Consider the following 144,179-nt stretch of genomic DNA (forward strand, 5'->3'; position numbering starts at 1 on the left):
GAAGTCCCACTCCTCCCCAAGCCCTGCCCTCCTCAGGCTCCACCCCGCCCAAATCTCCAGGTATTTCCCACCCTGGAGCTAGCAATCTTAGCTATAATGCAGGGCATGGAGACTAGGGTTGCCACCGTAACAAATTGAAATTGGACTAGGGTCGCCAGGTGCCCGGTGGTGGCGGGCAAACCCCGGGTAATTCACCCCTCTGCCAGACCTGAGGGTCAGCGGGCAAACGTGCACGTACACACCGCCTCGCGAGGGGCCTTATATCACTCAAACTCTTAGTACTTGGGCCAGTTTACCACTCAAACAAAGAGGTATAAGGCCCCTCGCGAGGCGGCACTTCCAGTTGTAAACTGGAAGTGACGGGTACGCACATCGGCGCGTGCAATCCCGACCTCAGCCCCATAGCCTCCCGCTGGAGGAGAGGGGGGACCTGGCAGCCCTAATGGAGACGTTTCCCATTGATCAGAACAACTTTTTTCTGAGCACACCTGAGCACAGAGGCTGCACAGTCCTGGCAGACCCCAACAGGAATGCCCACCACATGTTTAATCCCTCCCTCCCCCAGCCCCCGTCGAAATAACTGAAACTTAAAAGTGCTAAACTTTAGCCGGATTAGCCCCATATTCACAAGTTTGAAATCATCATGGCAGCTGGTAGAAAGTTTGCGGGGCAGGGACATGGGGAGGCTGCAATGTCATGTGTAGGGTTGTCAGCTCTGGGTTAGGAAATGCCTGGGGATTTCGGGGGTGGAGCCTTGGAAGTCTGCTGGGTGACCTTGAGCCAGTCACATGCTCTCCGCCTGACCTACCTAACAGGGTTGATGGGAGGATAAAATAGAGGTGAGGGAAACAACGTAAGCCACTTTGGGAAGAAAGGTGGGGTATAAATGAAATTCGGAAAGAAATAATCCTTAGATACCAAAGTAAAGCTTGATGAAACATAAGTGTACAGTGGTGTAAAGAAAAAATATGGTTTTAAAAAAACTCCTGAGGGTGTGTCCCCTGCCTGGTATGGGATTTTTTAAAATAAAGAATCTAGTCAGATAATGTAAATCTTTAAGACAACAACTCTCTCATCTGGTTGGCCACGGTATGAAAAGACTGCTGTACTTGATGGGCCTTGGTCTGATCCACAGGGCTTTTCTTATGTTCTTATCTTAAGGTGATTATTAATTTATAGAGTTGCCAGTTCCTGGTTGGGAAACTCCTGGAGATTTGGGGGTGGAGCCTGGGGATGGACAGGGACCTCAGTGGGGTACAAGGCCATAGAGTCCACCCTCCAAAGCATCCATTTTCTCCAGGGGAACGGATCTCTGTAGTCTGGAGATGAGCTGTAACTCCGGGGGATCCCCAGGTCCCACCTGGAGGCTGGCATCCCTATTAATTTATAGGGAAAAGGCCGTAGAAATATACATACAGAGCAATATTGAAAAGACACTGTGCAATTTGAGCGGGGGAAGAAAAATCCCAGCTAACTCTCTGATCTCAAAAGCGGCAGATGAGGCTGATAAAGCACAGACCTTGATGGCAAACCTAGCGGGGAACTTTGATGCATATATAAAGCAATTATAAAAGGTGTTGGATTTTTTTCACATTAAAGCAAACGAATTAGTCTTGTCTCTCCCCCCCCACCCGCCCCTTTCCAAAAACCATACGCATCCCATTCAGCAAACGACCTAAAATGAAGTTCAGGAAAACAAATAGACCAAAAAGAGAAAGCGCTCATTCTGGAGCAGTAAAGCCGACGGGGCAAAACCACGCTTCCCCGCCATTCTTTTGCAACTTGTGACCGCTTTCCAATGCAAGAGACACAGCAGGGCCTTTGCCCAAGAATTCCTCCACGCATGGAGGGCGAGTTGGTAGCTGGTTGTGAGGCCGAGGTGTAGCCTTGGGCAGGGGGGTGCCTCGTAAGAGATGGCGAATCAGTGCTGGGCACATCCCGTTCGCCGTGGGGTTACAGCTCAGGTATGCTGTTTGTTCAGAGCAGACGGGGAGAGAGTTCAAGGGAAGTGAAACGCGCAGGATCGCTTTATGCGCTGTTTGCTCAGCACTGTTTCCATGACAGGGCAGGATTACACAACGGACTTGTTTTGATCCTTCTGCCGTCACTGTCGCCTTTCAACCTTGCCGCAGGGGGCAGGTGTCGCTCAGGATGGATTCGCCACTGCAGGGGGTGATTTCTAGGGATGCCAGCCTCCAGGTGGGACCTGGGGATCCCCTGGAATTACACCTCACCTCCAGACTGCAGGGATCAGATCCCCTGGAGAAAACGGCTGCTTTGGAGCATGGACTCTATGGCACTGTACCCCACTGAGGTCCCTGTTCTCCACAGGCTCCATACCCAAATCTCCAGGAGTTTCCCAACCTGGATCTGGCAACTCTACCCCCCCCCATCCCCTGCTGGTGGCCGGGGGTGGGGTGGGGGTGGACCTGGCAACCCTAATGATTTCCTACGACAACTGAAAGCAAGTATTCAAATTTAGTTCAAATGTTCTTGAATGCCTATTGGAACAATTTTACCAAAACTAACCTGAAAATAAATACATGAAAGTTCCCCTGAAGAGATACAGAGTATCACCACTAATAGATTACCACCAATTTCTCTTACTACTAAGTAAAACCCTCTCCACTTTTCTTTTTTCCTCCTCCTAGGTAGGAATGAACAAATGTTCCCTTTCTTTTTTATGTTTCTTTTTTCATTTCTTTTTTTATATTTGTTAATATTTTCATCAGTAGTGCTCTGCTTTTCACTGGGGATTCTGTAGGTTTATTTATGTTCTATATACATTATAAACAGCCAGTGAGGTGTAGTGATGAAGGTGTCGGACTAGGATCTGGGAAACCCAGGTTCGAATCCCCACTCTGCCATGGAAACTTGTTGGGTGCAGCCTCAACCCTGGCAAGTATTTGGATGGGAGACCACCAAGCAAGCCCAGGGTTGCTATGCAGAGGCAGGCAATGGCAAACCACCTCTGAACAACTCTTGCCTTGAAAACCCTATGGGGTCACCATAAATCAGCTGAGACTTGATGTCCCAAAAAATCTATGTTATCCTCTTACACATCTAATTTACATAAGTAATGCTGATTAATTGTCAGATGTTGAAAAGTGCATATATTTTAAGAGAGGAAATGGTTCCAGAAAACAGGGGTGGGGGGGATAAAGACCATGGGCTGAATTTGCACATTGGAGAAGTGGAACTGAAATGGAGATTTGACGGTGTAAACAGCAAAATCATCCCCGGCAGTGCCAGCAAGGCTGGACTTTGGGGTAGAAACCTGAAGACTCAGCTCAAAGTCATCAGGGAGGCCCAAATGCAGGTGGTATGCACTGGGAGTCCTATTGTACTAAGCAGACTTACTTTTGTGTAAAACGTTATTGTAAGCTTGTTTATCTGTGGATCAGTCAGAGGAGACAAGCTTACTGAATGTCTGATGTTATCTACAGGGGACCTTCCACAAGTACATTAACAGCACAATCCTATGCAGAGTTACTCCAGACTAAGCCCATTGAAATGAATGGGCTTAGACTGGAGTAACTCTCCTTAAGATTGCACTGTAAATCCATTTAAACCAGAATCGAAAATTAGCTAACTGGACCATTGATCATGGTGTAGTGGTTAAGAGCAGTGGACTTGAATCTGCTGAACCGGGTTGGTTTCCCCACCCCTGAAGCCTGCTGGGTGACCATGGGCTAGTCACAGTTCTTTCTGAACTCTCTCAGTCCCACCTACCTCACAACGTGTCTGTTGTGGGGAGAGTAAAGGAAGGAGATTGTAAGCCGGTTCGATTCTCCTTAAAAGCGAGAGAAAATTGGGGTATAAAAACAGCTCTTCTCCTCCCCCCCCCATAAAGCCCACCCTCCAAAGCAGCCATTTTCTCCAGGAAGCCTATTTTGATGATCTGGAGATCAATTGTAACAGCATGAGATCACCAGGTGCCACCTGGAGGTTGGCCACCCTACCCCAAAACAAGGATTTTAGGGACAGGGTGCCAGATTGGAGGTTCGCATGTCCAGACTGACTTCAGATGCCATGTGTTTGTCTTTCTTTGCAGATGTAACCACTCATGCTTCTTAGGGCTCATATGAATACCAGGCATGATCCAGCTTGTCTTCAATGTGCTGTCATCCCCCGCATTGCTCCTAGGGTTGCCAACCTCCAGGTACTAGCTGGAGATCTCCTGCTATTACAACTGATCTCCAGCCGATTGAGATCAGTTCACCTGGAGAAAATGGCCGCTTTGATAATTGGGCTCCATGGCATTGAAGTCCCTTCCCAAACCACACCCTCCTCAGGCTCTGCCCCAAAAACCTCCTGCTGGTGGCAAAGAGGGTTCTGGCAACCCTATTGCTTCCCCCTGACAAGGGTATCAAGAAATGGGAGTTTACCCTCAATTTCCTTTTCCATGGTAAACTGAATGTTTGGATGGATATTATTAAGATGTTATTAATGGACTTTCTAAACCATCTTAATATCAGCAAAAGACAAAAGAGACCCCCTCACCTCTGCAGGAGTATATCATATACCTTTCAGTTGTGGACAAGTTTACATCGGGACCACAAAATGCAGCATACAAACAAGGATAAAAGAACATGAAAGATACTGCAGACTTGGCCAATCTGAGAAATCAGCAGTGGCTGAACATGGACTGAGCCAAACAGGACACAGGGTCTTATTCCAAGACACTGAAAGACTGGACAATTCTACCAACTATTTTGTCAGATTGCACAGAGAAGCCATTGAAATTCATAAACATCAGCACAACTTTAACAGAAAAGAAGAGAGTTTAAGAATGAATAAGGCTTGGCTTCCTGTCCTGAAAACCTCCAGACTAACAAAGACTACAGTCCACAATAGCCATGCAGATTAGCTTTGGATTTCCCACATTAACAGATCACTTCAGGATACAATGGTTCCATATTAACATACCACACCCTCATTAGCACATTATCTTGATACTTACAGGACAATGATTAGCACATTACCTTTGATACTTTTTGCAGGACAATGATTCAGCTCAAACCCAACCCCTTTCTGACTATATATTACTCTTCCTACACACTTGACACTGAGAGACACTGTCCTTCAGTGTCCTCTGAAGATGCCTGCCACAGCTGCTGGCGAAACGTCAGGAAAGAAAATACCAAGACCACGGTTACACAGCCCGGATAACCTACAAGAACCAATTGTTCCTGAATCGTCGGCTTTAAAAATTGGCAGTGGTCACACGGTTTTCTTTTCTGACCAAAATTCTAAAAATGGAATGGTGACATGCTTAGATCTCAGAGAATGAAATATTAGACCGCTGCACAGATTTAAGCACAACGTTACCATCAATTATGTCATTCCTTGCTAGGAACTGGAAGCGGTGCCACCGAGACACCTATATTTTCCCCTCTACCTTGTTACCAAAGCCTTGCCAAGTGTCTCATTAATGTAGTCTATTAATTTCCTCTCACCGGTCTACTCTGTATTTCTGAGCATCTGGCACACGCTCACTCTTACAAAATCAAATTCACGAGGATTGTTAAATATTCCACTCTCTTTCTAATCAGTGTCATCCCTGGCTTTGTGGAGATTTGCCCTGGCCCTGGGGGGCTTACTCATGTCATGTTCTTGAGTGATTGTCACCTCATCTGTTATAATTGCCAATACTGCTTCTTGGTTAGGTGCTTCATCCCCTGCCACCAGTTGCTCGTTGTCATCTTTTAAGGAGATTATGGGAGCCGTTTCCCCATCTGGTCTTAATTGCCTCGCATTTAACCAATTTATTTTTGCTTTTGTGATCCTTACAGAAAGTTAACACGCCCTTACTCTCACTCATAAACACACAGCATGGTGTACACATGAACACATGAAGCTGCCTTATACTGAATCAGACCCTTTGTTCATCAAGGTCAGTATTGTCTACTCAGACCAGCAGTGGCTCTCCAGGGTCTCAGGCAGAGGTCTTTTGCATCACCTACCTGCCTGGTCCCTTTAACTGGAGGTGCTGGGGACCTTGTAGTGGTTAAGAATGATGGTTTGGAATATTGGACTCTAATCTGGAGAACCAGGTTTGATTCCCCACTCCTCCACATGAAGCCAGCTGGGTGGCCTTGGGCTAGTCACACTCTCTCAGCTCCACCTACCTCACAGGGTGTCTGTTGTGGGGAGGGGAAGGGAAGGTGATCGTAAGCCGGTTTGATTCTCCCTTAAGTGGTAGAGAGAGCCAGCATATAAAAACGAATTCTTCTTCTTCATCATCGTCATGCCAAAGCCTGACAAACCAGAGGGTAGACGCAACAAGCCAGGGTGAGAGAGGGGTGTACAGTGTCTCCCTAGGAACTGGGAGACCCAGGTTCAAGTCCCCACTCTGCCAAGGGAGAAGGGACAGGTGTGGGACATACCCCGGGCCAAGTTTGCTGACCTGCAAGGGAGAGGAGGGTCCAAAGGAGGCTCTCGGCGTCCCGGCTCCAGCCAGGTAATGGCGGTGGCGAGTGACTGCATAGCATTCGTGGGCTTCCCTGCCTTCAGTGTCTGTTTCCCCCTGTCCTTTCCTGACAGCTCCCATTCAAACATGCCAATCAGGCTCATCCCTAGGATGCCTGCTGTGGGCGGGGCTTAGCCGGTGGAACACAGCTCAGCTGTTTCCAGTTAGGTCCGCTGGCAGAGTATTTAAGTCGCTGTGCCTCGCTGCTCCCGGCAGTTGCTTTTCAGTTTTGTCCCACCCTCCCTCCCTTTATTCTGTGGTTTATTGTTGCTATGTTGATTCTCTTGCTTTTATTGCAACTTGTTGGTGGTGTTTGAATGGGGCCAGATCCATTTGGGGGGAAAGCAGACCTGTGTGCCCCCTTTCCCCCACACTGGGGATCCCATTAAGGGATTTAGGGAGAAGCTTTGCAGGGGACATGTCCAGCTTGGGGCCGGTCAGGGCAGCCTCCTTCCAAGGGGCAAGGGAATCACCAAGTGGTTCGAACCAACGTGGAGTACCACCTACTGCCATCCCGTGCTACTTCCCAGCATGTGGGCTGGGAGTCGGAGGTCTTTCATCGGTTGGCAGGTCAGCCGATTCCATGGATCCAGCACCTATGCGATGCCAAGGCCCTGTTCAGCTGTAACCAATAAAGTTGTGGCCATTTTACTCCAACGCGGCATACTGTTTTTGCTTGCTGGGGGATGGGGTGGGTTTCATTGTGATGCTCCTTTCGCCCTCTTCCCCCATTCAGCACTAGGTTGGTAATTATGTTGTAAGCTGCTTTGGGTTCCCACTGGGAAGAAAAGTGGAGTAGAGACGTCTAAATGAACAAGGCAGGAATGGTTGGATTAAAAGCCAGAAAGTCAAAACCAGAACTGAACCTTTAATGACACCTCCCTGTTCTAAATACCCATCATACCCAGTAAATTGGGTCAACTCTGAGTCCAAAGAGAAACTAGACACAATGCAGAGTATTGTAGATCTGATTAAATCTTATCCTTTGCATTGAGATCTATGGCAGTTTTCTTTTAGTACATATTATGAAGCAGGAAGCAGAGAGTCAGTGTGGTATAGTGGTTAAGAGCGGTGGACTCTAATCTGGAGAACTGGGTTTTTATTTGTTCAGTGTTTACTTATACATTTAGCTACCAAGTGGCATGCAGCTTCAACAGGTCAATGGGAGAAGGGGAAGGGGGAAAGGAGGATTTACCTCTGGCTGAGAATGTGCATCGTGCTGTACTATTTCAACGTGTGCAAAATAACCAAACACACAGGTTCAAACTGTTTGCAAACAGACTAGTGAACAGAATTGTTTGGTGTTTGAGCAACCCTAATTAATATGGCTTTTGCCAAAGAGTTAGGGAAATCTGGTCAAGGTATTCAGGAGCCCCCTGAAGCCGGGCGGGGGGCTCTTTAACAGATCTGCACCTCCCAGCTGGGAGGCTCAGATCTGTTTAAAGGGCCCCCTGCGTGCCTTCAGGGGAGCCCCCTGAAGGTGCGCGGGGGGGGGGCATGGAAGAGATCTGTGCCTCCCGGCCAGGAGGCGCAGATCTGTTTAAAGGGCCCCCCGCCTGGCTTCAGGGGAGCCCCCTGAAGGCGCGTGGGGGGTGTCGAAGAGATCTGTGCCTCAGATCTGTTTAAAGGCCCCCCGTGCGCCTTCAGGGGAGCCCCCTGAAGGCGCGCGGGGGGGGGGGCGTGGAAGTGATTTGTGCCTCCCGGCCGGGAAGCACAAATCTGTTTAAAGGACCCCCCACGCACCTTCAGGGGAGCACCCTGAAGCCGGGCGGGCGGCTCTTTAACAGATCTGCGCCTCCCAGCTGGGAGGCTCAGATCTGTTTAAAGGGCCCCCCGCCCGGCTTCAGGGAAGCCCCTTGAAGGCGCGTGGGGGGGAACCCCGAATCTGCTGAATTTATTCACCGAACCCCCGAAGTTGGCGAATTCAGCTCTCCCGTTTCCCGCCTTTTTTGAGTTCGGTTCGTCCCGAACCGAAAAACAGCCGAATCAGGGGAAATTCGGCTGTTTTTCGGTTCGGGACAAACCGAATCGACAGCCCTACTTTGAAACCATCATTTGTAGCAGCAGGGCTAATAATGTCTCCAGCTCCTTTGCTGGCAACCTTAGCAGCAGCTCAGACACAAGGCCATCACCGCGATGCCAACTTAACTGTTAGAAGAAGAAGAAGAAGAAGAAGAAGAAGAAGAAGAAGAAGAAGAAGAAGAAGAAGAAGAAGAAGAAGAGTTGGTTTTTTGTAAACCTTTAAGGAATCTCAAAGCAACTTACAATCACCTTCCCTTTCCCTCCCCACAACAGACACCTTGTGAGGAAGGTGAGGCTGAGAGAGTTTGGAGAGAACTGTGACTAGCCCAAGGTTACCCAGCAGGTTTCATGTGGAGGAGAGGGGAAGCCAATCCGGTTCACCAGATTAGAGTCTTCCACTCATATGGAACAAACCCGGTTCCCCTAGGTTGTCAGCTCTCTCTTTACCATCGGCGGGAGGTTTTTGGGGCAGAGCCTGAGGAGAGCAGGGTTTGGGGAGGGGATGGACTTCAATGCCATAGGGTTTGGGGAGAGGATGGACTTCAATGCCATAGAGTCCAATTGCCAAAGTGGCCATTTTCTCCAGTAGAACTGATCACTATCAGCTGGAGATCTATTGTAGTAGCAGGAGATCTTCATCTAGTACTTGGAGGTTGGCAACCCTAGGTTCATCAGATTAGAATCTGCCACTCATGTGGAGGAGTGGGGAATCAAACCCGGTTCTCCAGATTAGAGTCCACCGCTCTTAACCGCTACACCATGCTGGCTCTCAGGTCAAGGGGAAGTGTTTTATAGAGTAGCTAATCATCTGCTTCCAGAACAAGGTGTAGCTTAGGGAGAGATGATTTCCCTCCAAACCCTATAAATGGATCCCTGTTCCTTTCATCCTTTCATACGTTGAACTCGGAGAGACTAGCGAGGCCCCACTGAAGTAATATGTAAAAAACACTCATTCAACAGGGATTTCATTGCCCCCACTACTCAGCTAGGAACGCTGCTTTAATCAGCTCAGCGAAAATCTTACCCAATAAACTGTGCAGCGCAAACAAGCACATGCAATATTGATTTAGAATGTACCATCCCAATGGCTGTCGCTGTGGCACTTTCTCCCTGTATCTTCATACACACACAATCATTGTGTTCTTTGGACTTAAAACAAATAATTAGTCAAATAATGATGTGTCAATGTGAACCTTAACCTACATTCTAAGGATCCCAAACCCTGTTACTTCATTTTGAAGAATTTCACTTTTCATCGGAATTAGAAAGCAAAAAAAAAAAAAGGAAGGGTTCACTTAAAGTTTTTTTTAAAAAGGAAGGCAAACTGAGCTATGTGTTGGAACAATTTATGACCTGATAAGAAAACTTCCACCAGGTAGAAACTCAGAGGTTTGGATCCAAAGGCGCGATTACACTGTCGTAATAAGACTTCCATTGGTGGACGAGACACAAATTAGCCAATTCTGATAAGAACCTGATAAGTAGGGTTGCGAGGACCCTCTTTGCCACCAGCGGGAGGTTTTTGGTGTAGAGCCTGAGGAGGGCGGGGTTTGGGGAGGGATTTCAATGCCATAGAGTCCAATTGCCAAAGCAGCCATTTTCTCTAGGTGAACTGATCTCTATCAGCTGGAGATCAGTTGTAATAGCAGGAGATCTCCAGCTAGTACCTGGAGGTACTAGTTGTTAGTTAGTTACTAGTAGCTTGTGCAGTTGACTCCTAGCACCAGATCCTATTGAGGCAGGGCAAGTTTTGCCATTTTAAAAGGGGACACCATATCTGCTTTAAAATGAGTCCGGCCACTGGTCTGTCAAAGTCAATATTGTCGGCTCTGTTAGTGGCTTTTTAGAGCCTTAGGTAAAGACCTTTCTCATCATCTACAACTTGATCCTTTAGTTAGAGCTGCCAGGGATTGAGCCATGGACCTTCTGCATGCAAAGCAGATGCTCTACCACTAAATAGGGTTGTCAGCCTTGTGCTGGGAAATGCTGGGAGATTTGGGGGGGCACCTGGAAAGGGAGGAGTTTTGAGGGAACGTGATGTCACTTCTGGGCGACACTCTAAGAATCTGCACGATCTCTATTGCTTGTATCATAGAGATCATGAGGATTCCCAGAGTTTCTCAACTATAGAGATTGGGGTGAATTCCTAGAGCAGTGATGGCGAACCTTTTAGAGACCGAGTGCCCAAACTGCAACCCCAAACCCACTTATTTATTGCAAAGTGCCAACACGGCAATTTAACCTGAATACTGAGGTTTTAGCTTAGAAAAAACAACTTCCCTGGACTCCCTGCTGGGCAGCGGGGAGTCCAGGGAAGGGGGCAGGGCCTTTGAACTGCTCCACGCTGCCTGCAAAAACTGCATTAGAACAAAAACTGCATTAGACCTAATATAGATGGGAACCAGACATCCATAGTGGTACCTTCACATTCAGAGGCAGTCTACCAGTTGTGGGAGGGCTGTATTCTCCATTCTTGAGGAAGTCCTGGAGAGACCTAGCAGGCATTTGCTGGAATCAGGAAAGTTTTCAGGGAGGGACGGAGGGAGGAAAAGGAAAGGAAGAAAGGAAGGAAGAGCTTTCTGGCCAGGGAAGGAAGGGGGCTTCTGGGCTGGTGAGTAGGGCGGCAGCTACCTCGTGCGCCAAGGAAAGGGGGTTTTGGTGGGGAAGGGGGCTTCTGGGCCAGCATGAGAGGCAGCTGCAGCCTCGCAAGCTGAGGAAAGGGGCTTCTGGCGGGGGGGGGGAGAATGAGGCTTCTGGGCCGGCGCGCTGCCACCTTGCGCGCCCAGGAAAGGGGTTTTGAAGGGAGAGGGAAAAGGGGGCTGCAGGGCAGCTGCCTTGCGACCCAGGAAAAGGGTTTTTGCCCATGGAAGGCACCGAGGGAGAAAGGGAAGGGGGCTGGAGGGCCGGCTCGCGAGGCGGCAGCTGCCTCGTGCGCCCTGCAAAGGGTTTTTTGGCCGGGAAGGGGGGGAGGGAGAGGGAGAAGGGGGCTGGAGGACGATAGCCGCCTCGTGCGCCCTGCAAAGGGTTTTTGGCTGGGGAGGGAGAGGGAGAAGGGGGCTGGAGGACGACAGCCGCCTCGTGCGCCCTGCAAAGGGTTTTTTGGCCGGGAAGGGGGGGAGGGAGAGGGAGAAGGGGGCTGGAGGACGACAGCCGCCTCGTGCGCCCTGCAAAGGGGTTTTTGGCCAGGGAGGGGGGGAGGGAGAGAAGGGGGCTGGAAGACAGCCGCCGCCTCGTGCGCCCTGCAAAAGGGTTTTTGGCTGGGGGAGGGAGAGGGAGGCTGGAAGATGGCAGCCACCTCGTGTGCCCTGCAAAGGGGTTTTTGGCCAGGGAGGGGGAGGGGGAGAGGGAGAAGGGGGCTGTAGGGCGGCAGCCGCCTCTGCGCTCTGCAAAGCGGTTTTTGGCCAGGGAGGGGGGGAGGGAAAGGGAGAAGGGGGCTGGAGGGGGACAGCTGCCTCGTGCACCCGCAAACTGTTTTTTGGCCGGGGGAGGGAGAGGGAGAAGGGGGCTGGAGGGCGGCAGCCGCCTCTGCGCTCTGCAAAGGGGTTTTCGGCCGGGGAGGGGGGGAGAGGGGAAAGGCTGGGCGGCGGAGAGTCCAGGGAAGGGGGCGGGGCCTTTGAACTGCTCCGCGCTGCCTGCAGGCAGCGCAGAGCAGTTCAAAGCTGGCGGCTGGAGGGCAGGGGCCCCGCCGCCCAGCTGAGCCGTGCGTGCCAGCAGAGAGGGCGACGCGTGCCGGAAATGGCACGCGTGCCATAGGTTCGCCAACACGGTCCTAGAGTGTCATCGGATGCCATTTCCCCCCATTTTATCTCTTGCTCCTCAAATTATTGAGACCAGGAGGCTGAGAATAGGGGCAGGAGCTTGACTGCTGCCACCAGGCAAATGGTAAACTTACCACTGAGCCACAGCCCCTCCTCTAATCAACCATGGGTACAACAGCTCCCTTTTTAGCTTCCTCTGACTTTCTTGCGCCTCTCAAAAGAGGCTGGGTGCTAATGTGTTACCTAAAGCTAACAAATGCCTTCCAAGCTGAGGCAGAATGTGAACCGGGAACATCAGAGCTCACATAATCATTTTATGGATGACACAATATGAGATGATTGAGGGACAAATTCTGGACTCTTGTACTTCAGAATACATTGGATATTGTTTTCTACAACCTCTCATATATAATGTTCCCTGTATGTTGTCAAAGAGGGCAAGAGCTATGCTAAACCTGCCCCCATGGGCTAATTTTCAACATACAAAAAACGATTATTTGTATATGGAGAAGCATTCATAAAAGATAATATTCCCACCTGTGATATGTAGTGGAACAGCTCAAGAACCCTGTAAACTCTCTCCTCCAAAGCATTATACATATCTGTATACATGCTCTGACAATATCCTTGACCAATGACTTCCCCACTAGTTTGGCTTTTCTGAGAAGATCTGTGCCGTGGACAGATCTTCCCACACTTCCAGCTGTGCTCATTTACCTACAGATTAATGAATCATTTGGCCTGGTGGCTTACGTCCTCCCCCCCCCCACCGCCCCACTCTGTTGGATAATGACCACCTGAAGAACTCGTTCCTTTTACCTTCTGCCTCGGTCATGTCCGCCCCCAGACCGTAAAGGCCTCGAAGATTTAAATGGAAACGCTAATATTTCATCCAAGCCTTTAAAAAGTCCCACTGAAGCAACTGCAGTGCATACTTGAGAGGTTGGGATAAAAAGAATGCCTGACCATAAAAGCTCTGATAGCTTTAAGGCTGACGTGACTGTTAGAGCGGTTATTCACCGTCACTGCAGTTAGTGGGATGCAGGCACGCGGTCTCAGTTCTGTGGCATTTTGCTGAGTGTACAGTAAAACTGGGCTTTCTTTCTCTGATTTTAATGTGCTATGTCAGGAGTAAATTTTATAATGGATGCCTGGGACTTTCTGTCTTCTAGACTGATTCTGTAACAAATTCCCCCCTTTCTTTTTCCTCAGAGAAGGTAATTAATGGAGTGTACCATTATTTCCATATGAAATAATATCATAGAACTTTTGCCGCTGGTGTGTATGTAGCTCTGCAAATCCTCTGGGTTTTCTTTAAAAGGAAGGCAGGAAAAATCTTAAAGTGAAAGACAGATCCGCGAGAGAGACCCCGCTTCGAGAGGTGAGTTGCGCATTCCTTGGCAATGGAAAAAAATATTTTTGTTAACTCTTGTCTAATTCACAACCCCATTTTAAAGGTTTCACCAGGAGTAAACGAAAACATATAACGGACCTGTTGTTGGTGCGGCCAGATTTTAAAGGCCTAGTTGAAGGCCAGTGGTTATAGGGTTGCCAGGTTAGGCTTGCCAGGTCCCTCTTCACCACTGGCAGGAGGTTTTTTGGGCAGAGCCTGAGAAGGGCGGGGTTTGGGGAGGGGAGGGACTTCAATGCTATAGAGTCCAATTGCCAAAGCCGCCATTTTCTCCAGGTGAACTAGGGTTGCTAGGTCCCTCTTCACCACTGGCAGGAGGTTTTTTGGGCGGAGCCTGAGAAGGGTGGGGTTTGGGGAGGGGAAGGACTTCGATGCTATAGAGTCCAATTGCCAAAGCAGCCATTTTCTCTGGGTGAACTGATCTCTATCGGCTGGAGATTAGTTGTAATAGCAGGAGATCTCCAGCTAGTACCTGGAGGCTACCACAAAAAAGAGCACTCCTGTGCTATTACCACGCGGTTTGGAAATCAGCAAAGCAATAATTGTACAAAGCGAACACATAAGTAACGTGTTTAAACATATATTCTACCAAAGTGCAGTGATACACATAACTCACACATACAACTATATACACAAGTATACAATGTTCTTTCTAATGCAGTCTTTGTGCAAAAAATATTTTCCTTTCAAAAGGTAACAATAGTTGTAGAAAATGTCTTTAGATGTCTTTAAAAGTCCATGAGGTACTTGTAATATTCCAATCTGTGGAGGAGGACAATAGCTGGGGGACGGCCGTTTCAAGAAAATTTCTTCAGCCCCAAATCATTCCTATATCAATACAATATGCTGATATAAAATCTAGCATTAACATATAATAAATACAATAAATATACAAAGTCTCCATACTTACAATCTTACAATGTTAAATATCCTGCATTCAGTTAACTGGTTCCCGTAGGATACTTCCAAGTATAAGCACCAAGCACCCTTAGAAATCAACTAACACTCACAGCTGCAGATAAACGTTCCTGTAGCTCACGTCTCCAGTAGGATTTACCGTATTCTATTTAATAGGCGCCAATTCCTCATCAGATGAATACATGGAATTCGAATGAAACAAGATAAATCATTATCCAAATTTAACCCATTGGGCTTAATCGTATTGAATAAATGTATGAAGTAACTTTCCTTCTGTCTTAGAATCCTTTCAGTGTCTCTTCTCTCATAGCATTTACCTATAAGGTTCCAAATGACAAAAAACCTCAAGTCATTTTCCGAATGGTGCATCTCTGTGAAATGATCAACTACCGGGTCATTGGAGATTTTAGCACGGATCCTTGTTCTATACTCTAAGATTTTAGTTTTAATTGGTCTAGTGCTAGAGCCTATGTAAAAAAGATCACACGGGCAACGAAGGCAATATACCGAGTTCCTTGTTTCACAATTAGTGAAGTTTTTTAATTTAAAGACAAACTCAGAGTCTACCCTTTTAAATTCTTTTACTTCAAGGCAGAGGTTACAAGCCAAGCAGCCATGACATCTATAATGCCCCTTACATCTATCAAACTTTTCAGATGTACTAGATAGGTCACACAGATCTGTATGCACTAACTTATCCTTGATAGACCCCGTTCTTCTAAACCCAAGTCTGGGAGGGTTCTCACATCCAGGTATATCCTTTATCAGGTGCCAGTGTCTCTTGACAATCTGACCAATGCTGGCCGATAAATGAGAATGCTGCAGGGCAAACGTTAGTCTCCCTGCATTACTATCAGGTCTCGATTTTCTATACACTAGATCTGCCCTATTAATACATTCCGCCCTACCACGGGCACTTGAGATCACTTTCTGGGGATAACCCCTATGTACAAGGGAATTTGACAGATGATCAGCTGCCTGTTGGTAATTACTTTCTTCTGTGGAATTTCTTTTAAGCCGTATATATTGCCCATACGGTAAATTTTCCCGCAGGTGTTTGGGGTGAAATGACCTAAAATGTAACAAGCTATTCCGGTACGTGGGTTTCTTGTATACTTTGACTGCCAATGCATTAGAATTTGTACAGTAAACAATTGTATCTAAGAAAGGAATGCAATTTCTATTGCAAGTGCCTGTGAATTTTATAGAGGAACATGTATTGAGCCATAGCAAAAAATCATCAAAACTAGTGTCAGCTGTTAAAATAAAGGCTAGGTCATCAATGCAACGACGGAAACCAATGATGGAATCCATAAATGGATTATTATTGTAAATAACCCGATCTTCAAAATCTACCATATAAATATTGGCGATTGTAGGCGCACATGCCGAGCCCATGGCGATACCATCTGTTTGTAAATCTAATTGGTCACCAAATCTGAAATAATTACATTCCAGAACCACATCAAAGCAGAGTCTGGACGTTGTTCCACACGTGATATCAAAAGGTTTTGAATAATATTCCTTACTTCTACCACTGGCACATTCGTGTAAAGCAGGGGTCGGCAAACTCATTAGTCAAAAGAGCCAAATATCAACAGTACAACGATTGAGATTTCTTTTGAGAGCCAAATTTCTTAAACTTAAACTATATAGGTAGGTACACTGTTTATTAACTTAATAAACTTTAATTAAAGTTTTAAGTCTTAATTAAACTATAGGTACACTGAATAAAACTTGATATCATACTTAATAGTGATCTTATTTATTGATAAAAATTAAATTGTAAGTCCCTGCCATTTCCCCCACCCCGTCCGGAGTCCTCGTCTGGAGGCCTGGTCTACCGCCATAAAAGCCTATTGGTAGACCTGGCCTCCGGCTGAGTCCCATTGGGAGGCCAGGTCTACCCATTGGCTTTCTTGGCAGTAGACCTGGCCTCTGAAGGGGGACTTTTCCCCCTCCTCGGAGTCCAGGTCTACCGCCAAGAAAGCCAGTGGGTAGACATGGCCTCCCAATGGGACTCAGCCGGAGGCCACATCTACCAAAGGTCTACCCAACAGCTGATAGGCGGGGGGGCCAGGAACCGCCGAGCCGCCCACCCAGCAATTGCGTGGCTAGAGGGGAGGGGGGGCTTTAGCCTCCCAACCACTGAGGGCAAGGGAAAGGAGGACCCGGCCATTCTCCACAGTGGGGGGGGGGGAGAGACAGCGCACCCTCTCGCCCGCTCTCTCTCTCTCTCAGGCGTGCCGGCTCCGCACTCAATGGGCCAAAGAGTCGCATGCGGCTCGGGAGCCGCAGTTTTGAGACCCCTAAAGCGATGTTACATCTACAGTAGCTAGAAGATAATCAGTGGGCATGTCTAAATTCTCTATATATCTGATAAAGTCACCTGTGTCTTTTATGTATGACGGTGTGTTAACAGCAAATTGTCTTAAATGAAAGTCTAAAAATGTGGCTAAAGGTTCTGTAACAGATTGTGATGCAGAAACTATAGGTCTCCCCGGAGGTATCTTACCAGGCTTGTGTATTTTAGGAAGGATGTAAAACACCGGTACACGTGGATATTGGTTCACAAGAAATTCAGCCGTCATTTTATCTATAAGATTATCTCTCAAGGCTGCACTAACTATTGTTCTGATCTTAGAAGTGACACTAGCTGTAGGATCTTTAGATAATTTTTTATAGTAGATGGTTTGCTCAAGTTGCCTCATCACTTCCCATATATAATCCTTTTTATCCTGCAGGACTATAGCTCCTCCTTTATCAGCTGGTTTAATAATTAAATTATTGTCTGCGGCTAGATCATCCAAGGCTTGCTTCTCTATTCTGGTGAGGTTAAAGTACTTAGGTGTTCTACTATGCTCCAATTGTTGCACATCTCTAAGCACAATTGATTGAAAGGCACTAATTAGGGGATGGGTTAAATTTTGACCTAGGGCGAAAAGAAGGAACAGTCTGCACAGTTTGCGATTTGAAGTGATCTTTTAATTTAACTATGCGAAACAACTCATACAGATCCACCTGAGTCTGAAAGGAGGAATAGCTTGGTGTCGGTAGGAATCCAAGACCCAGGTTTACAACTTTTTCCTCTGTTTGGGTCAATTTTCTAGAGGATAGATTAACAACTATTTTGTTTTCTTCCGGTATGGGCGCTTCACAAAAAAAACGTGGATTTTTGTCCCTGGACCGGAGAGTGTAACCCCGACTGGAATTGGAGCTAGTAATGGTTGCCTAAGGTTTGTTTTAAAGAAACAATTTCTGCCTTAACATTACTAGATTCTTTCCTTGCCTGGTCAATAATCAATAACATGATATCAATGGAATATTACAAGTACCTCATGGACTTTTAAAGACATCTAAAGACATTTTCTACAACTATTGTTACCTTTTGAAAGGAAAATATTTTTTGCACAAAGACTGCATTAGAAAGAACATTGTATACTTGTGTATATAGTTATGTGTGAGTTATGTGTATCACTGCACTTTGGTAGAATATATGTTTAAACACGTTACTTATGTGTTCGCTTTGTACAATTATTGCTGTGGTGAGTACCTATGCCAGCTCCAGGTTGGGAAAAAGCTGGATATTTTTTGGGGTGGAGCCTGAGGAGGGTGGGGTTTGGAGAAGGGAGGGACTTCGACGCCATAGAGTCCAACTGCCATAGCCGCCATTTTCTCCAGGGCAACTGATCTCTGTCACCTGGAGATCAGCTGTAATAGCAGGAAATCTCCAGCTCCTCTGCTTTATGAGACCTGGCAACTCTATTTTACAATGTATACTACTGTAACATTTTCTGAGTCTCTCTCTTTCTCACACATACACACACACACACACACACACACACAGATATTCTCTTTCTTCGTGGCACTCAATTCTCACAGTAGATTAAGGGATGTCTGGTAGGATGGAAGTGGCAAAAGCGATATGTAATAATTATATGTCAATGCCATGAGCTTTTAAAGCTTTGGGGCTTTATTGGCTAGTTTTTAATTGTTTGATTTTATGCCATTAAAGTCATCTTGGAAACTCCCTTTGGTACAGAATACTGCAGCTGAGTTGCTATTGGCAGCTAGGCGGATCATGCATAGCACACCCATTCTGCAGTCACTTGGTTACCCATCAGTTACCAGGTTAAATTCAAGTTATTGGCCATCACCTACATAGCCTTTTGAGTCCTTGGGCCCATGTACCTGCATGACCGCCTCTGCTACTATGCTCTGCCGCTTGAGCTTCGCTCCCCTGAGCAAGGCCTTCTGAGGGTGCCACCTAGGGTTGCCAGGGGCCTGTTAATGGTGGGCAATTGCCCTCCAATTAACAGGCCCGCCCGCCGCCCCTCAGCTGGCAGCGGGGGAAACAGGCCAGCTAAAGGGGGGGGACAATCCCCACATGCACACGTTGTGGGGTGGAACAATAATGTCCCTTCCGAGGTAAACCTGGAAGTGTCAGGGACAATGCAGCACGTCCTTTAAAAAAAAAAACTCTATGGAAACCATAGAGTTTTTGGAGGAATATGCTAGAGTGTCCCTGTCATTTCCAGGTTTGACAGGGATAATATAACACATTCCTCAAAAAAAACTCTGGTTTCCATAGTGGTTTTTGAGGGATGTGCTAGAGCGTCCTCAGTTTACTCAGTTTGCTTCCGAGTTTACCACGGAGGGGGCATTGTTGCGTGCCCGTGATGCACGCTCGCAAATCAGCCCCCCCCCAAGCTCCTGCTGATGGCAAGGGGGGACCTGACAACCCTAGCGCCACCTGAAAATGGGTTGGATAGGCATTCTCTATTGTAGCCTCCATCTTGTGGAATGATCTGCCTCAGGAGACCAGGAAGGTCCCGACACTTCCATTATTTCACAGAATGTGCAAAACTGAAATGTTCAGGAGGACATTTTAACAGAGAGATTAGAACAGTACAACATAACAGCTCAGGAGGATGTTTTTTGGAAGGGAATAGGACAGTTTGCAAAGTTTGTTGTGTGTATCTCCTTCCCCTTCACTACATTGTATTCTACCTTTGTAATCCACTTTCTGAGTTATAGTGTGTTATTGTTTAACTTTAGACATTTTTTTTTTGCAGTGTTTTCTAATCCTGTCTGGTGTAGTCTGATAAAATTTCATTTTATATTTTGTAATCTGCCTGAGCATCAGCGAGAAAGACGGGCTATAAATGAAGTACATAATTACCAAATGATATGGGTTTTGATGACAGAATCATGCTTTATTTTGTGAACCACCTTGAACAGGTTTCTGAAGCTATGGAATATAAACATTTTAAATAAAGAAACGCATAAGTGCTGCCTTAAGCATTTGAGCTTAATTTCGTGACACATTAGAGTCATGGGAAGCCCTTTAATATAGCTCAGAATAAGAGCGCAAAGAATTTTTTTTTGCTTTCCTTTCTATCAGTGTCCGTGGCTCAAATCACAAAACTCTTTCCTTGTGGAGAAACCTCGGGGATAAATGTGAAATGATACTCTTTGAAGCTTGTGTAAATGACTGTTCAGATGTCAGTAGGGTTGCCAGCTCTGGGCTGGGAAATACCTGGAGATTTTCGGGACGGAGCCTGAGGAGGGCAGGGTTTGGGGAGGGGAGGGACTTCAATGCCATGGAGTCCAATTGCCAAAGCGGCCATTTTTTGCAGGGGAACTGATCTCCATCGGCTGGAGATGAGTTGTAATAGCAGGAGATCTCCAGCTACTACCTGGAGGTTGGCAACCCTAGCTGTCAGGCCTGAAAAAGACCCAGCCGGAGACCCAGGAAAGCAAAGTACAACACACGTTGATGTCAGGAAACTTGCGTAATGTCTGATATTTTGCATTTAAAAGGTCCTCAAATAGGGTTGCCAGCTCCAGGTGGGGAAATACCTGGAGATTTTGGGGGTGGAGTCTGAGGAGGGTGGGGGTTGGAGAGGGGAGGGACTTCAATGCCAAAGCTGCCATTTTCTCCAGGGGAACTGATTTCTATCACCTGGAGATCAGTTGAAATAGCGGGAGATCTCCAGCCACCACCTGGAGGTTGGCAACCCTATCCTCAAAGGACCACAAGTTGTGTGGCGCTTATAAAAAAAGCCATCCATAGGAATCAGTCTTCATTTCTCAATTACTCTCATTTTCCAAGGCTTTGGAGGACGGTCTATTAAGCGTTGAGTGTCACGACACACCACACTGTTCCCGGTACCGACTTCTGACACCCTCATTAGCTCAGAGACTTTGAGTTTCTGATTATGTTCCTGATTTTCAGATAAGCCACTAATCGGCTGTAATGAAAAAGGATGAAGAGAGCCAATCAGAGTGGAGGAATTCCGTTTCTGAAGGCACCGAGTGTTCAGCCATGACAGCCTGTGGTCATTTGAGTTTGGACACGACAGGCCATCGGGGCTGCCAGATTCAATATACTTGTAGCCTGCCTGCAAGTGGTGGGAACGAGGGCTCCATGATTTGATCGTTTAGACAAGTAAGCAAACCGTCACTATCGTTTCCCGGTAATGACCTTTGGATAACAAATCTGCCGGTTATCTTTTCCCCGTCCGCACTCTTAACCAAGAAGTAGGGGAAGTATGATCAGAGGCAATTAACAAACCCGGACTATACTGGACTATTTGTGGTGAAGTTTCGTTTTCTGTCATCAAATGGATGGCAGCTGAGACCCAAACCGTTGAGACAAGGCTTCAACCAAAAATAATACCGAGCGCAATCCAAGATGAGCATGGTGAAATGCCACTGATTCCTCTTCTGTCAAAATCAAACAGATTTAAGAATGTTCAACTCTGGCTAGATTGCCCCACCCTTTCAAATGTTAAAATATGGAGTCCTGTTGATAGAAACATATTTTTAAAATGCATGGATAGTATAACTGATATTATCTCATTGAAAACATAGGGATGAAAGAACTTCCTCGCTGGATCAGCTCAGAGGTCCGGTGTTTGGTGCCCAGAATCCAGCCAGTTGATTCCAAAGAAGTTTACATGTTTTGGCAGAAGCTCCCTGTTAAATGCAGTTCTTTATCTTGGACAAGCATTTCAAACACTATAAAGTGTTATGGGATATAAAGTCCAGTGTTGTTGTTGCTATTATGATTATTAACAAGAATGGAATGAGAACCAGTGTAGTGTAGAGAAGAAGAAGAGTTGGTTTTTATACCCCACTTTTCTCTACCATTAAGGAGTCTCAAAGGATCTTACAATCGCAGTCCCTTCCTCTCCCCACAACAGACACCTTGTAAGGTAGGTGATGCTGAGAGAGTTCAGAGAGAACTGTGACTAGCCCAAGGTCACCCAGCAGGCTTCATCTGTAGGAGTGGGGAAACCAACCTGGTTTACTATATTAGAGTCTGTTGCTCATGTGGAGGAGTGGGGAAATCAAACCCAGTTCTTCAGATTAGACTCCATCGCTCGTAACCGCTACATCATGCTGGCTAGAGGTTAAGAGCGGTGGACTAATCTGGAGAACTGGGTTTGATTCCTCACTCCTCCACATGAAGCCTGCTGGGGCCAGCCACAGTTCTCTCAGAACTCGTTCAGCCCCACCTACCTCACTAGGTGTCTGTTGTGGGGAGAGGAAGGGAAGGCAATTGATTGTAAGCTGCTTTGAGAATCCTTGCGGTCGAGAAAAGTGGGGTATAAAAAACAATTCTTCTCCTTCTTCATATGAGTCTATATTTACCAGCAACATGTGCATTAAATTTAGGACAAAGAGCAGATGATGAGTGCACCACGGACCCTTTGCCAGGTGACTGGCTAAATTCTGAATTTTGTTGGAACTGCCAACAAACGCTTCATGCAAGGCCCGGAAAGGCACTGGGAGCCTTTCCACAAAGCTGGCCGCATTATACACTCAACACCTGTAAAAGCAATCACCTTCTCGTGCTTCCATTGCTGCAGGTTCATCATTAACTACAAGGGACCCGGGGATTGCCGCCGAAGAATGCTCCCTCCTCAATACATTACTAAGCCACTATTAATGGCCAATGCGCTGGAGTGTAAACTGCTCAGTGCTTTGCCTTGGGCTGTCTGGTTTGTTCAAGTTAAACGTGGAATAGAAAGAGCTGCTGTTGTGGCAAGCCTTGGTCTTACTTTACTGTGTGTGTGGGGCTTGTCACTAGGTAGCGCTGAGCTTTTTCAAGTGCCAATGACTCTCCAAATTTGGGATGTCCCGCTTCTTAGAACCTCTGCTCGGTGCATGTTGCTATTCAAAAGCAGCTCTCCTTTTCCCCCATATGCATCTCCTCTAGTGTTTTATTCGACAATCTGTTTCAGCTTTGCAAGGGAGGTGGCAAATTATGTATTGCTCATTTTGTCACTGTCATCACTGATGACAATTCTGGCATTGAGAGGCTCATTTTATTTTGCAGATGTTGAAGTGTGTTGATTTTTTGTTTTGTTTTTTACCCCAGTAGGAGATAAATAGTTGTTTCTGTGCATTTAAAATATGCATGTATGTGTATGTCTCTGTGTGCATGCGTTATACTATTTGGAATAAAAGATAGTGCCTGCAACACATGCTAATTGTATAATAGAAGAAAGAAATGCATCTTTACCCAAACCTCAAGAGGCATTCTACTTCAAATCTGCAGTGCACACTAGTAGGTGTTATATTTAGTACCACTACAAGAGGCTAGGGAGGAGGGGGGGAATCACAGAGCTTTTTATAGACAGAGAATGGTCTTCTCTCCTTCTCTCTTGGATAGCAGCCCAAATTTCAACAAACCACAATACCATACAGATTCCAGCCAGCCCCAAAACGGTTTTGTAACACAAGCACCTTACGTGTCTAGGATTGTTCTTACCTTGGTATTAAAGCAAAAATAGAAGCCATTGTTGAGACGGTAAATGAAGTATTTTCTTTAAATGCTCAGCTTGTCATGGAGTAAACAGAATTAAACAAAAGGGAGACAGTTCTCTCTAGACCCTTTATGCTCATTTGTACCATCCTGCTGTTCATCGCCATCATGAAGGCCTTTGGCTGTAACAAATAATACTTGATATGATCCCTAAGCAATTTCAGGCTCCTGATCCCAACCCAATCCATGAATGACGTGATATGGGGGGAGCAAGTCAGACAGAAACTAATCAAAACTCCAAATGTAAAGACCAGGGCTTTCAGACCCCCAAATGGAGCAGGGGATTCCCTACCTCCTGCTCCTGGAAAAATATAAAAAAAGAAATGACAAATTGTATAGTTTTACCATAAGGATTTCAGAAATTCCTAGATTTCAGAGACTTCCGGTAGAGCGCTGGCCCAAGCACCATGTCCCTCGGGGATCTCCCCGAGGGAATCCAAGAAACATTCAAATTGGGGTGCAATAAGGCACTCCACCCCAGTCTTAAATAGCGGACTGGGATGCAGGATCACCCCTGCATGCCTCGAAGAGCGGTTTTGACTCCCATATTCTCTGAGAGAGTTTTAAGCCTCTTGGAGGTGTGGATGCTATCCCGCCGGCAACCGAGGGGATTTCCATCGCCATGAATGTCTCTTTGGCTTCAAGCTTCGACCTCCTCTATCTATCAACACTTAAATAATATTTTTTTTTGAATGGAAACTGCATCTTCCGAAATCTGAGTAAGTTACAAGAACTCTCTTGTTTTTACCTTGAATTTGAAGTTTTGAAAGACCGGGAAAATCACCTATGCAATCCGCGCTTCTCCACCCAAAAAATAAGTGGATAAACTGGCAGGAGCCTTATCTACTTGATCTGTACTTAGACACAACAATCGGGACTTTTGAAAGACATTACAACTACCAATCAGACCCCGAGACGTCGAAAGGGGTGGGAGTAAACAAGAAAAATACCTTTGGGTCTTTCCAGCTTGAGAAGGTCCTCCAGCCACATTTTCACTGGAATGATCTATCTCGGAGCACCGGAAGACTGCAAGGAAATATACTCGCTGCTTTTCAAAGTACCCTATAACTAAGACCCAGCACCACCGAGATCGGAGAGGACAGACTAAATCATTGGACCGGAAGTGCGTTTCCCTCGTGCAACTACAAAATAACTCCTACAACCCAGGATCATAGAGAGGAGATGACGGAAGGTCCGCAAACCAACAACATCCTGTCTACTTCCTACTCCACTGCCGAGCTAGAGCGTCACTAAAACTTGATGGTTTGTTGAAACTTTAAGTCTCATTCTTATAATAACGGGGAAAATTTAAACTGATTAAAGTTGGCGGAAATACAAAGTAAACAGAACTAGGCCCTCATTCTCATTCAAAAGACAAACGTTAAGGATATAATTTTTTTGACTTTTTTTTTAAATAAGTTTTGACTTTGTTAAAGATTGGATTTTTAAGCATCACTTCTCTTGTAACATCAACATTTCTGGAACCTTTTTTAGAAATAAATATAGATGAGATTAAAAAAAATACAGGGAATGCTAGCAAAACAACAGGATCTGATAAGTAAACAAGAAAAAATGTCACACCAATTAACTCAATTAACTGGCATGTTAACCATGTTAACCAACTCCAACCAATCTATTAACCAAAAACTAGACATTATGACAAGTGACATGAAAAACATAAAATCACAAGTGACTATAATGAAAACGGATATGGGACAAATGGATTTATCAATAAAAAAGACAGTTGAAGAACAGAAAGACATAAAGAAAAAACTGGAAGCTCAAGATCAACAAATTAAAGCTATGCATTCCCAAGAAGAGATTATTAAAGACCAACTTGCTATGATGGAGATGAAAGTAAGAGAATCTAATATTCGCTTTCACAATTTGCCAGAAGAATTAGGTGACACCAGAGAATCAATTATAAAATCATTGGCTGATCTAACTCAGATAAGTGAACAAGATTTGAACTATGCAATAAATAGAATACACAGAATAAATAAATAGAATAAATAGAATATACAGAATCCATTTACCATCCAGATTGGAAAAACCGAAGACCAGAGATGTTAAGATCTCCTTCTATGACAATAGGATGAAAGACATGATCATGCAAATCTTTTACGACAATCCTTTGTCAGTGAAGGGAAATCCATTGTTAATACTCAAGGATATCCCTCAACATTTGATGATGAAGAGAAACATGTATGAAGAGTTCACTGTGATACTGAAGAGGAATGGAATAAGATTCTCATGGATATTTCCACAGAGACTTATTCTTACCTACAAAGGGGTCAGAATTACCATCATTTCACCGGAAGACATTGCATTTTTTTGAAATGTTACGAACAAGATTTAATCAATATTATTCCAGAGCAGAAGCAAGAACAAGAAGAAGGGAAAGAAGCTCCATCTTTGAAACTTGGACAAAAAGGAACAGATATAAAAACTCTAGAAGTGGTGGAAAAACTAAAATCCATGGCAAGAACAAATCCAAAAGACATCGTACAACCTATGGGTGAAAGAGAGACTCGGAGAGCTTACTAGGGAATTTAATAATAACCAACACATTTTAGTTATTACTGATCTAATCCTTTTACTTTAATGATAATTTTTGAAAATAACCTTACCACTATTATTTTAAGTTAAAAGATAATATGTAACTGTTATATCTATTATAGTGATAGAAAACAGAACTGAAATTACAGTTTGGAATATCCTAGTAGGATCAGAATTTTAAATACATAAAGAGTGTACAAATTTATAGCAAGACGGAGGAATATGAAGGGGAAGTCTTTTTATTACATTATATTTTCTTAACGATGAAAGAGCTTTTTGCTTCCTGGGTAGCTCTAGGAATAGCTGAAAACTCTACGGTTTTTCCATAGTAGAGCTACCGATGCTCCTTTTACTTTTCTACTGGAAGCGATGTGATGCTGCAACCAATGTTGTGCCCCACATATCCCCACCCACTGCTTTCCCGCTGCTCATTAATGTAGTCAGTATAATTAATTTAAAATTAGCAAGAGGCAGTAATATTTAGATGTTTTTGGATGTGACTCAGAATTGACAGGGATGCTTTCCAATCAACAGTTACATACAACTCTTGTTACTGAAGAGGATGGTGTAGATATGTCTGTGTTTGCTAATTGCTTATATCATTCATATTGCTTACTGCTAGGCAGAGTGATAAATGCTTTGCTTGTAGACGTGGGTACACCAAAAGACTGCAGCACTGTTCAGAAGTTACACTGAACACACATACAATCTGTGTGCATTGCACACTCGGTTTTCTTTAAAAGTGCATTGAGTAATTCTCATGTTATATTTGATGCATGTACTGCTGAGCATGTGATTTAAACACCACTTTTATCCAGGTCAGTTTGACATCCATACTGACCCATCAGCTTGACATCCATACCCAGTAAGGTTTAGAACAAATACTCATACAGTCATTCCTTGAGCTCTTGGAAAAGATGACTGTGACTACTAAGACCCAGCATGGGTTCCTCGAGAACAAATCTTGTCAGACTTACCTTATCTCCTTTTTTGAGAGAGTATAGCATCCAGATCATGTGAAATGATAGTATCACTTTGCTCTGGTTAGACCTCACTTGGAGTACTGTATTCAGTTTTGGACAACACAGTTTAAGAAGGATATTAATAAGCTGGAACATGTCCAGAAGAGGGTGACAAAGATGGTGAGGGGTCTGGAGACAAAGTTCTATGAGGAAAGGTTGAAGGAACTGGGTTTGTTTAGCCTGGAGAGGAGACAATTGAGAGATGATATAATAGCCTCATTCAAGTATTTGAAGGGCTGTCATATAGAGGATGGAGCGGAGTTGTTTTCTGTTGCCCCAAAAGCTTGGACCAGAACCAGTGGGTTGAAATTAAATCAAAAGAATTTCCAGCTGTAAGGTTGCTGTAAGTTGCTGTGGGTTGCTGTAAGTTGGTGTGACTATGAAGAAGAAAAGAAGAAGAGTTGGTTTTTATATGCTGACTTTCTCTGCCACTTAATGCAGAATCAAACCGGCTTACAATCACCTTCCCTCCCCCTACCCTGTGAGGTAGGTGGGGCTGAAAGAGTGTGACTGGCCCAAGGTCACCCAGCTGGCTTCATTAGGAGTGTGGAAACAAATCCAGTTTGCCAGATCAGCATCCAGCACTCATGTGGAGGAGTGGGGAATCAAACCTGGTTCTCCAGATTAGAGTCCACCACTCCAAACCACCGCTTTTAACCACTACACCACGTTGGTTCTCATGAGTATCTGGAGATGATTAACGCCAATTATCAAGGGGAAGCCAGGCCCACCAATGCAATGGCTGCAATTCATAGAGTGCTACAGGTTGAGGAGCTCAGATCTGGCGCCCCCAGGATCAGGCATTATTCCTTATACCACTGAGGATACTGATTGGAAGCAGGAAATTCAGTTCATTCAAGGTATGGACCTACCTCTAGAGCCAGCAGGGCGAAGTGGTTAAGAGCGGTGAACTCTTCTCCTCCACATGAGCGGTGGACTCTAATCTGGAGAACTGGCTTTGATTCCCCACTTCTCCACATGAAGCCAGCTGGATGACCTTGGGCTACTCACATTTCTCTTTTAACTCTCCAGCCTCACCTACCTCACAAGGGGTCTGTTGTGGGGAGGGGAAGGGAAGGAGATTGTAAGCTGGTTTGTAAGATTGTAATTCTCCTTCAAAGGTAGAGAAAGTTGGCATATAAAAACCAGCTCTTCTTCTTCTTCTTTTCTTCTTCATAGTCACACCAACTTACAGCAAAGGTCTGCTTAACCAGTGTCACTTAACAGTTAAAATCCTTGGAATTTACACATAGGCTACTCTTAATGCTGCTACTTGAGGATGTGTTTCCAGCTCCCCCAAAGACAGAATCAAAACAAACCAATCAATATCCATCTTTAAAACTGGGACACTGCAGAGAGGGTTTAAAAAAAAAAACAACTTGTGAATTTCCTTCATTTACCTTAAATTCCATACAGTTTGCCATTAAGGGTTTAGGGAGCAAGAGAAACAGTGACACAAAAGTGGTTTTAACAAGCTTTCATGAGGCTGACAATAAGAGATGGGAATCCAAAAACATGGAAATAATAAGCAACTTGGGTGCCAACAAACACAACCTTCAAACAGACATGATATATAAAAATACTGTTTTATTTGCATTCTGCAGTCTGCTTTTGCTTTAACCGTTTAACAGCTTTTAGGATTTCTTCAGAGCAGAATGTTCCGATTTCAGTAATATTCATGGAGGATATATAGGTAACACTCTGCAGATTCCCTCTTTGTAGGGTTGCCAGTTCTGGGTTGGAAAATACCTGCAAATTTTGGGGGTGGAGCCTGAGGAGAGTGGGGTTTGGGGAAGGGGGGGCCTCAGCAGGGCATAATGCCATAGAGCCCCCCCCTTCAAAGCAGCCATTTTCTCCAGGGCAACTGATCTTGATAATCTGGAGATTAACTGTAGAAGAGTTGGTTTTTATATGCCAACTTTCTCTACCTTTTAAGGAGAATCAAACCAGCTTACAATCTCCTTCTCTTCCTCTCCCCACAACAGACCCCTTGTGAGGTAGGTGGGGCTTAGAGAGATAGGTGGGGCTCTTAACCACTACATCATGCTGGTGTAATAGCGGGAGATCTCCTGGAGCCTGCCACCCATACCTATTTGCCAGTACCATGGAACGACACATTATTTCCCCTTACTGCATTCATGCTTCCTTGGGACAGGGCAGGGTCAGGTTAGCATTGCTACCAGGTGACTGGGTATAGACTAGCCATGTTCATTTATTGGAAAAACGTTTGGGTGGCTGCAAAGACAGAATCTTTGGGAATGACCTGTTTGTATTCTAGAATAAATGCACTCTTCCACTCTCAAAGTGCCGATTGATTTTGCTGTTGCACTTGAGGTTAGTCTGAGAACGCTTCCTTTTTAAACTGCGGACCAGATGGCTACTGCCTGCCACTGTTCTCCATCAAAGTGCTGACTAGCACACAATTGTCGAGCGGGCCCAGAAGGGTGCTCAAATGTACATTTGGCTCCCCAGTCTACGCAACTGATGTGGCCTTGCACATCGGCTTAACATCTCCCACTTCTTTGTAGCTCTGTTAAGAAAAGTCCTGCTGGATCAAGCCAAGGTCCATCAAGTCCATCAGTCTGTTCACACAGTGGCCAACCAGGTGCCTCTAGGAAGCCACAAACAAGATGACTACAGCAGCACCATCCTGCCTGTGTTCCACAGCACCTAAGATAATAGGCATGCTCCTCTTATTCTGGAGAGAATAGGGATGCATCATGACCTGTATCCATTTTGACCAGTAGCAATGGCTGGCCCACTCCTCCATGAACATGTCCACTCCCCTCTTAAAGCCTTCCAAGTCGGCAGCCATCACCACATCCTGAGGCAGGGAGTTCCACAGTTTAACAATGAGTTGTGTGAATCTAATGCCTTGTTTGGCGCACACATCCTTGGCCATGAATATGCAGTTTTTAAAAGAGAAGATATGCTGCATCTCTGCATTTTTCTCCCTTCCCAGAATTACATTGTGGGGGTTAAAGAATTTAAGGAAATTCTGGTGCTGTGTGGCACTCCGCTAAAATGAATCTTCACACAGATATCAAATTTGCTGAATTTAAAAGTTGAATTTAGAACGTGAAATTTTACCTCAAGATCTGAGCTTTTGATTGCTGGAATCACCTTAGTTTAGATTAGTGAAATCTCATAAACTGCTGACTGTCATATTAAATATTTTGTGATATCATCTATGCATATCAGTTATAAGGGTACTTTAAAAATGTGACATCCCATCACAGGTCTCCGGTCCCTCATTTAATTGCTTTTGATGTGTACAGTTGTCAGCAAACACTCCATAGAGCAGGGGTCCCCAACATGGTGCCCATGTGCACCATGGCGTGCCAACACTTTCTTGGTGCCCACTAAGTGTCCTCAGACAGTGAGCAGGGATGTTGCCCAGCAGGGCTTCTGAGCGGCCCCTGGAGATCTGCTTGGATTTGCAGATTTTTTAAAAAATGTTGCTTCGGCAGCAGCTGCTGCCACAGCCCAAGCATCTTCACTGCATGACTGAAGATATGCTGTGTGTGTGTGCAAGAAAATATTTTTAAACCATACCTTCATTTTAAAAGGCACCCTGTTTTTTGTCTGAAACATCACCCACACGGTTTCACGCATTTCCCCCATGTTTCCAGGGACCTGCTTCATCTCAAATTTCAAAACGCGGGGAAACGCAGGGGGAGAGCGAGGCGACCTGTGACGGTCGGAAACGGCACGTGTAGCTAAAACAAAGACCCGAAGTCGTTGGAGGGGTGACCGCGAGGGAAACGGCCACGCAAAAAAGGCCTCTTTCTCTATTGTTCTTTAGGAAGCTGGCAAAGCCATTCTTAAGATTACCGAGACGAACATATTGATGAGCATAAATTCACACCATGCGCCTGTGGCGCCGAAGTATTCTCTCTTTAACCATTTTATTGTTTCCCATGATGATTTGTATGGGCTGATGTCGTTTTAAAGTGTGTAGGCTATGTTATGCTAATGTGGTGATTCCCAAACAGCTGTGGCATCATAAAGTGTCTTGAGAAACACGGAAGGTGTGCCTGCAAACGAAGGCTCTTGGTTGGATGCTCCTGCCACTCTTGGAGCGGGGACCCCCTGTGTTGCATTATCCCCCCCAAAAAATTTTTTGGCCAAAACATGGGCAGTGATGTCATTCCAAAAAGGGGAATATGGACAGCCCAGGATCCCCTGACACAGACAGAACTACAGCTAATAGGGAAGGGAGATGCTCAGAAACATTATCATTCTCTAGGATGGAGGTCCCCAACCTCCCTTCCCTATTAGCTGTAGTTTTTTGCAGTTCTGACACAGCATGGTGGGGGCAGCCACAAATGGCTGCCACAAAATAGCAGCCGCAGGAGGCTGAACCAGCACAAAATGGCTGCCGCATAGGGCTGCCAACCGCCAGGAGGTGGCTGGAGATCCCCCACTGTTACATCTGATCTCCAGGTAAGAGAGATCAGTTCATCTGGAGAAAATGGCCGCTTTGGAAGGGGGACTCTATGGAAGTATACCCCATTGAAGCCCCTCCTCTCCCCAAACCCCGCCCTCCTCTGGCTCCACCCCCCTAATCTTCAGGTATTTCCCAACCCAGAGCTGGCAACCCTTCAGCCGGAGTAGGGTTGCTAGCTCTAGGTTGGGAAATAACTGAAAATTTTGGAAGTGGAGCCTGAGGAGGGCGGAGTTTGGAGAGGGGAGGGACTTCAAGGGGTTATAATACCATAGAGTATTCCAAAGTGGCCATTTTCTCCAGGGAAACTGATTTCTATCGCCTGGAGATCAGTTGTAATAGCGGGAGATGTCCAGCCACCACCTGGAGGGTGGCAACCCTACACAGGCCAAGCCTGCCACAAAATGGCTGCCACAGCTTACCTTCAGTCACATGGTAAAGATCCTTGTGCTACAACGGCAGCTGCTGCCAAAGCAACATTTTTAAAAATCTTCATAGCCAGTTGAACCTCCAATGGCCAATCAGAAGCCTTAGTGAGCAAAAGCGATACCTGGCTCCCACTTTCTAAAAACACTTTGCAGACACCTGGAAAGGTGTCATTGGGTGCCATGGCACCCACGGGCACCATGTCGGGGACCCCTGCTCTGGAACTAACACTGCATACTCTGAGTCTCCGCATATCGCCTTCCCGCCCAGTGACTGATACGGTCTCCATACAGCCAGGAAAACAAAGGGATTAGTGGAGGAAACATCGAGACAGGACTGATCCCAAAATCTTCCACTGCAGAAAGAAGGCAACGTCTTCATATATTTTGCAGAAATGCCCCCCCCCCCCCCGGTCCCAATCAGCACACACCATCTCTCTCTCTCTCTCTCTCTCTCTCTCTCTCTCTCTCTCTCTCTCTCTCTCTCTCTCTCTCTCTCTCGGTTCCTATTTCCAGGAACAGTTTAGTCTTTCCTACAAATGGCTGAAATCACAGAGCTAGCAGTTAGAGTTATTGTAGGAGCACAAATAGCAGAAGACAGATCGCAACGTCCCCAGCGATCAAGGAACTATATAATGCTGACGTGCTCCAGCCACGGCAGCAAAAATTCTATCCGCCAGCTGCTTAGGTTTCAGCAGGCTCACCGCCTTTCCTCTCTCCCTCTCTCCCGCTCTCTGATAACGAACTAAACTCATCCTGGTTACTTCCCTAACAAACACAGCACTACTTTTCATAGGTGGGGAGGAAAAGAAAGGAAGGAAAGGGGCTGAATAATGCGCGGTTGCCTTTAGAAATGGACTTCTTTGGCTTCTTTTTAGAACTAGCGATAAAAAGGGAGTCTCTCCCTCTGCTAAGAATGTTGATCCAGGACTGCTACTGTGAATAGGCAGGTCTTGTTCAAACATTCACTACCAGTGCTACTAAAGACCGGCAGCCAAAAACTGTCTGGTTAGTTAGTTCCAGCTAAGTGATCTTCCCTTTGTCCCCTCGACCACTTTTTTTGAGATTCATGGGTAGTTTATGCATGGTTAGTATGTCCCTGGTTTGTCCCTCTCTTGTCTCACACTTTTATATCCTGAGACTGGAAGTGAAGAAAGAATAGGGGAATGCATGTATTTTCCCATGTGTGTACAGCATAACTCCCTGCAGATTTAAACTGCAAGTTTTTATGCCAGATGTAGTGATGTAATATTGGATTGACCACTAGAGGGAGCAAAATACATGTGGAACAGAACCCCCCTCCCTTCAAGCAACAGGAACACACAAGGGAAGAGAATGAGAATGCGGAAAATCCCTCTATCACCATCTGGGGTACACAATGTAATAAACAACAATGGCTCTGATCATGCTGCTTAACCCGCAAATCACCAATTATGTTTAGCTTTCTAAGACCTAGTTCTTGCTGAGGTGGTGGATCTGTGTTGGGTCTACACCAGCTTCGGTTTAGGTAATTCTGGAAGATTTGAGGATGGTGCCTGGGGAGGGTGGAGTATGAAAAGGGAAGGGATCTCAGTGGGGAAACGATGCTGTAGAGCACAGCCTCCAAAGTTACTATTTCTTCCCAGGTAGGGTTGCCAGGTCCCCCCTTGCAACCGGCGGGAACTTTCTGGGGCAATGCAACCCAGAAGTGATGCGGACGCTCTAGCAATCTCCTCCAAAAAGGAGGAGTTTTGTTTGGGGGGGGGAGTGTGCAAGAGCATCTGTATCGCTTCTGGGTAAAACTGGAAGTGATGGGGACGCTCTAGCAATCTCCTCTGGAAACTGTATGGAAACCATACAGGTTTTTTGGGAGAGTGCTAGGGTGTTGGCAGCACTTCCAGGTTTACCTGGAAGTGACAATCACTCCCTCCCCTTCAGCTCTCCCTCTTCTGCCCGCCAACAGCTGCAGTGTGGCGGGCAGCTCGGTCCATTGGCAGGTATTTGCCCACCAATATCGGGCAATTGGTACGTCTAATCCCAGGTAGGGTTGCCAGGTCCCTCTTCACCATCAGCAGGAGGTTTTTGGGGTGGAGCCTATGGAGGGCGGGGTTTGGGGAGGGGAGGGACTTCTATGCCATAGAGTCCAATGGCCAAAGCGGCCATTTTCTCCAGGTGAACTGATCTCTATCGGCTGAAGATCAGTTGTAATAGCAGGAGATCTCCAACTACTACCTGGAGGTTAGCCACCCTAATCCCAGGGGAAGTGATCACTGTAGTTGGGAGATCATTTTAAATTCCAAGAGAATTCGAGGCCCCACCTGGTAGTTGGCAATCCTACTTTTGGCCAACTAAAACATTTCCTTGCACAAAAAATGCTAACTTCAGTGAACCTAAGAGGGGGCAGCTCAGCTCAGCATCACACTGTAAACAGGCAGGAGAAGGTTCTGGCCCTCCTTTCTCCATGACGTGCTAGCTTTCTCTTTTAAGGAAACTTTTGATATGGAAGGGCATTCAGACCTGTGAGCATTCACCTGCAATTTGTACAGCCCAGACACAGATTTTACTTCCACAGTGAGGCCCATACTACCAGGCCTGCCCCTTTCACCCAAAAGAAAACGTCAACCAGTACACGTATTTTATCACATGCAAGCAGTTTCTGTGAAGTAAAAAACTTCCCCAAGGCAAGATAGGATGATATAGATGGCCAAGTGACCCCAGAGCTAGAGGCTTCATCCTGTCGTTTGCCCATTTGTATGGGGGAAAGCTAGGGTTGCCAACTCCAGGATGGGAAATTCCTGGAGATTTGTGGGATAGCGCCTGAGGAGGGTGGGGTTTGGGGAGGTAGGTTCCTCAGCAGGGCCTAATGTCACGAGGTCTACTCTTCAAAGCAGGCATTGTCTCAAGGGGAACTGATCTCTGCAGCATGGAGATCATTTGTTATTCCCACAGATCTTCATGCCCTACCTGGAGGCTTAATACAAAAAATGCAGCTCAAGGCTCACAAAATGCTTAACCCACAATGCAAGAAATGTTTACTTATGGTGAACTAATAGTGAACGCAAAGAACAAACAAACACAGTGCTGTACAACAATAAGTCTATGAGAACACACACAACTACTTGTCAAAGAGACTATTTACAAAAACAGTCCAACCATTGACTTCCAATATTAGAAATGGTGCTCCTGTGGAGCAGTCTGTTAACTATGACAGTCTGCCATATACTGAACCAGACCCTTGGTCCATCAGGGTCAGTGTTGTCGACTCAGATTGGCAGTGGCTCTCCAGGGTCTCAGATTGAGTCAGTCCTTCTCATCTCCTACCATAGGGTTGCCAGCTCTGGGTTGGGAAATACCTGGAGATTTTGGAAGTGAAGCCTGAGGAAAGTGGGGTTTGGGGAGGGGAGAGACTTCAATGCCATAGAGTCCAATGGCCAAAGCAGCCATTCTCTCCAGGTGAACTGATCTCTATCGGCTGGAGATCAGTTGTAATAGCCGGAGATCTCCAGCCACCACTTGGAGGTTGGCAGCCCTACCTATCCATAGGTTAGCTGCTATTTTTGCGAAGCCAAGAGAACAGAACATGCAGGAGAGCAACCCTGATGCCTGCCAAATTCTCCTTTCAGTTTTCGGACAGGGAAAAGGGATGGCTGGCTACCTGAAAGGCAAAGAAAAAGGATAGGGCCATTGTTTCAAGTGAAATCTCCCGAGACCCTTGCGTGCCAGCCTTGTGTGCCCTCCAAAAAGTTTTGTGCTCGAGGCTCAGATCCACTTCATCCTTTCTCTGGGGTGACAGCAGCGGCAGGCAAACAAAGCCTGTGACACTCCCCGCCCCTATCCGTTTTCCACTCAGAAGCCGCTGTCGGACTCCTAAAGCTGAAACAGGTTTTCTCTGAAGACCTCATTCATTTTGTAATGGATGATTCTGCACTTGCACAACTTTCGGCCTGGAAACGGGCAAGCTTTATTGGAATCAAGAGGGATTTGACCGGTGATTCAAGGATGATGAAGAAGAGTTGGTTTTTATATGCTGACTTTCTCTGCCACTTAAAGAAGAATCAAACCGGCCTACATTCACCTTCCCTATCCCCAGGGCCGGATTTCCGTATAAGCTAAACAAGCTATAGCTTAGGGCCCCACTCTCTTGGGCCCCCCCCAAAAAATTTAAAGGAAAAAAAAACTGGATGTACATTTCCAAAATATAAGATAAAATACATATTTTGTTATGTGCAAATGGCTTTCGATACCTTTTAGGTCTATAAATTACCATATAGCATATACTCAACACAAAAAACAGCGACAATTTGTTGTTGACAAAGGACAGCCGGACATATAAAGGGCCCCATTACCTTCAATAGCTTAGGGCCTCATCAAACCTAAATCCGGCCCTGTCTATCTCTCCCCACAACAGACACCCTGTGAGGTAGGTGGGTCTGAGAGAGCTCTAAGAGAGCTGTGACTAGCCTAGGGTCACCCAGCTGGCTTCATGTGGAGGAGGGCGGAAACAAATCCAGTTCACCAGATTAGCTTCTGCCGCTCACGTGGAGGAGTGGGGAATCAAACCCGGTTCTCCACATTAGAGTCCACAGCTTCAAACCAACGCTCTTAACAACTATACCACATGCATTGGGGGAGGGGGGATAGATACATGGGCAGAGGAGGCTAGGGAAGAAACAAGGGCAGTCTTAAGGTTAAGATCCATGTCATTTCCCATGGCAGCCATTGCAAAAACCTGTACACAGTGGCTAGGGTTGCCAATTTCCAGGTAGGGCCTGGAGATCTCCTGGAATTACACAGATCTCCAGCCAACAGAGATTAGTTCACGTGGAGAAAAGGGGTGCTTTGGAGGGCAAACTCTATGGAATTATACCCTGCTGAGTGCCTTCCTAGGGTTGCCAACCTCCAGCTGGTGGCTAGAGATCTCCCACTATTACAACTGACTTCCAGGTGACAGAGATCACTTCCCCTGGAGAAAATGGCCCCTTTGGAAGGTGGACCCATTGAAGTACCTCCCCTCACCAAACACCACCCCAAAAATCTCCGTGTATTTCCCAACCTGGAGCTGGCAACCCTACTGCTGGAGGAGAGAACGGACAGGAAGGAGATATATATTTAACAGGAACCTTGTCCAACCAGAACACTTAGACCATGTGGGGCCAAGAAGGATTTTCCTGGTTGGCATTCCTGGGCACAGCAAGTATTTTCACCAATTATTATTCCATCAGTGCCATCCTAAGCCAACTTACACCCTTCAAAACCCAGGATGGGGATGGGGGCTTATGGTCGCCAGCTCTGGGTTGGGAAATACACGGAGATTTGGTGCTGGGGTATGGGGAGGTTGGGGTTTAGGGAGGGACCTCAGCAGGGTACCATGCCATAGAGTCCACCCTCCAAAGCAGCTATTTTCTCCAGGGGAACTGAGCTCTGTCATCTGGAGATCAATTGTAATACTGGACGATCTCCAGGCCCCACCTGGAGGTTGGCCATCCTAGGGCAACTCTGTCAGGGTTTAAGGAGGATTTGCCTCGATGATATATGTTTGTCGGGGTATTCTGTCATTTGTGACTGCACATGTGCTAGGTAGCCATTGGGAGGGATAGGGGCAGAGTCCCAGGGATTGCTCCCATCCCATCAGAATAGCCCACTTTCCCTACAGACAAAAGTAGGGTTGCCGGTAGGGTCCCTCTTCACCTCCGGTGAGAGGTTTCTGGGGTGGAGCCTGAGGGGGTGGGGTTTAGGGAGGGACTTCAATGGCATAGAGTCCAATTGCCAGAGCATTTTCTCCAGGGGAACTGATCTCTGTCACCTGGAGATAGGGTTGCCAGGTCCCTCTTTGCCACCAGCAGGAGGTTTTTGGGGCGGAGCCTGAGGACTCATGTGTGCCTGAAAGTTGAAGGTCTCTTGTATGATGGGAACAACATTGAAGAATTTAATTCCAAATGGTTCAGGCAACAGAAGGAAAAAAAAGGAAACTGATGGCAACATCATCTGAATACAGTAATGACTCTGGATTCCTGTCATAACATTGAAGAATCTGAGCAAAAATATTTAACAAGGAAAACAAGCTGAATTAAAGTGCAAATAAAATGTATTTCCATAATGTGCATTTATTACAACTGTGTATATCATTGGGGGGGGGGTCATGCTTCGCTGTCTCCATACATTTCAGCAGCATGTAGATGCCATCTGACAGCAATACTGATCCAGTGAACTTAGGCAGATCATGAGAGGGAGGGCAGGAAGGGATGAGACCGTGCTCGGCTCTGGTGGCCCTTTCTTACATGCCCAGGGTAATGCTGATCACCATTTTTGGGTCAAGAAGGAATTTTTCTCCAGGCCATATTGGCTAGGGATCATGGAGGTTTTTTTTTTTTTTTTTTTGCCTTCCTCTGGACTTACAGCATGGGTCACTGGGAGAGTTGGGGAGGAGAGTAGTTGTGAATTTCCTACATTGTGCAGGGGGGTTGGACTAGAGGACCCTTGAGGTCCTTTCCAGTTGAGAGCCAGCATGGTGTAGTGGTTAAGAGCGGTGGTTTGGAGCAGTGGTCTCTGATCTGGAGAACCAGGTTTGATTCCCCACTCCCTCCATATGAGCGGCGGACTCTAATCTGGTGAACTGGGTTGCTTTTTCCAATCCTCCACATGAAGCCAGCTGGCTGACCTTGGGCTCGTCACAGTTCTCTCTGAACTCTCTCAGCCTCATGTACCTCACAAGGTGTCTGTTGTGGGGAGAGAAAGGAAGGACACTGTAAGCCGCTTTGATTCTCCTTAAAAGGGAGAGAAAGTCAGCATATAAAAACCAACTTCTACTACTACTTCTTCACCATTGCTCGCCAGTGTGAACAGACACAGGAGAACTGACATCACATGAACACATGAAGCTGCCTTATACTGAATCAGACCCTTGGTCCATCAAAGTCGGTATTGTCTACTCAGACTGGCAGCAGCTCTCCAGGGTCTCAGGATGAGGTCTTTCACATCACCTACTCGCCTAGTCCCTTTAACTGGAGATGCCGGGGATTGAGCCTGGGACCTCCTGCATGCCAAACAGATGCTCTACCACTGAACCACAGCCCCTCCCCTGAACATGGTTCTGTCCGGAACAGCTGCCTCCACACCGTCCTAAAACAACTGCGTTTGTGATCAGTGACCATGCTGATGCGCAGTGGCACATTGGGCTCTAATCCAACCCGATTAATGGCCAGTCCACCCATGTTCACAGCTAACAGACACACCAACCCTCAAACAAACCAACGGAATGAAATAATCATTTGTCCGTGGCAATGGATATTAAGGCTGCTTCAATGGGAACCCTGTAAAGTAGGTTTTTAGCAGCGGAATGTAGGGCAGAGTACAAGGTTTCCTCTCAGCTCCAGGGATACTTCAGTGCTTAATCCAATTGCAAACGAAGTGAGCTTGTCTGGAGACTCTGTCCGCTGCTCAGCTTGCCCAGGAAACAAGAGGCAACGTAATGATGTGTGACTGCATCCCGTCCACGTCGCCGGCTGCAGCCATCACTCAGCGGCATGATCCCCGGCATCGAGATTCATTAAAGTCGGTGGGAGCCGCCGAGCTAAAACTGCATGTCACTCGGAAAATGTAGAGGTTAGTATTTGTGAATGAGAGGCAGAGAAGAGAGCGAGAAGAATGAAAGAGAAATCAGAGCAGCTGCAGATAAAGGCAAAGTTGAGCCTTTGTGGTTGTAGATTACTCTTTGGGACAATCATAACCCAAAGAAAATAAACTGAAGCATTTCTAGAGGAAATGATATGACAATATATCATTTCTCACACAGCAAAATGCCTTTTCCCCCTCCTTCCCCCTCCTCACTGCACTTATCTAAATTGCTTTCCGTTTTCCATCGGCTTAAGAAACGTTACATATCAGTGCAACAACTTGAATGCGTGCTGGCAAATTATAGCATCCTTTCCTTTCCCGACCAGCTCTGTCAGTAATAAAGTGACTCCTTGGAGTTTTGAAAGTGTTAAAAAGAAAGTTAAACCATAATTACAGACGGCAAGATGCTAAAGGGAGAACAACACTGAATTGTAGCTGTGACATCTGGACGAGGACAAGTGAGCTCAACGCGTATCCGTCACTGACAGCTCACCAGGCAACATTTAATTCAGAATCATCACTCACGTTGTCGTTTTCTACAAGCCCCAAAAGAAGGAATGGCTGCTTCAGTGGTAGCAAGAAGTTATAAGAAGGGCTTCTTTCCATGCTGGGTTCAAGAAGATGACCTTACAGATGTTCACAGTGGACACAGAAGAGGTCTGTGCTTTTAAAGTACGTAAACATTCAGAATCGGCAAACATTTCCATCCATTGTAGATGAACAAGTCCAACGGCATCTTGTAGATGAGAAGAAGAAGAAGAAAAGAAGAAGAAGAGTTGGTTTTTATATGCTGACTTTCTCTAAAACTTAAGGAAGAATCAAACCGGCTTACACTCTCTTTCCCTTTCCCTCCCTACAACAGACACCATGTGAGGTAGGTGAGGCTGAGAGAGCTCGAAGAGAGCTGTGACTAGCCCAAGGTCATGCAGCTTGGCTTCATGTGTGGGAGTGGGGAAACAAACCCGGTTCACTATATTAGCGTCTGCCGCTCATGTCGAGGAGTGGGGGAATTGAACCTGGTTCTCCAGATTAGAGTCCGCTGCTCCAAACCACAGCTCTTAACCACTACACCACGCTGGCTCTGAGTAAGAGTCCAGTGGCACCTTAAAGACCAACAAGATTTCAGGGGTATAAGCTCTCAGGGGTATAAGTGGGAAGCATAATGTTCTGATACGAAAGTCATGAATTATTGATAATACTTATTGTGTTTACTGTTCTGTCATCTCAAATTAGATGGAGTTTAAGGGCAAAAACGCATGGTCGCTTTAGCCTCCTTTATTCCCTGTTTGAGCCAGGATCGAATGCACGTTCAGCGAAACGCATGCGTTCCATCCTGGCTGAATCCTGACTGAAACAGGGAATACAGGAGGCTAAAGCGACCATGCGTTTTCTCCCTAAGTCAACTTGAAGCATGCTAAAGTAATCATAGAATTTTCAGCTTGACTCATTGTAGAAATATAGCTATTTACTATCTGAGAAACCATCTATATACAGGGGCAAACCTGTATATACAGGGAGAAATCATCTATATACAGGGACAAATATATACAGTGGGGCAGTTTGGATTGGATTCTGCCAATGTTTCTGCTCAGTCTTGCTTGATTCTCCTTCTCACAGCTCCTACTGTTCTAGAGGTCTTTTGTCCATAAACCTTCATGTAGCCATTTTGGTTGTCAAAAGGGACCCTTCCTGCTTCTTTCACCTCAATATTATCACACCCTACGTTGAAATCACCAAAATGCTGATCTTTGTCCAAGAGCGAGGGAGGAAGCTGCTTCGAGCCAGGAGAAAGGCAGGGTATACATCTTTTAATAATAGAAAAAGGCAAGAGTCCAGTAGCACCTTAAAGACTAACAAAAATATTTTCTGGTAGGGTATGAGCTTTCGTGAGCCACAGCTCACTTCTTCAGATACAGCTAGAATTTGATTCTAGCTGTATCTGAAGAAGTGAGCTGTGGCTCACGAAAGCTCATACCCTACCAGAAAATATTTTTGTTAGTCTTTAAGGTGCTACTGGACTCTTGCCCTTTTCTACTACTGCAGACAGACTAACACGGCTACCCACTGTGAATTATCTTTTAATAAATAAAATAAATCTTAGAGATTGGGAGCAACTCTGGCTCAGTCCCTCTTGTAACACCTGCCTCTGCCAGGGGTCTATAAGCCAGTTCAAGAATTTTGAGTTAATTAACCAATTATTCCTTTAACAAATTGATGAATTTTTAAACCCATTTGCCCATCAATAAAATTCCAATGAAAGCCTTTTTTGCTTTACTGAAAAAATAAATTAATAAAGCAAATTTCTACTCCAGGTTACAAAGCAAGGCCACCTTTTATAGATATATACAATTTCCTGTTAAAAGAACACATATGGTGAACTGTAATTCCAAATATACTCTCAAATTAGAACCGTTGACAAATGTTAATTTTTAGCACAATGTGGCTTTATCTCATCACAATATATGGCTGGGTTTTTAATGGTTCGGCTTTTAATAGTTGGGCTTTTAATATCTGGGCTTTTATAGGGGATTTTTAAGTGTTTGTTAATTGTAATGATTATTGTGCTGTTCTATGATTTTATGATGTTTTATTTTGCCCCTATCTGGTGCTCTGGATATGCAGCACATAATTATTTTCAAAACACATACATACATACCTCCTACTTTATACAAATCTTACCATGATAGTCAAATTTCAAGAAAGCGGCTCAAATAAATCTGTCTTACAGCAAGTAAATATATTCAGCAGAATCATAGAATCTTGGAAGGGATCACCAGGGTCATCTAGTCCAACCTCCTGCACAATGCAGGAAATTCATAACTACCTCCCCCCACACCCCCAGCGATCCCTACTCCATGCTCAGAAGATGGCAACAAAAACAGAATCATCATTGCTGTCAGATGGCCATCTAGCCTCTGCTTAAAAATCTTCAAGAAGGAGAGCCCACCACCTCCCGAGGAAGCCTGTTCCACTGAGGAACCACTCTGTCAGAAAGTTCTTCTTAACGGTTAACCAGGAAACTCTTTTGATTTAATTTCAACCCGTTGGTTCCAGCCCGACCTTCTGGAGCAACAGAAAACAGCTCGGCACCATCCTCTATATGACAGCCCTTCAAGTACTTGAAGATGGTTATCATATCCCCTCTCAGTCTTCTCCTCTTCAGGCTAAACATACCCAGCTCCTTCAACCTTTCCTCATAGGACTTGATCTCCAGACCCCTCACCATCTTCATTGCCCTCCTCTGGACACGGTCCAGCTTGTCTATTTCCTTCTTAAATTGTGGTGCCCAAAACTGAACACAATACTCTAGGTGAGGTCTAACCAGAGCAAAGCCATACCATCAAGAGAGAAACTTTTCCTGGTTGCAGATTGGAGACTGGGTAGGGTGGAAGTTGAATGCTCTCATGTACATATACCCACAGGTATATTAAACTCCCTGTACCCAGAAACATAGTATATCTAGGAGAACAGACCAAACCTTTCTTTCTGACACATTAGTGCACTTCTTCTTGGGAATTTCCCCTAAGGAAACATTTAAACAAATTGATGTAGTAAAGGTTTGCCAACCTCCAGGTACTAGCTGGAGATCTCCTGCTATTACAACTGATCTCCAGCCAATAGAGATCAGTTCCAGTGGAGAAAATGGCTGCTTTGGCAATAGGATTCTATGACATTGAAGTCCCTCCCCTCCCCAAACCCCACCTTCCTCAGGCTCCACCCCAAAAACCTCCTACTGGTGGCGAAGAGGGACCTGGCAACCCTAATATTGAGGAAAACATTTTCAACTCTATTCTGATGAATGTATGCACTGGTCTTTTCTCATTCACTAATATATATAGAGTCATTTATTTTACTAAATAAAAGGTAAATCTGGATTCTTCTAGTCATGCATATAAGTTGCATATTTTAGATGCACATTTAAAAATTCAGTGATTTCAGTAGTTCACCAAAGGAAGTTCCTCCACACATGCACATTTGGCCACACCTCTATGTTTCTTCTTTTTAATGTTATGAAAGGACCTTTGCATAGGCACACATTTTCCCTATAGTTTATGGTAATTGTACTTCTTATTCATGGTTGATTGAGTAGAAGCTCTTTGGATTACTAAGTGGATAATCTTTCTTTATGCATCTGTGCTATTCTACTGTATGCATTAGACTCGGTCCATTAGATAGCATTTTTATATTAAGTCTTCTTCAAGCTTATATTCTAACTATTCTTTCAATAGGACTACAGTCTAGTTCTTACTCGGGTAGTAAACTTGTGTCTGGGTTGTACCACTTCACACTACAGGTAGGAGCTTGCATGAACGAATGTTCTTCAATACCAAAAATGAGTCTCTGCTGATAGAAAAATAGCATGTCAGGATGAAATGAGGGGTTGGGTCCACCCAGATTTTACCTAGTTTTCTTCTTCCTTGCAGCTCCCGTCCCATATGGGTTTTTGTCCATGTAGCTCCCATGACCCACAGTCTTACATTTTGGGTGGTTAAAGGTGACACCCTCTAGCCACTTTCATCAATGGAAAAGTTGGTCTGAGTCAACCCCTAGGTTAGAACTATTTCTGCCTGACATTTACAGCCCATTCCTAAAGGGCGGGGGAGGTTAGGTAGTGCCTGGAGGTGGCTTTTTAATTAAAAAATGCTTTTTGGGGGGGGGGGCTGTGAAACTCCCCATGGAGTTCCACAGGGCTGAACCACGATTTTGCAGGCACAACTAAACACCTACAAAATGGCATGCTCCCAGCCCAAAAGGTCTTAGGAAGTTGCGTAAAGGCAGCTCTGCCCCTGGGAATGCCCCCCTAGATGCTGGTGCTGGAAGAAATGCTGGGAAAACGCTGGTAGGCGGTAGCACTGGTGCCCAAGCACCCACACTGCTACCAGAGTCCAGTGAAGATGATATAAGTTGCCCCGCACTGGTGTCCGTGCCAGTCTGCATGGTGTAGGGGTCTCACTGGCTCCTGTGCAGTTCCCCTCCTCTTCAGGAATGGGCTGCCTATTTTCTACATGGAGGGAATTTTTCCACTATTTTTCCACTATGCAAGATTCCACCTGCAGTGATGACACAGACTTACCACAGGAGTCTGCTTTCTTCCTGTCAGCTTTCTTCATTGTCCAGCTTTCACACCCATATATAGTAATAGGGAATACGATGGCATGAATTAACTTAATTTAGCCTCAGTTTAGTCATTTTAGCTTCTAGAGTCAATTCAGGCTTGATTTGATCTATAACCCACTGATTTGTTTTTTTTTTTGGCAGTCCACAGTATCCGTAACATTCTCCTCCAACACCACATTTCAAAGGAGTCTACTTTCTTCCTGTCAGCTTTCTTCATTGTCCAGCTTTCACACCCATACATAGTAATAGGGAATACAATGGCATGAATTAACTTAATCTTGGTTGCCAGTGACACATCCTTGGCCACTTCAGAATCTTTTCTAGCTCTTTCATGGCTGCCCTTCCCAGTCTCAATCTCCTTCTGATTTCTTGGCTGCAGTCTCCCTTTCGGTTGATGATGAAGCCAAGATGATGATGTTGACAAGTTGGAGGTGTCCAGAGGAGAGTGACCAGAATGGTCAAAGGTCTGGAATCTATTCCCTATGAGGAGAGACTTAAGGAGCTGGGTTTGTTTAGTCTGGAGAAGAGAAGGTTGAGGGGAGACATGATAGCCATGTTTAAATATTTTAAGGGATGTCATGTTGATGAGGGAACTAGCTTGTTCTCTGTTGCTTCAGAGACTAGGACACAGAGTAATGGATTTAAACTAAGAGAAAAACGATTTCACCTAAACAATAGGAAGAACTTTCTGACGGTGAGGGCAGTTCGACGGTGGAATGTGCTGCCTCGGGGTGTGTGTGTGTGTGTGTAGTCCCTGTCTTTGGAGGTCTTTAAGCAGAGGTTGGATGGCCATCTGTCGGGAGCACTTTGATTGTGGGATCCTGCATGGCTGGGGGTTGGACTGGATGGCCCTTGTGGTCTCTTCCAACCCTGTGTGTTTTTGTGATTTTGTGATTTTTTGTGATTTTTTTTGTGATTTTGCCAAGGAATAGAAAGTCTTCAACAATTTCAATTTCCTCAATGTCAACCTCAAAGTTGTGTAATTTTCCTGTAGTCATATTTAGCATTATGAAATAATAACACTATGTTCCTTAGGGCACTATGAGTGAGAGGCTGAAATTACATACAACCTCTCATAATACTAGAAAGCAGGGTCATCTGCTGAAGCTGGAGGGTAAGAGATTCAAAACAGATAAAAGGAAGTATTTCTTCACACAGTGCATAGTTCAGTTGTGGAACTCCCTGCCTCAGGGTGTGGTGATGGCTGCTGACATGGAAGGCTTTCAGAGGGGAGTAGACGTTCATGGAGGAGAGGGCTGTCCTGGCTACTAGTCAAAATGGATTCTAGTCATGCTGCATCTCCAGTATCAGAGGTGCATGCCTATTATATTAAATGCTATGGAACCCAGGCAGGATAATGCTGCTGCAGTTGTCGTGTTTGTGGGCTTCCTAGAGGCATCTGGTTGGCCACTGTGGACTGCTGGACCTTGGTTTGATCCAGCATGGCTTTTCTTATGTTCTAACCTAGGAGAACAAGCTGTATTGACATTAGGTTGAATCCAAGGGTCATTTTCTGTTGGTGAAAGATACTTCCACCATAGGACAGAACTTTCCTGCCATTCCCTCCTACTAGGCTCCCTTAAATGATGGAGGACAGGAGACCCTTGGGAACAGTATGAGTAGAGAATTGGGGGCCTACCATGAGAACAGGAGGATCAACCACCCTTCCACTGATGGAAAATGACACTTGTATCCAATCCAGAATCACCAAAATGACCAGTAAGTTCCACAGCAGCTGCTGGGCTCCACAGATTTTCTTATTCACAACAGCTGTCTGAGAGCTCAGCCTCCTCCAAACCAGCAAAAGATTTGCTACCCTGACTTGCAATTCCTCTCCAGTGTTCGGAGGATGCAGTTTCTCTGTGAGGTGTGTGAAATCTTCTTGTAACTGAAATGTACACATATCCTGCATGGTATTCCAGTTTCTGGCTGTTCCACAAGATGCATTAACAGTGCGCTAACTATATCTGGCACCAAGTGACATGATCACTAAATCTCATGCCTAGGGAAGTACAAAACCTGCTTGTGGATATTCTCTTTCATCCCCCCCCCCCAATGTTGGCATTGCATGTTTGAGATTCTTATCTGCAAGAACAGATGTGTAAATTTCACAATGCAGATCTGAACCATTGTCACACATTGCATGAGCATTATTATCTGTAATTTGGCTTAATAGCACATCATGTTCCCCATTCAACAACATAGTTGTCGATCTAAGCTGTAGGATGAAAAACTGAATAATCGTTTCATGTCATATGCACAGTTGCCTTAGCTATGCAATAACCTCTAGATCCAGTCATTATTCTTTTTTTTTAATTGCAGAAATGATGATAATATTCCCAAATCTTATGCATGTTTAGGACACTTATCCACAATTGTGAATCTGTTGTTTTCACATTGGAGGATTGCCAATCTGGATGAAGCACTTGCGTGGAAGGAATTGCAATATCAGGAATGGTGTGAAAAATGTGCAATTGCTAGTAATGCATAATAAAGCTTTGTGATGTCGAAACGTATAATGACCTCATTCAGTATAATAATTTGCCCGGCTCATAGCACTCAGCTGGACTAAGAATCCATGCCCATTTCCCCAAGAAATAGTCCCCCAACTGTCAGGCCCGGCCCGGCCTGAGAACGGAATACTGTGGTTTAGCCAGGTGCTAGCCCAAGGTCGCAACTGCTATGCTGTCATGCTAATGTTTTGAGAGTTGTATGTGTAGTCTAACTTGTGTGGGAACTGAAGGGTTGCCCTAGCAACCAGAGGTGGTCTGACTTTGCACCTTTTCTTCTATATATACGATCCTCTGTAGACTGTAACCCCATTAGAGTCCTTCTAGTTTTCTGACTTCTGCAACTTGTATATTTCCAAATAAACACCTCATACTGTGTGCAGGTGTGCCTTCCGCCCCGAAACTGGTCCGCCTCTTCATGTCACAAGTCTTTAAATATCATTTGTTTCCGCGCAAGGTGCTCAGTGACCGCGGAACTAGTTTCATGGCTAAGTTTTGGAGAGCTTTTCTCAAGTTGGTGGGGTGGAACAAGGATTGTCAAGTGCCTTCCACCCCCAGATGGATGGACAAACCGAACGGGTGAATGCTGTTTTAGAATGTTATTTGCGTTGCTATGTTAACTATCATCAAGATGATTGGGTTGACTTGTTGCCTTTTGCTCAGTACGCTTACTTTCCTTTCCTTTTATCCCTTAGAAGCTCCTTGATCAATTGTAAGTACGCTTACAACGATTCTGTGCATCAATCCACCGGGTTCAGTCCGTTTCACATTGTGTATAGGAGGGAATTCAAACCCATTGCCCATGTGGATGTCTCTAACGAGGAGGGGGGTACCGAAGTGGTGGAGTGGGTGGATACCATATGGACAACCTGGCCACGGCTGGTAAAAAATTTAGAACGAGCCAAACGAGCATACAAGGCTCAGGCAGACAAACACCGGTCGCCGGGTTGGATAAGCAAGGTGGGGAACCTAGTCTACTTGTCCACCAAAAACCTACGATCCCTGCGTCCATGCAGAAAACTCAGTGCCAAATATATAGGACCATTCCCTATACCAAGAATAATAAATACTGTCACAGTAGAACTCTCCTTGCCTAAGTCACTAAGGAGAGTTCATCCAGGGTTTCATGTCAATCTTCTAAAGCAATATGTACCCTCAGCGGAGTGGCATCCTGAACCTCCTCCCGAGGTACCGCAGATGGGGGGGGGGGGAGAACATTTCAAAGTGTCCAAGATCCTGGATTCATGCTTTCATCATGGGACACTACAATACCTAGTTCGTTGGAAACACTTTGGTTCTGCTTATGATGAGTGGGTAAATAGCCGGGATGTCTCCGCCCCTTGACTTGTGCGTCGCTACCATGCATCCTACCCTGACAAGCCCGCTCCGGTGGAGGCGGGGGGAAGGAGGTCTTAAGGGGGGCATAATGTCAGGACCGGACCGGCTTGAGAACGGAATACTGTAGTTTAGCCAGTTGCTAGCCCAAGGTTGCAACTGTTATGCTGTCATGCTAATGTTTTGAGAGTTGTATGTGTAGTCTAACTTCTGTGGGAACTGAAGGGTTGCCCTAGCAACCAGAGATGGTCTGACTTTGTAACTTTTCTTATATATATACGATCCTCTGTAGACTGTACCCCCATTAGAGTCCTTCTAGTTTTCTGGCTTCTGCAACTTGTATATTTCCAAATAAACCAGCTTTCTTAGGATTTCCTGCCTATGGAATCTGTTTATGGATCTGTCAACAAGCATAGAGCTTACACCAACTAAGAAAGTTCAGTGAGCTTCTGAGCATGTGAAGTACTTGAAGGGCTGTCATATAGAGGATGGTGCCGAGTTGTTTTCTGTTGCTCCAGAAGCTCGGACCAGAACCAACGTGTTGAAATTAAATCAAAAGGGTTTCCCTCTAGACATTAGGAAGAATTTTCTAATGGCTCCTCAGTGGGACAGGCTTCCTCAGGAGGTAGTAAGCTCTCCTTCCCTGGAGGTTTTTAAGTAGAGGCTAGATGTCCATCTGTCAGCAATGCTGATTCTATGACCTTGATAGATCATGAGAGCATTTCATTGCCCCTGCGCTGGCATTGGTGCCACCTTATTCCATGATAAGGTGGCACCTACACTGTCATGGGGTCACGCTGGCTCCTGAGCTTCCCCCCCCCCTTCAGGAATGGGCTGCCCCGTTTTGTGGGAACGGAAGGAATCTCCAGGATTATCTCTCCCATGGCTGGTGCTTAGTTTAGGGCAGACAAAAATACCACTACAATTCCCATGGGAACAATATAATAATGTGCATGCAGACAGCACCATCCCTGTGAATGCATCAGTGTTTCAAGTTTGGAGACAAGCTCAGAAAACTGACAAGTCCTTTTGCTCAATGCTTGCTATGAAAACTCTTAAATAACGAGCTGATTCCCGATCAAGTCAAAGGGAGCTGGCCATAAGCTGCATTTAGAGTTACAAACATTTCAGATTATGAACAAGGTCTGTTTCCAAATTGTTCTTTACTCTGAGGTTCTCTTGAGTTCAGGTCTGGCGTTCCCGTGAATCTACACGCTAACCACATTCCATGTGGTAGAGAATGAATGACTACATTCCCTAGTGAAGCCATTTATACTTTTATTGTTTTATTGTTCTTCAAGATTTCTGTTCTGAGAAGAAACCTACATAATAGCATTTTCTGTTCAGCTATTCTTTTATTCACCTATTGGGAAACGGGTTAAAAAATACAAGTGAGAATAAACACTGGAAATATGTCTGTTTCTAAGAAGTATGTCATTTTCTTCTGTGCAGTTCATTCCCATATAAATTAGACATAGGTGCATTTTATACTGAGATCCGTGGCAGGTCTCTTTTAGTATTCATAGATGTTCTGGCATAATACAATTTATTTAGGAATATGACACATCTTTGTAATTTGTAGGTGTTGACTGTCTAACCTTCAGACAACTTGATGGAAAAGAAATAATTCATCCATAACAGAGACCTTTATTTTTCCATCCATAACATTCTATTTAATGTGTTAGAACTACATGAACAAAATTGAAAAGCTGTACAAATAGAACAACATGGGATGGGGGGAGACCCTCATTCTATGGATTTTCATTTCAGAATATAAAGACAGATGCCGCTACAAAGACACTGCCTAGCATGCAAGTCTTTCTATGGGCTTGTCTCAGAGCCAAGGAAAATGCAGGGAGATTGGTGATTGTAATGCTTTAAAAGGTCAAAGAGACCTATGGACGTCAGCCTCCAGGAGGGACCTGGGGATCCCATGGAATTATAGCTCATCTCCAGACTACAGAGATCCGTTCCCCTGGAGAAAATGGATGCTTTGGAGGGTGGACTCTATGGCATTGTACCGCACTGAGGTCCCTGTCCACCCTGGGATCCATCCCCAAATCTCTAAGTATTTCCTAACCTGGATCTGGCAACCCTACCCCCCATCCCCCGCTTGTGGCCAGAGGGAACCTGGCATCCCTAAAGAAGCTGCAAGCTGGGAGAGTAGCATTGGGGGAGGAGGTTGTTTAACCACCTCCCTGTTTTTGTCCCAGTCTAAATCACCCCCACCACAGTGGGAAAGCACCCAAGTAGACAATGGGGCAAAGAGCGGGGGTGTGTGTGTGGATGATTTAGATCAGGATAATGGGTTAGGAGGAAAAGTTTGAACACCTGCAGTAACCTTTAAAAATACTGTAGGATGGGGGATCCCAGCTTTGTTGAGCCGGTGGGCACGTTTGGGACAGATAAGGGGTGCCAACCGTTTAAAAAATGGCTGCCATGGGTGGGGTGTGACCCTGCACAAAATGGCTGCCAAGGGAACGGGGACCAATCCCAAAATACTGGGAGGTTCCTAGCCAAGCTGCTTCTGAATGGGAGCCCCTGGCAGCCCCCAAGGCCAGGTGTGACGAGGGGGGAAATCTCTCCCTTGTCTCCTACATCGCTTTACCTCAGATAATTGAAACACCAGAGGCCTTATTCAGTTCAAAAATAAAATAACAGAATTTTATTATACTTCACAGCAAAAGGTATTGGAGGAAAAACTAGTGTTAAGGAAATATATAATTTTTCTATATAAATAATGAGTTGCTCAACAAATACAGCACAGAGGTTATTTTACTTAAACCAGATTTCCAACTCTTTAAGGTAGCTTAGTCCCAGAACCTGCACGCAGAGGTTCATGTGTATACTCTGATGCCTAAAACTAGGAAGTATGGAGATGCTCCTTCCTTCCTGTTTCTCGCTGTGGAGTTACTTCACAGCGCTTAAAGTAATTCTCTCACAATACTTGGGCCAGGAATACCTCTTTCTTTAGAGACTATTCCTCCCCCCTGTGACTAGAGTAGGGTCCTTTTTCTCCTTCCCAAACTCTGTCTTTCGTCACTCTTCTGGTCCCCCCCCCCAGTCACACTAGGCACAACTCATCACACCAGAACCCAGAGTAAGAAAATCAGTCTTTGTTTAGCAGCTCAGAGTCTTCTCCCTTAAGCTCTGCCCACCCCCTGTATGTCCCTCTCGCATACAGTCACTGGCAGACATTAACCTTTAGTCCATCACACCAGGATACCAGGAAATCCCATCGGTGGACACAATGGCATCTGTAGTGATGGAGTTTACAGTTTAGAGACATTCCCTTATATTTTATACACGTGACCATAGCTAGTTCTAGATCAAAGCTTATACAAGAATTTCTTTCCTGATGTTTCGCCAGCAGCTGTGGCAGGCATCTTCAGAGGAGTAACACTGAAGGACAGTGTCTCTCAGTGTCAAGGGTGTAGGAAGAGTAATATAAAGTCAGAAAGGGGTTGGGTTTGAGCTGAATCATTGTCCTGCAAAATCATTGTCCTTGACACTGAGAGACACTGTCCTTCAGTGTTGCTCCTCTGAAGATGCCGGCCACAGCTGCTGGCGAAACGTCAGGAAAGAAAATACCAAGACCACAGTCACACAGCCCGGATAACCTACGAGAACCAATGAACTCTGACCGTGAAAGCCTTCGACAATATCTTATACAAGAAGTTTTACTTGCTCTTTATATTAAAGTTGGTTTAAGCCATTCCTCATTATGATAGTCTTTTCTCACGGGGCTACATATATTACTGTGCCCATGTGTGACATAAGCTGGGTGTGACATAAGGTTGCCAGATCCAGGTTGGGAAACTCCTGGAGATTTGGGGGTGGGGCCTGGGGAGGAAAGGGACTTCAGTGGTGTACAATGCCATACAGTCCACCCTCCAGAGCAGCCATTTTCTCCAGGGGAACTGATCTCTGTTGTCTGGAGATGAGCTGTAATTCCAGGAGACCCCCAGGCCCCACAGGAAGGCTGGCATCCCTAGTTTTAGCATGACTTACTGGTATCAAGTGCATCTGTCCTAGAACCACAAGTATAGAACTCTGTCAGCATGGCTTAAAGCTTGTATTGTTTGGAAACACTGAGTTGAAGCACATGATTAGCAGCATCCTGTAATGTGTCTCTTGTTGAACTGTACCGCTCCTGACTGTGGGGAAGGACAATGCTGTTTGAATGCTTCCCACGAAGAAGAAGAGGAGGAGTTGGTTTTTATATTCCAACTTTCGCTACCCTTTTTTAAGGAGAATCAAACTGGTTTACAATCTCCTTCCCTTCCTCTCCCCACAACAGACACCTTGTGAGGTAGGTGAGGCTGGGAAAGCTCTAAGATAACTATGACTAGTCCTGCAGGCTTCATGTGGAGGAGTGGGGAAACCAACCCGGTTCACCAGAGGTGAACCAACCCTGTTCACAGTGGGGAAACCCACCCGGTTCTCAGAGGTGAGCCAAACATTCCAGGGATATTTGTGGCTGTGTGATACCTTGGAGTTGGCACAACAGACACCAGGTGAGGTAGGTGGGGCTGAGAGAGTTCAGAGAGAACTGTGATTAGCCCAAGGTCACCCAGATGGCTTCATGCGTAGGAGTGCGGAATAGGGCTGTCGATTCGGTTCGTCCGAACTGAAAAAACAGCTGAATTTTTCCTGATTCGGGGGTTTTCAGTTCGGATGGAACCGAATTCAAAAAAGGTGGGAAAACGACGAGCCGAATTCGGCAAGTTCGGGGCAATCACCGAATAAATTCGGCAAATTTGGGGGCTCCAAATCAGCAGCATAACCGTCAGTTAGTAAGCAACTAGCAGCATTCTCCCGCGGCCTATCAGTGGCCAAGCTGGGTCTTCTTCTGGCCAATCAGTCGCAGTTGAGTGCGTGAGCCCAGTTGCTGCGTGGCCTGGGGAGAGCAAGAGAGAGTGTCTGTTTGTGTGTGAGAGAGATCCCCGTGGGGTGTGTGTGTGCACATTGGCGGCATTCCGTGGCTCGGGGGGGGGGCATTTTTGGAGGTAGATGTCCCAAACCTTCAGGGTAGCTTGAGGGGACCCTTCTTGCAAGAACCCCCAAGTTTTGTTAAGATTGGATCAGAGGGTCCCGAGATATGGGGCCCGGAAGGGGTCGCCCCCCCCAAATCGCCAATTGGAATAAAGCCACTTAAAGCACATTGGCGGCATTCCGCGGCTCCGGGGGGGCATTTTGAAGGGTAGAGGTCCCAAACTTTCAGGGTAGCTTGAGGGGACCCTTCTTGCAAGAACCCCCATGTTTTGTGGAGATTGGATCAGAGGGTCCCGAGATATGGGGCCCGGAAGGGGTTGCCCCCTCAATCACCAATTGGAGTAAAGCCACTTAAAGCACATTGGCGGCATTTCACAGCTCCGAAGGGCATTTTTGGAGGTAGACGTCACAAACATTCAGGGTAGCTTGAGGGGATCTTCCTTGCAAGAACCCCCAAGTTTTGTGAAGATTGGAGAGGGTCCCGAGATATGGGGTCCCCCCCCCAATTGCCCATTGGGATGAATGGGATGAGGCGATCCTGAATGTGCATCTCTTCAGAGCGGCAAATCCAAGGCAAAACCTCCCGTGCGTAAATGGCCAGAGAGTCGTGAGAGATCCTGAGCAGCTGCTGCTGCCCTGCTTCTGCTGGAACAGAAGACATCCACAGTTTTGACCCATTTGGGGGCTTGTATCTATAACTTTTTTTCCTCTGTGTGTGTGGGGGAAAGCAGATTCTGTGTGTGCGTGTGAGGGGGGAAGCCAAAGTGGGGTGGGTTTGATTGCCTCTGTGTGGAACTGTGCTTTCTTTTGTTTTCATCGGTTGCCAACTTCGTCTGGAGTTAACTGTGGGTCAGTGAGTCTCTTTCTGGCTGGCTGCTATTGTTTCCAATGGTCTGTGCAGCCACTCCTGTTGTTTCTAATGGGCTAGTCTGTCATTCGTTTTAGTGCATTCCCTGTAATGTATTTTCAATGGAGTCAATGTAAGTCAACCGACATTCCCCTCTCCCATTATCTTCAATGGGCTGGGCAGACTCTCCCATTGTTTCCAATGGTCTGACTTGTCATTCCTTTTAGTACATCCCTTTTAATGGCTTTATTCCACCGGGCCGGGGTAATGGTACGGCCTGTTTGTTCCAAACAAAAATCAGATAACTCAGGAAAAACAGTCTCCCATAGGAAAGGTATTCTTGCCATTGATTAAAGGAGTCACTGATAGGATGGAGAATCTTTTGAAAAAACATAACCTACAAACAGTGTTTAAACCCACCAAGAAAATACAACAGATACTATGATCAGCAAAAGACAAAAGAGACCCCCTCACCTCTGCAGGAGTATATCGTATACCTTGCAGCTGTGGACAAGTTTACATCGGGACAACAAAACGCAGCATACAAACAAGGATAAAAGAACATGAAAGATACTGCAGACTTGGCCAACCAAAGAAATCAGCAGTGGCTGAACATGGACTGACACAAACAGGACACAGGGTCTTATTCCAAGACACTGAAAGACTGGACAGTTCTACCAACTATTTTGTCAGATTGCACAGAGAAGCCATTGAAATTCATAAACATCAGCACAACTTTAACAGAAAAGAAGAGAGTTTAAGAATGAATAAGGCTTGGCTTCCTGTCCTGAAAACCTCCAGACTAACAAAGACTACAGTCTACAATAGCCATGCAGATTAGCTTTGGATTTCACACATTAACAGATCACTTCAGGAAACAATGGTTCCATATTAACATACCACACCCTCGTTAGCACATTATCTTGATACTTACAGGACAATGATTAGCACATTACCTTTGATACTTTTTGCAGGATAATGATTCAGCTCAACCCAACTCCTTTCTGACTATATATTACTCTTCCTACACACTTGACACTGAGATACACTGTCCTTCAGTGTTACTCCTCTGAAGATGCCTGCCACAGCTGCTGGCGAAACATCAGGAAAGAAAATACCAAGACCACGGTTACACAGCCCGGATAACCTACAAGAACCAATGCTCAATTTTTTATTTTTTGCTCTTAAAATGCTTTTTTATGCTCAGTTGGTTTTGACGGGGGGGGGGAGGAAATCTCTCACAGTGAGCACTGCAAAGTAAGCCAATTACAGAGCAGCATTTAAAGAGGCGGGACTTGATTTGAACTTGGAAGATGGCCAGTGCATAGATTCCCAACAGAAAAGTATGGGGATTAACGCATGGGCAGAATGTTCTTGGTTCGCTCCTCCCTTATCTCACAATATTTTATTCTGAGACAGGATAGTCAAACACATGACCCTAGTCCATCCCACTATAAGTCAGAAGCAAGTAGCTGCTGGAGGCTCCCCGTGCATTTGAGCCACCCATATAATGTGGGATAGTAGTGGAGTGACCGCTGTGTCATTGCCCAAGGATTTGCTGAGGGGTTATCCAATCAAAGGCCGATTCTCCCCTTTTTTTTCTTGGGACACCAGTGTTTCAGTATACCATCGTGACAATGTGAAGCACCCCCCCTACAGGGCTGGTCAGAGTGCGTCTGTCTGGCCTGAGGGTCGGGGCTTGAGGTGCCTCTTCAGCCTCAGACCAGTCCGAGGGAGAGTCTGAGCTTTCCTCTCCCTCCAAGGCTACCCGGGTGGCTCTATGCTCAGCCAGCCTGGGTCACAGCCTGCTTCCTCCCTGGCTACAGCTCTCCTCTGGCCTTTTATACTCTTCAGGCCAGAGAAGCTCCGCCCCTTCCAACCTCTGCCCTCCCCCAAGAAGTCCATAAAAGGAGCTCTCCTTCCCCGTCGCGTCACTTCCCTTCCTAGCCAGCAGCGCGGCTCGCACCTGCCCCGCCTTTCTCACCTGCAGCTCAGCTGTTTGTCGGGGCTGGGAGCTTGAACAAAAGGAGGTTAGTAACAGGCTAGTCATGTGATTACACGCACACCGGCGTTCCGGTAATGTAGTGAAATAAAAAAAGTAGCAGTTTAGCACAGAAAAGATCGCTAGAAACCAGGGATTGCTTAACCCGGTGTTTGTTTGTTTTTGCTTAAATCACACCTAAGGTGGGTCCGATGTGCTGCCCTTGGATGGTCATGTGTTTAGACCACGGGAGTTCGCTACTTTTAAGGCACAAAGGCGAGACAAATTGGCCATGCGTTAAACCCCTATGAGTCCAGCCAGCAACGAACCTCAGGTAAAACTCCTATGCATAAATGACCTATGTCTTCATTCCAAACTGGAATTGAAGCTTCATCACCGTGTCAAAAAGATTCCTAAATTAAAGTGTGGTAGCTTATAAATCCAATTCGGGGAACATATTCCCTTTTATCTGGGAAACCTAAGTTAGCAGCTCTCGCCAGAATAGCAAGCAAGAGATAGCGGAGGAGAGGTTTCTCTCCTACACTTGGCTATTGTTATTCTGAGGGCCAAAATACACAATATGTTGACATGAGTTGGGTCACCAGTGCTTGACCCAATTTATAGTTACATGTATGATGGGGGGAACTCCCCTTCAAAGCATCCCATTGCTCCAATTGGCTTGGGAGCACTGCAAGGGAGGAGGAGGGGCTTCTGGCTTCCCTTCCATGCCATTTTCACCAGCAGAAATAGCTGTGCGGTGGGGGCCCTTGTTTGCCGATTCCTCAGGTTCCATGTGTCCATCCCCCATGGCCATTTCCGCTGGTGAAAACAGTGTAGGAGAGAAGCCTGGAGCCCTCTTGTGTGCATAGCATTGCTGAACTGAGCAGAGCAACAGAACACTTTGAAGATGAGTTCCCCCATCATCCATGTGACTACAAGTTGAGTCATACATCTATGACCTGACCTACATCACACATCTTGTGTATTTTAGCCTGAGTCTACTTTGGTACACACAAGAGATGTCTCTGACACTTGTATAGACCACACCCATACATGCTTCCACTTAAGGCAGCCATCTTTTTTGTCTACAAACTAAAGTGTCTTCCTAAGTTTCTTGTACGAGTTTATTGTATAGGACTTGAGCTACAAAATAGGGCCTTTTACATCGTGGAAAAACAATCCATCCCATCACCGAACATGTTGGGACTCGTTTGGAACTGTTCTGATGCGGTAGCTAGTGCTCCTTCTTTTCTTTCTCTTTCTCTCCCCCTCTTTGGGTCGTAATGAATTTTATGCCCATGTGTTTCTGCTCTTTTGTCTATTTTTAATTCAAATATGTAAAAGCTTTTTAAATACAGACTCCCAGGTGTCAGTTGCTGCCTCGAGTCCCTTTTCTATCCTCTATTGTTCTCTTAATTGTTACTTCAAAACAATTAGCTGGGCATTCATATGCAAATGAATGCAAATGAACAAGGGGATTGGGTGAGAGCGAATACCACCACTCGTTAATTTCCACTTCAAGGTCTGCTAGTAGAAACAAGAAAATTGCTTAACAATGTATTTTTTTCCCTGGGCTCTAAAGGGTGCACTCTTGGAGAATCTCGCCTTCCTGCCAGCTTGGCAATTGTTGAACAGCCTGCCGAATTCTCGGTCAGAACAGCCTGCTGAATTCTCGGTCAGAGCAGCTCTCAGCTTTTATCATCGAGGCTGTGCTAAAGTTGTGCATGTTTATTGACCTTGTCCTTGCTCATGTCAATGTCTACATGACTTGGATGTACCCCTAGCAAGGGCTAATAAAATAATAATTACAATATTCATCAAGAAAACACTTGTTATATGGAAAAGCTCTTGCCTTCTCTTAGCCAAATCCAAACTTCCATAATTTATGAAAAGATCATCTCCTCTTTTTTCCTTTTTTTTTTTTTTTTTTTTTTGAGCCACAGAAGAAAAAGACATGATGACTGATGAGCTGAATTTCTGTGAATAAAATTCTAGGGAGATTTTCTCCGTCGCTGAGATAAATCTTTCAAAGGGCTTGCAGCCCATTGTGCAAAGCTGCATTACTATTTTAGGCTATGCATAGTATAACGCCGTATGAAAAGGGGTAGATTATCATAGCATTCAAAAGGTATTTTGAGAATAAACAATATTGCTTTAAAAACGCATAATCGGGTGAATTCGTAGTCTGTGGAAAGGGAGACACAATTCTGGCCTTCAGAATACTGACCTCTGATTCCATCAAACATTGCCTTTAATGCTAAATGCATGTTCTAAATCAGTATTTTAAAATGCTCATACTTTGACAGAAACTTTCCATCAGGTGTGAACAAGAGGCTTGGCTGACTTCAGATCTGGTTTGTTCCGACTATAGATTTTTGCTCAGTTGGGTTAGCAGGAGCTCAGCTGAGCAACCAAGGTCTAGGACCAGATCTTGGAATAATGCATTTGTGAGGGAGCGACAGGAGTTAGATCATAGCTCAAGGGACCTCTTTGGGAAGGGACAGGCCTCCATCTCCTCAACAATTCTGGAGGTGTGACAACCGTAAGAAGTGATAAAAGAGCTTTACTTTTCCAACTGGCAATGGTCCCAATAATGGCCAGTCACAGAAAACCAGGTAGTGCAATGGTAGCAGAATGTTAAATAGGATACCTCTATAGCACTGGTATTTGTTTACTTAATGTAAGTGAAACACAGAGCACTTTATCTTATTGTCATTTTTATCTTCACAACCCTGCTGTGAAGTAGAAGAAGAAGAGTTGGTTTTTATACCCCACATTTCTCTACCTTTAAGGAGTCTCAAAGCAGCTTACAATCGCCTTCCCTTCCTCTCCCCACAACAGGCACCTTGTGAGGTAGGTGGGGCTGAGAGAGTTCGGAGAGAACTGTGACTAGCCCAAAGTCAGCCAGTAGGATTCATGAGGAGGAGTGGGGAAACAAACCTGGTTTACCAAATTAGAGTCCACCACTCTTAACCACTGCACTAAGCTGGCTCTCAAGAAAAGGTATTTGCCCAAGGACATCCAGTCAGCTACAAGTTTAATTGCTCCCAATGTTTATCTCCAGTGTACTTTTAGGCTAATTTGAACAGTGCCACTGTAACCAAGGGAAGCTAAAAGAATTCCAACAAGATTTGTGAAATATTTGCAAGGGAGGTAGTGGAAAACAGATCCAGTACCTCTTTGATTTAATTTTGCCTAATGGGAAAAGCTGCTCAGGTGAAGCATTGGTTGGAATTCTGAAGGAAATTAAAAGAATGTCAATAATTTTCCAATGTATAATTCAGAATCCCTTAAAAGATGAAAGAAGACTGAATGTAAAGACTCCATTAACTGACTGACTTGTGTCCCACAGTTCAAACTCCAGTTTTGAATGACCTATGAGAGCTCGTTCTCATCCAATAAAATCATGTTTATAGGTGTAACTGGACTCTTAATTTTTTTTGATGAAAACTAACATGGATCACTTTATGGAATAAATTATGAAAAGTTTTAAGGGAAGATGACAGTTTGGAGACAAAGAGAATTGGCACGCCTCAAACCAGAGCTGTGAGAAAAGGCATCAAAATGAAAACCACAAGGAACCTAATGTATTTTGATTTTAAAGTATTCCTCTGATACAATTCAAAAATAACTTTGTTAAGATCCTTTCTTGGGGATGTATACTGAAGAGGGTCTTTGCATATCTGCTGCATTAGCACCTTTATGGACAATTCCTGTATCCCACATCATCACTATGCAGCATCCCAGATGTTTTTTGGTGTTTTAAACTGTAGCTCTTTTGGTTTTTTGTGGAGTTCCTGGTTTCTTTCTGTTCATACTGGCATAATCTGGTGTGGTGGGTCTGACCTTGAACAAACCGCCCAAGATGTGGTTGAAAGGTAATATACAAATAAATGCCAGAAGGGGATCTTTAATTGTACTAGCTCTATTTTTACCTTCCTTAAAACCTGGAGAAGCAAATTGGGAGATTTGTCTTAATTACTACACAAGCACCTGTGAAAGGTTAGGAGGTACCGGAAGAGTAAATGTATCATGCTGGCCATTGGTGTCCTTACCCTAGCTCATCAACCAATATATTTTATCTTCATATCTGGCCGAAACAGGGCAGATTTCTGGGATTTAAAAGGGGAAATAAACTACATCCATCTTCCCATGATTACGAATGGACATTCATGGGCAATTTGTGAGCCAGGATTAGTATGGACAAGCTGATCAGATAGGGGAATATGTCTATGGAAAAAAATTTGAAGCTACCATTTCTTTACTGGGTTGGGAGCCATGGAGGAGGAAACACATATGGATGGGCATCTGGGCTGCAGTGCTCATCTGGACATAAATAATCCTATGTGGCTTGCATCCACACTACCTGCTGGGAATTGTGGTCTACTTATCGCAGGTATTCTGCACATGTGCACATGAAGTTGTGTTATAATGAAAGAGGCCATTGGTTTATCAAGATCACTATTGTCTTCTCTGATTAGTAGCAGCTCTCCAGGGTCTGAGGACAAGGTCTTTCGCATGACCTACTGTTTGACTGTTAAATGGAGATACTAGGGATTGAACCTGGAACCTTCTGTTAGGCCACTGAACCATAGTCCACAACTTATTGTTCCTTGAAAGAGCTTGGCTCAATTTATGTACTATTGCTAGACAGTCTCCATGTCAGCTCTGCAGCTCTCTTCTGCATCTTTGGTCCATAGTCTGGCCATAATATTTATTGATTTATTTGATTTATACCCCACCTTTTCCAAAAAGGGCTTAGGACAGGTAACAACATGTGATAAACATACATAAACATGCATTTGTAAAATTAAATGTTATTTCCTATTACAACTAAAAGATAAATATTCTACATGGTGGCAGGCCAGAATGAAAATATACAGCCCCCAGCTGGCCCAGATTTATAACTTTGATGGGAGGAGACAGAAACTACAAAAGGAATAGAAAAGAAACCAGGAGGAAATGGAAGGGAGGAAAGGGGATGGGAAAGAAAAGGAAGGGAAAAGGAAGAAAAAGAGTTGGTTTTATATGCTGATTTTCTCTACCTTTAAAGGAGAATCAAACTAGCTTACAACATCCTTCCCTTCCTCTCCCCACAAGAGACACCTTGTGAGGTAGGTGGGGCTGAGAGAACTCTAAGAGAGCTGTGACTAGCCCAAGGTCACCCAGCTGGCTTCATGTGTAGGAGTGGGAAACCAACCTGGCTGCTCATGTCGAGGAGTGGGGAAATCAAACCCAGTTCTCCAGATTGGAATCCACCGCTCTTAACCACTACACCATGCTGGCTCTCCACGCTGAAGTGATACAGCTGACAGGTTTATTATCTCTGTGAGAACCAAGCATCAGTGGTGTCCATCCAGTAGAAGCTTAATTACAATCCTGCAGGCCCACTGCATGGACAAAATGCTCGCTGGAGGTGTTCATCAGTAAATATGTTGGCGCCCTGGTAGAATGAAAAACAGCACCACAATGTTGGGCATTGAAAGTGATATCCTTCTGTTTACATTATTAGTTCAATCAACATTATTTTGCTTCTTGCTAAAATAATGACAAGAGAGAACGTTTGCTCAGGCTGACTGCGAGAAGCGGGGAATGACGTTGGGCATCGAACGACAGGAAATTATGTTGACTGATAACAAATATAATTAGTTCCGAATTATTTTGGTTGTTATAAAAATCATTCCAAGAATGCAAAAGATCTTCCAACTTTTTGTCTCTTTCACCAAACTATACCGTTTTTTCTTTTTTCAAAACCTTTTTCATCCTTTCAACCACGCCTGCACCTAGGATGGGAACAGTGATTAGAAGAAGAGGTGGTTTTTATACCCTGCTTTTCCTTTAAGAAGTCTCAAAGCGGCTTACAACCTCCTTCCCTTCCTCTCCCCACAACAGACAACTTGTGAGGTAGTGGGGCTGAGAGAACAGTGACTGGCCCAAGTCCACCCAGCAGACTTCATCTGTAGAAGTTGGGCAGCCAACCTGGTTCAGCAGATTAGCATCCGCCCCTTATGTGAAGGAGTGGGGAATCAAACCCAGATTAGAGTTCTCCAGATTATGTATTAACAAGTGATTGGTCAGTTGACTGTACTAATAAAATTTGAAAATTTGATTTGAGTTCTCCAGATTCGAGTCCGCCACTACTAACCACTACACCATGCTGGCTCCAAAGGGTTGATGCAGCAGCAGAAGTCAAAATAGGAAGACAGTTCCTAGGGTGCTTGGAAAGAAGCCATGGATAAAGGTGCCTTTTACCAGCCTTGGGTGATTTGCCAGCTGTACCCTTTCCTGAGGTTTAGCCACTGCCATAAATGTGTAACTGACTACTGCAGCTGGAGGATGCTTGATGCACGTCTTTGGTGCTGATGGCCAAGTCTGTGCTGAGTGGGCCCTGCAATATTGGTTCACCATGTCAGAGGATCACTCAGCTTGCCTTCCTCCCGGGCCATTTTAATTCCCCAGAATTTTAACTTCCTTCCTCTCTCATAATACCAGAACACGGGGTTATCTGCTGAAGCAGAAGGTGAGAGATTCAAAACAGATAAAAGAAAGTATTTCTTCACACAACGAATAGTTCAGTTGTGGAACTCCCTGCCCCAGGATGTGGTGATGGCTGCCAACTTGGAAGGCTTTAAAAGGGGAGTGGACATGTTCATGGAGGTTAGGGTCATGGCTACTAGTCAAAATGAATACTAGTCATGATGCATCCCTATTCTCTCCAGGATCAGAGGAGCATGCCTATTATATGAGGTGCGGTGGAACACAGGCAGGATAATGCTGCTGCAGTTATCTTGTTTGTGGGCTTCTTAGAGGGACCCTGTTGGCCATTGTGTGAACAGACTAATGGACTTGAAGGACCTTGGTTTAATCCAGCAGGGCTTTTCTTATGTTCTAATGTCTCTTCTTGTGTGTGTGTTAAGTGCCGTCAAGTCGCTTCCGACTCATGGCGACCCTATGAATGAAAGTCCTCCAAAATGTCCTATCTTTGACAGCCTTGCTTAGACCTTGCAAATTGAAGGCTGTGGCTTCCTTTATTGAGTCAATCCATATCTTGTTGGGTCTTCCTCTTTTCCTGCTGCCCTCAACTTTTCCTATCATGACGGTCTTTTCCAGTGACTCTTGGCGTCTCATGACGTGACCAAAATACGACAGCCTCAGTTTAGTCATTTTAGCTTCTAGGGTCAGTTCAGGCTTGATTTGATCTAGAACCCACTGATTTGTTTTTTTTCAGTCCACGGAATCCGTAACACTCTCCTCCAACACCACATTTCAAAGGAATCTATTTTTCTTCCTATCAGCTTTCTTCACTGTCCAGCTTTCACACCCATACATAGTAATAGGGAATATGATGGCATGAATTAATCTAGTCTTGGTGGCCAGAGTCACATCCTTACACTTCAAAATCTTTTCTAGCTCCTTCATGGCTGCCCTTCCCAGTCTCAATCTCCTTCTAATTTCTTGGCTGCAGTCTCCCTTTTGGTTGATGGTGGAGCCAAGGAATAGAAAGTCTCGAACAATTTCAATTTCCTCATTGTCAGCCTTAAAGTTGTGTAATTCTCCTGTAGTCATTACTTTTGTTTTCTTGATGTTGAGCTGCAGTCCTGCTTTGGTACTTTCTCTTTTAACTTTCAGCAGTAGTTGTTTCAAATCTTCACTATTTTCTGCCAATAATGTAGTGTCATCAGCATATCTCAAATTATTAATGTTCCTCCCTCCAATTTTCACTCCACCTTCATCTAAATGTCTCTTCTTACACCACAAGAAACACATGAGTCCTAAAGGTGCCACAAAGCTCCCTGGGTTGGAGCCGACCAGTTTCTCTGCTCAATCTTAGCTGATTCCCTTCCTCACTCCAATCCTTGCTCCACCCAGATTTTGTTCACATGGGTTCCATGAATGCTTTCAGAACTATTTCAGTGGTTAGAAGAAAGCCCTTCGTTAGCCAGTGTGGTGTAGTGGTTAAGAGTGGTGGTTTGGAGCAGTGGACTCTAATCTGGAGAACCACGTTTTATTCCCCACCCCTCCACATGAGTGGTGAACTCTAATCTGGTGAACCAGGTTAGTTTCCCCACTCCTACACATGAAGCCAGCTGGGTAACCTTGGGCTAGTCACAGTTCTATTAAGAACTCTCTCAGCCCCACCTACCTCACAGGGTGTCTGTTGTGGAGGGGAGGAAGGGAAGGTGATTGTAAGCTGGTTTGATTCTTCCTTAAGTGGCAGAGAAAGTCTGCATATAAAAACCAACTCCTCCTCCTCTTCTTCCTTCACCACCAGAAAAGCTGGGGAGGGGGGTTTCCAACCCCCTGGTCATTTATGCAGGGTCGATTTTGATGCTCGCTCAAAGCTGCTTTTTTAAACCCACCCTTTAAAATGACTATTCATGGTCTCGATACAAGAGGAGAAAGCAAATTCCATCCACCCCCACCTGCCTGCTCCTTCGTTCCTTCATTTGCATAGCCCTTAGCGATGGTCATTTGCATAGCTAAGCCACGGCTGTGATTTTTCAAGGTTCCTTCAGTGAATGCTTCGATGCGGGGGTGGAGCAAATACAAATCAAATCAGACCTTTATTGGCATAAAAATAAATAAATACATACAAATTGAGGTTAAAAGGAGGTTTTAAAATTTTGAACAAGTCTCTTCCTTAGATCATATACGAGGTTTAAATTTTTAAAAATAAGTCCCAAGAAGCTAGCAACCCCTGCAGTAACCTGAGGATAGCTGCCGTTTAAAAGAAATCTGACTAGCTCCTTATTGGTGCCACCAGGGCAATCTTTCAAGAGGGGTTCAATGATCTGTTCCCGTAAGGGTGAGCCATGCTCACAGTGTAGCAATACTTGGGCCACGGTTTCGACTTGTCCAGCGGCACAGGAACATAGCCTTTTCTCGTAGGGGACCTTGGCTTATCTGCCCGTGGTCCAGGCCGTGGGGAGGAAATTTAGGCGAGCTTGCATAAAAAGGCATCTCAAGAAAGGGGAAGTCAGAGTGTAAAAGTAGCCAGGTAAAGAGCTCGGGGTCATATAGATCCCATAGGTTAAAGGTGAGCAAGAGCTTGTAGCTCTAGCAAGGAGCATTTGTTTCCCAATGTCGGTGATCCTTAGTTCTAAGGGAGCAAATACAAAAGGTCACGTTAAGGGGGCTCTTAAGAAATGTGAAGCAGGTATGCGCTGGCTTTGCAGTGACGTCTGGAATGATGGTTCAGCATGAAGGAATAAAAAAAAATATGCAGGCCACTTCAGCCTGGAACGCGCTGCTCATTACCAAGCATAAACGGCCTCTGTGATTTTTGATTGTGACAGGTGAAGAAAACTACCCATCGGAAAGTAATTCTCAGGGTAAAGAAGAGTTTCATTTGAAACCCGGCTATTTCTCTTCTCTCAACGAGATGATACCAGCATTACGACAGAGCCGCTGGAGGGGCAGGGATGCTCGTGCTGGGCTCTGATCCATATCTGATAATGGGGTAACCAGATTGCAGGTTATATCCCATCCTATTCAGTTTCGTGATATCAGCTCGCTTTTATTTGTTTTAGCCGACGGCCATAACAAAATGCAAAGTGCAAAATACAACCGCCATTCTAAACACAGGGCAAAAGTTGGAATCAAAACAAGTTTTTCTATTTTTTTTTTTAAAGACAGCGTTACAGTCATAAAACAACAATAATCCAGTTTGCAGGCGACAAAGTAAGCGTCCAAATAAGATTGGCAACATTTTGCTGCTGTCAGGATAAAGTTGGCTCCATTCGGCATTCTCCCCTTATTCTACTTGTTTCTGTTCCAGTTCTGATTGTTCAGCCACGAACCATTACAATGATTAATAACAATACAAGTGGATTGTACAATATCAAATAGTATATTTCCAGATTTTAAAATGCGGGTACCTTGCATCTGGTTTTTGTTTTAGCTCAGACAGAAACTGCATTTATCCAGTTACCAAAAAAGTAGGTGATGAAATACCCATTCATTTATCCAGATGACAATCAATATGATGACGGCTTTGACGCTGCCAAAGCAAATGTAGCGGTCTGTTGCATTACTCTCTTGTTATCATTAGCAAACAAGAACTCAATTTTTTGCACATTAGAGCAGTATTCCTGCCCTCATGGAGTTTTTTTTTTTGGGGGGGGATGTTTCATGTATGCAGTCAAAAATGTTGAATTAAATAGTGGAATATCCTCAGGAACTCTCTCTGCACAAATGCAATGACAGTAACTGTGTAGAAACATAGAAACACAGAGTTGGAAGGGACCTCCAAGGTCATCTAGTCCAACCCCCTGCACAACGCAGGAAATTTACAACTACCTCTCTACCCACACATACACAGTAACCCCTGCTCTATGCCCAGAGGAAGGCAAACACACACACACACACACAACTCCAGGATCCCTGGCCAATCTGGCTTGTAGAAAAATTCCTTCCTGACCCCAAAGTGGTAATTGGCATTACCCTGGGCATATAAGAAAGGGCCACAAGAGCTGAGCACTGACTCATCCCTTCCTGCCCTCCCTCTAGGGTTGCCAGCTCCAGGTTGGGAAATAATGAGATTTTGGGGGCAGAGTCTGAAGAGGGTGGGGTTTGGGGAGGGGACAGACTTCAGTGTCATAGAGTCCAATTGCCAAAGCGGCTATTTTCTTCAGGGGAACTGATCGCTATCGGCTGGAGATCAATTGTAATAGCAGGAGATCTCCAGGTACTACCTGGAGACTGGCAACCCTACCTCCCTCTCATGAACTGCCTAAGTTCACAGAATCAGCATTGCTGCCAGAATTTGCCTAGATCTCCTTTCTGAGACTGGTGAAGCACTTGGTCTTCATTTCATTAACCTTTAATAGGCATAGTGTGAGCTCTAGTCCCATGATAATCGCATAAACAGACACCCACAGACGAATAGTCCAAAGAAAGCTGATTTATTGGAAAATCCACAGGTTAACAGAAGCTAAGAATCAAATGGACACTAATGGGAACTATGGGAACGGTGCAGGGCATATATGGATGAGCAAAGGGCAAATCAGTAAATCTGGATGCCATGGCAACCCCCCTCCCAGGAGCTGTCAGGGCGCTGAGAAACTTCCCATGAAGGGCAGTCTAAACTGTTCCCTGTTTACAGGATACGGGAAAACCACAACATTCCTTTCTCGGACCAGGCCTGACACATAGTTCAAAAGACATCTCATACAGATTCTCTCGATCAAAATCAAATCATGCCAACCCTAGATGAACAAACCAGGGCCCCTGTCGGGCTCAGAAATATACAAAATATATAAAATACAAATAAATATAAAATATATAAAATATAACACATTATAGAAATTAAACAAAAGGTTGAAATGATCTGCCCATCCAGCCGGACAGTAAAACAATAAACAATAATAGTTATAATCATTGATCATTCACTAGATAAAACCACAATCACAACCGCAACTTAGAATATTAGACAGGCTTCATGGATCCCCGTCTCAATAGCGTTACTGAAATTTTTGCAACCGAAGCAGTTGTTTCAGGCTTAGCATCAGACAATAGAACAAATACACACACAGGATCATTGAGTTCCAAGAAGCAACTGATAAACAAATGTATCATTCTCATCATCAAGTCTGTAGAGCACTGGTTCCCAACCAGGGGTCCGTGGACCCCTGGGGGTCCACGAGAACTAAATTAAGGTCCGCGAAACAAAGTTATAAACCCATAATAAATTAATATTTTCAATTAAAAGTTCTCTATTATAAAAATATATATTCAAATATTATTCTAAGTTTAATGTTTAACTAACACTTATGATTAAAGTTTATTTTCAAATTCTCGGAATTTTTATTTTTGAACCTTGGGGTCCCTGCACCGAACAAAATTCCTAGTAGTCCCTGGTCAAAAAAAGGTTGGGAACCACTGCTGTAGAGGAAGGCAATGGCAAACAACCTCTGCTTAATCACTTGCCTTGAAAACCCCACCAGGGGTCTCTATGGTCACTTTTCACGATGAGTGTGCGGCTTCAGGAGGGACACTCATGGAGCGGTGAGGGAGGTAGGGGACACCCGCCGAGCCGGCAAGATCAGCTGAATCAGCCCTTGTGATCAATGGGGTGACAGATGTCGCAGACAGATTGCCCTCACATCCGAGACCTCCGAGGAATACCCTGGGTGTGACGCAGAGGCAGGCAATGGCAAACCACCTCTGAACGTCTCTTGCCTTGAAAACCCTACGGGGTCGCCATATATCAGCTGTGACTTGATGGCCAAAAATAAATACGTAAATAAAATGGCAGAATAGACTGAGCTATGGCAGGTAATAGATTACAGATCTGAAGGCTCCTTCCCAGAAAAAGTATCCCAGCAAACAGAAAAGTCGTACACTTGGGAGAAAGATCAACCAGAACATGGTTTGTTTTGAAAGGTGAAAAGAAACAGTGGAGACGTTTGTTCCTTGACTGTTCTGTAGGGTTGCCAGGTGGGTGGTTAGGTGGGCAATTGCCTGCCAATCCACCCAGCTGCCCAAGAGTGGGGATCGCACATGTAAACAGTTGCATGTGACGCAATCATGTCACTTCCAGGTTTACCCCCAGAAGTGCCACATTGCTGTGGCCGCTTTGGCTCTCAAACGCTCAAGTTTGGGTGGTTTGAGTGCCAAAGCAGCTGCGGTGATGCATCACTTCCGGGGGTAAACCTGGAAGTGACGTGATCGCATGACGCGCAGCCAATCGCCCCAGCCCCACTCCTCAATATCTCCCGCTGATGGAGAGGGGGGACTGGGCAACCCTACTCTTCTATCCACCAGGATGCAACTTGTCAGAGATGTAAATGAATGTGTTGGAATCAACCCTCAGGCCAGTATCTTTGTGAAAGATTTTGGTTTTAGCAGCACAATAGGTGACAGGTCTCATTTATGTTCCCCAGTTTATCCTTAACATTTTCAATCAACTGTATCAAGTGTTACTTTTAAGCTACTAAGGGCTGCGTATAAATCAACTTGCTTTACCTTCACGTATTTATGGATCAGATGTGGAAAAAAACACACCAGTCATCTCTTGTACAATCACCAGGTCTAAAGCATGACTGTTCTTCAGAGAAAATAGCATCGAGTATGGCCCGATCCCCCTTCCTACTTAAGGAAAATTTGGCATACAAATTGGCCAATATGTCAATTTAACTTACGAGCCTATTATAGGAAGCTCTCGTCCTCTTCTTGAAATATGTGCACTTGCCTTCCAGGTGGGAGAACTGCAGCCTGCTAAATGCACAGAATCGAAAAGACTGACAATAACAGGGGCCCACTGGGTTAGATTATATTGAAAAACCTCCCCAGAAACACCATCCTCACCTGGAGCCTTATCATCATTAGCTGGTTGCAAAATTAAATTCTCCACCTCCTTAATAATAAACAAGGGGGCAGAGTTCCAATTGGGATAGTTTGTCATTAGTGCTCTGGGCTTCTGAGTCAGTACTTATTACCTTGTTAGAGTCCATAAAAATATTTTTTTCCCAAGCACTGTTGGTTACATTGGCTGTGATAGAATTACTGGAAACACAGCAGCTGTTGAATGCTCATTTCCAAAATGCTGCCTTTAGACTCGATGGCAAAATCCAAAATAAACCATCGATTTTTATGTTAAAAGCTTTCTTTTCCAATTAAAAATTTTTTTTCACATACCTTCTTAAATTAAAACATTGACTGCATGTTTAAAAGTGTTTAAGAAACTATCCTAACCAGGCGCATTCAGAATCCTACCAGTGTGAGCCAGTGTGGTGTAGTGGTTAAGAGCGGTGGACTCTGATCTGGAGAATCAGGTTTGATTCCCCACTCCTCCCCATTGAGTGGTGGACTCTGGAGAACTGGGTTGGTTTCCCCACTCCTCCACAGGAAGCCAGTTGGGTGACCTTGGGCTAGTCACTGTTCTTTCTGAACTCTCTCAGCCCCACCTACCTCACAAGGTGTCTGTTGTGGGGAGAGAAAAGGAAGATTGTAAGCCAGTTTAATTCTTCTTAAAAGGTAGAGAAAGTCAGCATATCAAAACCAACTCTTCTTCTTCTCCTCCTCAGGTTACTCAAGGGGGTTACTCTCAAGGGGGTTACTCTCAGGCCAGTGGTTTTAGGATTGCACTGTTAATTCATCGGGATGGTCAATGTCAAGGCAAAATCTGCTGTACATGAAGCAAAACATTTCCATTGTGTCAAAGTCCGGGTTCCAATGGGCATATGGCTTTATTTTGGTCCTTTTGAAAAAACTGTTTTCTGAGGAAAACGCAGGTAACCTGACTGAGGTAACCTGACTGAGGCTGTTACCACACTAGGTATTCCCAGCGATGTATCAAGAGTTTGGAAATGTTATAAAAAACATCGCTTTAAAAGGGTTTTCGGATGCCAAGGGTAAAAAATGGTTGGAAGACGTCTTTACAGCTAAAGGAGCCAAACAAAGTGCGAACAGTATTTTTTATAACAGTTTCAAACTCTTAATACATTGCTGCGAATACATAGAAAGTGGGGGAAAGTATTTTTTATAACATTTTCAAACTCTTAATACATCGCTGGGAATAATTAGTGCGGTAACAGCCTGAGTAACCTGTGGGGATGAATGTATTTTCACATGATTTGTTTCTTCTGCATTACTTCAAATAGTGCAGACTTTCAAAGCCATCCAAAACAGAATTACACCCTTCTAAGTCTATTGGTTTCAATCAGCTGAGAAAAATGTTAACTCTGACCAGGACTGCCCTGTCAGTAGGGTTGCCAACCTCCAGGTGGTGGCTGGAGATCTCCTTCTACTACAACTGATCTCCAGGTGACAGAGGTCAATTCCCCCGGAGAAAACGGCCGCTTTGACAATTGGACTATGACACTGAAGCCCCTTCCCTCACCAAACCCCGCCCTTCTCAGCCTCAACCCCCCAAACCTCCTCTTCACTCCCCCTCCAGCACTGCCACCCCAGTGATGGTTTTGGTACCAAAGGAATGATGGGAGAATGGCTGAGTTTCCCCCTCCTCCTCTCTCACACACCCACCTCCAGGACCGCTGCTGAAGTGGGGGGTTCAGTGACGAAGGGGGGAGGTGGGTAGGATTGCCAGCTCCAGGTTGGGAAATACCTGGAGATTTCAGGGGTGGGGCCTGAGGAGGGTGGGGTTTGGAGAGGAAAGGGACTTCAATGCCATAGAGTTCACCTTCCCAAGAGGCCACTTTCTCCAGGGGAACTGATCTCTGTAGCCTAGATAACCGTTGTAATAGTGGGAGATCCCCAGCCACCGCCTGGAGGTTAAACCTAATAAACAACACCTCTGCTGCAACTGGAAATAGTAGAAAAGAAATACAGCACGAAGTTCAAATGAAAATCAATAGCTGTATTCAGCTTACAAAATCCTGTAAGATTACATTACTTAGCAGTGAAAAGCATACAATGTTTAAGGTGAATATACAATTATAAACACAATTTTCCTAACAGTCCTATGAGAAGACTAATTCCTGTGTATCTTCATAGACAGATGAGGTAGACAGAAATTACTGGTCCCAATCCAGGTAAGTGAAAGTGCGGGTGAAACAAAAAAGATCTTACAGTCCCGACTGAACGGTGGTGAAAAAAGCTGCATATACAGCAGCGGCAGCCGCACTGCGGGGCACAAGCTGCGTGTGCAATGGCGTCCCAGCGGTAGCTTGGAGATGGTGCGTGCAGCGAGGACTGCATCAGCGCTACAGAGTAGAGAGTCCTGGCAGCAGAAGCCGGGAGACCGGGAGGTTGGCAACCCTAAAGGTGGGGCAGGCTAGGGCTGTCGATTTGGTTCCATCCGAACTGAAAACCAGCTGAATTTTCCCCGATTCGGCAGTTTTCAGTTCGGATGGAGCCAAATTCAAAAAAAGGCGGGAAAACAACGAGCCGAATTCGGCGAGTTAGGGCGATCGCTGAATAAATTCGGTAAATTCAGCGGCTCTGAATCAACAGCATAACTGTCAGTTAGTAAGCAACTAGCAACATTCTCCCACGGCCAATGGTGGCCAATCTGGGTGTTCTTCTGGCCAATTAGAACAGGGATTCTCCCTTTTGAATTGGCCAGGAGAAGAGTATAAAAACTCCCGCCCTCCCATTTCCTTCCATTTTGGTGGTGCTGCTCCTGACTCTGAGAGATCCCAATTCCTGCTTACTGGAATAGGACTGGATTGGATTTACTTCTTGCCCCTACTCCTGCTGGAAGACATCCACACAGTTTGATTTTTGGGGGTTTTCTCTACATCTTTTCTCCTGTGTGTGTGTGTGTGGGGAAAGCAGATTCTGTGTGTGTGTGTGGGTGGGGGAGTAGTTTCTGTGGGGGGGGGGAAGCCAAAAGGGGTTTTTGCCTGTTCTGCCATGTGTTTGTGCCCGCTTACCTCTGCGGGAGTTTACTTTCTGCTTTTTTTCTGCCTGTGGTCTGGCCACCCTCGCCTGCAGTTGAGTCCAAGTGGTGTTGCGTGTGTGTGAGTCTCTCCCTCTGCTCGCCAACCGCCCTGCCTCCTCCTTGGGTCGTTTTTAGGTGGTTGAGCCGAGGCCGTACTGGCTTGAGGGGTTTGGTGCCCTCTCACCTTTATTTGGGGTTGAGCCAAGCCATACTGGTTTGAAGGGGGGGTTGCCTGTTCTGCCGGGGGGTTGTGTTTGTGCCCGCTCGCCTCTGCGGGAGTTTGCGTTCTACTTTTTTTCTGCCCGTGGCCTGGCCACCCTTGCCTGGAATTGAGTCCGTGTGGTGCGGTTGTTGCATAAGAGGGGGGGGGTGCCTCCCTCCACCTTCTTCTTCGTGCTTTGGAAAACCTCATTGACCTGTGTCTGCAAAACTTTTACTGGTCATTCTCAGTAATGTGTTGTGCTTTGGGGTTTGTTTGTTTGTATGAAAGGCATAAAATTGCGCTGAGCCAGTGCTTATCTCTTCCCCTTTCTCCTATAAACCGTCCAGCTCCTACTGATTCGTACAATAAGCCAGCCTTACTTTTGCAACCATTTTGCAAGCCTCATTGCTTATTACAATAAATGTTGCATAAGGAGAAATTCCACTCCCCCACTCACCTGCACCTTTCTTCCTGTTTGCTTAGCTAACAGCATACGCCTCTGTTCCTATCCATGGCTTGCAAACTCCCAAGGTCACGTGTTGCAAGCAATTGCAATGGTTTGCAAACTCCAAAAGGTCTATTCTATTCATTCCAATGGGCTGATCAAGGGGGGACCCCCTTCCAGGCCCCATAATTCGGGACCCCCTGACCCAATCATCACAAAACTTGGGGGTTCTTGCAAGAAGGGTCCCCTCAAGCTACACTGAAAGTTTGGGACCTCTACCTCCCAAAATGCCCCCTGGAGCCACAGAAAGGCACAAATGTGTTTTTTAATGGCTTTAAATGGCCAAATTTATTCGCGAACTCCGAACTTAGTGCCGAATTCCACGGATCCGAATCGGGGGGGGGGGTCGAACTTTGACATTTCCCAAATAAAAATGGGCCAAATTTTGCCAAATCCAAATTTTACCGAATTTTTTTTTCAACAGCCCTAGGGCAGGCAGCAGAGGCTGCCTTTCCTCCTTGTCCATTTGCCTGCCTCCGGCATCGCTGCCTTAGTGAAAGTTTCAGCAGTGGTGGGGGCATCTGAAGCTCCCCCTCCTTCTTGCCTAGCCGCTGGGCCACCCCATACCTCCAGTTAGCAGGGGAGAAGAAGTTGGTTTTTATATGCCGACTTTCTCTACCACTTAAGGAACAAATCAAACTGGCTTACAGTCACCTCTCCTCCCCCTCCCCACAACAGACACCCTGTGAGGTAGGTGGGGCTGAGAGAGTTCTGAGAGAACTGTGACTAGCCCAAAGTCACCCAGCTGGCTTCACGTGTTGGAGTGGGGAAGCAAGTCCAGTTCATTAGATTAGCCTCCGCCACTCATGTGGAGGAGTGGGAAATTGAACCCGGTTCTCCAGATCATAGTCCACCTCTCCAAACCACTGCTGTTAACCACTACACCACCACTGCATTAGAGATATTGAAAAAGGTCTTTTATGCATTGCAGTTTCACTTGGCATCACCCCACAGACGACTTCAGGTCTTTGTGTTGCTTATGCATGGTGTTTTGGACCGTCAGAAGTTGCCTCGCTCTCCCCCCTGCATTCCCCCGCATTTTGCCCGCATTTTCTAATTTGAGATAAAACAGGTCTCTGTAAATGCGGGCAAAACATGGGGAAACGAGGTTACCTCTGCCGGTCGAAAACAGCAAGCATAATCAAAACAAAGACCCAAAGTCGTCCGTGGGGTTACTGCGAGGGAAACAGCCATGCATAAAAGACCAAAGAGGAACCAAGCAAGGAACCTCCACTCACACTTAGCTGAAGCACACTTTAGTCTGAATCAAAATGGGAGGCACACATCACTCCTTTAAAAAAAACCCTCCTTTTAATGCATTTTTAAATTCCTAAAAACACACAAGTGTTTTGCACACACTTCTATCCAAAAGTATAAATATGTAATTATGAAGCATCATCATTACCATACAATTACTATCATTATCCTATCTCTTCTCAAATATTATGACGTTGTTAATTAACGTTGCAAAACCGATTATACTATTGCTAATTCCTGGGAAGCCACACTTTCCTGCAGCTTTAGACTGTCATTAAAGACATGTGCATTTCCTTTTAGTCTTCCAGAGACATCCCTTTCTCATAATACCAGAATGTGGGGTCATCTGCTGAAGCTGGAGGGTGAGGGATTCAAAACAGATAAAAGGGAAGCATGTCTTCACACAATGCATAGTTAAATTGTGGAACTCCCTCCCCCAGGATGTCGTGATGGCTGCCAACTTGGAAGGCTTTAAAAGGGGAGTGGACATGTTCATGGAGAAGAGGTCTATCCATGGCTATTAGTTAGAATGGATACTAGTCATGCTGCATACCTATTCTCTCTAGTAATAGAGGAGCATGCCTATTATTTTGGGTGCGGTGGAACACGGGCAGGATGGTGCTGCTGCAGTCGTCTTGTTTGGGGGCTTCCTAGAGGCACCTGGTTGGCCACTGTGTGAACAGACTGCTGGACTTGATGGGCCTTGGTCTGATCCAGCAGGGCTTTTCTTATGTTCATAACTGCACTACACTAACAGTGTAATCCTTATAATGCTTTCCTGGGAGCAAGCCCCACTGAATAGATTTGAATTGGATCCAGTGTAGATCTGCTCATGATTGCTCTCTGCATCACCAGAAAGACGGAGTATTTGCAAGGGTGCAACAAGACAAGACAGAGGAGATCCATCACCAGATCTCCTGTTGCCTTTACTTTTATTTAAAAGAAGCTGCAGATTCCCTCAAGTTGGATTAGAGATACAGTACTGGGAAAGGTATTTTGCCCTTCCCTTATTTTCCCTAAATTGTTCCCCACACCAAAAGGTACCAGGAAGGCATAGGGAAAGGAGCTCGTGGAAGGGCGGAACCTTCTTTTCCTTATAATATCATGGCCCAGTTCAATTTCACCACCAACCTGCTGTTTTTTTAATTACATTAGAGAGCCAGAGTGGTTTGGTGGTTAGAGTGTCAGACTAGTATCTGGAAGTCTCAGGTTTGAATCTCCACTCTGCCATGGAAGCTTAGAAGAAGAAGAAGAGTTGGGTTTTATACTCCAGTTTTCTCTACCTTTAAGGAGATCAAACCATCTTACAATCTTCCCTTCCTTTCCCCGCAGCAGACACCATGTGAGAAAGGTGGGGTGGAGAGAGTTGGGAGAGAACTGTGACTGGCCCAAGGTCACCCAGCTGGCTTCATGTGGAGGAGTGGAGACGCCAACCTGACTCACTAGATTAGAGTCTACCGCTCTTAATCACTACACTATACTGGCTCTCTTACTGGGTGCCTTTGGGCCAATCACTCCCAGACTAATCTACTTTGCAAGGTTGTTGTGAAGATAAAATGGAGGAAGGGCTGCTGCATGCTGCTTTGGGTCCCCATTGTGATGTATTTTTTTGGGGGGGGGGGCGATAAATCTCCAGCCAAACAAAACAAAACAAAAGATATCAGAAGGTGTGATTGTGGACCTCCTGAATCTCATGTGCTTGCCCTCAAAGACTAAGAGTTACTACCTCCTGTACTCCTTTCCCGTATGTTTCTGCATGACCTGTTGTTCCTGGCATACCTCTTGATTAGATGAAGGCAAGCCCAGAGCAGTAACTCATGCAGAGACACAACAGGCATCCTCATCTGGAGAGGCAGGTAATTCTGCTGAGTATTGATAGACTGAATGATCGCTGTCTACCCAACATAGAGGTGCAGTAGAGTTATCCTCTCCCAGAGGGAAAATGATTGAAGGAGGCAAAGGCAGATTGGTAAATCATGCAGAGACACAGCAGGCAGCTTCCACTATGGGTGAGTACTTTGAGCTCTGAGGAGCCTACACATTAATCAGTTGATTTCTCATGGTATACTAACAGTTCTCTTGCAGCACACTGTTTTGGAACAACTGCTCTGATGGGATGCCAGACAACTAAGATTTTAGGGAATAATTGTTACGGCAACAAAATATATTCCCTTAAATGAGAAATCGGGGGACCCCCCCCCCCACACTGGAGGCTTGCCTTTGATATATGAATATGATTCCATAGCTTCAGCTCCCTGGTGTCTCTTGTAGCTCTTGATAATTTAAGATTATTTTTATAATGTGCTTGGCTGCTGCATGCAAATCACATCTCCTTGCCCAGAATCGCATTATGCAACACAGCCAGGACCATCTGAACTGAATAAAGACGCAGCATTAAATCAGGTACTTAATCGCTCATTTTGCTTTGATTTACTGAATCCATTGCCTTCCCGTTTTGTTACCAAAAAAAGAAGGGGGGGGGGGAAGCCCTAGGAAAAAAAACATATATAGCAAAAACCAACTTGATATGACATGGCACAATATGCAGCGTCAGATTAGGAAACAATACATTAAGATCCTAGTGATTTAGGAAAATCAATACAGACATGCTCATTCAAGTGACTAGTAACGTTGCAGGGACCATTAAAAGGCAATTGAGATTTGACCCACGAACATGTTTCCTAGTGGGTTACTTGCTGTTTTTTGTGCTGCTAACAGGGACAAAAATTACAACACTCCCCTTGTGGCACTTGGATTTCAGGCTGGAGTCAATTTCCTTTCAGTGGTCTGAAGATATGACAGTCATCACTGTATGGGAGGCATAGTCATACCCCCCCACTCTCTGCAAAAAACCCATTCCACAGACAATGGTTGGACGATAGACAAAGGTCTGTATCCTTCCACTCAGTTATAGGGGAGGGGCTGTGGCTCAGTGGCAGAGCATATGCTTTGCATGCAGAAGGTCCCAGGTTCAATCCCCGGCATCTCCAGTTAAAGGGACTAGGCAAGTAGGTGATGTGAAAGACCTCTGCCTGAGACCCTGGAGAGCCGCTGTCAGTCTGAGTAGACAATACTGACTTTGATGGACCAAGGGTCTGATTCAGTGTAAGGCAGCTTCATGCATGTGACTCCCACTTACCCCTTGCTCTGTTTTTAAAACACCTTGTTCTGCAAATCTGAGGCCATTACACTTGAGACCATCACTGTCTTTCAAATGGCAGCACTTAATTTTTGCAGAGAAAGTAAGTCAAAGTATTTTTAATAAAATGAAAATGTATTTTGTCATAGAGTAGAAGTAAATGAAGAGACCCAGCATGGTGTAGTGGTTAAAATGTTGGACTAGGAATTGGGAAACCTAGATTCGAATTCCCACTCTGCCATGGAAACTTGGGCCAGTCCCACACTCTAAGCCTCGACCCTGGCAAGTATTTGGATGGGAGACTCCGAGGAATACCAGGGTCGTGACATGGAGGCAGGCAATGGCAAACCACCTTGGAACATCTCTTGCCTTCAAAACCCTACACGGTCACCATAAGTTAGCTGTGACTTGATGGCAAAAAAGAGAAGTGCCTTTTGGCCCTTGTGCCAGTTCTCCCACACTGTCTACTGGTCAAGATGTTGAAGCACTGGCAAGCAAAAGGGGGCAAGAAACGAGCCAGAAATGAACCATTAGATCTTTAAGAAACCCTAGTTGCCATATATTATAGTATTTGCTGCTTTTTTTTTGGTTCTTTACTTTTAATTATACTTGGTTTCAATGTTGGATTATGGTTTTATCCAATTAAATGTTTGTATTAATGATTTTCATGTTTTAATGGAAGCCATCTGGGAAGCGTTAAAATTGGGTAGAAATATGTGAAACAAATGAACATATTTGTTGAGAGAAAACCTCCTCTCCTCAGCTGCAACCCATGTACTTTCTAGAGACTTATGTCCAATGAACTATTCCTACATGTGCATTCTAATACACAGCAATTGCCTTCTAAAGTAACTCAGTGCAGTAGAGAAGCAGGATTTGGCTGGGAATCCTACTGTGATTTGCACTGTGGAAGAAATTTTCCTGAGACAACATTCTCAAAGAAGAAGGAGGAGGAGGAAGAGGAGGAGTTGGTTTTTATACCCCGATTTTCTTTACCTTTTTAAGGAGACACAGACCAGCTTACAATTGCCTTCCCTTCTTCTCCCCATAATAGGCACCTTGTGAGGTAGGTAGGGCTGAGAGTTCAGAGAGAACTGTAACTAGCCCAAGGTCACCCAGCAGGCTTCATGTGTAGGAGTGGGGAATCAAACCTGGTTCTCCAGATCAGAGTTGCTGCTCTTAACAGCTGCTCTACACCATGCTGGTCTTATTGGCCATTCTGTTCACAAAATGTTATGTCATGCAAATGGCTAAACTGTGTCCACAGTCCTGTTTTTTTATTAAGCACAATGGGTAATATTCAGGCAGAGTTACACTCCAAAGTCCCATTGATTTCAAAAGGAGAGAATTAACTCTGTGCCTTCCTTCTCTGTTGAAATTGCTGTGCCTAGCTTTGGCAGGATTGAACCCAAAGTGTCTGTGCTTCGATAAGGAAAATAAAAGCAAAGCATAGAGGTCCTTTAGGATTATTTTTTTTTACTGTGTTTGGCAACCTGGAAGGAATAAGAGCATCTCTTTTGCATCATGTTATTAATCATATTAAAAATTATGCTGCCCCCAAATTAAACAGCAGAGCCACGAATTAAATCCAGGCACTATGAGATACATGGAATACGAGATATTGCTTCAGTGGCTTCAGCTCAAAATTATTTCCCAAGCCTTATGTTAATTTAATTAAGTGCTTAAATTAGCTGATGTTCAAATGATCATTTGTTTGTGTCATGGATGGAAAGCCAAGGTTCAACGCTGTTCTTACTTACGTTAATGCCATCCTGGTAAAATGGGTAGAGCCACTGGTGGAATGGAAAATGGAAAATCACCGTGTCAAATTGGGTAGACTTTAAACCTTTGTTTCTGTACATTACAATTTTTCTAGGTTTTCTAATTATATTGAAACAAAGGTCAAGATTTCACATATATCTAAGAAGATCCCCCCCCCTTTCCTGCATTTTAGGTCTCTGAGTCTATCTGAGCAATACACAACTTTACTCCACAAATTCACAACTATCACTAGTTTCCTTGAAGTATCCATGTGTGATGGGCAGGTTAGGTCAGGTCCTGCCTCTCTCTAAGAGCAGCCAGTGGGAGCTGACAGGATGTTGGTGAGAGAGACAGCAATTAGTTGAGTTGGAGAGGGAGTCTGGCTGGGTGATAGGGTAGCCAGCTTCAGGTTGGGAAATACCTGGAGATTTTGGAGATGGAGCCTGGGGAGGACAGGGTTTGGGGAGGGGAGGGACTTCAATGGGGTATAATGCAATAGAACCCACCTTCCAAAGCAGCCATTTTTTCCCAGGTGAACTGATCTCTGTTGCCTGGAGATCAGTTGTAATCCCAGGAGATCTCCAGTTACCACCTGGAGGTTGGCAATCCTACTGAGTGAAGAAGAGCAGCTTAACACGGACATTAACTTGTTATGAAGAAGTCCAAATGTCTGAATATGGAAATAGTTCAAAAGTTCACCTGAAAAGAAACGTGGGGCTGTTAACACATGGCCGTTTTAGCTTGAGATTCTCGCTCTCAAGTCTCACGCTTTTCTACCCTGCTACTGAAAATCTGAATGCATGGGGAGCTTCTCCCGGTGGTGGCCAGGCTCATTTCTTCCCCCCATCTCTGGTGCAAGGCAGCAGTGGGGCTTACTTTTAAGGCAACGGGGGAGCATCTTGTTGCAGCACAGGGCAGTGATGAGACTGACTGACAGAAGGAGGAATGTGAAGGAAGGAATAAGGCCGGTCATAATGCAGCTGCTTCCCTCTCTCCCCCCGTCTCCCCAGGCAGGATAGAAGCACCTGTTGAGAAGACCCCTCAGATGGTAGGGAGACACAGAGCTGGGTTTCTGCTCTCCACTTTTGCCTGCGCTCGGTTGTGGCTGGGTGGGAAAGTTCTCTGACTGAGGCCCAGCCTGTGCAGGTCTACATATCTCTTCAACAGAAATGCCCCCCAGTGAAGTGCTTTTTTCTTTAGGATTGCACCATTAGGATTGCAGGGCGGCCGCTGCAAGGAGCAGGAGGGAGCAGGCAGAGGAGGGCTTGGGAATGGGGGAGAGGGGAGTCAACCCGAGCACTGAAACGCACAGGCAAGCAATCGCAACTGCTGCGACTCTTAAATTTAAATCAGGAAAATGCAGGGATGGGATAACCTAGGGAAGTTGCAAAAGGAGGAGGGTTGATCATGTGCACTGGAGACGAGCATACATGTCGACCTCAAAGATTCACAACATTTGCAGGAGAATGGCCGGACAAAACGGCCCTGCGTTTTCGGCCCTAGTAACCCCTACCTGGTTGTCTCCAAACTTATCATTAAACCCTAAATAAAGGTTAATTTCTTCTTTGTTTTACATTGTGAGCTGGATATTGATGGTCTCAGGGAACAAAGCATACACACACAAGCTAAGATCTGGCTTATATACAAATACAAGTGGGGGCCCCTGAAACTCACAGCGGGGAATGCCATCTCCCCCTCCCAGGGGAGAGGAATCCTCTCTCCTCCTCACATGGGAGGAGGAATTCCACCTGGTGAGGCTTGGCTCTTTGAGGTGGGGACAGCCACCGCCACAGAGAGCCAGGCCAAGCTGTCCCCAGAGCAACCCGGGGCACAGCCCAGGAGCCGCTCCCAGAGTCTGCCGCCATAGTGGGGAAACTGTACCCTGCTCTCTGTGGTGACAACAGCCATCCCTGGAGCAGCCCAGGTGTTTGCGGCAGCCCAGCTCTTGGCTCCAGCAGCAGCCACTGCCATTTTGAAAAGCATTGTCTGCACATGTACAGAAAACGCTCTTTCAAGAATCGGGGGGGATTTAAACTCCCACAGGGTTTTTTAAAATCAGATTTTTCTGCAGACTCAGGGATCCCCCAAGTCTGCAGACACCTGTTGGGGGTGAGTGTGCCCCCTATCTGCGGATTTAAGTATCTGCAGCCAGGGGGCACAGTTGGGAATTAGATATATAGATAGCTATTATGATATGAATAAATGGTGGCAACATGTGAACGAAGCAGTGTTTTAGTCCCCAGCCCCAATAGGTCTGTGCAGGGGTGATTATCAAAGGGGATGGGGCTACTCTGTCCGGTGATGTCTCTGTGAGTGAGAGAGAGGACCTGGGATGTGAAATGGTCATGGCTCTCTATAATTTTTAAAAGAGGCAAGGGACAGGTGATGAAACTGTGACTCCCTGGCCTACCTATCACCCTAAACCTGTGGGACAGAGGTTGTGGATGGTGGTAGGCACTCTGAGTGAGGGGGAAAGTGGATCACACCAGGGAATTACACTTCAGTGAGAGTCCCAAAGATTCTTTTTTAGAGGGCCCCTTTAATTGATATTGGATATAATCAGGTATCCCAAATATATCCAGGATTTCTGGGACACCAAAAAATGGGTCCCAAAAAACCCTGGATATAGTTGGGATTAACCAGGAATATTGACACATTTGAAGGCGCCTAGGACTGTCGTCCCCCGTCCCCATCCCCCTCTCCCCGCCGGTGTTTCTGTTTCTCCCAGGTCTTGGTATCAGCTTGCCAGGCTGCCTTAAGTAAGATTGTCAGTTTCAAGTGTTTTTGTTGTTTTTTTAAAAGTTCACTGTTTGATGGACTCAGTTCGTGTCAGGTTCACAGGGGTTTTTGGGTGGATTCTTGTGTTTTACATTGAGATTTTCAAATTTTACATAGGTTGAGATTCTTGTGTTTATATAGTTTTAGATTCTCATGTTTTACATAGTTTTAGATTCTTGGATTTTACATGGGTTGGGCTTAGCAACAGCTTGCAATAGCCTTCCTATGAGGGGAGATTCTCGGGTTTGACATTTTTCACAGCCCCCCCCCCTAAGAAATAATGGCTGATGGTGGGGGCACCTCGTTCAGGGGCCCATAGAATTGGACCCCTTAGTCCAATTGACTTGAAATTTGGGGGATATTTAAAGGACAGACACCAGCTGCTTTCCAGCAATCTTGGTGCCATTACCTTTAAACACCCCCCCCCGCAATTCCCCTGAAAGATTCCTGATAGGGAATAATGGAGCCAAAAACATTAGAAATCCAGAGGAAAAATATCTGGCACCAAATATCACACCAGTGTTTGGAACCCGGGAAACTGGGAATACCAATATTTTCCAGCTCCAATATATACAGGTCTGAAAAATACTGATTTATTTTCTTTTTTGCTGCACACACCTTCTACTTTCTCCTTGTCACAAAGTGGAATTTTTAGCTCTCTAACAATAAAGCATCCAACTAGTTCTTAACATGACTGAACAGCAAGTGAACGGCTTCAGCATAGTTAATGTTTATGAGGAGCATTTCAATTTATAGGAGCACACAGATTGTCTGGGAAAGTACCAGCCATTCCTCTTTTACTTTTTTAAGATCAATATTGATGGGAGGTAGAGATTTGTCATTCCCAGTTCTCCAAAGAAAGAAAACATATGGACGAGAAATGAAAAGAGGCTCTTCAGTGGGGAGAGGATGTAGCCTTTCTCCTCCAGAGCAGGGTGACCTCACAGATGTGACAACAGTGTGGTCCCTGTGGACTGCAGCACAAGAAATAAGCAGGACTACTCATATGACACAAGCACTATGGGAAAGAAACATACTGTAGCAAAGGAAGGCATTTGCTTACCATGATTGTTTCATTTTGAATAAGGCGTTGCTGTTTTGGGTAAAAAATCCATGCTGTGTTTTTGCGTTTTAGATTTTTGGGACCATTTTCTACAAAGGTGCAGTGCAGACCCCGATTTTTTTCAATGCAAAGCCAATCTGAGGGTCTCCCACACAGCAGTCATTGCACGTAACGCCATCAAAAGCACATGCAAAACAATCCCTCTCCTTTCCAGCCCTCCCAAATCTCAGCCACATGCAGCAAAGTGGCTCTGTTTTACCACCACCCCTTCTCAAAGGCCATTTTTGCATGGTCAGTTTTGATGCTCGCTCAAAGCTCTTTTTTTAAGTGTGACTTTGAAAATGCCTATTCACGGTCCTGACGCAAAAGGAGAAATTCCAGCCCCCTTCACTTGCCTGCTCCTTTGTTCCTGTTTGCATAGCCATTAGCATGTGCATAGCTAACATGCCACTGTTATTTTGCATGGTTCCTTCAGGGGATTCTTCATGGTGGGGGCGGAGCAAACACCAAAGGTCGCATTAAAGAGGCTCTTAAGTAATGCGAAGCAGGTATGCGCTGGCTTTGCAGTCACTTCCGGAATGATGGTTCAGTGTGAAAAACTAAAAAAAAGCTGTGGGGCAATTCAGCCTGGAATGCGCCACTAATTACTAAGCATAAATGGCCAAAGTATCTAATTTCTGTGTGCACGCACCTCACTTTAGCCTAATATGGTGAGTTAATGATGGAGACTGGTGGCTGTGGCCGCCAGTTTGGCATTTAAAGTGAATCCTTCTTACGTTGATGTTCTTCTCCTACTGAAACTCTGGATGAATGAAGAATAAACATGTCTTACATTTGTACTGAAAACACTGCTTCTAACATCTGTCAATGGCTGGTTGTGAACACTCTTCTCCAAGCCTCTCCTTCTTTATAGATGTTGGAATGGAATATTCTGTTTTTTACCAGTGAAAGGTGGGAGAGGGATCCTCTTGTCTCTCTCCCTCGGAATTAAAACGCTAAAAGGATAGTCACTGGGTTGAGGCAAGGCAACATTTCAAAGTTTATTATGGTTTTGGTGCATGAGGCACCGCCATGCAAATGGCATGTAATGCTATGACAAATGGCATTTGCCCTCCGGGAAGGCTGGTACTGGGACATGTGGGAGTCTATGTAGGGTCCTGCATGTTCCCAGAGCATCACCCTTCCTTCCACAGTGATTCTCCCCTTACATGACCTATCCAATGGGGTGCCCTGGCTCCCATCCTGGTGCAATAGCAATCAGTTGGATAATCCTTGTCCCCAAAATTTTCCAACCCCTTTGCAAACTGGTACACTACATGTTAAAGTTGTCTTGGGCCACATTATCAGTTCCCTTTGCTGAGTGGGGAGGCCTGATGACCCCACTTCCAAAAATGAACTTCGGTTTTCTATCTGTGGTACCTTTAGTCCCAATTTTATCTCAATAATCCACCTATGATTCAAATCACATGACCTCAGGAACGACCCCTCGAGATAAGATTGAGTTGTGTGACAAAGGTGGGGACTGGAAAGGAAAATAAAGTCCTAGGAAATGCCAGTGGGACTTTTAATGGAACAATTTCTACCTGCCAAATACTTAGTTTTCCAATCTCCATATAAATAGTATGTGCCCTGAGAGTAATATCTGTTATTAGAATTTATTATACTCTCTGGGTACCATACATATACACCGTCTCAACTATGGGCCAGGTAAAAAAGAAAAAACCTTCTGGCTGCTAGGTGGGCTTCACAGCATGATTTCAAAAGTTACAGTGCACTTCTGGAACTCTTCAGGAGGAGGATGGATGCACAATGGTCTGCTGCGCGTGAGTACCTCCACTCCACCCACATGGAGTTTTCTGTAGTTGGCACAATAGCGTCATTTCCCCCAATTCCATCAGAATCTGCATAGTACCACAATCCTCCTGGAGAGAAAACATTATTTCCTTATTTCAGGAGTAGGCCACTTGTATTTCCTTCTGTCTTGGGCCTGGCTTGATTCCTTTCTTAAAGTGCTGTTGGTGGAGCCACTCCCACTGAGTTATCCTTCAGTTGAAGGAGCTGGAGACGCTGGACTACAGTACCAGTTGTGGGGAAAGCTTCCTAACCACCTCCATTCCTTGGGCAAGAGGTAAAACATGAGTTGTGGAAGGAAGGGATTTGGTGAGAAGGAAGAAATCTACAAAGGCATTTGGCCTGTGAACAAGTCCCCAGCATGCCAACCAGCAGTCCAGATTGACTGAGGATATCTAAACCCAGTGACTGGAGCTGTGAATGAACAAGACAGATCTTTCTATAAACCTGAAAAGAGCCCCAGGTTTGCAGGAAAATGTGACAACCTTAAAAAATACGTTGGGGGTTTTAAATACCCCAAAATGATAAAAGGAGTTCCTGCAGCTTTAATAAATGGATCCCTCAGTGGCTGTTGCTATGCAATCACAGATTCCAGGCTTGGTTCTGTCAATAAAAGGCGAGGCAGGGGCAGGGTCCTTTCCAGGCCTATTTTGGCCTTTGAAGGAAGTATCATCGGGGCCAAGCCCGGCTAGGGTTACCAGCTCCAGGTTGGGAAATTCGTAGAAATTTGAGGGCTGAAGCCTGGGGAAGGTAGGGTATGAGGAGGCCTCAGCAGGGTATAATGCCATAGACTCCTTCCTCAAAGCAGCCATTTCCTCCAGGGGAACTAGCATTGGTAACCTTCAGATGAGGTTTGGAGATCACCCAGGATTACAACTGATCTCCAGATGACAGACATCCCTTTCTCTGGCAAAAAATGGCTGCTTTAGAGGGTGGAGTCTATGCCATTATACCCTGCTGAGGTTTCTTCCCTCCTCAAACCTCACCCTCCCAAGGCTCCACCTCCAAATCTCCTGGAAATTCCCAACCTGAAGCTGGCAACCCTAAGGGGAACGGATCTCTGAAATGGAAAGATCTGTTGTGATTCTCGGATAGCTGCTGCAACTGCTCCTGCTGGGGGTGGGAGAGGAAGCAGATGGGTGGCTGGGAGGGTGATGGGGCAGAAAGAGAGAGTGATGAGGTAGGGGGCAGAAAGAGAAAGTGACAGGCACGTTACAGAAGTGAGAGACAGAAAGAAAAGGGGCATCAAGAGGGAGGAAGAGGGAGAGACTGAGAGAAGTAGGGGGAAAGGGGAGAAGCAAAGGTGTGTGTGGGGGAAATGAGAAATTCACCCCGCAAGTCCTTGCGGGTTCCCACTTGTTAACGTCTAATTCTCAAATGGATAAAATGAACCAGAAATCTATGTTAAGGTGGTCCTTTTTGATACATTTACATAGTGGCCTTCATGAAAGGGTAGGATCCATCTTAGGGTTGCCAACCTCCAGGTGGTGGCTGGAGATCTCCCACTATTACAACTGACCTCCAGGCAATAGAGATTTCCCCTGCCGAAAATGGCTGCTTTGGCAATTGGACTCCATGGCATTCCAGCTCATACCCTGTGGATGGCCACGTGTGCACTCAGCTCTTCCATAAACTTAAGCTGGAGGAGGTAAGAGGATCCCATCAGTGGTTTCCCTGACTTTCTTTTTTAAATAAAGAATTGGAATCAGTCCTTTTAAAAAAATTAAATAAGTAATTTTCCCCTATGAACTGGCAGGTCAGGGATTTATAGTGGCCCATTTAAATATATATATATATTTTTAAAAAATTAGATTTTTCCAAACGGTGGGGAGAGAGAGAAATGCCGGGCATGAAGAGGCAGCCGCCTGTTGTTTCCGCTCATTTTCCTCTTCTTCAGCACGTAATGATTTTTTCTGTTGTTAATGGTGCTTTAATTGAGTGGGATTAAGGTTAGATTAAAGGATCTCTCATTAGAGCAGAACCGCGCTGCATTCACTTCCTGTTGGGACCTCTCGACATGAGAGCTTTCAACTGCAGGAATGTGGAAAACACTTAAAACACGGAAAGGGGGAAAGGAAAGCACACTTGAAATTTAATCCACTTGTAGAGGAGAGAGAATAAATGTCAGAGTGTGTGCGCGTATGGGTGGAATGGTACCACGAACAGGCTTGTAGCCAGAAACGTTTTTTGGTTGTGTGTGCATGTTTGTGTGTATGTCGGGAGTGGGGTGGGAAGGGAAAATGGCCCTGGAGCAGATGAAGTTGAGCAGACCCTGTGGTGATACAAGCCAGCGCTGATGGGACCACTTAGCTCAGCAGTGCAAATAATGGGCATTTGTTCCCCCATAGCTCCCAACTGAAAACTGGCAGCAGTGTGGGGAAAGATGACTGGTGAACTAACACCAATTACTGTAGCTGAAGGGTCTGGACCGAGTAACCCCTGAGGCCCTGGCAGAGTCACTAGACCTTGGTTATGCTTGCTTCTGGCCACCGGCTGTCCTGTAGAGCTGTAGCCCACTGGGAAATTTCCTTGTCAGTTAAATGGCCGGTCCAACCCGGGGGTGTGTGTGTTTGTGAAGAAGGCAATAGAAACCAGGAAGCTGTTCTTGCCTTAGAGGCAGTTGATGGATAGCTAAAGGGAGTCCTGGGAGTGGCGACTGAAAGTGTGACATTCAGCTCTCAGTCAGCGAGAGATTCAGTTCTGCTCCAGAGTTACATAAGAACATAAAAAAGGCACGACCATCTTTAGATACCATCTTCCTTAAATGTGGAGTTTCTAGGTGCCATCAGGGCGGGATTGGATTTATTGAATTTTAAATTGGTCGTGGTGTATTGCATTTACATTTTTGTAAAAGTGTAATTATGTTGTATTTTATATGATGTTAGCTGCCCTGAGCCCGGTCTGCTGGGGGAGGGTGAAATACATAAGAATGTAAGAAAAGCCCTGCTGGATCAGACCAAGCCCATCAAGTCCAGCAGTCTGGTCGCACAGCGGCCAACCAGGGGCCTCTAGGAAGCCCACAAACAAGATGAGTGCAGGAGCATTTTCCTGCCTGTGTTCCACAGCACCTAATATAATAGGCATGCTCCTCTGATCCTGGAGAGAATGACTACTATTCATTTGGACTAGTAGCCATGGATAGCCCCATCCTCCATAAGAACATAAGCCAAAGTAAAGCACTTTTAAAATCTTTCACTTTTGAAGGTCGGTAAAATCATGAATAATGCCAAGGAAGTCTTGAAGCAGTCCGGCAGGGGATCACAAGCTAAATACCCCTGTGGGTAGTGTTTGTTATTTTTCCAGTTCATATGCAATAAAACACACAATTGAGGTCATTCATACATGTATGGTGGTCATTGTAAGAACTACTTTTTACAGTATATTACTAAGGTGTACTTTCAATCTATACCTAAAATGTAAGGTGTGAATGCAACAAACACATGTATCATATAAGTCAACTGGTCTGGGAACTATGATTGCCTTCCCCTGTTGACCGTACACCAAATAGAGTTTTGCCTCTAAGAAAAGTGTGAAATTGTCTTAGATGAAAGTCAGCCAGTAAGATGGACCCTATTGGTTAATTTCATGTGCTTGAGTTATACAGTGTTTTCACAAACTCTATGGCCATTTATGCATGGCTGTTTCCTCGCGGTCACCCCGCCAACTACTTTGGGACTTTGCTTTGATTATGCAAAACATGGGGGAAATGTGTGGAAACACACGGGAAGAGCGAGGCGACCTCTGATGGTTGGACAATGCCAGCATAATCAAATCAAAGCCCCAAAGTAGTCAGTGGGGTGACTGCAAGGAAACAGCCATGCATAAATGGCCTTCAGAATTTGAATAAATTTAGATGGCATACCTTTTTTTTTTAGACAGAAATCTGTATAAAAAAAGAAGCTTTGCAGACCAAGGCTAGGTAATAAGCTGGGTTAGCAGTTACAAGGGTTTATAAAGCCTCACTTCTGCTAAAGTGTGGGGGAGCAATACAATATTACGTTGCTGAAAAATTTTTTCCCTGTGATAACCAACGAGAAGCACTCTCTGATTTGAATCTTCTTCAATTAATTCTATGCACATTTGCTTCACAAGGATCCTGAATTCTGCACAGAAGTTAAAAAAAAAACTTAAATCCTCTCAAGCTCGAGACAGAATCTCCTGTTCATAAGTATATAGCTTACATACGGCCTTTTTGAAATCTTATAGTGATGTTCTGGTTGTGGTAAGTACCTTCTAGTAACTTGTTCTTCACAAAGTAGTCAAAACATATATGGAAAGGTGACCACAGAAATGAGCCAAGGATTGGCCTCAAGTCACAAAGACATGTCAAAACTTAATTTTGCACTGCCTTTCCTACCTTTGTTCTGTATGCAACATCCCCCTTTCATGCCACAAGCCAAACTCTTAAGTTAATATGATCCTTATGGAGAATGCACACTCCATTAAACTGTTGTTAACAGGCCCTGGCATTATGTACTGCACAACCTTGTAAAAGCCTGGTACATTTTTCACACGGCAGCTTCCTTCACCTACTGTCAGTGCATTTTCAGTTCTATCAGGAACATACTGAAGCAACTTCTAAATGCAATAGCCATCTATTTCTTCTCCTTTGATTGCTGCCGTGAGGCGAATGATGCTATGAGATCAGGTCTATAAAGTAGGGTTGCCAGGTCCCTCTTTGCCACCAGTGGGAGGTTTTTTGGGAGGAGTCTGAGGAGGGTGGGGTTTGTGGAGGGGAGGGATGTCAATGCCATAGAGTCCAATTGCCAAAGCGGCCATTTTCTGCAGATGAACTGATCTCTATTGGCTGCAGATCAGTTGTAATAGCAGGAGATCTCCAACTAGTACCTGGAGGTTGGCAACCCTACTATAAAGTGAAATTTTCAAGCAATGGTTGGAAGACAAGATGCTGGGGCATGATTTTTGGAATGATTGAGGAGGAGTCAATCATGCTGTCATCTCGTGGGGGGCATCGAAAGGGGGGGAATTGTAGACATTCCAAGTATATAGGTCTATCAACAGCTTCTCACCATGATATGATCATGAATGGCCTGAGGAGGGAGGAGTGCACAAGGCAAGCACTGTGTGATGGGGTTGCCAGCTCTAGGTTGGGAAATACCTGGAGATTTTGGGGGTGGAGCCTGGGAAGGGTGGGGTTTATGCAGGGGAGGGACCTCAGCAAAGTATAATGCCCTAGAGCCCACCTTCCAAAGCAGCCATTTTCTTCAGGGGAAGTGATCTGGAGATCTAAAGCTCAATTGTAATAGCAGGACATCTCCAGGTGCCACCTGGAGGTTGGCAACCCTACTGTGTGAGCAAGTGCAGCTGCCCTTTGTTCCTTGGCCTTTGTTCCATTTGATATGAAGGAACCAAGTGGCTGAGCCAAAGGGTTCAGAGAAGTGATGGAGTTGGAAGTAGGGTTCCCAACCTCCAGATGGTGGCTGGAGATCTCCTGCTATTACAACTGGACTCCAGCCAATAGAACCAGTTCCCCTGGAGAAAATGGCAGCTTTGGCTATTGGACTCAATGGCATTGAAGCCCTTCCCCTCCCCAAACTCCGCCCTCCTCAGGCTCCATCCCAAAACCTCCCATCGGTGGCAAAGAGGGACCTGGCAACACTAGTTGGAAGCCTGAGAGAGACTGCTGGTGTACAAGGCAGTGATAAAGAGATGAATCAAGGCGAGGCCTGGCATTTTTCCAGGATTACAACTGGTCTGCAGAGATCAGTTTCCCTGGAGGAAATGGCAGATTTGGAGGGCAGATTCTATGTGCCATCACATCCTTGCTGAGCTCCCTCATGTTCCCAAACTCTTCCTTCCCTGGTAGGATTGCCAGCTCTGGGATGGGAAATTCTTGGAGATTTGGAGGTGTATCCTTGGGACACTAGGTTTGGTGAGGGAAAGGAGCTAAACAGGGTATAATCCATAGATTCCACCTTCCAAATCAGCCATTTTCTCCAGGAGAACTGACCTTGTCACCTGGGGATCAGTTGTGATTCTAGGAGATATCTAGGCCCCACCTGGAGGTTGGCAACCACACTCTCTGCGCACTGCTCCTAAATCTCCAGGAATTTCCCAAGCTGGAGTTAGCAACCCTAGTCAGTACGGACAACAGGAAATGTCACTGAAGAGACCAGGAAGCTTGCACGCAGCTGAGCTTGGCAAGGTCATACACATGGATATTTTAAGATATTATATTTATTTATCATTTACTTTATTTTTTAATTTTTTAATTTTCTAAACTAAACATAAAGACTTAAACACATAAACAAACATAAACAATTACATTATATTGGAAGTAACTTTATAGTTGCAATTAAATTATATTTGCAAACTAGAGTGGTTTGGAGCGGTGGACAGTCTGGAGAACTGGGTTTGATGTCCCACTCCTTGATATGAGCAGCAGACACTAATCTGGTGAACCAGGTTGGCTTCCCCACTCCTACACATGAAACCTGCTGGGAGACCTTGGGCTAGTCACAGCTGTCTTAGAGCTCTCTCAGCCCCACCTACCTCAGGGTGTCTGTTGTGGAGGGGAGGAAAGGAAGGTGATTGTAAGCTGGTTTGATTCTTCCTTAAGTGGTAAAGAAAGCTGGCATTTAAAAACCAACTCTTCTTCTTCTTCAACTAACACTGTTCTGTATTCTGCTTATATTTTCATATCTTATAATACCAATGTTACTAAAATTCTTAATTTCTATTTCTATCATTAAATATTGGCTGTGTAGTTAAAGAATATATTCCATTTTTCATAGAACTCAGAGATTGATCTATTATGTTCTAAGGACATCAATTTAGCCATATTTGCATACTCTGCTACTTTATTTAACCATTCAATTACATCTGGGCACTGCTCTGCTTTACACTTTCTTGCATAAACCACTCTTGCTGCTGTCACCATATATTTAAATAATCCATACTATACTTTTGAGATATTGCTTGGTAAAGTATTTATCATGTACCTCAGCAGGGTACAATGCCATTGAGTCCGACTAGGGTTGCCAGATCCAGGTTGGGAAATACCTGGATATTTTGGGGGTGGAGTTTGAGGAAGACGGGGTTTGGAGAGGGACTTCAATGGGGTATAATGCCAGAGTCCACCTTCCAAAGCAGCCACTTTCTCCAGGTGAACTGATCTCTGTCACCTGGAGATCAGTTACATTAGCAGGAGATTTCCAGCCACCACCTGGAGGTCGGCAATCCTAGTTAAAAGAGGTAGTATGCAGAAGCTAGGGGGAATGGCTTGAGGAAGAATGAATGAGTCAGCATGTGGAGAAGAAGGAACCAGAATGTGGAGTCAGCATGTGGAGAAGAAGGAACAGAAGTGGGCCATCATGTGGAGAAGGCAGGGAATTGAGGTTGTACTTTGCATTGGCATATGGCAATCAAGAAACATTTGTTGCCACATCTGTGTCTAGAGCATCTTTGTGGCAGCCATGGAAGCCCTCCCTCCCTGGAGCCTGCTGTGAGCCCCCCTTATGCAAGGTCCCAGAACCTTGACAGCAGCCACACACAGGACCATGGAAGAGCCCGAGATGTAGGGTTGCCAACATCTAGGTGGGGGCTGGAGATCTCCTGGGATTGCAACTGATCTCCGGACAACAAATATCAGTTCCCCTGGAGAAAATGGCTGGTTTGGAGGATGGATTGTATGGCATTACAACCCCACTGAGGTCCCTTCCCTCTCCAACCCTCCCAGGCTCCACCCACAAATCTCCAGCTATTTCCCAACAGGAGTTGTCAACCCTACTAGGAGGGCACCTTTAAGATGGAATAGGATTGTAGTCCACTACAATTATTATAAATATAACTTTCTTTTACTGCATTGACTTTCCCTTGTAATCCACATTCTGTACTGCACCCTTGCCTTAGATAGTTTGTTGTTCACATGGTTCTCTAATTCTGTAATCCTAACCTTTTGTATTGTTCATTGTCTTATGCTGTCTCCTTGCATTGTTCTATATGCTGTGATCTGCCTATAAAGTAAATGAATACATGCAAATAAGTAGGGTAATGCTGCCTATACAGATCAATGGTGATCCTATCCAAACAGAATACAGTAGTAATCAGGGAAATGGAAGCTTCCAGCTCCCTTAAACAGACATCCTTTTTGTGACTCAGCCCTATTAGAAATACCCTGACATCAAGAACGAGTTGCCATGCCATATCATTTACATCACAATACTACCAAGCAAAACTGTGAATGTTGAAAATATTTTGGCATTAACCAAGAACACGACAATCTCCAACCTCTTGGTAATTTCTCACGTCAAAGTCATGACTGATGCATTCTGCGTGTTCACTAAAATTCCTCTGAAATGTTTCTTGAGTGATGGCGAACATCCTAGCATGCAATAGATCACATTTATTTCAAGCCTTACTGAATAAGTAAATAAATGGTGGTTGTGGTGGGAAGGGGAAATGTTCATCACATGTTGTCAGCAAAATTCTGAATATGCGGCTTGGGTTTATATGCTGCTTTGTTTATGTGGAGATATATGATGTATTTAAATATAATTTGATTGTGAAAAAGGGCGGTGATTTTGACCCCCTTATGCTTCCTTGGGGGAGAGGAGGTGGCATGGTATAGTCTAATCTCATCCGATCTCGGAAGCTAAGAAGGGGTCAGTACTTGGAAGGGAGACCACCAAGGAAGACTGTGCAGAGGAAGGCAAGGGTAAACCACCTCTGCTTCTCACTTGCCTTGAAAGCCCCTTGCTGGGGCTGAGTCACCATAAGTCAGCTGTGACTTGACGGCACTTTACACACACACACTTCCTTGGGGTGGCAATTTGATAGTAGAGGCCAATCCACTATGAAACTAGACTTGTGCATATTGGTAAACCTGAGCCGAAAATAAAGCCGAAAATCACCATTTCGGCTTATTTTCAGCTCGAGTTTACCGGGAAAAAAACCCACAGGAATCAGCCAAGCCGAATAGGCTATTCCCTGCATAGAGAAACATTGCAAACTATCCAGGCACTGGCAAGCACCTGGTTAAGTGGAAGAAAAAGAACAAGAGTTGGTTTTTACATCCCAAATTTCTCTGCCTTTTAAGGAGAATCAAACTGGCTTACAATCTCCTTCCCTTCCTCTCCCCACAACAGACACCTTGTGAGGTAGGTGAGGCTGAGAAAGAGTTCAGAGAGAACTGTGACTAACCTAAGGTCACCCAGCAGGCTTCATGTGTAGGAAGAAGAAGAAGAGTTGGTTTTTATATGCCGAGTGTCGACTTTCTCTACCACTTAAGGAAGACTCAAACCGGCTTACAATCACCTTCCCAACATGGTGCCTACCAATGTTTTTCCGGTGTCCGCTGGTTTCTTCCCCTAAGCAACTCTTCCCATATTGTTTCCTCCACTTCATTGAGGTAGAAGTTGCTTTGGAAGGATTTAGGAGTTGTCATCTTTGTAGCTTTGTAGAACCTGGGAGAACAGAGGGGAGAGTTAGAGCAGAGGTAAGACTTCCATAGTTACTGAAGAGTGGCTGATGGTGGCTAACATCTAAAAGAGTCTGGTGTTGACTGGCTTTTATGCCGATAATCTAATGGAACATGGTGTTATTTTCTGGATCATTAGATGACATCAGGGCTGTAGCTTGGGGGAGTGAGGGGGCAGCCGCCGCCCCTGCGGCATGCAGAGAGGGTATCAGAACTGCCTCTCTACCCAGCACAGAGGCTTCTGTAGGAGAGGCAGATCTGATGCCCCCTCTGCATGCTACGGGTCAGTGGCTGCCCCCTCGCCCCCCAGCTATGGCCCTGGATGACATTAACTGGTTGATACCCCTCCGAGCTTTCTCAGTTGTGCACTGCAAATTGCATCGGTGGGAACTCGTGTGTGTGTATGTGTGTGTGTGTGTGTGTTTAAAGTACCCTCAGGTTGCAACCAATTTATGGAAAGGGTTTGTCAAGGCAAGTGCGAAGCAGAAGTTATTGCCTCTGTGATATGATGAGATTGGGCTATACCATGCTGTCTTCCCTCTGTAGAACTCCTATAGATTTTTAACACTGAATTTTCAGGTAAATCCATGGAACTCCCAGTACATGTTTGAAAAGGCCCCTCTAGATTAACTGAGGAGGCGGTCTTAAACCCTGTGCATAATTCTTTCACGTAGGTGGGGTCTTACCTGAATCTGCACATTGAAACCCGTTGTTACTTTGGAAAGAACTGAAATTTCAAGGTAGCCTATCTATTTCTATGATTTCTTGCATATCCAAATTGGGCCAGGGATACTGCTGATACTAAATAAGCAGGAAAGAATGAAGCTTCATGTTTGCAGTCCCAGGTGAAGCCTCAGGCTGACAGAGGATGTGTTTTTTAAAAAATTATTTGTAATTTGAATTTATTCATTCTGGGAACTCTTTAAGAGGCCACTTACAATGCACCCCTCCCCGCCCAAAAAAACTCTCGTAACAGCAACCAATTTGGAGTGCTCTGGTTCTACTGAGTCAATTTGGTCAAAGGTAATGAAGGAACTGCTGAGAAATGTCATGCCGCTATTGTAGCCGCTGCAGGTGAATGCAGAATAATAAAATGGTACCCTTTGTTTGATGGCTTGTGACAAACATTGCCGGTAAAAGTGCCGAATTCCTTGGGTAATTAACTGAACTCGAGATTCAGGTTTAAACGTCAGTGCTTGGGCATTGGTCTGGAATGCTGGTCCAATAATCATGATTTGTATGAAGGTGCTGGGACAGATGGTGCCCCTACGCTCTCGTCTCTGAATCATAGGTTCTCTGGCATACTGTGGATGTGCCCCATAAAAAGGCCACATTTTAATATTACGGGAGTCATGTGGCTGCAGGTTCAGATGTAATTTCCTAAGAAACTTCCCACATGGTCCTGTCTTCCGACATCAGTGGAGTACTGTGGAAAGGAGGCACAAAGCGGAAGCCACAGCACTGTTTTGGTGGTGGAAAATGCGGTCAGCCTGTAGGGTTTTCAAGGCAAGAGATGAACACACGTGATTTGCCCTTGCAGCAACTCTGGACTTTTTTGGTGGTCTCCCATCCGAGGTTAGCTTTTGAGATCTGACAAGATTGGACTAGCCTGGGTCACCCAGGTCAGAGCCATGTAAGAATACCCACTCAGACTGATGAGAGTTAATTAAGCATTCATTACTGTGGAGAGAGGACACAGATTGTTGATTGGTATATTGTATGTATTATTCAGAAGATTTATACAATCTGAAGAGAAACCAGAGCATTTGCACAAAGAAGAAAAAGAAGTAGAAGCAGCAGCAGCATTGGTTTTTATACCCTGCTTTTTTCTTCCTTTAAGGAGTCTCAAAGTGGCTTACAATCACCTCCCATTCCCCTCCCCACAACAGACACCTTGTGAGGTAGGTGGGACTCAGAGGGTTCTGACAGAACTGTGTCTAGCCCAAGGTCAGCCATGCGGAAGTGCTGTTTTGGTGACTGACAACTGACCCAAAGAGTAAATTAGGTGGATTTTATTGGGGTGAACCTCGAGTTGGTGGGGTGTGGGAAAATATTACATGCTATAAAATCTGATTGATGTGCTCAGCAATATCATCTGAGCACTACTGCACTTCAGACTGTAGATAGGAGACTGCATGTTCAAAAACCTCCTGTACCCCACCCCCAAAAGTTCCTGCATAGAAAAAAATTGAGTATCAGGGAAAAGCAGAAGAGTTGGTTTTTATATGCCTGTGTATTCACTTTAAGGTATATGTAGCATCTCTTAATGTGTTGGATCCAGTTGGATTTTTCAGTTGATCTAAAGGGGTTGCCAGCTCCAGGTTGGGAAATGCTTGGGTTTGCCAGCTCCAGGTTGGGAATTTTTGGGAGATTTGGGGATGGAGCATGACGAGAGTGGGGACCTCAGCAGAGTATAAATTTCATTCCCCAAAGCAGGGGTGGGGAACCACCAGCCCGTGGGCTGTTTAAGGCCCGCGACATCATTTGTGGCAGCCCCCGGACTCTCCCATGGAAGCCGCTGCCATCATTGCCACCGTAGGGCCGTGTGTGTGTGTGTGTGTAAGTCGGGAAGGCTTCATCCCGATCACACCAGGCCGCTTGCATGGCCAGGTGTGTACATGTGTGCGTGTGTGTGTGTAAGGAAGCCGGGAAGGCTTCACCCCAATCACGCTGGGCCGCTTGCACGGCTGGGTGCATGTGTGCGTCCATGTGTGTATGTGTGGGGAAGCTGGGAAGCAATCTTTAAGAGGACTCCAAAGTTCTGTTGGCTTGGACGGAATTGTAGATCAAAACCGAAAAGTTTGTAAAACTTTGTGGCCTGCAAAAAAAAAATTATTCCCAGGATGGATTTATTTAATAGACATGGGCATGTTCCTGTTTCCTCGCCCCTGCGCCCCCTTCTCCTCTCCCTACCCCTCGACCATCCTTTCCCTCGATACTAACCGCGAAGCATTACTTTGGGAAGAAGGCCGATGATGCGCGGAGCCGAGGGCTTCGCATCGCCTTCCAGAAAGTGGTGTGAGTCAGCCCACAGGCCCTCCTCCACACACCCTGTGTGAGGCAGGAGGTGGAGGGCAGGAGAGCTTGGCCACATATTAAGCATGCTAGGCGGGGCGGAGGCCACCAAAAAAAGCCACCTCGGCCCGGCTTCGTCTGTGGTGCTTGCCCTGCGTCATCCTCACTCGCCATGCCGCTGCTCTCTAGGACCCCGCAGGACATGTTGCTGGCAGGCTGGCTCTTGCTGCTGCTGAGGCACGTCTGTCCCCAGGCAGTCAGGAAAGGTAATCGCTTTGAGACAGGCATCGTGGTCGACCCTCCGGGGCTGTTCTCACGTTGCTTTGCTCCTTGGACCAAGGATGTGCTTGCACAGTGCGATGCACGTTTGAAGACAACTTGCTGCTCTTTCTACGGATTCCCCACCCCTCCAAGGCGAAATGTGTTTGTGGTGTAGTTGGCGTCGGGAAGAGCATTTCCTTCATGGTGGTCATAGAGGATTTAATATAGAGATATATTTCCCAACAACAAAATTACAGCATGCATAAGGTGTTGGACTAGGTTCAAATCCTCACTTGTCCTTCCTTCCTTCCTTCCTTCCCTCCCTCCCTCCCCTTCCTTCCTTTCTTCTCTGCATAGCCTCTCCTAGGGTTGCCAACCTCCAGGTGGTAAGCAATCAAAAATCAACACCTCTGCACCATTACCTAAGGTTAGAAAATTAGTGCAGAAACAGGCTGATAACAATATGTAATGACAAAAGTATACTGAATGTAACAATGTGCTACCAAGCCAATTGCATATATAGAACAAAGTATTTCCCAGTTCTGTATCTCATTTGGGAACGTGGAAACTGTAAATTTGTCTGTGCAACCTTGTTTCAATGGATATCCTGATGTTGGAATAGATAAGCTAAAAAATATACATGGTTGCTATTTTGTCCCTAAAAGGGTGATGCTTAAAAGTCTTTTAAATCAATATATAAACAGGACTGAGGAAGAATTGAAACGATCGTATCCCTTTCTACCCTTCTTCACTTTAAGACATCGACCTCGGATTGTTACTGTACCAGGACTGAGAAATACTTTGTTGTACATATACAATTGGCTTGTTAGCACATTGTTAAACACCGAGAACTGATATTTTGTTCTATATATGCAATTGGCTTGGTATCACATTGTTACATTCAATGTACTTTTGTCATTACATATTGTTATCAGCCTGTTTCTGTACTAACCTCCAGCTGGTGGCTGGAGATCTCCTGCTATTACAACTGATCTCCCGCCTATAGAGATCATTCCCCTGGAGAAAATGGCCACTTTGAATCTCTATAATCGTGGATCAGTTTCCATTCTGGGATATATCTAGGCCCCACCTGTAGGTTGGTAGCCCTTCAATCTAACCTAATTCTGCCCCTTACTATAGCCCTTAACCCACATGGCTTTTGTCCATGCAGGTCCCATGAATGCCCAGCATAGCCTTTTGGTTGACCAAATGAGATCCCCTTCCCCTTTCAGCACCAGAACAGATGCTTGGCTCCAACCCCATGGATAAATGCTATCGCTGCAAACGAAATACCTATCAAATTAATGAATTGTGTGTGGAGGGTCTGTATGGATTGTTGATCACTTCCAGGCTTACTGAGCAGAGTCTGGAGGTTGTTGTATCTTCCTTTGCCATAAACAGCACAGCTTAGCATGAAGCTAAGTAGGTTGGCCATGGTTAGTACTTGGATGTGAGACCACCAAGGAAGATGGGGAATGCTATGTGAAGAAAGGCGGTGGCAAGCCACCTCTTGCCTGGGAGTCGCCATGAGTCGGCCATAACTCGATGGCACCTGCTTCTTCTTTTCTTCTTTGGCATGGAGCACATTGATCTCTAGGTGTGCAAATATGTATGAGGAGGAGTCTGGGGCTGATAATATCACAAAGGTACTTATGGCTCCTTAAACTACCCACACACACACACATATATCACAGTTCTCTCAGAACTCTCTCAGCCCATGCGGAGGCAGGCAATGGCAAACCACCTCCAGACATCTCTTGCCTTGAAAACAGTCTCTTGCCTGTCAAGTCACAGTTGATTTATGGGGTCGCCATCAATCAGCTGTGACTTGACAGCATGTTCCATCACCTCCACTCTTCCAGGTAGCAGGTAGCAGGGTCTCTCTCCCAGATTCCCCAAACACAGTCTATTATTATCGCAATGTTTCAGGAAGGAAGAGGCATGCCAAGATGTGGAATAATGCCATTATATAAGTTTATTGGGGAGTATTTGATCAGCAAATTAGCTCAGAACATTAAGAAAGGAGATGAAATTAATAGTGCCTTTTAGATCTGTGAATGAAAGTAAAATATTTAGCTCCACGTGGGAAATATTGGAATTTGCACAAATGCTTTTTGAACACTACAGTATTTGTATAGCATTATTTTTATCTGTAACTAGTTGGAATTGATTGAATTAAAATACAATAAGACATATTTTTTTGTAAAGAAGTTTTGGACTGACATAGAAGGGATGGGTATTAAAGTCTTACCTGAGTCTTACCTGAAAAATGTGGCCAAGAAATAGAGCCGCTGGAAACATTTTAAAAATTCATGGCTAGGGTTGCCAACAGCTTGGAGAAAAAGTCTCTGGACTGTTTAATAGAGACTTAATGGTATGTTATTTACCCAGTTATGTTATTTACTTCCATGCCATGAAAAGCTTCAGATGTCCATCTCCACACATTAAACCTCTATTAAATAGCCTCCTGGTAACCCCATCTGTGCTTGAAAGCCAGCGTGGTGTAGTGGTTAGGAGCAGTGGACTCTAATCTGGAGAACTGGCTTTGATTCCCTACTCCTCCACATGAGCAACAGATTCTAATCTGGTAACCTAGGTTCGATTCCCCACTCTTCCACATGAAGCTAGCCGGGTGACCTTGGGCCAGTCACAATTCTCGCCAAACTCTCTCGGCCTCCCCTACCTCACAAGGTGCCTGTTATGGGGAGAGGAAGAGATTGTGATTGTAAGCCATTTTGACACTCCTTTCAGTAGAGAAAAAGTAGGGTATAAAAACCAACTCTTCTTGTTCTTGGTACTTAAGAAAACAAGAAGTCTGTTGTTCACACAGCTCCAGTGGGTTGGATCCTAACCACCACCCATAGAAGGCATAGGTCTTTGTCAAATTCCCTCCCTCAGCTGATGAATCCCTTCTGATCTCCAGATTCATAATGGCCCAGGTAAGGGATTGGAATGGGGAGGGATAGCAGTGCACCATCAATTGTTCTGCCTCTTCCATCACAGCAGCTTGGCTAATGGAAGAAGCAGGTGAGAGCAATTTTGCCCTCCCCACAGCAGACCCCTGACCCACAGGGCTATCAATCCATGCATGTCCTGAATCCTCCAGAGTCTCGTTTCTGTGGGTCAGAGGAGACTGCCAAAGGGAGGAGAACTTAATAAATACTGTCTTTTAGTTCATGAGTGCTGCTAGCAAACTTAGCACTAGGGCTGTTGAAAACAAAAAAAATCGGTTTAATTCAGTTTCAGGTTTTAATTTGGGAAAACCTGAATGCCGAATTCCCCTATACCAATATAGGTGGAATTTTGGCTTTAAATTCGGGATTCCCAAAACATTCGGCTATTTAAACACATTAAATGCATTTCACGGCTTTTTGCGGCTCCTGTGGGGGGACTTTTGAAGGTAGAGGTCCCAAATTTTCAGGGTAGCTAGAAGGGACTCTCCTTCCATGAACCCCCAAGTTTGGTAAAGATTGGGTCAGGGGGTCCGGAGTTATGGGGTCTGGAAGGGGTCACCCCATCCTCCTCCATTCAAAAGCATTGGCAGACTCTTTAATATGATCTTACCAATGTATCTGAATGGAGAAGCTGGGCTTTAAATAATGGGAAAGTTTGCCCGGTGCCTTCAAAGAGATACAATGTGGTACACTTTGTCTCTATGGAGGTGTGGGGTGAACTTACCCACCATTTAAAGCTGTCAGGCTGCTATCTCGGTTTCAGTATTGTTTCTGTGTCGGTACTGTACTGTCTAGCCTCAAGGCCGACCACACATACCAAGGCCTGGGAATACTGCTCCTGGGAAAGTTGACTCTGTCTGTGTATGCTGATGTTGTATAATCTCCCGCCATTTACTGCCTTATATTATCGTTCGGCTAGTGAGACTCTCATAGCTGCCATAGTTCCCTGTATGCACTGTATTGCCTTTTTGACCAATAAAAGCCATCTGCTTGGATTCTATATGACTCTGTGGTGATTTCTGGTTCGAAGGGTCAGGAGCTTACAAAAGCCCAGCTTCTCCATTCAGATACATTGCAAACATCACATTAAAGAGTCTGAACACAGCCACTTTGCCAATGCATTTGAATGGAGGAAGATGGGGGTGACCCCTTCCAGACCCCATAACTCTGGACCACTACACCATGCTGGCTCTATTAATTACTCAGTGCTTGATAATGACTGGCAGTGGCAGCTGAATGCAGAAGTCTCAATAAATCGAAAAGCCTTGTGATTGAGGGAATGCCAGCTGATTATAAAACAGATATTTGTGCTGTCAGGTTTGTGACGGCTGCTTCACAAATGCTGTAGAAGCGTCACTTGATGGTATAGAATCCAAGTGATGGATGCGCTTGTGTGAACTTTCCTCAATGCAGCTGCCCCAGGAATCCTACAGCCTAGCAAACAGATGAAGTTACAGCAGATGGTTCTGCATCGTCCTGGACTGCCGTAGGATTGCTCATTAATAAAGCCGACAAGTCATGTGTGATCTGGAAAAGAACAGAAACAAAAGGGGAATGATGGACCATCCCGTTTAAAGCACTTGGAAGAAGAGTTGTGTGTGTTGGTTGTTTGATTGTATGGGGGAAAGAGCTCCCAAGGAATTCTTCTAAAATACGATCCAAGTAGATAAAGGAGTGGACTAGCACAGGATGGTTACAATGAGCAAGACATGGAATAGGGGCCTGTGCACAACCATTATGTCATTTCCCTTTTGTTTGTTTTCTTACTGAGCAATGAAATGTGTTCCATTTTTCCTCCTGAAAATAGTCCTGCTCTTTTCCAAGACACCATCCTTATCCATGTGGAGGTGCTGTTTTGGAGACTGACAACTGACACAAAGAGTAAATGGGGTGGGCTCCAGGGCTGTTGATTCAGTAAAACCCAAACCGGGAAAAAACCAGAAAAATGCCATTCCGGCTTTTTCCGGTTCGGCTTTTACCGACTGCAAAAAAAAAAAAAAAAAAAAACCGGGAAAGCCAAGTCAAAATAGCCGATTCTTGAATAAGCCTAACATATTCGGCTTATTCAGGATTTGGCTATTTCCCGCCCGAGAGAGGAGAGCTTCCTTAATATCCATGCTGCCAAAGCTGGCAGCATGGATCTTAATGAAGCCCCCCCCCCAGCCTCCCCAGGACTCCTGAGAAGGCGGACAGGGGGTGCTTGAAAGAGATCCACGTTGCCAGGCTTGGCAGCGTGGATCTCAGTGAAGTGCCCCCCGCCCGCCTTCCCGGAAGTCCCGGGGAGGTGGGCGGGGAGCGCTTCACTGAGATCCACACTGCCAGCTTTGACAGCATGGATTTTAAAGAAGCGCTCCCTGCCCACCTCCCCGTGTCTTGGCAGCGTGGATCTGTGCCAATTTTTTTCAGTATTGTTTGGTTTGGGTTTATTGACCTGAAAATTTTCAGAAAATCCAAGTTTTGTGGATTTTCTGAAAATTTTCAGATTCAATAAACCCAAACCCGAAAAATACTAGAATTTTTTTGGGTCAACAGCCCTAGTGGGCTCTGTTGGAGTGAACCCCGACTTGGTGGGATGTGGGAAACTATTACATGCTACAAGATCTGCTTGATGGGCTCAGCAATATCATCTGAGCACTTCACTACTTCAGACTGTGGTTAGGAGACTGCATGTTCAAAAGCTTTCCTGCACCAAAAAAATAAAATAAATGTTTCTGCATAGAAATTTGCTTACCAGGGAAAAGAAGAAGAATAGGATTTTATATGCTGACTTTCTCTACCTTCCCTTCCTCTCCCCATAACAGACACTTTGTGAGTTAGGTGGGGTTGAGAGAGTTCAGAGAGAACTGTGATTGGCCCATGGTCACCCAGAAGGCTTCACGTGGAGGAGTGGGGAAACCATCCCAGTTCACCAGATTAGAGTCATGTGGAAAAGGGGGGAATCAAACCCAGTTCTCCGGATTAGAGTCCACTGCTCTTAACCACTACAACCTGCTGGCTCTCCAGTCACAGAACAGACATTTTGGGGCGCATCTGTTTCCAGGCACAAAGTTCTGTTTGTTTTTTACTTTTGAAGACCTAAATGGCTTGGGGCCTGGGGTCTTGAAGGCCTGCCTCCTTCCTTACTCCTTCCTTACTCACCAACTGAGATCCTCTTCTGAACCCCTGCCCTTTGTGCCCCTGCCTTCAGAGGGGAGGGAGTGGTGACCAAAGATCGGGCTTTTTCAGTGGTGGCACCTCACCTGTGCTATGCCCTCCCCCATGAGTCTCACCTGGCCCCTACATTACTTTCTTTTTGGTGCTAGGATGAAACATTCCATTTAACCCAGGCTTCTCACTAAGTTTTTTAAAAAACCTTTTAAAACATTTTAAGGTCTGCTTCTGGCCATTTTGTTTGCATCATTGCATCATTTTGGGTTGCTCAATGTGTCTTCCTTGTTTTTGTTATGACCTGCCCTCCCCCCCCCCCCCAGCCACTGAAATGGATTCTTTTTTAGCGGCTTTGTTTTTAGTGGTTTTGTTTTATTGCCTTCAGTTGTATACCACCTTGAGCAGGTCTCTGGAGAGGCGGCATATTAATTTTGTAAATAAATAAATGACAGAAGTTTAGACTCAAACAGCATCTGGGAAGGCTGAGTGTAAGCTGATCTCAGGATTTCAGTTCTGAAATAGTTTTGTATTCAAATGCATCTTCTTAGGAACACAAACTATGCAAGAATTTGCTGTGACTCCTGAATGTTCCAGAGTAAACATTGCAGGTCTCCTGGGATCTGTAGTAGATTCAATGGCCATTGATGCATAGCTGTTTCCTCCTGGTCACCCCGCTGACTACTTTGGGGCTTTGCTTTGATGATGCTTGCATTTTCCCACCGTCAGAGGTCACCTCGCTCTCCCCACACGTTTCTGTGCATTTTCCCCATGGTTTCTGGGTGCTGGCTAAACACGAATCCAGAAAATGTGTGCAACATGCGCGGGGACATGCAGGGAGAGTGAGGCGACTTCTGATGGTTGGAAAATGTAAGCATAATCAAGGCAATGCTCCAAAGTAGTTGGCGGGGTGACCGCGAGGAAATAGCCATGCATAAATGGCCAATAAGTTAGCAACCCAAGAAACCCATAGCAGAGGCAAACACTTGGACTTTCCCCCAAAGGTTCCCTAAAATGTGTTTCCTTATATATTTCTGCCTTTCATCATCAATTTTGTCCTGTTCAGATGTGGGGGAAGTAGGTTTAGGACAGCTGAGGATGGTTGAAATATTAATGTGGCATATCATGTGAAATTGTGAAAAGGCATTTAGACAGACGGAGTCAGGGTAAGAGGGGCAGTGTCAAGAACTAGTAATTTTTCCCTTGTTGAATTGATAATTCCTTTGTAACAAGTGTCTAAATGTATTAAAAATTGGCTGGCAAGAAATTCACTTTGTCATTGCATTTCATGCGTCTGCCCAAACTTGCTTCTTGTGGCCAGTGGCCAAGTCTTAGTTCTATAACTCATTCTTCTGTTGGGTACATAAGATTTATTGGAGATGAACCATTTTGAGCTCATCAATCGATTTTAATTTATTGACAGAGGGCAACATCCTGCCAAAGTGAGGAATGCTTCATCATCCCCATTCATTTCGATGAGAAATTAAGCACATGCTAGGGTTGCCGACTTCAGGTTGGGAAATTCCTGGAGCTTTGGGAGTGGAGACTGGGGAGGGTGAAGTTCGGGAAGGGAAGGGACATCAGCAGGGTGTAATACTATAGAGTACACCCACCAAAGTAGCTGTTTTCTTCAAGGCAACTGATGTCTGGGGATCAGTTATAATTCTGGGAGATCTCCAGGCCCCACCTGAAGGTTGGCAACCCAAGTACATGCAACCCAAGTGCTAGCTGCCCTTCAGCTAGCACTTCCACCCACCAACTAGCTGAAGGGCAGAGGTAGGATTGCCAGGTCCCTCTTTGCTGCCGGCGGGAGGTTTTTGGGGTGGAGCCTGAGGAGGGGAGGGTTTGGGGAGGGGCTTCAATGCCATAGAGTCCAATTGCCAAGGCGGCCATTTTCTCCAGGTGAACTGATCTCTATCGGCTGGAGATCAGTTGTAAAGCAGGAGATCTCCAGTCATTACCTGTAGGTTGGCAACCCTAGGCGGAGTGCAGGCCAGTTAATTGGCGGGCAGGCCAGTTAATTAACTGGCATATGGCAACCCTATCTTCAGAGCCCCAGGCAAGGAGAAAAATACCCAGAAGGTTCATCAAGCCCCTGCTGGGCTTCCCTAAATAGAAATCGAGCAGGTGGAAAAGATCCTGACAGAACCGACAGCATTTTGTCGGTAACATCTCCTTATTAGGGGTTTCAGAGTCAGACGAGGGGTGATGCCCTGACGAAGTGTCAACATTACCATTGTCCTGCCTCCCAGCCCTGGGGTTTTCAAGTCCAGCAGTGGTGGATCTTCTGCAGGGATATGCAACATTTTTTTGCAGGCAGGGCTGTAGCCGGCTTGGCTCACTTGGTGGGCCTGTCATGCCTCCAGGTGGGGTGTCAAGGCAACAAACTGAAAATCAGTGATTTTCTTCTACATGCCTCTCACCTGGCATAAATGTCGCTGCGTATTTTAGTGTCTATGAATTGTTAAGCGTTGGAAACATATAATTTGAATAAGAACATGCTAAGTTCAGGATGTGTTTTTTTTACTTGCTCCTATTGAGTACCGTCCTTAAATAACTTCCTCCAGTGATTCTTAACCCTTAATACACTCAGTCGTGTTTGTAGACATAGTAGCTCAAGAGGCCTTTGAATAACTGAAACTTTATAAAGATAATAGTGATCTTGAAAATGCCCCCAGAGTCATGGAGGGGAGTCATATGTGGGCAGAGCTGGTCAGGTCAAGTGAATGATGTTTGGAGCACCTGAAACCTTTTCTTTCTTTCTTTCTTTCTTTCTTTCTTTCTTTCTTTCTTTCTTTCTTTCTTTCTTTCTTTCTTTCTTTCTTTCTTTCTTTCTTTCTTTCTTTCTCTCTCTCTCTCTCTCTCCTTCCTTCCTTCCTTCCTTCCTTCCTTTCTTCCTTCCTTCCTTCCTTCCTTCCTCTTATGACTACACTCTTGAACACCAACCATTCTAACAAAACAACAAAAAAGATAATAATAATAATAATAATAATAATAATAATAATAAGAAGAAGAAGAAGAAGAAGAAGAGTTGGTTTTTATATGCCGACTTTCTCTACCTTTTATGGAGAATCAAATCGGCTTACAACTGCCTTCCCTTCCTATCCCCACAAAAGACACTTTGTAAGGTAGGTGGGGCTGAAATAGTTTTGAGAGAACTGTTTTGAGAGAGTTTTGAGAGAACTGGCCAAAAGTCACCCAGCAGGCTTCATGTGGAGGAGTGAGGAAACCAACCCGGTTCACTGGATTAGAGTCCTCAGCTCATGTGGAGGAGTGGGGAATCAAACCCCGTTCTCCAGATTAGAGTCCGCCACTTTTAATCACTACTCCATGCTGGTGTAGCAATAAACACATTTATAACAACTAGGGCATCAGGTTGCCCAAATCTAACTATTACATAGGAAAAAAAACTTGGCAACTGCTAGGGTAGTATTATGATTGCTTCCAGCCAAAAGGGTCTGTAGCTTACAATGGACTGGAAAGCTAACCAGATCCTTTAGAAAGGGAGAGACAAACATGGTTCCCAGCCTATGAAATTTTGGACAGTCCAGTAGAGAATGGGGCAAGGTGCCAAGGCTCCCTGGGTCACCGCTACCAAGTCTATCGGCAAGTGAAATCCTCCCAAAGTGGCCAAATCTTCCCAAATAGCATCCCCTCTTTGGGAGGGCACCCACCATCCCTGCATTATTTTTAACCATAAATTATCCTGTTCTAAAAAAAAGAAAAAAAGAAAAGAACCCATCCCATTGAATGTGGAAACTGTCACGAGCCAAGTTTAAGAGCCTGTCCTTTAAAAAAATCTTAGCAGAGGAGAACCAATGCCTTAGATTGGACAGTGACCCTGACTCTGAACTCACCCAGGCTACAGACCCGGGCCTTAGGGAGGCAAAATCCAGTAATGGGCAGAGGTCCTCCCAGAGCTTGTAACATTTCACTTCTACCCTATCCAGCTTTAGAGTAGGTTTGCCAGCTTTGGGTTGGGAAATACCTGGAGATTTGGGGGTGGGCTCTGGGGAGGGGCAGGACTTCAGTGGTGTAGAATGCCATAGAGTCCAAACTCCAAAGCAGCCATTTTCTGTCCCTCACTGGTGGTAGCCATGGCTGTAGGTGTGGATAATGGCTAGAGTGGCCAATGGGCTGGAAGAAAACAGCAACAACACCCTGTTCCTTAAGGGGGCATTGTTTGCCAAGTGATATTATTTACCACCATGACATGAATAGAGGAACAGAGAGTAAAACTGCTGCTATCGAAGTGCCTTTGTACAAATCTTTGGTGAGACCATACTTAGAATACTGTGTAAAGTTCTGGTCACCACGCCTAAAAAAAAATATTGCAGAGCTTGAGAAGGTGCAGAAAAGAACAACCAAAATGATCAGGGGGCTAGAGCAACCGCTCCCTATGAGAAGCGGTTGAAATGCTTAGGGCTGTTTCGCTTAGAAAGAAGGCGGTTAAGGGGAGACATGATAGAGGTCTATAAAATTGTGCATGGTATGAAGAGATTGGACAGGGAGAAGCTTTTCTCCCTCTTATAATACCAGAATGTGGGGTCATCTGCTGAAGCTGGAGGGTAAGAGATTCAAACATAAAAGGAAGCATTTCTTCACACACCACATAGATAAATTGTGGAACTCCCTGCCCCAGGATGTGGTGATGGAGGCCAACTTGGAAGGCTTTCAGGGGGGAGTGGACATGTTCATGGAGGAAAGGGCTATCCATGGCTACTAGTCCAAATGAATACTAGTCATGATGCATACCTATTATCTCCAGTATCAGAGGAACATGCCTATGATATTAGGTGCTGTGGAACCCAGGCAGGATAATGCTGCTGCAGTCATCTTGTTTGTGGCTTCCTAGAGGCACCTGGTTGGCCACTGTGCGAACAGACTGCTGGACTTGATGGGCCTTGGTCTGATCCAGCACAGCTTTCCTTATGTTCTTATGAAAAGCTTTAACTGCCCATTTCTACACATTAAGCTTGTAATGAAGGATATTTTTCTCCAGGCCTGTTAGCAACCCTAACAATGGCACCTCCTGCTATGTTTTTTGAGGTTTTTTTTAACACATGTAGCAGAAATCTTACTGATACACAACTGAAGCAGTCACCCTATACCTACAAGCCTATGTGAGTGCATGGGGGATGAGGGAAGACAGTGCTGTCATTTGTGCTTGGCCAGAGAAACTGGAATGCTTGCTACTGCTGCTGCTTTAAGGCTAATATTACCTGCCTGGGCACCTACTTGCTTCTCACCTGCTCAACTTGTATATTCACAAAATACCATAGGACTGTAGACTTCAGATTATTCCATTCAGTCTTGCCCAGAGACTCTGGGAATCAAAGCTTTATGGTGAGAGAGGGAACCTCTCTCTCTCTCTGTGTGTGTGTGTGTGTGTGTGTGTGTGTGTGTGTGTGTGTGTGTGTGTGTAAAGTGCTGTCAGGTCGCAGCCGACTTACAGCAGCCCCAGCAAAGGGCTTTCAAGGCAAGGGAGAAGCAGAGGTGGTTTGCCATTGCCTTCCTCTCCAGAGTCTTCCTTGGAGGGTCTCCCTTCCAAGAACCAACCCTGCTTAGTTTCCGAGATCTGATGAGATTGGGCTACACCATGCAGCTTTCCCTGCACAAAAAGAAACCTAGAAATCTCTAATAAAGAGTTCCCATTTCACCAAACGACCATTCCCTGAATTTTAAGAGTGAAGCTATTCGAGTGACACTAATACAAGACCGATAGACATTTATAGAGTCGATACAGCCTACATCTCCTCATCTCTCTGCTCTCAAAGAACCTGGACAAGTTCTTACCAATTGGTGAAAATAGGCTTTGCAGGAAACTCTTCATCTGCAGTTCAAAGGCATTGTGCCTCCGTCCAGAAACTTAGGTACCTGGTCTCTATGTGTCTGTAAGCAACCACTGTGGATTGAGCCCCTTACATTTACAAAATCCAGGGAAATAGCCATTGTTGCCATAAATCAGCTTACATAGCTTCACAGTGGGAAGCGGTACGATCATTATGTCCTTCAAGCAATTCACTTGGAATGATGATGAACATTAATGAGAATTCCATTGGCAGTGCCCCATAATTCCTACTACAGCACTTGCAAAACCCAATGCTTATGCCCTATTGCTTACAGCTGCAGGAAAGGCTTCTTTAACGATCTTCTGGATCAGTGGCTGAAGAAATGACATAATGGCTCAGCGCTATATTGGTTCAATGAAGGAGTAGATGACTCAGGAGATCATGCACCGTAGTCTATCAAGTCATGGAATATTTAAATGCACTTTGCTTTGTAGATCAATGGTCTGATAAACTGTAATGGAGCCATTATGATCTGATGGAGAAAAGCAAGCAGTACTCGCTTACCTGATGGAAACGGGAGGAGCAGTTCTTCAAGCATTTATTGAACCAGGCTCGGCTTGGGATGCTTTTAACTGACCAGTCATGATCAAATGAACACATGAGGCTGCCTTACACTGAATCAGACCATCAAGGTCCATCAAGATCTGTATTACCTACTCCGATGGGCAGCAACTCTCCAGGGTCTCAGGCAGAGACCATTCACATCACCAACGACCTGATCCTTTTTTACCAGAGATGTCAGAGGTTCTGCATGCCAGGCAGATACTCTACCAGTAAGCCCTGGCTTCTCACCAATCAATTTGATGGTCTGGAATAGCACAGAAGAATCTCTTCAGACCTACTGTTACAAGGGATGGAATATAAATCTATACAGATGATCATAGTTCATGAGAGCTGAATGGAATATTCAGCAGGATTTTGCAGGAAATGGTGACAAATAGGGTATAGTTTAGGACTTTGGTGCTGTCCCTGGGACCTCCCAGAAGCATCTGGCTGGGCACCATTGGAATAAAGTCTTAGATCCAGAGATCTGAACAAGTGAAAGGTACTCACACAACATATTCCTCTCCTTGTGTGCTCATACCTCCCAACACTGGCTTGAGAGGGTTGGGGAACCCTCCAGAGTGGCTCTTCTGGGGGCCCAAGGAGTTCAGACGAGGATTAAAACTGTTAAAAAATACCCTTCCCAGAATGAGCAGAGGCCTCGTAAAATCTTTGAATCATATTAATGTGGTGGTTTAGATGGACCTCGGTCTAATCCAGCAAGGCAATTCTTCTATTCTTATGTTCACTGTTCACTGTCTCCCTCCCCCTCATTCCATTCAAAGATCCATCAATATAAACCAGGTGTAAGGCCGTGCTACCTATTGGAATAAAGGCTCACAAGACATATACAGGCCGTGGCCTGGCTTCCGTTCAAGGCCAGAGCCGGGCTGCTCCCCATGGTCTGATTCTCATGCTCATAAATCCTGTGTACAGTTTTGGTTCCTCTGATTATCTCAGACGTTTGATGTTACGGCTTCTCTTTCCCTGAAAATCACTATCTTGAAGTAACTCCACCGCCTCAGCAGCGACCTTCTCGGACTCCGCTTGGAGACGCTGCACCACGCCCCCCCTCTAGGATGTGGTGCTCGGCCCAGAAATTTTAACAGACCAGAAATTTGCAAAATCACTTGTTTCCGCACAAGGTGATTTCGGAATGTGGTAGTCAATATGTGGCTAAATTTTGGAAAGAGTTCCTTAAGCTGGTGGGGGTGGAACATGGACTGTCTAGTGCATCCCCCCCACAAACCGATGGACAAACCGAAAGTGTCAATTCTGTGTTAGAATGCTATTTACAATGCTATGTAAATGATCACCAAGACAATTGGGTAGATTACCTGCCTTTTGCAGAATATGCCTACAATAATGCAGTTCATCAGTCCACAGGTTTCAGCCCATTCCAAGTGGTCTATGGCAAGAACTTCGGGCCCTTTGGTAACGTGAAATTCTCCGGGGAGGGGGGCTTCCTTGAGATGACTGACTGGGTGAATGTGATACGAAACACCTGGCTCTGATTGCAAAATAATCTTGAACGGTATAAAACACAAGCTGACAAACACCGTTCCCCAGAATGGAACATTCAGGTGGGGGATCGAGTATACCTGTCCACAAAGAATCTGCGCTCCTTATGCCCGTGTAAGAAGCTAGGTGAAAATTTGTAGGACCTTTTCCAGTCTCCCGACGTATAAATGAAGTCACAGTAGAACTCAGTCTGCAAAAGTCCCTGAGAGAGATCCAGCAAGAGTTTCATATCAGTCTCTTAAAGAAACATGTCCCTGCTCCAGAGTGGCATCCCAAAGCGCCACCGGAAGTCCCGGTGTTGGTGGAGGGGGAACAACACTTCAAAGTGTCTGTAAACTCTAGTCCCGTGATAATCCCATAAACAGAATCCAACAGACAGGCAGTCCAAAGAAAAATGACTTATTAGAAAATCTACAGGTTTGCAGAAGCCAGAAGCAAATGGACACTAGTAAAAGCAATGGGTACAGCAGAGAGCATATATAGAAAAGCACAGGGCAAATCAGGGAGAACTGGATACCATGGCAACCCCTCCCTCCTCGGAGCTGTCAGGAGGTGTCAGGAGGTACTAGGAGAGTTCCCACACACTGGGAGTCTAAACACACTCTTTACAGACATGGAGCTGGCCTTGGCCGGCATCTGGGGAAACCACAACATTCCTTTCTCAGACCCATGCCTGACATTCTGCCCTCCCCAAAGGCCCCCTCCTTCACGTTTCCGGAGCTGGTTTGTGAGGATAGGCAGCATGGAAATCACAGACCAAGCGGGGGGGGGGGCGGAAACATCGCGAGAAAGCACCCACTCATCCTGAGCAGAACCGAAGTGCTTCCAGTGAACCAGATATTGAAGGGTACCATGGCGGATACGCGAGTCCAGAATCTTTGCAATTTCAAAATGTTCTCCCCCCCCCCCCCACCATCACAGGCACTTCAGGTGGTGGTTCAGGATGCCAATCCGGGGAGGGAACACGCTGCTTCAACAGGCTGAAGTGAAACACGGGATGAACTCTCTTCAGGGATTTGGGGAGGGAGAGTTCTACTGTTACCGGATTGATAATCCGGGAGATAGGGAAAGGACCCACATACTTGGCACTGAGTTTGCCGCATGGGCGGGTAGATCGGAGATTCTTGGTGGACAAATACACCAGATCCCCCACCTTGTACTCCCAACCTGGTGAACGGTGTTTGTCAGCTTGAGCCTTGTATTTACATTTGGCTCTTTCCAGATTTTTAATCAGCCATGGCCAGGTTGTCTGGACCGTGTGCACCCACTCGGCTACATCAGCACCTCCCTCCTCCCCTGAAATGTAAACATGGCCAATGGGGCCAAACTCTTTTCCATACATGATTCAAAATGGGCTAAACCCAGTGGACTGGTGCACAGCGTTGTTGTAAGCATATTCAGCAAAGGGCAACAGCCCCACCCAATCGTCCTGGTGGTAATTAACATAACAGCGTAAATAGCATTCCAACACAGCATTCACTCGTTCAGTTTGGCCATCCGTTTGGGGATGGAACGCACTTGACAGCCCCTGTTCCACCCCAACCAACTTGAGGAAAGCTTTCCAAAATTTAGCCACATAGGTGCCCCCCCCCCGTCGCTCACTATCTTGCGCGGAAAACTGTGCAGTTTAAAGACATGTGACACAAAGAGGCGGGCTAATTTCGGGGCGGAAGGGATACCTGCGCAAGTGTCAGGCTTCAGTACCCCATCGCGTCTCAGCAATAAACTTTACTCCAGATGTAGCAGAGAGTTTAAAGATTTATTAAGAAAAGCTAACGGGTCAGTAGGTCTAACGGATTTAAGGTCAGAATGCAGGTATGGGGAATACAGGGTATCTTTATAGGGAAAATACAACACAGTTGGTTACATCATTGGTAGGACATGAAAGGGTAAGTTACATCAAAGGAAGAGTATTTGTCACCTCGAGAGCCGATAGCAGTTTCACCATTGGAAGGCTTACTTTGAAGTGGAGATCACTGCCTCCGGTCTTCACACCGATTCCTCAACTTCCCACGGGAAAGGAAGTGGCTTTGATACTAAACATATGCTTATCCGGGGCCCGAATGGATGCCCTGGCTGACAGCAAGGTACAAGATGCACCTGTTTTGAAAACAAATCTGTGATCACCCAAAGCACTGTTTTTCCCTCACTAAGGGGCGGATCAGTCATAGTCCATTGCAATTACTTCCCAGGGTCCAGTGGGGGTTTCCAAGGGTTGCAATAGTCCGGGCGGTTTGCCCTGGGGCCTCTTGGCAGCCACACTTACTGGGCAGCTGCAGATGAATGAATCCACGTCCGATCGCATGCCCGCCCACCAAAACTGCCTCCTCAATAAATGTAACGTTTTGAGGAACCCAAAATGTAAGTCAGTCTCTATAAGAGTAGGAAAATGAAATGGGTGCAGAGAGGGTTTTTTTTTTTTTTAAAGTCCAGTATGGTCTAGTCATGGGTGGGTGTTAGTGGGGAAGAGTTCACAGGGAGCTTTGCAGTTGAAAATCTGTGTTTGGCTTTCAGCGTGTGTCTCACTCTGTCTCCAGCGAGTTGTTTTTTTTAAAAAAAAAAATCTGGTGGCCAGGGCCATTTTCCCCTGATAGGAATGCACCTGCTCTGAAGGACCCACTGAATGGACCCCCCCCCCAATTCTGAATATAATAGTATAATGATTTTTTCTTGGTGCACACCCCTAGACATCACTTCCAGTTTTGCACCAGAAGCAGCGTTGTGTATTGGTGGGACACCAGTGCAACATCATCTCTATCCGCAACACATATATCATAGTATGTTTTTTAATAGAAAGAAAACCCCACAAACACCTGTACAAACATGCTTTTTAAATACAACAACACAAAGGCCTTTTATGCTTGGTAGTTAGCAGCGTGTTCCAGGCTGAAGTGCCCCGCAGCTTTTTTTTTTTTTTAGTTTTGCACGCTGAACCGTCATTCAGGAAGTGACTGCGAAGCCGGTGCATACCTACTTCACATTTCTTAAGAGCCCCCTTAACGCGACCTTTTGTGTTTGCTCTGCCCTCGCCGCAGAGAATCCTCTCAAAGAAGCATGCAAAATTCACAGCCGTGAGTTAGCTATGCAAATGGGGGTTGCTAATGGAAGGAACAAAGGAGCAGGCGAGTGTGTGGGGGGTGCAATTTCTCCTTTTGCATCGGGACAGTGAATAAGCATTTTAAAGGTCGCATTTAAAAAAAGCTTTGAGTGAGCATCAAAATTGACCCTGCTTAATCAACCAAAGTCTGCTATTGAAAGGACCCAAATGTCACTTGGCCTCCAGAATTTTGCAAACCAATTAAGAAAAAATCAGGGAAGTCAGAAGATGACTTAAAAGAAGATCCTTTAAAAAAAAGGTCTACAGCTCAGGAGATCACCTGCCTGATTCATTCTCCTCTGATCACAAATTAGCAGTGCAGATGACCATCCAAACCCTTGAGTAATATGGGGAAGCTTTAATGGATGGTGAAAACTCCAGGGTTTAGGAATTAGGAACACATATGAATTGGGGGGGGGGGGAAATACACAGTATGCTTCTTGTAATCTAGACAACCAAGCATCCACTTGGTAGAAAATCCTACCACATGGTAAACTGGTTGCTTCAATGCATCACTTGATCCATCTGGATTTTACTGTTACTCAAAAAAGGGATTGTTTGGGGGGTTCGTAATTCCCAAGAATCCCAGATTTATATTTCTATTCCAGGAAATCCCTGTAATAACCTGAAATACTGATTCACACATCTAGCTTTGGCTTGGAAAGTGTGTAATGTCCAGTGATGTCATCGAGTTGGTGCAGAAATCTAGAATTTGCCCCAAATTCTAGAGCATCATTCCAGTGAAATGACATCCTTTCCTTTATCCCATAGAAGCTCCTTGAGCCATTGATCTTTAGCAGCATAAATCGGTCTGGGTCCTGTCTGGGTATGGTATATTCAAAATTCTGCCCTGCATAACCATAGAGGGTTAGCATTCAGTCTAGCTAAACAGAAGGCTCTAGAAAGATGAGGAGTTGTCAAATAATAAGTATAAGCGGGCAAACCAACATCACTTCCGGTTTTGCTCCAGATGTGATAGCACATGTCATCTCAAATCTGGTGGCACTTTAATTTCCCTCCCACACCAGCCTGTGAATTAGAGGCAGGGGATGGGGGCCAATGCTGGGAGGCCCTCTATTTGTATAATAAGGTTAGGTGAAGTGGATGGACATATGTCAGTTTTTATTGTAATGTGTTGAAAATACCTAACGTTGATCATAATGTATAAAGTGATACCTGACTGGGGAACTTGCATTATTTTTAATGCAGCTGTTGTACACATGCACACAATAAATATATTTTACTACTGTTTTAGTTAAGAATACACAAGATGCATGGAATATGTCTGGATTTCTTACGCTTACTTTAATTATTAACTTTAGAATCCGAAGAAATCTTTTTTTGCAACACTTTCCTTTGGACAGAAATCACAGTTTCACATCACTACAGTTATTTATTTATTTCTAGACATATTAAAATGGGAGAAAGGCTAAAGCTAATATAAATTAAGCTTGTCAGTTTTCATGCCCTAATCAATATTTTTCTCATTTAAACCCCCGATAAAGCATTGTTTTATAATGAAAACATGAGATGATTCTTTGAAAGAGCTGCCATAAAGTTTGGCAGGAAAGAAAAATTGCAGTGCATTTTCTAATAGATCCAAGTTTCCTGCTATTCCTACATCCCCCAAATCTGTCACATTAAAACTTACAAGTTTAACAATATTGATAAAACAATTACCTAAAATATTTAGTAAATGCCACATACATTATAACCTCTTTATCTTAATAGGAGGGAAAATCTCTAAATTATTGAGATGTTGAGAAAGGCAGGGGAATTTGAGTGCAATGGATGAGGAGGAGAGCCAGCCAAAGGCCATGAGGGAACAACATGTGGGCAGGGATGTAGATATGAACCCTCTACAGATGTTCCATTCTGGACACTGAGAGACTTGAGCAATGGAGCCCCGTGGCGCAGAGTGGTCAGCTCTGCTCACGACCTCAGTTCAGTCCTGACAGAAGTCGGGTTCAGGAAGCTGGCTCAAGGTTGACTCAGCCTTCCATCCTTCCAAGGTGGGTAAAACGAGTACCCGGCTTGCTGGGGGTAAAGTGTAGACAACTGGAGAAGGCAATGGCAAACCTAAACATGGTCTGCCTACTAAACGTCGTGATATGACGTCACCACCCCATGGGTCAGTATTGACCTGGTGCTTGAACAGGGGGCTACTTTTACCTTTACCTAAATTGAACAACGTGTGAGTTTACCATGTGGGGATACAGCTCCATATGAGTCAGAACCCTGATTTTCCAGGATTCATGTGAAGCTGTACCTGCAAAAAAAGAAAAACCCATGCATTGCCCAATACACATGAGACAGTCACCCCTCGGATCCTGTGTATCTCAGGGATCTATGCACTCTTGATACATGTGACTGGCAGGTTTCTGATCCATGGAAACAGAACTGGATGTCTGCAGAAGACTTGCTTTAAGTGGCTTTTGTTATTTACTTTAAGGGATGATAGCATTATTCACAATGTTTTTAGCCATCAGTTTACTGGTCTTCATTGCTGATTTTGTAGATTTATTTGTATCTGGTATATATGTTGCATGATTTTTATATGCAAGGCATATGTGCCATCTATGCCATGGATAGGTATGATATTTGTATAATGGCTGGAGTCCCACCAAAAATTACAACGGGAAGGATTTGTCATCGGAAGGGTTTCTCCCACACCCCTCCAGCGGCAGCCCAAAGCACCTCCTAAAATGCTAGTCCTGAGGGATGGGGACCCTCAGGAACAGCATGGGGGGGTCAGAAGTCTGCTATGGGAAGCAGGATTGCCCCAAATCATCCCCCAACACACCTTAATCAGCAGAAATGTCTACTAGGATCCAAGCCATTACATAATACTAGTTTATTGATACACATATATTGTTGAGAAATAAATACATTTCATGGAGAAAGTTTGGTGTGAGGCAAAAGACAATGGTATGAAATCAGAGAATCATACATTTGATTTGTTTGGGGGGTGACTGGCTGCTAAAGATAGAGGTTATACTGAGGTATACTGAGATATGGCAACTTTCTCACTGATGACACAATTTGCTTTTTGAAGTGAGAAAAGAAGAAGAAGAAGAAGAAGAAGAAGAAGAAGAAGAAGAAGAAGAAGAAGAGTTGGTTTTTATATGCCAACTTTCTCTACCACTTAAGGAACAATCAAACCGGCTTACAATCACCTTCCCTTCCCCTCCCCACAACAGACACCTTGTGAAGTAGGTGGGGCTGAGAGAGTACAGAAAGAGCTGTGAGTAGCCCAAGGTCACCTAGCTAGCTTCATGTATAGGAGTGGGGAAACAAATCCAGTTCACCAGATCAGAGTCAGCCGCTCATGTGGAGGAGTGGGGAATCAAACCCGGTTCTCCAGATAAGAGTCCGCTGCTCCAAACCACTGCTCTTAACCACTATACCATGCTGGGAGGGGAGGACTTTGATCCAGCCACCTTTCTGCCCAGTCTCACCTTTATTTTCCACTGTGGCCTCTGTCCTAGATGGCTTTTGTCCATGTAGGGCCCACAATCCCCTGGTTTTTCCCCACAGGTGACCCTGTAGGGTTTTCAAGGCAAGAGGCGTTCGGTGGTGGTTTGCCATAGCCTATCTCTGAATGGGTTGAAAGAGCTCTGGTAGAACTGTGACTGGCCCAACATCACCCAGCAGGCTTCATGTGGAGGAGTGGGGAAACAAACCTGGTTCTCCAGATAACAGTCCACCGCTCTTAACCACTACACCACGCTGGCTCTCTATCTGAGTGAATGCAGTATTAATTCACATGCTTTTCTGCCTCAGGCACCAACCCTCTCTTGGGCCAGTCTTGCACAGGAGAGTATTTAAACAACTTTGAGGAGGAGAGTCCTCCGAATTATACCAGTGATCCTAAAACATTCCTGTTAGCAGACAGAACCACAAAACCTGGAAAGGAGGTCAATTTAACTGGGACCATGCACCTGTCAAACAGTGATGCAAATGTCCTAAACTGCATGTGTGTTTGGGGTGTGTGTGAACTGGAACAGAAGCTTTCCAGGAAGGGTCAAAGCTTGCTTGCTCTTGATTTTAACTGTCAAAATATTGCTGTGGAAATAGGGCCTTTCACAATTTTTCTGATCCAGGTTTAAGCATCAGGCATTTTAAAAGTTATTGTTGGCTCATCGACACCTGGCATTTCATTTCGTGAGATAAAATTGCTACACCCAAACAACATATTTCCCTGGCTGAACTGACCTAGAAAAGACGTGACCCACTTGACCTTAATTACTAATTATTAGTATCTGCCAGTAATCAAATAATGTGATCTTTTCTGAAAACTGAGGACATTATCAGTTTCAAATGAAAACTTCAACTTTTAAGGGAAATGTGTTACCTGTCTTAGGCCTTTTATGCTTGGCTGTTTCCCTCGTGGTCACTCTCCAATGACTTCAGGTTTTTGTTTTGCTATTTCTGACTGGCAGTGGTTGCCTTGCTCTCCCCCTGCATTTCCGCGCATTTTGCCCATGTTTTCAGAGACCTGTTTTATCCCGAATTTGAAAACACAGGCAAAATATGGGGAAACTCAGGGGGAGAGTGAGACCATCTCTGACGGTCGGAAATGGCATGCATAATCAAAAAAAGACCCGAAGTCGTCAGAGGGGTGACCAGGAGGGAAATGGCCAAGCATAAAAGGCCATAGAGTGGCTCCACTTTGGTTGGGTGAATTAGCGCGGAGACAGAGCTATGCAAGAGGTTGGGTAATCAGGATCCTTTCAGCCTTTGTAAACACGAACAAGCCTTTGTGGAAAACTCCTAATAAAGAAGCAGTTTTGTTCCAAATGGGATGGCATTTTATTACCAGTGATTTCAAGCACACAAAAGTAGCACACACGCACAATTCTTACAAGAGCTCAGAAGTAAAAGGGTGGAGGGGTGGGATTTCAGAGTTAGGGTTTGGGTGATAATTATCGATCTTGAAGAGCAACATCTGAGAGAAAGCAGCGCTGTGGGGGTGGGGTGGGGGACGACCAGCGTCCCCAGGAAGGAAAGTGAGAGACCTTACATGCAAGTAAGGGGTTAGTGTTCTGATCCAAAGACACACACACCATTCATTCATTCTTCCATTTATTTATTTATTTATTTATTTATTTATTTATTTATTTATTTATTTAGACATGTATCCTGCCCTCAATCCCTGGCCTATGAATGGTGAGAGGGCCAATATTTACAGTTAAAATGAGCCTGAGACGACATGAGATAACTGGCAAAGAATAGCTCTTGCCAGGGACAAAGAATCTAATTGCTCCTCTGGTAGTCCAGACAAAGAAAGAGGTAGAATATTGATATGTGTCATGCAAGTGAAGGTCTGAGTGATTGCTTTGATTAATTGCTCTGTATAGATATTAGAATGTGGGGAACATGACAGAGAGGTTTTCTCAGGATAGGTGTGAGTCAGACAGGAGATGATTGGCTTAATCTCCTCTGAATGTTGGCAATATTTGAGGGGCAAGAGGTATGCAAAGGGCTAGCTGGATCCTTTCCTGAAGAGTCCTGATGGGATTAGAAGTTTCCAATGCTGCCAGGAGTGCTTGATTTAATATGTGATAAAGGCTTTGTTTACTCCCATTGGCTTGTCAGCCTTCCACACCTTGTGCCTGGAGAAATGCAGAGTGACTCACTCCTACCTGCCAACTCCAAGGTATCAGACATCCACAAATATCCCTGGAATTTTTGGCTCACCTCTGTGAACCGGGTTGGTTTCCCTAATGTGAACCAGGTTGGCTCACCTCTGGTGAACCGGGTTGGTTTCCCCACTGTGAATCAGGTTGGCTCACCTCTGGTGAACCGGGTTGGTTTCCTCACTCCCACTCATGAAGCCAGCTGGGTGACCTTGGGCCAGTCATAGTTCTCTTAGAGCTCTCTCAGCCTCACCTACCTCACAAAGTGTCTGCAGTGGGGAGAGGAAGGGAAGGAGATTGTAAGCCAGTTTTATTTTCCTTAAAAAGGTAGAGAAAATCGGCATATAAAAACCAACTCTTCTTCTTCTTCTTCTTCTTCTTCTTCTTCTTCTTCTTCTTCTTCTTTGGAACAGTGCCTTGCCTTTCGTGTCAGCCTTGGTCCTATATGCCTTTATGGCATACCAGGTAGCTGGGGCAGTCCAGGCACCAACAAATGGAGCTATCTTTCTTAAATTGAAGTAGATGGCATTAATCCCCTAACAACAAATTACACATTCATTGTTGATGCAAGTGATGGCTGCTGGATATTAGCTTTAATTTAAATGTACAAGATATAGAGACAAGCCAAAAGATGCGGTGTGCTTATGTCTAGCAGTGAGACTGAACACATGTCATGTAGAAATGCAGGTAAGTATTTTTATGGACTCTCTGCATCTATCCCTGGAGAACTTAAAGCTAACTTCCCTGCTTTATGGCCTGGGATTTGTACAGCATGTATAATCATTTACTTAACAGGAGAAATCTGGTCATGCATCTGAGGTTCTTTGCAGCAAGGGAGGAATGAAATTCCCCTTACTGAGGTGTGCAAAAGACACATAAAAATGCTACAACAATATTTTGCATCTAGATGTTTGGAGATTTGGGGACAGGGGACAGAAAAACAAAGTCACTTCTGCCTTCTGTTCCCAAGTGCTTCTGCATAAGGGGGGCTTTTGACTCACCTATGCCCTATTTGCGGGCACATGCAGGGAGTCCGGGGCCAGCAAATCAAGGGAGCGAGGGAGCAGTGAGTGGGAGGCGGTTGGCAAGTGGAGCCTCTGCGGGGGCAGCTGCTCCCATCTCAGGGCTGGGAGCCGCGCCACTGACCACTGGTAGTCAGGACCTCAGAGGCGAGGCAGCTGCGCAATGGTGGCTCCATGCCATCCGATCTGCCGCTTCCTCTGCCCCCCTTCAAATTCAAATGGGCCAATCAGACCCCAGGAAGGGTGGGGCTTCCTGGCTGGTTTGCAACGGACCTGAAGTTTTCACTCAGGTCCGCGGGCCAAGGATATATTGCCGGCCTGCTCAGCCCTGGCTCAGTTCTTTGCTGGAGCTTGTGGGTGGAGGACCAGGAGTGGAATCACTTGAGCTGTATCATTATGGGGCACCGGGCTTATTCCCAGCTGGGAGACCCTGAGAAGGGTGGCTTTTGGGGCAGCGGCGTCTGGCGGCGGGCAGCAGCAAGAAGTTTCACAGCCCTTTGGTGGGATCTATTTTGCGGAGGGCTCTCATTGCAGCACCACCCCCGCCCCACTGCCATTGAGATTATTCAGTGGAGGCACTTGGAAGCTTGAAAAGCAAGCCATGCCATCAAAGAAGGCTACCCAGGTGCCCCAGCAGGCACGGGGTCGGGAGGCTTCTCCCCCCCATACCAGGGGCCAGGCTGGGGGACCCTGGAGATCCAAGGGTCTTTGGCCCCTGGGGGAAGATGGGCGCCTCCAACAGAGCCAGCGCAGCAGCGGGCCAAGGTGAAGCAGCCATTGGGGCCTTCCCGCCAGAAAGGTGTAGCTGGTTTGGGTGGGTCCTCCATCCGGGGACTCGCGCAGCTGGTTGAGAAGCTTGTAGAGGATGTGGCCAATCTAAAAACGGCCAAGGGCACCGCGGAGGCAGCTGCTGGCGCAGCGGAGACAGCGGTTTGGCGGCGCACTTGGGGCCTTGCTGGCCAGAAAAGAAGGGGAGGCTCTTCACCATCAAGCCCCAGCAGTTCGGATTCTGGCACGTCTGGCTCCAGGAGGCGACAGCTGCAGGCTCCCAGGAAAGGCCATGGTTCTACAGCACACCGGAAGAAGGGAAAGCATGCGAGGGAGGACTCAGACAGTGAGGGATCGGCAGGTGGGTCCTCTTCAGGGGAGGAGCCAGATGGGGCTTCCGCCCATTATTGGCAGGTGGCAGCAGATGAACCAGGGCTCCCGGGCTGGGTTTGGTGCAGGAGGGCAGAGGATGAGGAAACTGACCAAGCTGAGGGCTCCAGGGGAGTATGGGAACCTAAGAGTAAGGTGTCCACGGGCCCATTTAAGTCCACATGTGTATCCGGGAATAACCCTCTTGGGATTCACTTGCCCTGAGAACTGAGGGAGCAGATCCTTAATGGCTTTTACATTGACTTTTCCCCCTCATAAAACTTGAAATGTCTGAGGGCAGGAGTGTTAAATCAGGGAAACAGGAACTTAAGAGGGCTAGGGTCAACCCCAGGGACCGTACCTTCAACAACTGGTTGTTGGGTTATGGTGTTTATATGAGGGTTGTGGCCACTGCCTATCCCAAACGGGCTTGGCATGTGCTTAACCATTATGATTGTGTGCTTCGGGCCTGGGCCTTTAGCGGGGGACTCAGCGGTTCTCGAATATGATGAGTAATTCTGCAACTGGGCGTCGCACAATGAGCGTTGGCGCTGGGATTTAATCGATAACCACCTATGGTCAATGCTCGTGAACCCCCATGTAAAAGGTAGACCGGACCCGGGTAAGGCCGGGAAGTGGGGGCACCACAGGGATCCACCATGGAGGGTATGTTGGGAGTACAGCCAGGGGCGGTGTAACTGGTCACGGTGCAAATTTGAGCATGTATGTGAAATTTGTTCTGGCAGCCACCCTAAGTCAAGCTGCTCTAAGGGAGGTAGTGGCCAACAGCTCTTTCGGGGGGGCCCTCCGCCCATAAGGACAGAGGAGTTGGTAATGCCACTGGCAGTGGAAAGTAACTGCACTTTACTGGGGGGTTGGCTAGGGCGCCCATTAGCCAGGAGGCCTTATTGCCTTGGTTGTCTCGTTACCAGCGTAAAGCAGCAGCTCGGTTTCTCCTGGAGGGGTTTACTGTGGGTTTCTGCATACTGTTCATGGCTCCCTGGGTAACAATGGTTTCAGGTAATTTAAAATCAGCTAAGGATTTGCTGGATGTGGTAGCTTCAAAAATAGCCAAGGAGTGCTTGGCTGGGAGGGTGGCAGGCCCCTTCCCTGAACCACCACTACCCAATCTTAGGGTGTCGCCATTAGGTGTGGTTCCCAAGAAAGCCCCCGGGGGATACCACCTCATCCACCACCTGTCCTACCCAAAAGGGGCTTCAGTTAACCTAGCCATCCCTCAGAGTTTTGTTCGGTCAGGTATGACTCCTTTGACCAGGCAGTAAGGCTGGCCCAGGCCTGCGGTCCAGGGGCACGAATAGCCAAATGCAACATCCAGTCTGTTTTTAGATTGCTTCCTGTTCACCCAGATGACTACTGTCTCTTGGATTTTCATTTTCAAGGGGACTGGTATGTGGATAAGGCGATGCCTATGGGGTGCTCGGTCACCTGCGCTGCATTTGAAACTTTTAGTACATTTTTGGAGTGGGCGGTGTCCATTAGAGCAGGTTCTCCACTGGTCACCCATTATTTAGATGACTTTCTGTTTGTGGGTGCAGCTGGGACTCCCACTTGCACCGACTTATTGAAGGCATTTCAAAACCTTGCGGATGAACTGGGTGTTCCATTAGCGGGTGAGAAAACGGAGGGCCCCACCACCAGGCTTACATATTTGGGCATAGAAATCGATACAGTGTCAGGGATGTCCCGCCTCCCCGAGGACAAGCTATTGGCATTGCAGGCCCTGCTGTCCATGTTCCTGGCCCACTGCAAAGGAGCTGCAGTCTTTGGTAGGCCACCTTAATTTTGCAAGTAGGGTAGTGTCACCTGGGAGGGCTTTTTCTGCTCGTTTGGCTAGGGCCATGGCAAAAGCTTCCCACCAAAGGTTTACTTTGAGGGTAGCTGGTGAGCCCAGAGGTGGTCGTCCCATTGGGCTGGGTTAGGAATCACTCAGGACTTGACGTTCTTGGGATTTTTTCCCATACTGGTGGCAGTTACAATCTGGGAAGGACTGTTCCGGAACAGGCGGGTCAGGTTCTGGTGTGACAATGAGGCAGTGGTAAAGGTAATCAATAAGCAGTCGTCGCGGTCCGAGCATGTTATGCGACTGGTGCTATGATTTGTCATAACCTGCCTGTCAGCCAACATGAAGCACGTGGCTGGGGTGGATAATAATCTAGCAGACGCATTATTCCGCCTCCAGGAGGAGAGATTCTGCAGCCTGGCCCCGGAGGCAAACCTGCATCCGGATCCATTCCCAGTCGAGCTGTGGTCCCTTGGAGATGGGCCATAATGGATGGGGTACTCAGCTCTGTTGCACCCGCCACACTCTTCTTCAGCCACCACCTTTCTTGCCTTTTCGGTTAGCGGTGGGGGGGTTGGGGGTGGCCAGTGCCCGAGGAAATGGTCCTACAGTACATGGTGGTGCTGTGGGATCAAGGTCTCGCTCCAAAAACTATGGGGGTATGCCTAGTGGTGATTTCCTTTTTCAGCAAGGCTCACAGGTACTCAGACCCTTGTTCTTCCTTTGTAGCACATAGGGCTCTGGAGGGATGGAAACAGCTTGCCCCACGGGCCCCTGACACCAGGAGACCTATCACTCTTGCTATGCTGTCACGTTTAATACAGGTCCTACAGGGGGTTTGCCGGTCAGCATTTGAAGCACAGCTGTTTGAAACCGCCTTTACTTTAGCCTTTTATGGGGACCTGTGGGTGGAGAAACTGATGGCTGGGTCCAAGGGGGACAGGTCAGGTCGGGCATTGAGGGTTCGGGATGTGAAGATGGAAAGAGGGGCTGTTTGCATCATGATTGCCAAATCTAGACAGATCAGGCTGGGAGGGGGAGCACACTGAGACTTGGCATCACATCGGCAACAGAGCTCTGCCCTGTCAGAGTTACTAAGGCATTTTTGGCCATACAACCTAAGGGCGATGGGCCTTTGCTGAAGCACACGGATGGTTCGCTGCTGACCAGGTATCAATTTTCCAGTGTGCTGTGGTTATGCTTGTATGAGTTAGGCCTTCTGGCTCGGTATTTTGGCCCCCATGGCCGCAGGGTTGGGCTTGCCTGAGCCTAGAATTAAGGCTATCGGACGGTGGCAGTCTTCGGCATATAAAACATACATCAGGCCACAGGGTTGCGCTCTTTAACGTTTTGTTTGGGTTGCAGTGCGGCTTCGTAAGAAGGTCTGGATCTGCGGGCATAGCATTGTGCACCGGGCAGAGATCTATGCGGCAAGCTCTGGTTGGGGAAGACATCTGGGGTTGGAAGAGTGGTTGGAAGTCTACTGGTTCGGCGTTTGTGGCATGCTTTGGGAGTCCCTGACATCTATGGTGCTGCGCAGGGGGCAGCAGCTCGGCCCCCTGGACGTCCTGGTTGTGCAGTTGGGCAAGAATGACCTGGGAAAGAGAAAGGGCTGTGATTTGCACAGTGCAGAGGTGGCGGATTTACAGGCCCTGGCAGAGTGGCTCCCTAGCGTGACCGTGGTGTGGTCTGACAGCTGTCGTGGTGAGGGGAAGTGCACCCGGAAAAGGTGGATCGGGCCAGGCAAAAAACCACAGGGGCCATTGGCAAGGTGGCTGTTGGGCTAGGCGGAGCTGTAATCCCCCATCTAGATATTTCCTGCCGTGCGCCAGCATTGTTTCGTCCAGATGGAGTGCATCTTTCGTCATGGAGGATGGACATTTGGCTCCAGGACAGTTTGGGACATTGGTTGCAGCTTTAGGCGTTGGCGGGAGTTGGCTTGGGCGTGGAGGTCCCAGCCGTCTCTTGTGGCGGTTTGGGCATGGGGCCAGATCCAGTTTTGGGGGAAAGCCGGCCTGCGTGCCCCCTTTTCCCACTCTGGGGACCCTAATTAGGGGTTTTGGGAGAGGCTTTGTTGGAGACGTGCCCAGCTCGGGGGCTGGGGGGTTTGCCTCTTTCTAAGTGGCAGCGGACCACACAGCTGGCTTCTGTCCAAGTGGGTCCTGTATGCTGGCATCTCAGGCTACACCCAGCAGGCGGGCTGGGTTGAAGGATCACTTCAGTTGGCAGACGGGTCAGCTGAAGTCTGGATCCCACCCCTATGCTGCACCAATGCCTAGTCTGTAACCAATAAAGTGGTGGCCAGTTTTTTCTCCAAAAATGGCTCTCTGTGTTATTTTCTAGCATATAGACGTGGGGGTGGTTGTTGCATGTGGGGCACCTGGGTGTGGTTGGGGGGTTGCTGGCTCCATGCTCACCACCTAAGCACTGGGACCACAATATCAAAATTTTCAAATCTGCCCCTATATTGAAATATGCAACCTGTCCTTAAATGGAGGGGGTAGGCATGGGGAAGCACAAAATCTATTTCAGATTTTCCAGAGAGGAGTGAGGGATTTGCAGTTTCTGATCCACCATACATCTTTAAGGGTCTTATGGAGAGCAAAAGGATTTTTAAAATAAGGGGATTCAGACTGAGAGAGTTTGGAGGGGTTCCAATCACATCCCATGACCTCCCTTTCCTCTACAAGCCAGGAGTTGGAAAAAGGAAATCTTCAATTCCTTTCCTTCAGGTCAATGACCTGAGCAACAGTGTGGCTAACCAAGAAATTAAGAGTGATGGGGTTGCAAAAAAGGGTTACTGAACATAATCTTCAATTTCAGGCAAGCAGAGTATCCCCCAATTTCAGCTTTCAGGTTGAACCCAGCAATTTTGGTGGAGTGTCAATTTCTCCTGGGGAAAATTATGTGGCTATTCTCTGTTTGAAAACTGTGATCTGTGCTGTTACTGTCCCCCAGATGATACTTTGGCACCCTCCCCACCAGCTTTTTTCTTCCTCCTGGATCAGTCATATGGATGATCCACCCAACTAGGAAGCTGGATATTGGGGGGGGGGATTTACAGTAAGAGTTGTTTAGTCGAGGAATTGGCTGCCTAGGAAGGTGGTGAGCTCCCCCTCACTGGCAGTTTTCAAGCAGCAGCTGGATGAACAATTGTCAAGAATGCTTTAGGCTGATCCAGCATTGAGCAGGGGGTTGGACTAGATGATCTTTATGACCCCTTCAGAACCTATGATTTTATGAATCATACATTGAAGAGGATGATAACAGAACACTGTAGAATCATTCAGATATGTGACAATGTCAAGATGTCATGGAGGGCAAGTGAGGGCAATGTTAAATGAAGAAGAGTTGGTTTTTATCCTCTGATTTTATCTCCCTTTTAAGGAGAATCAAACCAGCTTACAATCGCCTTCCCTTCCTCTCCCCACAACAGATACCTTGTGAGGTAGGTGGGGCTAAGAGAGTTTGAAGAGAACTGTGACTAGCCCAAGGTCATCCAGCTGGTTTCATGTGTAGGGGTGGGGAATCAAACCTGGTTCACCAGATTAGAGTCCACTGCTTTTAACCACTACATCACACTTGCACAAGGAAATGTGTTACCTGTGGGGTGGGGGGGGGAAATCACATAAGAAGAGCCCTAGTAGAGCAGACCAGTGGTCCAGCATCCTGTTTCACACAGTGGTCAACTTGTTAGTTTGGAGGACTGGCAAAGTGGGCAGAGAGTCCAGGGGCCTGAAAAGCGTCCCCTAGAAACAGAGTAGTTTGGTCTTCACCCAGCCTTTAATATCCATCCATCTTCATCTAGAGATGCTTGCATCTAGCATCAGGTGCAGCACCATTGTGCATGAGAATCTCCATACACCAAACAGATGGTGAATAGGACAGTTGAACAGAGTGGGCAAAAAAACAGCAAAGGAAAACAGAACCCAAAATACTCTCATTTGTGTAAGAGAGAGCCAGATACCCAATATCACACAACTCATCCAGCTTACATACAGCAAATTCATACCATTAGAGAGCAAAGAATAATTGGGTTTTCTTCTTCCAAGGCTTAATTTTCTTATCTGTAGCTCATCACACAGTTATAAAAATCTGCTTGCTCATCAGGTGAGCTTCGATAATCTTTCCCATACCTTGTATTTATTCATATATTTTAGATTAAATTAAAAGAATGGGGAACCTAAGCACTGAACCCAATTAAAAATGAAGTGATTAGCTATGAATAACTATAAAAGTGTACCCCACACACACACACAAAAGACATAGAAGAGGAAAGGAAACCAGAGAGCTTTGATTGACTCAATAGATTTCAGTGTGAAATTTCAAATGAACAGAATAACTGATCAAAGAATACATTACAATATCCTTACCTTCGCCTCTCCTCCCACCCTAGATTTGGATAGCAAAGACTTCCACCACACATCAGGCTTTGCCAAGGAAAGGATATCAGTGGGGGAAAACTCATATATCTGCCCCACTTCGATGAGTGCAACTCAAGAGTGCTTCTGGGCCAGTCAACTGAGGCCACAAAGAGTTAATCCCCAAGATGGTGGCACTACTACCCAAGAGCAGAGGATCCAGAGGGACGAGGGATTGTGCATAAAGCCTGGACACGTGCACCCCATAACAGTTCTCATCATATCCCGGAAGCTAAGGAGTGTTGGTCCTTGGATGGTGGATCACCAAGGAAGACTCTGTGAAGGAAGGCTATGGCAAACCACCTCTGCTTCTCACTTGCCTTGAAAGCCCCTTGTGGGGTTGCCATAAGTTAGATGCTGCTTGGTGGCACTCAACAACAAAGGTCGGATATAAACATTCCTCCGCCTCAAGTAAAACTTACAGTGCGGTAACTTTGGAACTTCCTCCCTGGGCAGGTTCACGAGTCTCCCTCTATCAATGTCTTCTGCCAGAGGGCAAAGACTTTTTGTTTTGTTTGGCATATCCCCAGTAAGAGTCACTGTCCCTCCTCCCCGGTTCTGGTGTTCGCTTAGGTGTTTATATTGAACTGTTTTATGCATTTAAATGCTTTTAATTGCTCAAATGTTTTTATATTTTTATGTGCACCAACTTGAGGACCCTGGTCAGGTGGAAAGGAGCCATAAAAATGTGTTGAATAAATAAATCAAATGTCAGTGTTAAGCTGCCTATTTTTAGTTATATAAATGAGCTTTCTTATGCTGGCTCTTTGTTGATCTCAAGCTCCAAATGTCGACATAGTTTGGCTCTTCAATTGCAAGAGGTTTGTGACTCCTCTGCTAGAGCATGCAAACTGTAAGCACATGCGTTTTCCCTTCTTGTTTTTTCCATTAAGATTTTTATTGTTTTTTCCACATACAATAGTAAATGTAATAATATGTTGGAAACTATGATTAGACTTGCCACAGTGAGCCTGGCAACCAGCAGGATAGTTAGGGTGGGGCATGGAGGGACATGTGACATCAGTGACACTGGCAACGGGATTACATCACTTCCAGGTACAACCTAGAAGTGACAATGGGTAGCTCTAGAAATTGTTGGAAACCCTATTTACTGTGCAGAAGCCAGAGGTAGTTTTTTAAAAAGTGTTCTCTCATTGCCACTCCGAGCTGTGGTGGACACTGGTGGTGATTGGCAGGAGGCCTCCACCATAGCATAGGGTTGCCAGGGGGAGATTTTTGTGGTGGAGCCTGAGGAGGGCGGGGTTTGGGGAGGGGAAGGACTTCAATGCCATAGAGTCCAATTGCCAAAGCGGCCCTTTTCTCCAGGTGAACTGATCTCTATTGGCTGGAGATCTGTTGTAATAGCAGGAGATCTCCAACTAGTACCTGAAGGTTGGCAGCCCTACCTAGCTACCCGAGCTATGACCTGTTTCAGAGTTGACAGGTCCCCCTGGCTAGGGTTGCCATCTCAGGTTCGAAAATACCTGGAGATTTTGAGAGTGGAGCCTGAGGAGGGTGGGGTTTGAGGAGGGGAGGGACTTCAGTGGAGTAGAATGCCATAGAGTCCACCTTCCAAAGCAGCCATTTCCTCCAGGTGAACTGATCTCTGTCACCTAGAGATCAGTTTTAATAGCAGGAGATCTCCAGCCACCACCTGGAGGCTGGGAAACTCCCCAAGATTTGAGGATGGAGCCTGGGGAGGACAGGGATCTCATTGGGGTACAATGACATAGAGCCCACCTTCCAAAGCATCTATTTTCTCCAGGGGAACTGAGCTCTGTAGTCTGGAGATGAGCTGTAATTTGGGGGGGGGGGTCGCCAGGTCCCATTTGGAGGCTGGCATCCCTAGTCCTAGCACAGTAGCTGGACAAGACAGCTCTAGACAGCCCACTTTCATTCAGATTTCTCCAACTCCCTTTAACTAATTCCTGAGTTACCATGACAAGAGTAGAAAGTTGGAAGCACAAGAACAGGGGAGCAAAGCAACAATTTCAGACAGAGAGCACCAAGGAAGGTTTTTGTATCCCTCTTAGAAGAGCTTGCTAAGCTTGGAGCTGGCGGAAAAGGAAGAGGAAGTCAGACAGCTGAGCAGACTGCCTTATGCATGAAGGCGGATCTCCCCGCTAAGTGCAGGAGAGGCAAGAAAGTTATTTCGAAAGGAGAGTTAAGAAGCCCAGCATTCCTTCTGTTCATCAAAGGGAAGGAAGAAGTAAATGCATTAGAAATCAAAGACTGAATATCATCGGTCTTGCTGACAAAGAAATCAGCAATCCCCTCACAGCAAGGGCACAATTTTGTTGAACAAAGCAAAAAAGATGTAAAGGCCTTGAACAGAACTGGGTCTTTCCCTTGATAAAATCAGGCACATCATTTTAAAATGATATTTTGATTCAAAAGTGGTAAAGATTTTTGGAATTCAAATATGTGTGTATATAGGGTGTAATTAGGGTTGCCAACCTCCAAGTGGTGGCTGGAGATCTCCCGCTATTACAACTGATCTCCAGGTGATAGAGATCAATTCACTTGGAGAAAATGGCAGCTTTGGCAATTGGACTCTATGGCATTGAAGTCCCTCCCCGCTCCAAACACCCCCTCCTCAGGCTCCACCCCCAAAATCTCCAGGTAGTTCCCAGTGCAGAGCTGGCAACCCTAGCTGTAATCCTCCCAGCTTTAGCTATCTTGAGTCCTGTTGATTCAATGAGAGAGACAAATACAATTACTGCTTTGTATGTAATATTTGTAAAATGCTGACAACCATTCAGTGCTACAAACGTTAATAAATAACCCAGACCCACACCTGCAGGCATATGATCCAGAGTTAAAGACAAGACATATTAAGGAAGAAAGTAAAGGAGAGTAAAAGGAAAATAAATAAAAAAACAGGGTGAATAGATATTCCTATTTTATGATTCCTCCACTCTCTGCCTATTTTGTTTCTAGATAAGGAGTATAAGTAGGGTTGCCTGCTCTGGGTTGGGAAATACCTTAGGGTGTCTGGAGATCTCCTGCTATTACAGCTGATCTCCAGGCGAAAGAGATCTGTTCACCTGGAGAAAAATGACCGCTTTGGCAATTGGACTCTATGGCATTGAAGTCCCTCCCCTCTCTAAACTCCGTTCTCCTCAGGCTCCATCTCCAAATTCTCCAGGTATTTCCCAACAAATACACATGAACACACGAAGCTGCCTTATACTGAATCAGACCCTTGGTTCATCAAAGTCAGTACTGTCTACTCAGACAGGCAGCAGCTCTCCAGGGTCTTAGGTAGAGGTCTTTCATATCACCTACTTGCCTAGTCCCTTTAACTGGAGATGCCAGGAATTGAATCTGGGACCTTCTGTATGTCAAGCAGATGCTCTACAAACTGAGCCACAGCCCCTCCTGGAGCTGGCAACCCTAAAATACAGCTGGGCATGGAGGGCCAAATGCCATTTCTTTCTTTCAGTGCTACTTGAACGATTCAGGATGTGCATTCTAATCACATCCCTGCCTTTAAGTGCTGTGGGCCAAACAGAGGCTTGTCCTTCAACCTACAAGGACTGCATCAGCATCCCATGCAAGGTACCTTTGTCCTAGATATATCCAGCCAGCTCCTCCAAGCTCGCTCACTACCTTGAACATTGCAATCTTAAACAGGGTTATACTCAGGGGGTGCCAGGTTGCCCATTATGGCAGGCAACCTCCTGCCCCAGACTCTGGGCTCCCAACTGCTGCTTGATGGAGCGGTGAGAGCAAACTCAGGGGAAACTGATATTGTGCAATGTTGCAACATCACTTCTGATTTTGTACCTGGAAGTGACATCATTAGGGTTGCCAATCTCCAGGTGGTGGCTGGAGATCTCCTGCCATTACAATTGATCTCCAGGCGACAGAAATCAGTTCCCCTGGAGAAAATGGCTGCATTGACAATTGGACTATGGTACTGAAGTCCCTCCCCTCTCCAAACCCCACCCTCAGGCTCCACCCCCAAAATCTCCATGTATTTCCCAACCCGGAGCTAGCAACCCTAGACATCATGGTGTTTTGTGACACTCTAAGAATTTCCCAAATGCAGATTTCCACAGTCCCCATCCCCCAATCCTTTCCAGTTACACCCTCATAAGCCCATTGACTTCCATGGATTTACCAGGGTATAACTGTGTTTGGAATTGCACGATAATTTCCGTATAAAAATATAAACCAATGCTAGGAAGATGGGGTCACTCCCATGGAATTTGAGAAGCGATGCTCAGGGGGGAAAGGGGAGCAGAGGAACATGAAGGAAATGGCCCCAAACTATTCCAACTCTGACTTAAAGATGAGTAAATCTTACCCAATCCATAAAAACATAATTCCTATATAGTGACATCCTGAAATTTCGGCTCCAACAATGGAAAGAAAGAAATCAGCTGAGGCTGCTTTTTTTTCATGGAATGGCAAATTATTTGGTGGTGAAAGCCAAGTTTCAGTTAGACATCTCACCTTATCTTAGGTACCAGTCGCATAATCCCTTATCAGCAGAATTTCTTTTTCTAATAAGTAACTTAGATTCAAAAGGCCAAAAACGAATCTCTAATGAGAAAGAATGCACCAGCTTTAGGGGAAATTAACTGCTCCAGTGAATTGTAGAGATAAAGCAGAAGAAATTATCCCAATGATTTGTCTATCGTAATTAGAGATGGGCCTCAGTTTCCGAGGTTCACAGCCAGATCCAACCTTTCCTCAAGTGTGTGTGTGTGTTGTGGGGGGGGGGGGGCTTGATTTACCTTGGCCCCTCTGTTTATACTGGTTAGTACAGCAGACAGAAATGAGTTGAAATACCAGTTGCCTATTTTTCTACCAAAGAACGTAAGTGTCAGCCACAGCCACTGAAGCCATTAGCTATTCTAATAATTGTTTTATTAAAATATTATATAATAATAATAATAATAAAAACACAACACATACAAATTATAGTAGAAACTGAAATTACTACAAATGATATAGGACACAAGCCAAAGTGTCCTTTAATGATAACATCGTAAACATATAATAATACTCATATTATTGCTCGAGAAAAGATAGAAAATATGAAACTAAATACAAATATAGGCAATATGTAATAAAATGTGTTTGGAGAGGGGAGGAACTTTAATGCCATAGAGTCCAATTGCCAAAATGGCCATTTTCTCCAGGTGAACTGATCTCTATTGGCGGGAGATCATTTGTAATAGCAGGAGATCTCCAGCCACCACCTGGAGATTGGCAACCCTACACGGGGATGTGAGAGGCCCAATTCTGCTACTCTGGTTCCCAGAGTGTAAACTCCTTGTATGTGTGTGGGGAGGAGAACAGCCCTGCGCAGAGAGAGTCTTAACTGCAGGGCATATGGTTACAAAGGGCCTTGGGTAAAAATTGTGAATGGTCCCAATCCTCAAAATGCAAAGGTAGCCCCAAGAAATGAGTCAAAGATAAAAAACAACAACACAGAGATCCTTGGGTCTCTGCCGATCCGTTAGGAAGTTATTTGTTTATTTACTTATCTAGAACATTTGTATTTTGCCTCACCTGCTCAAGGTGGCTCACAAGGGAAAACCCACACAAAAATAATAAAAAGTACAGCACAAATGCAAGTCAGGGTAAAAATTGCCATAAAGCTTTTAGGAACCTAAAATGATATTCATAAAATAGTCTTCAGGGTTGAAGCAGACTTCTAAAAAGCTCAGTTAAAAGACTGGGTAAAAAGAAATGCTTTGACAGAGCGGCTGAAGGACAGTAAGATAGACATCAGGTGACCCTCAAGGAGGAAGGCAGTGCATAGGAGAGGTGCCATTACTGAAAAAGCCCTGTCTCTGGGTACCATTTGCCTCACCTCTGCAGTCAGGTGCACAGACAGAGACATGGGCTTGGGAAGAGAATTTTAACTGGTGAAGCAGACGGAACAGGTGGAAACTGATGAGAGCCTCTTGGGCATTCCTCTTGTTCTGCATTAGTTGGCCTAAATTCATTTTGCTATGTGCAGGGCTGGTTCCAGATTTTCGTGACAGAACTGGGCCCCCTTTCCTCTTTTGTACTACCTGTCAGGCCTTTGCTGGTTTGTCAGGCCTTTGTTGGTTGCTTGACATGAGTAGGCCAGTCTCTGGCTCCATGTCAAGACCTTGGTTCTAATGCCTGTAAACTCTGTGTACAATTTTGTCCATCCTGTTTTTCACAGTTGTGTAATATTTAGTCTGTGCTTCCTGGGAATCCCTTATATCGGGTTTGCCTAACTTTGTTTTACTTTCATAGGCTGGAGTGCTTTTAAACATGTAACCTGCCTATGTAATGCCATTAGCAGTCTTCTTCTGTTTGATGACAGTCAGTTCTTTTAATCTACCTTTTTTCTCCTAATAAAGTATTACTGCTTCAGGACTACCTGCCTGGACGAGTTTGCTTATGGGATGGTAGGGGTAGACGCCTGATCCTGACACTACCCCTTTCTCCTCTAACCACACCCCCTGCCATTTAGCCCCTCCCCTTTCTTCTTTAACTAGACCCCTTTTCCATTTCAATTTGCTTGCTGTGGTAAAGGGGAAATCATTCAAAATTTTGCTTTCTTGGTTGCATGAAAGCAACACAGAAGATGGTCACCCTGTGGATGCAGCCATCATCTATGCGGTTGGCTTTCAGTGGAAAAGTGGTTTAGTATACCAAGACCACGGTTACACAGCCTGGATAACCTACAAGAACCAATGAACTCTGACCGTGAAAGCCTTCGACAATACCTCACCCAAATTGTTGGTCTTGCCACATGGTCAGTTGCTCACACAATCTGATGCGTAATGAGCAATGCTTCCAGATCCACTGCAAGCCTGAGAGATTCAGGTTTCAGTTTGCTGCAGGCCTAGGGTTGCCATTTCTGGGTTGGGAAGTACCTGGAGATTTTTGGGGCAGAGCCTGCAGAGGGCAGGGTTTGGAGAGGGGAGGGACTTCAATGCCATAGAGTCCAGTTGCCAAAGCGGTCATTTTCTACATGTGAACTGATCTCTGTCGGCTGGAGATCAGTTGTAATAGCGGGAGATCTCCAGCTACTACCTGGAGGTGGTCATGAAAGCGATTCAACTCCAGAGCACCAATTCCCACCAAGCCTCGACTCATCTCACCTTCCCCGTATGATTTCCCAGTATGATTTTCCTTCACAGATCTATAGGGATTCAAGGCTAACTGCCGCTGGTACAACTGGGAACAGTAGTATAAAGACTAATGAGTTAGAATGGCAGAAGTGTTAACAATGAAAAGTAATAGCCAATTTTATCATCAAGCGTAGTGGAAATTATTTCTTAGTTGTAAATGTCGTATGAATCTAAGTTATGAATCAGAATGGGAGTGATGAGGGAACAAAAAGGCTCTTTTTGAAGTGTTTTGGGTTATTTCTGTGGAATTTTACGTATACTACACTTATTATTATTATTATTATTATTATTAGTAGTAGTAGTAGTAGTAGTAGTAGTAGTAGTAGTAGTAGTATATTTACAGAATGTAGGCCCTCCCTTTCTGCCCTCGATAAGAACCCCGTGGCACAGAGTGGTAAGCTACAGTGCTGCCGTCAAAAGTTCTGCTCACAACCTGAGTTCAATCCCGACGGAACTCGGTTTCAGGTAGCTGGCTCATGGTTGACTCAGCCTTCCATCCTTCCGGGGTCGGTAAAATGAGTACCCAGCTTGCTGGGGGTAAAGTGTTGACAACTGGGGAAGGCAATGGCAAACCACCAAGGAAACATAATCTTTCTAGTAAACCTTGGGATGTGATGTCACCCCATGGGTCAGCACAGGGGACTATCTTTTCCTTTTTTTCTGCCCTTATCAGGGCCACCAAAGTGGCTAACAGATTAAAAACAGACATAATAAAAACACATCTTAAAAACCATTAAAACCAAACAAAAATACATAATATGAACAATTAAAACCTAATTAAAATACAACACAATACAAATATTTAAAACAGGGCAGGAAGGAGGGATCACTGAGGGAATGCCAGATGAAACAAAAAAAGTCGTCACCCTCTGGCAGAAGATGACACCAAAAGAGGTGAGATCTTCCTGGGGAGGGCGGGGTTTGGGGTGGGGAGGGACTTCAATGCCATAGACTCCAATGGCTAGGGTTGCCAGGTGCCCGCTGGTGGCAGGCAAACACCTGGCCATTTGCCCCTCTTCCCGCCGACCACCTGAGGGTCGGCAGGCAAATGTGCACGCGCGTGTGGCTTCCAGTTTAGAACCAGACGTTCTGCCTCGCGAGGGCCTTATACCTCTTAGTTTGAGTGGTAAAGGGCCGCTTTACCACTCAAACTTAGAGGTATAAGTCCCCTTGCGAGGCGGCACTTCCTGTTCTAAACCGGAAGTGACACGTGTGTGCAAACACACACTTTCAAGAAAAAGCCTCCGGCCGGAGGAAAAGAAGGACCTGGCAACCCTACCAATGGCCAAAGCGGCCACCTTCTCGAGGCGAACGGATCTCTATCGGCTGGAGATCAGTTGTAATAACAGGAGATCTCCATCTAGTACCTGGACGTTGGCAACCCTAGCTGGGGCTTTGTTTGAACCCTAAGAACTAATTTGTAATATGCCCTTGTGTTCTACTGTTTAGACTCAATTTCATTAAAATATCATACCTAGGGTTGCCGTCCTCCAAGTGGTAGCTGGAGATCTCCCACTATTACCACTGATATCCAGGCTATAGAAATATGTTCACCTGGAGAAAATAGCTGCTTTGGAGGGTGGACACTATGGCATTATACTCCATTGATGTCCCTCCCTTCCTCAAACCCTGTCCTTCTCAGGCTCCACCCCCAAAATTTCCAGGTATTTCCCAACTGGGAGCTGGCAACCCTAATTATACCTCTAATGTTCAAACTGTGAATGGCTCCAGTCTGAATTTATTTGTTCTCAAATCATTGGCTGGATGCCATATGTCCTCTCTGGATCCACTGGGGATTTGATCCAGCCAGTTTTTGTCCAAGTGCCTTCTGTACCATAGCCCCTGTCCTGCCCCACATAGCTTTTGTATAAGCAGATCTCATGATATCCAGCTCAGTTTTTCTTGATAGTTCAAAGGAAGCCTTCTTAATTCAGCAACAGAAAAATTGGTTGAATTCAATCCTTACTATATATCTGGAAATACAGCTACTACTTCAAAAAGCCCTGCAAGAGTCCTAGGCATGTATGGTGTGTTCAAAAATATTTGTTAGTCATACTAGATCATTTTCCCCTCAAAATTTATCTGATGGTTCTCCAAACTGGAAACCGATAAGTTCTGATGTTTCACTTTAGATGGAATTAAGTGGTATCCTCTAGACCCCAGTCTGTTTTAACACTTTATTATTCCTGAACACCTAGTTGGATATCCAGTGCCATCTGAACACCTAGTTGGATATCCAGTGCCATCTGAACACCTAGTTGGATATCCAGGGCCATCTTCAACCACCACCACTGGAGTGTTTCTTTCTGTGGGTCCTGAGGAAGGAAGAATTCCTATTGACCACCCAGAAGGGCTATGCTGCAGATGACGGGACAAAAGCCATATGGTATTGGGGTTGCAGTAACAAGACTTAAGTGAGCTTGAGTGAAAAGCTGGCTGATTCTAACCCTCTAAATTTATCTTGATATTTCTCTTTAGGTAAAATTTGGTTACAACAGGAGAAGCCAAAAAAAGGTTGGTGCCTTAAGCAGAAAGTCCAAGTCTCACCCTCATAACTATAAAAAAATACTTAAATAATTGATTATTTGTTACACATTAATAGTACCCCACAGTCTCTCACCTGAGGTGCTTTGCTTTTTGAGTACCACTGGAAGAGTGGCCCTGGGGACCAATTCTAATCCATACCAACATTCTAGCAAAGCTATCTTAGCCATGGAAACAGCGGCCCTGAGCCCCTTCCAAACAACAGAAGGTAAAATTGCATCATTGAATCCATTTACTGAGAGTTGGGATAAAAAAGGGAACGAATGAAGCATGCTATAAACATAAGCATATTCCTGCTAATTAAGTAAAAACTAAAAAAAAAAAAACGGAAAACAATTATCAAGCAAATAAAGGGAAGCCAAAATCACCCAAACCCTGTAAAATCGAAAGAGAAAATGCAGATAAAAAACATGGCTAAAGCAGACCTCAAAGCCAAGCTGCCATCTGCGCCAGCCACGATTTTGTAATGATCCAACTCCTAATAGTACTGCGAATAATAACAGTAAAAATGGCAAGAGTTGCTATGTTTTCCCAACAGTAATTATAGAGCCTTTCCGTGGTTTCTGATCTTTGCTTATGGATCGTTATAACTGTGCTTAATGCTCATAGAAATGCAACATTTCTCCTTCTGCAATACTTCCCCCTAAATCCCCTCTCCACATTACAACATGGAAGATGAGCATAGCTCTGTCAGCAGAGATGTGTTCTTGGATAAGTCCTAGGAAGCATTCATCTTGTACCCACCAATGAAGCTCTAGACCAGGTGTCAAACACAAGGCCTGTGAGCTGGTCTGGCCCCTTGAGAGCTCTTTTTTGGCCCATGAGGCAACCACTCCCCACCACACACACACACACTCTCTCAATCTGGGCTGGCGAGGCATGGCCCAGCCCAACCAAGTGACATTTATGTCATATCCGGCCCTTGTAACAATTGAGTTTGACACCCCGCTCTAGACAAAAGCTTCTTAAACTGTGGATCACAACCCCATATGGGGTCATGTAACAGAATGTGGGGGTTGCAAAAAATTTGGCAACAGTAAATGGTAAAATTATATGTATTCCAAAGAATTGTTTTAAAATAAATTTCTTTATGATTTATTATCAGTAAACGTTTTATTTGTATACCTGTTTATAACCTATATACCCGGGGCCGCTCAAAAATTTCTCAGGCGAAAAGGGTCGAGAGAGGAAAAAGTTTAAGAGGCCCTGCTCTAGACTATGTATCATACCTTACACCGGAAAAAGTTCTGACTGTTCTCCATCCCAACTAATCCACTCCTAAGTGCACAAGGCAAATGAAGAAATATATCTGTAGGCACATTCATATCTTTTGCTCAATCTTGGCCAATTTTCCTCCTTACTGTAGATCCCATTCCCATGTGGCTTTTGTCTAGGCAGGTCCCATGATCCCATGATTTTTGGTGGTCAAAAGGGGAACCCACCCTTCCTTCTTCACCAGTGGAAAAGCTGGCTGGATCCGACTCATTCGATTGATCCTTTCCACTCAATTGGGAGTAAATCCAGTTTCAATAATTTATAATAAATTTATAATAAATAATAATTTAACAGCAAGCAACACATTTAATAAATTCACAAATAAATTCAATTAGTTAGGCGCTACGCATGAAGAATTAAGTGGGAAGAAGGCAGCAAGCTGTTGTGGCTGAATGAATTGTACCACTTCAGATAACAGGTGCGACATGCAAAGGGCAACAGCTCAACCCAATCATCTTGGTGGTAATTAACATAACAGCGCAAATAACGTTCTAGCACAACGTTCACTCGTTCAGTTTGGCCGTCTGTTTGGGGATGGAAGGCGGTTGACAGTCCTTGTTCCACCCCAACCAATTTTAGGAAAGCTTTCCAGAATTTAGCCACAAAACTACTTCCGCGGTCGCTGACCACCTTGCGTGGAAATCTGTGCAATCGAAAGATGTGCGTCACGAAGAGGCGGGCCAGTTTTGGGGCAGAAGGGATTCCTGCGCAAGGTACAAGATGTACCTGTTTCGAGAACAGGTCCGTGATTACCCAAAGTGCAGTTTTTCCCTCGCTGAGGGGTAGATCAGTCATGAAATCCATTGCAATCACTTCCCAGGGTCTGGTGGGGGTTTTCAAAGGTTGTAACAGTCCGGGTGATTTGCCCTGGGGTATTTTGGCAGCAGCACCCACTGGGCAACTGCGGATGAACGAATCCACGTCAGATCGCATGCCCGCCCACCAAAACTGTCTCCTTAGTAAATGGAACGTCTTAAGAAAACCAAAATGTCCTGCTGTTTTGGCCCCATGAACCAGATATAGAACCTCCCTCCATAGTACCTTAGGCACATACAATCTGGAGTCTTTATACCAATAATCCCTATGTTCTATCAGTGATGTTGGGAGGGTCTTCGCAGAGAGTTCGGCTTAGCAACCTCCATGGAGAGATTCCCTGAAGGAATTGGTTAGTCCCTCCATGTCCGGCATAGTGGGCACCACGCTAGCAGGGTTCATTGCAGGAGAAGGATTTGGTGCCGTGGGGGGGGGGGTTGGGCTGTCGGTTCGCCGGGGCGGACAGGCCCCTGCCCCCCGGGACTGGCATTTCTGGATTGCATGAGGGGTGGAGCCAGAGCCGGTGAAGGAGGCACAGGAAGTGGGGTGGACGGGCCGACCGACGTGGTCGGGCTTTGGGCTTTTCCCCCCTGAGAAGGCTGCATCGGGAGCCAGGTCTGCGACCGGGTTTGCACTGCCAGGGTGGGCAGTAAACCCCTCTGAGCTGGAGTGAAGAGCGACTCGGTGGTGCGCTCAACCTTGGTAGGGTATTGGGAAGTCTAGACAAAGCATCAGCCAGCAAGTTTTGCTTCCCTGGCACGTACTTCAGTACAAAGCAGAATTGGGCAAAGAACTCCGCCCATCATACCTGTTTCGCGGACAGTTTGTGAGCCCCCGTCAACGCCTCCAGGTTTCTGTGATCGCTCCATATCTCAAAAGCGACTTTAGAACCCTCCAAAAATTGTCTCCACACAGTGAGGGCATGCTTGACCTCGGCCACCTCCTTTTCCCAGATCAGCCAATTGAGCTGAGAATGTTTGAGAAGTTAGCACACGGGTGGAGTTGACCGTCTCTCCCTTGCTGCAATAAAGCACCCCCCATCGCAACGTCTGAAGCATCTACCTGGACTATAAACATTTGTTCAGGGTCAGGGTGCTTCAATACCGGTTCGGAGGTAAACAGTCGTTTGAGACTATCAAAAGCAGTTTGGCACTGGGGTGTCCAATTCACTTTAGCCAAAGGCAGGGTGGCTGCGCTTCCCTTGCCTTTAGTCTTAAGGAGGTCTGTGAAGGGCAGTGCAATTTGAGCAAAGCTGGGAATGAAACCCCTGTAGAAATTTACGAATCTGAGAAACCTTTGAACCTGTTTTACGGGTTGAGGGTGGTTCCCAAGTGGTTACTGCTTGCACTTTCTCCGGGTCCATCGTGAGTCCATGGTGTGAAATTACATAGCCCAGAAAAGTCTATTGCTTTTGGTGAAATTCACATTTGGATACCTTAGCATAGAGTTGATTGCGTCTAAGACGTTGTAAGACTTCCCTAACCAGGGCGACGTGTTCATCCATGGTTTTAGAGTAAATAAGAATGTCATCTAAATAAACCACCACTCCTTTGTATAGCAAGTCATGCAGTATTTCATTAATGAGTTGCATGAAGACCCCCGGAGCCCCCTTCAATCCAAATGGCATCACTAAAAATTCAAACATACCAAAGCAACTGGAAAAGGCTGTTAGGGGCTCGTCTCCTTCTCGGATCTTGACTCTATAATAGGCTTCGACTAAGTCCAACTTGGTGAAAATGCGTCCCTCCTTTAACTGTCCCAAAATATCTGAGATCAAAGGAATGGGGTAGGCATTGGTTTGGGTGACTGCATTGAGTTTTTGAAAGTCAATGCATAATCGCAAGTCACCGGTCTTTTTGCACACAAAGAAAGCTGGGGCTGAATTCGGGGCAGTAGAGGGTTGGATAAAACCTCGAGCCAAATTCTTGTCTAAGAAGTCACGAAGCACTGTTCTTTCAGACGTGCTCATGGGATAAATCTTGCTTTTGGGTAGTTTCCCCTCCCCCACCACCTCAATAGCACAGTCTGTTCTGCTGTGAAGGGGGGGTAGTACATCACACTCTTGTACATCAAAGACATCCGCAAAGTCCTGGTATTCAGCAGGTAGTTGGGATGACTCAGAGGCGTCTGAAACCAAGGCAGGGGTTGTCGGGAATACAGTTTTAACAGCCACCTCATACCGATGCTGTTCGCAATTTGGGCTGGAAAATGATAAAGTCTCGGCCTCCCAGTTAATGGAGGGGCTGTGTCCCCTCTGTCAATTAATTCCCAATACGACAGCGTATTGTATATTGGGAGCTATAGTGAAGCCGATTTGTTCACAGTGGTGACCGATGCCCATCGCCACTCCCCTAGTGCGACGGTCAACAGGTCCACCTTTAAAGTCTCTGCCATCCATTTGGGCGAAATGAACGGGGGTTGGTAGAGGCACTGATTTTACCTTGAGTGCCTTGAAAGTGGTTTCATTGATCAAAGAACGGGCACATCCCGAGTCTATAAGAGCTTTAACTCATAACGGGGGTCCCTTGCTATGATGTTGTAAGTCCACATCCACATATACAGTCTCTCCCACTTCACTCACCTTTACAGGAGCCTTGGGTTTGGCAGAAATGTCTGCGGACGTCTGCAGGGCCGCTCCACTCACCGCAGACCCAGTCTGTTTTTTGACAGATCCAGGGGAGACTCCAGGTTCAAGGCAGAATCCCAGTGGCGGTCCTCATCTGACGATGCTGAACCATCCCCTGTTGGGGCAATTGTAATCCGGGACCCTGATGGGCCAATTGTAATCCGGGACCCTGATGGGTCCGCTGGTGAAATCTCGTGTTCCAGCTCCTCGACGTGGAGGGCTGGGGGCGCTCTCTGCCCCGGTGTGGCACTGCTATACGTCACGGCGCTTCTCTTCTGAGCACGTCCCCTTCCATGGGGTGTCCCCTCCAGGCAGGGAGCGGGAGTCGGCTGCTCTGGACGAGACGGGCAGGCCACAGCAAAATGACCCATGCCACCGCAAACGAGGCAGGCTCCCCTCTGAAAACGCGACACTTGGTCTTGCGCGGGTTGAGCCGGCCTCCACGGGATGGGAGCCGCGGCTTTTGGAAGGGCTTTCTGGCTTGCTCCCTCCTTGGCTCGACGTCGGGCCAAGGTTATGAACTGGCAGCGGCTCTCAACTTCTTCTGCCAGTAGGATCCACTCCTCCAGGGTGGCTGGATCCCGTTGAATGTAAGCCCAGTTCAATATCTTGGGATGCAAGGCTTCACCGAAATAATGCACCCAAGTAGCCTCAGTCCAATCCACTATCTTACTTACTAGTCATTGAAACTCATCAGCAAAGTCTCTGGCTGAAGAGGATACTTACCGGAGCTGAAGGAGGGTGGCTTTGGCCTTCTCCCCTTGGAACGGGTCTTCAAACCGTCGCCGTAACGCT

The sequence above is a fragment of the Euleptes europaea genome, chromosome 9 (assembly GCF_029931775.1).
Source record: "Euleptes europaea isolate rEulEur1 chromosome 9, rEulEur1.hap1, whole genome shotgun sequence".
Classification (NCBI taxonomy): Eukaryota; Metazoa; Chordata; class Lepidosauria; order Squamata; family Sphaerodactylidae; genus Euleptes; species Euleptes europaea.